The sequence below is a fragment of the Anser brachyrhynchus genome (assembly GCF_964034855.1).
Source record: "Anser brachyrhynchus genome assembly, chromosome: 1".
NCBI classification, from domain to species: Eukaryota; Metazoa; Chordata; class Aves; order Anseriformes; family Anatidae; genus Anser; species Anser brachyrhynchus.
Genome location: NC_137694.1, coordinates 5,201,796 through 5,345,974, shown reverse-complemented (window position 1 = coordinate 5,345,974; position 144,179 = coordinate 5,201,796). Strand labels below are relative to the sequence as shown.

The window sequence follows — 144,179 nt, the reverse complement described above, 5'->3', positions numbered from 1 at the left end:
TTTAACCCAGTGATTAGATCCTTGGTATCTGCATCTTGATGCAGAAGTGCACAGAGCGTGCTCAGTGTGCGGAACATCTAGAAAAAGTCAAACCTTCAGAAAAAAAAAAAAAAAGAAAAAAAAAAGTAGGAAGTATGTGCCCTTTGTAAATAAGTGCTGCATGTGAACTTTAGGTTTCGAGAACTTCCAGTGCAGCGTCAGAGCTGTGAATCACACTTCCAATCCAACATTGAACGAGTAAATTGAAGGGTGGAAGGGATCTTTCTGGAAGCGGGCTGATACTGTTGAGACCAGTTGTGGCAGGATACCTTGCTGAGGTAGTTGGTGGGAACGTCCAGGCAGTGGAGGCAGCCTGCTGGGGAACACAAAAAGCTGGTGGAACCCTCCTGCTTCTCACCCTCCTTCTCCTTTTTCTCATGAAAATTTGGCATTTCTCCTTGTCTATATGTGTGCTTACACACAATAACTAAGATAACCAGAAAAATGGGGCCACAATCCCAGGGTCATAGGTTTAGGGGCAGAGAAACGAGTGGGTCAACTAGAAAATGAAATACCAAGGTAAAAGATTGGATCTAAACTAATTTTGATTATTGGTTTCCTTAAAAAAATGTCCAAAAGTGAAGTGTGAATTCTTTGACATCTTCTATTTAAAAGTGTTCCTTAAAAGGTAACTGTTGGTTGCTTTTGGCCTTCAGCAGTTTGTTGAGGCTGTCTCCGGCTGATGATTCACCTACTTCAGTGCTACCATGTTTTGGCCTACTGGTACATGAGCTCACAACGTGCGTTCACTTAGGATAAATATAAATTTAAAACTTGGGATCAGCCCCAGACCTGACAACCATGCACTTGTTGAAAACATTTCTGGCAGAAAAACTCATATTTTGAATATTTATAAAACTGAGCACAAAAAGAACATGTGCCATGTAAATGAATTTTACAGATGATTTTGACTAACAGTATACAAAATAAAGTTTTGCAACATCTCCCCTTGTACATGGTAACATTTCTCAGAAACATGTCACACTTTCATTTCCAGAGGTCTGATGTGACTTCAGTCCCTGTTAGAACCAGTCACAGGAGTTTCACCACTTCACAATATTTGACCCACACTGGGAACAATATATGATGCTGTGCCTTTTAATCTTAAAACAGGACTGTCTTGTCTGTGATTTTATTTAAACCTCACATAATCAGATGCCATATTTAGATTTCAAACGTCTTGGTTTTCAGTGCATATCTGGGTTGCTCCTGCTTCCCTAGAAGCCTGTATGGAGGCAGGAGGAACATCTGGTTTATACACACTTACATTAATACTGATATCATTCTTACAGGTTCATGCAGAAATAATCTCAGGATTTGCTTCCAAACAGTCCAAATCCGCCTTTCCCTTTATGATAGGCACCATTGCGTGTGTTGAGGTTTTCAGGTGTCATTTAAAAATGCATAGTGCTTCTGAAATAAGAAGCAGAACAGCTAAACTTGCTTCTGAAATAAATGACCGCAGCTCCTTTGCACAACAGAGCTGGCCAGTGGATTTGACCTGGACATATACTCACCTGTTTTCTGGGGGGGAATGCTGATATGGTATTGTTTCTTTTATTTTTACTTTTATTTTTATATCATTGTGATCGAAATCTGAGTAAAATGCCTACAAAATAAGGAATGTATGCCACCAAAAAAATAAAAAAAAAAAAAAAACAACCAAAGAAAAAACCTGTAGTGGTGTAATCTTTGTACTGAATTCCCTGCAAATGTGCAATAGACATTGCTATAAGCACAGCAGGATTTTTACAGCTCACATTTCTGCTCCTTGGTGCTCTCAAAGGGGCAAACTGCATAAGAAAACATTAGATGTTCGATTAGATAATAGCATTAGCATTTAAGATAAACTTTCCTTTCTTCACAAAGATAAACCCTCATTATTTAAAATGTGTTTCATCCTCTAGTTCCTCCATAGGAGATACTTCTGCAAGCTACCTGCCAATAGCAATTAAAGCTTAGTTTGCAAAGAAAGCGAGCTTAATTGCCAAAACACTATTTATAGGAAGTCTCCCATGAGGATTACAGAGCTGCAAGAATGCAGATTAAGCAAAATGAGGGCAGCAGGGAATGTGATGCACTTTGGCGAAACAGCTCTGTCGGGCTGGGTAGGTGCGGGTGCTGTAACAGTGCTGATGACAGCCTGATGTTACTTCCCCCACCACAAGCCAGGTGTTTCAGACACTGTGCAGTATGACAAGATGTCCTGAGAAATTTTATAGCAAAGCACCTTCTATTCCCAGGTATTTCCCCCCTGCTCCCTTCACTACCCAGTACCCATCACAGCTGAGTATTGCATCCTTGGGGGTTGGTTTGCTCTGTGTGTTGGGGAAATATGGTTGTGTCTCTGTCCCACACATATGTAGAGGGGAGCCCCAGTTCTGTGCAAAAAATGGTCTGGAAATCTTCTGGTGAGGGAGTAAACCCTACCTTTCATTGTACAACTTGCAGCAATGTGTGCAATGGGTGAGTTTATCTCCTTCTTTAGCATTATCCGGAAAAGAATAGCATGCCAGGTAATGAAAGACAACTGCAGCTAGCCCATGGATAAAATTTTTCCCTCTTCATTTCTCTGTCATTTGCCTTCCTTCTTCCTGCTCTCCAGCTGTCCAACACAGCCTTACACAGACTCTGTAAAAGGGGGACATTCGAATGCCCTCTTTGCCCTCTGGGTCTCCTTTCAGCCATCCATTTTACCTGCATAATTCACCTGCCTTTTTACCTTCTCAGACATTCTCCCCTCTTTAAAGTGGGAGTTTGCTGGGAAAATGAGAAATATTTTGTTTACTGTTAAATTTTAATTATCTTCATTATCATCATCAGGTTAAGCAGAAGAGTAAATGTTGGGACATTTTGGTAAAGTGGGCACTGAAAAAATAGACATCCTTGTCCTATGTTCATTGACATCATGGTTTATGGTTTATGGTTTATGGATTATGGTTTAGTGGAGGACTTGTTAGTATTAGGTAAGAGGTTGGACTGGGTATTCTTGGAGGTCTCTTCCAACCTAGACAATTCTGTGATTTTGTGATTCTGTGATCAAACATTTTACTAAACTTTAAAATGTTTTGTAGTGTTTTAGATACATTTTTGAACAACTTTAAATAGACATCCATGGTAGTTCATTACTAAAAGTTAAATTGAATGATTTTATTTTTTCAAATATTTTCAGTTTGGGTTAGTGAAAAATTTGGTTAATCTGACACAAATTCACATAAAAAATGATGTTGTCAAACCTACATTTTCACTGAAGTGGTTCTAGCTGTAAAATTGCATTCAGCTCTCATTAAATCCCTCATTAATATTCAGATCTTTTCTGTCTGTAAATCAGTAATCTAGTTAAAAAATAAAAAATAAAAACATTATATTCCTTGTTGGATTGTCTGTGTCCATCTCATCCTACCTTTTTTATACTCTAAACTCCTTGCAACACGGATTCTGTTCATAACGCAGTCTTTAACTTGCCCAGTTCCCAAAAATCTGTCATTGCCTATTAACTCTTATGTTTCCTAAGCTGTAAAATGACATACTTTCTGTAATGATATACAGTAAAATCATGACATTTCATCTCTTTTCAGGTTTTGCATTGCCTAAGCATATGCTTGAATCTAAGCTAAATTTTCATGACTTCTCTGTGACTACAAAAATTTGACATCTCTGTTTATATTCATTTTCAAGGAAAATGGAAAAATATGCCATAATGCCTTCATTTATGGAGTCAGAGCTTTAGGAAAAAGAAAATACACAGGGGAGGAATTAGAGTGGTTGTCTACATGTCTGTCTACAGGAGGACAAGCTTGTCTAAGCTCCTGTTATAGTCCATGGAGATGGCAGTATGTTGAAAGTCCATCAAGACAAACAGCAGAATCTAACAATAACATAATACTTAAAATTTAGTTTCATGATTGCCACACTGCCTTTTTACTTGAGCAGATGTCTTTTGCAGTACTATGAAATCATGCAGTTGGTTTGTGGGAATCTACAAGAAACATTTCCTCTTGCATGTTATGTAGAGTGGGACAACAAATTTCTTCAATCTGCCTGATTGATAAGAACCTCAACCTGGAGCACCCAACTCTCTTGATGATGCAGGAATAAAGGCCTTACACATGTGAGTTTCTGGAACATGTCAGTGCTGAATCAGGCCAGATATTTAATGGCCTAGATACATAACAACTGTTCCCAGAAAATAAATAAATAAATAAATAGATAGATAGATAGATAGATAAATAAACATTAGAAGAGTGATCCATGTGTCTGCCATTTTTTTCTGGGGGCAGTGTGGGGAATGGAGTGCATGTATGCTCACAAAGTGAAGCAGGAACTGAGTATCTGTGAGTGAGAAGAGACTATTGGATCTTGCATCATTCCACATTTCAACAGCAGTAAGTATTTCACTTAGTATTTTTCACAAGCATTCATTCTTCTCTTTTATTTTTCTCTGTATCTTCCCTCTTCTAAGACCTGCTGTCTCACAGGGATCAATGTAAACAGTTCCACCGACTTTAAAATGGGGTTCAGAAACAAAGGGATGAGCACACACTGAAGCCAGGAGTCTCCTAACTTTGAAGCTCTGGATGTCCTTCTTTTGAAGAGGATATCCAGATCTGATCAAGGCTTGGCTCCTACTCCCTCAAAATAGTTCTGTATTTTCCCATCCTTCTGACTAGATCTTTGTTCTTAGCTGGCAGAGAGACAATGTGGTGATGCACAACTGAACCACACTCCCCAAACAGAAGGCCAACAAAAAACAGGGGCTGCCTCTACGGCTGACTCACGAGCACCAGGAACAAACTGTAACACAAACGTTTCAAGGGGGAGCATCTTGCTCAGAACCCTATGAACTGTGCTCTCAGTTGAGTATGTTCTGGCCAGAAAATATCATTTCTAATTAATCTAAGACAGGAGGGGAACTATTTTTTAAACAAACCTCAAAAATGATTATTTTTAATGCTGGCAAATCTATACTAGCCAGTTATTAGTGCCATGTTCAGAAGCTCAGACAGAACTAAATTATGCTTCAGATTAATGTATTGAGCAGTTCAGAGGTTAGACAAACAGCTGTTTCTCAAGCAGGCACACTACAAAGCTTAACTGTTCATTGGAAGGGCAGATACAGCCTAGCTAAAGTCCCAGTGGGCTAACTTTTATTTGTTTCTGATTGGGAGATATCCAAAGCTGACTCCATGCTACTGATGACCTCCCTTAGCAGGGGCAGAAAGTTGAACCTCTGGAGCCAGTGTGATTTTACCAGTCTCTGGGAAAAAAAAAAAAAAAAAAAAAACCTTCAGTGACTCTGAGATAGTCTGCTAAATGTTGCACTTTCACAATAAAGTTTTTAAAATTCTGTATATATATATATACATGTAAATATAAATGGACTACAGGGAAAAAAACACACACACACACCAAAAAAAAAAATCAAACATTGCTTATGATATTTTGTAAAACTGTTAGTTAACTAAGAGCAACGATTTCTTCAAAAGTGGTTGTAAGTGACTTGCAGGCTGAATCAAGTACATTCTAAATGCCATATTACTCAACGGGAAAAGTACAGAACAGACTGTTTAGCTACCTGATATCATTGTAAGTATTTCAGCAAAGCACCAAGGACCTGATTCAGAGCAGCTGCTAGCTACTTCAGAGCAGTGCTTAAATACTTGGCCTTTGTGAAAGAACTGGGTATGTGGAAAAAAAAAAAAGGAAAAAAAAAAAAAAGAAAACAAATGCAACAACCTTGCATTGGAACCTCATTTGAAAAGCAGAATTAATGGATTCAATGACAAAAGTCCTATTAGTTTCAATGAGTGATTTGATCCTAAGTTGACATCAGTCTGCTCTCCAAATGTCATGGGAACAGTTCAGATGGCCTGTTTTAGACATCTTACTTCTGTCTCATATTTAGAGACTTGTGTAGCTAGAGCACCAGAAGAAGCGTCTCTATTCTACATCCTGTCAGAAGAAAAAATAGGCTAAGCTGGGTAGTCTTGAATTGACTCTATTATATAATAGTGGAATTTTTCTCCTGTAGAAATTTTTCTGACAGTTGTCTTGTTTTTATCCTGTCCGATCCAAACATGGTGAGAGGTGACCAAAACACATTCTTGGACACTTCCATTTAGGAAAACCCAGAACATTGATGTAATGATTATCTATGGATCACTTAGAAAAAATAACGATCCAGAGAATCAGACCATATGGCAGAATATATTTTGAAACAAGGAAAGGGAAATCATATCCCTCTCAACCTCCAATTGTTGCACCCCTTAAACTATTTATACGCTTATATTGAGGTGCATGATAGAGGTTCTTGAAGAATACGTTTCCAGTTCTACAGTCTTGAGACAAGTTAACAAGGTCTGCTAAATATGTTCTTGGTGAGCCATAGAATCATAGAATGGCTCGGTTGGAAGGGACCTTAAAGATCATTGAGTTCTAAACCCTGTGACATAGGCCAGGATGCCACCCACTAGATTAAGTTGCCCAGGGCCTCATCCAGCCTGGCTGTAAACACCGCCAGGGATGGAACATCCACAGCTACTCTGGGCAACCTGTTCTAGTGCCTCACCACCCTCTGAGTGAAGAATTTCCTCCTAACACGTAATATAAATCTCCCCTCTTTTAGTTTAAAACTATTCCTTTTTGTTCTATCACTGTCAGCCTAAGTAAAAAATTGTTCTCCATCTTTTTTTATAAGCCCCCTTTAAGTATTGAAAGGTTGCAATGAGGTCTTCCTGGAGCCCTTTCTTCTTCAGCTCTCTCAGACTGTCTTTGTAGGAGAGGTGCTCCAGCCCTCAGAGTATCTTTGTTTTCTCACTGATCACAGCTTACGTCTTTTTAAATCCCCCTCTGCAGTTCACCATATTCTTAAAGGATGAGAACGAAGTAATATTTGCCTGTAGACAGCCTACTGGACTTGGGCTGACAAACTGAGAGCAAAGACTGTGTTTGTCAGGGTCAGATTGTAATTGACAGTCTGATGGTTGGCACAGGCTCAATAAAAACTCCCCGTGGATCCACACTGCCTACCTTTTAGATCCTATTCTAGTCTAAGACAGTGCAGCTATAGTGCTTGCAAGTCAACTCCCCTGTGTGAACTCAAGCCCGCCTAAAGCAAGAAATCTGGGAAGGACCCAATACGTTATATGTACATCAGTATTATATCAGTTTTACATGGAGACAGAGACAGTCACTCATCAGAGTAACAGACCATCCACGAATGTCATGATGTCTGTCTGCAGCCTTCTTTCTAACAGGAGGTCACCAAGAGGTCTAATGGGGGGGGTTCAGAAGGACCATATAAATCTCCAGAGGTGGCTTGGAAAGCTGTCTTGTAGCTTAAAAGCAAGTAACACAGAGACAATTCATACTGAGAAATCCAGGGGGAATAACTGGTTATTAGTTCACTTCTTGTGGGCAGTATGGAAGAAGTGAGTCATTACAAAGGATAAACTCAAATTGCAACCGGCTTTACTTTTATATTGATAACATCTATTGCTAAATTATAACAATAACAGTGACGTTATCTTGAGAAAAGTGCTTCAAAGTGCCACTTCCCATCTTATTTGTGCTCTGTACTAGCAGGAACACTAGTTGCCTAGCTAAAGCACAGAAGAGATGTGGGTTTGATTCCTGGTTCCTATACGTGTTTCCTGTCTTGCCTTGGGCAAGTCCCTAAATCTGCCTGTGTCTCATTTCCACCTCTGTGAAATGGGGATCATAGTACTGTGTGCCTTTCATCCACCTATATTTGGTAAAACCTAGTGTTGCAGACTGATTTTAACGTATGCACATCAGTACAGATACATGTAGAGAAGGAGAGGAGAGGGTTTATGATGAGATTCACATTTTTGTTGGGTCTAATAAGTACTGCAGCAGTAGAAATACTGATAAATGATAAGTTTTATTTAGAATGTACAATACAAGCAGAGTGGGGTTCTTCTAAACAAATACTATTTTTTTCCACCTGAGCTCATAGTCCAGAATCATAACCAATGGTGAAGATTAGGCCCTTCTTCCCCTAAAGTAGATATCATGAGAAGATGAATGTAAAGTCATCTGTTTATTCTAGTAACCACAGAGGGATCCTTTCCATCAAATGTTAGGTGAAATAACTCCCCCCCTACCAGCGCTATTGTTCTTTTTTGGCATATGACAACGTCACTGGAGACCATCACAGCACACATTTCAGGCCCAGAGGGTAATGGCTGTTTGGTGCAAGTCAGCAAAGAGAATTGTAATAGGAGAAGGTTGAAAGCTCTAGCTAAAGATAATATTTTTATTTGACAAAGCTTTGTTGCCATTAGTAACATGAAATGGGCAGAGTGAGCTCCTTACCTCCAGCACTGTTTCTGACAAAGACAATATTACTACATTGATTAGAAGAGAATGGGATAACCTGGAAATAAGTAGATTCCTACCACCTACGCCCTGCTGCATCCTTTATTCTAAAAGTCAGAAATTGAGACTAAACCCTGAAATACACACTTTTCAAACCTTTATTTTGAAAACAATAACAGTTTTTAATCCAAATTGAGGTTTTCCCCTGAACCTTTGGATCTGATCGCTTATGAAGTTCTTGGCCTAGCCTTTCTTAAAAGTTGAGCACTCTGTTAGAGTTGAATCCATCAGCGTATCAACATTTGTTAAAATCACAGTCAGTTCCCAAATGGGTGTTAAAATTACTATGAATAAACTTCATTATTTCCACTGATGGGGTCTGTCCCAGGGACATTCTTCCTTAGTTTGTGCCCTTAAGGTTGCGGATGGTTTCTCTTCTTCTTCCTGTACTATCTCAATCACAAAGTATTATCTCTTGAGTAAATAGAACTTGTCCCATCCTCATGTCTGATAATCTTCATTAGTTGATTTATCTATTGACCAAGCTCAATGGCCACAGTCCCAGAACGATTTGTCAGCAAATTTCTGGAGATGTTTCGTTGCTAGGATGTAAGTAAGACCTTTACACCAATGTTCCTCACCACAGCCTGGCAGAGATGCACAAGTGTGAAATTCAGCACAAAACCCATTTCTACACCTAGCTTTGTATGCCATGCTTGCTAGGGAACAGATCTTATGCCCACTGAATTCATCAGCACACTTTTTACTGACCTCAAAGTTTGCACACTGAGACCTAAGTGGATTATCATCTGTCAGGAAGTGATATTGTTTCAGCCTGCACACTCAAGCAGTTCAGTTTAAGAATATATATATATATTTTTTAGTCCACAAGACTCCTGTTATGAAGCATTTATCTTGGAGCTGCATGAGCTGCTGAAAGTTGTCACCACCTCCTGGAGTTTATGAAGGTTAAAATGTCAGCACTCACATGGGTTTTAATAGTGTTGGAGGGAAAAAAAAAAAAAAAAGTGATTTTCTCTAGGAATAGTTACATGCTGTTACATTGGTCATCTCACATTGACTTTTCTTCAGTCTCCAGTTTCCTGATTATTCATCACATTAAAAAAGAAAAAAAAGTAAAAATAAAAAATCATAGAGTTCTGGATCATTGTCTGGCCAATGTAAATGTTTCTTTTTATTTTACCAAAATTGAACCAACCAAATCCTTTTAATTGGAATTCAATAATTTCTAATCAAGTTACAAAATACATACACTTGATGCACTCGAAATGACAGGAATGACAAACCCCTTATTCAACCAAGGTCATCAAATATTATTGTAATAAAAGGTTAGCAGACTATTTATGAGTTCCCTGGAAACAAAGAAGTGGACCTTCTAGCTCAAGAACCATTTCTCAGTATTGCCAAGCCAAGGTGTTCCTAAGATGAGCACAAGATCTTGACTACTTTCTGCATTCCGTTATTCCAAATAATATCTCTCAAAGGTATTGGAATCCTACTGTGCCCCTTACAGTGAATAGACTTGGGACAAAGTGTTAAATGATTTGTTCAAATTAATGTAGGGATTCCCAAGAATATACTCAAAGGATAGAAGCAGATTCTATGCTAGGCAGATGTATTTTTTCTACATATTTTCCTTGGAGTTAACATTTCACACCAAAAAAGGAATTTCTGTTAATTTGATGTCAGAATTTCACCGCATTATGGCCTCTTGTGTTACCCAGTCATGTACATTGGTAATCCTTGTTTTTCAGCTGCAATGACAGAATAATTATGGATAGGCTTGATATTTTCCATAGAAAGAGAACACTTTACCTAGAATAACAGTAAAGACTTAAATTACTTCTCCCCAGGCCTCGTATGTCATAGATTAGACTGTACAATGCCACAGGATACCCAGCCCTGATGCTCTGGGACTACGGGGCCCTGCAGGTCTTCAGCAAGAACCTGACTTGCCTCTTCTTGTTCTCTTTGTCCATGAGTTTCCTCCTGGATTATAGAGAAGTAGATGGGGATGGAATCTGGCACATTTCCTTTGCTCTGTGAAATTATGTTAGGGGTGATGAAGAAATGTCTGCCCAACTAAACATGGTAAAAGTTATTTTCCCATGGGAGCAAATGGAAGGGCAGTCAAGGAATTTTATAAAAATCAGTACAAATAGTGAGTTTCTACGGATGATGCTACAATTGACTCTGTTTTTCTTTCCTTGCCTTGCCTTGCCTTGCCTTGCCTTGCCTTGCCTTGCCTTGCCTTGCCTTGCCTTGCCTTGCCTTCCCTTGCCTTCCCTTCCCTTCCCTTCCCTTCCCTTCCCTTCCCTTCCCTTCCCTTCCCTTCCCTTCCCTTCCCTTCCCTTCCCTTCCCTTCCCTTCCCTTCCCTTCCCTTCTTCCTCTCTCCCCTCTCCCCCTTCCCCCTTTCCCCTCTCCCCCTTCCCTCTTCCCCCTTCCCTCTTTCCCCTTTTCCCCTTTCCCTTTTCTCTTTTCCCTTTTATTATTTCTATTTCTATTTCTATTTCTATTTCTATTTCTATTTCTATTTCTATTTCTATTTCTATTTCTATTTCTATTTCTATTTCTATTTCTATTTCTATTTCTATTTCTATTTCTATTTCTATTTCTATTTATTTCTATTTCTATTTCTATTTCTATTTCTATTTCTATTATTTCTATTTCTATTTCTATTTCTATTTCTATTTCTATTTCTATTTCTATTTCTATTTCTATTTCTATTTCTATTATTTCTATTTCTATTTCTATTTCTATTTCTAATTTCTATTTCTATTTCTATTTCTATTTTTTATTTTTATTTTTACTTTTATTTTTATTTTTATTTTTATTTTTATTTTTATTTATTTTTATTTTTATTTTTATTTTTATTTTTATTTTATTTTTATTTTTATTTTTATTTTTATTTTTATTTTTATTTTTATTTTTATTTTTATTTTCCTTATCTTCCAGTGATGTGAGAGACTCATTTGTGGTTGTAGCCTGTACAGTATTTTGTCTGATGCTGAAAAAAAAAAAAAAAAAGCATTTCTTAACCAATACATGACTAGTAAGAAAAAGTCATGTTTCTGCAGGTTAATGAAAAACAAGGCACCCTTCATCCGCAACTCAATGACTTTAGAGAAAATAAACAAGCAAATAAAATGAATGCATTTCTGGTTTGTTGTTGGGGTGGGGGGGAAGTTCATTACTGGGATCACACTGAGGGGAAAAATACAACTTGCCTATGAAAACGATGAAATCAAGCCTGGGGCAAATGCATGACAATTCTTCATTTACCTGAGAATGAGAAATAGATCTGAGAGATAGGGCACCCAAGGAAAATCCCAGTTCATGTATTTCCATAACTTCTCTACCATAAAACAAATATATTTAATTAAAATATTGGACTGAACCTGACTGTTTTTATAGGCAGCCTCCTGTCACTGATCAAAACCACTTTCTCCTCTTTGAATGTTTCACCTTATAAAAAATTAACCAGTGCAAGGTTTTTCCCCTCTCTTTTGCCTGAAGCAAAACAGTATGTTTACCTGCCAAAGGCAACCATTTTTGAGTTTTTTCTCTTAGGAAAAGGAGTCACCAGTTTTCAAAGCAATCAACATGAGCTATTTTCTCCTTGAAATGTTTTTCTGAGCAGCACAAACCCACCTGACATCTGGAAAACTCCACCTTTTCTGTTCACTAGTTCATCACCATGAGAAATATCACACACACACACACACACACAAAAAAAAAAAAAAAAGGATAGAAAGAAATATGGATGTGAACATGTGCGTAAGTGCGAGCAAGAGCAAACTGCAGAAAAGTACAATGACTAAGGAGGACCAAAACCTTATCAACCCATTAGAGTACTAGATTTTTGATAACATTTGTCAACAGATCAAACAGTTACAAATGAGGATCACAGAATCACAGAATCACAGAATCATCTAAGTTGGAAGAGACCTCCAAGATCACCTAGTCCAACCTCTGACCTAACACTAACAAGTCCTCCACTAAACCATATCACTAAGCTCTAAATCTAAACGTCTCTTAAAGACCTCCAGGGATGGTGACTCCACCACTTCCCTGGGCAGCCTATTCCAATGCCTAACAACCCTTTCAGTAAAGAAGTTCTTCCTAATATCCAACCTAAACCTCCCCTGGCGATGCCAAGATGTGTTATTCAGTATATTTGTTGATAAAACTGGTTGATTTAGAATTGGACAGGGGAGCTTCCACAGGCTAGGGGATACCATCAAATGCCCACAAGTATCTGGAAAACAACACAGATGATTAAAATTAAATAGTACTTTGATTTTCATACTTGCTTTAAGCAATTGCATTTTTTACATTAAGCTTACAACATGCACCAGTGCAGTTGAAAGTAATTCATGCAAAACACTGATCTATAACTTTGGATATGGTAATTCACCTTGGATAAATTTTGGAACCCCACTTTGTTTTAAAGGCACATTTGTCATGACAATACCAAAAAATATTTTTTTGGATAATGTATTTTTCATAGAATCATGAAATGGTTTGGGTTGGAAGGGGCCTTAAAGATCATCTAGTCCAACACCCCTGCCAGGGGCAGGGATATCTTTCACTAGACCACGTTGCCCAAAGTCCCATCCAACCTGGTCTTGAACACTTCCAAGGATGGGGCATCCACAGCTTCTCTGGGCCACTTCTTCCAGTGCCTCATCACCCTCTGAATGAAGAATTTCCTCCTTATATCTAATCTAACTCTAGCCTCTTTTAGTTTAAAACCATTACTGTTCTGTTCTGTTCTGTTACTACATAGCCTTGTAAAAAATCTCCCTCCATCATTCTTATAAGCTCCCCATTAAGTATCGAAATGCTGCAATAAGGTCTCCCTGGAGCCTTCTCTTCTCTAAGCCTTTCTTTGTAGGAGAGGCCCTCCAGTCCTTAGACCATTTTCATGGTTCTCCTCTGGACCTGCACCAACAGGTCCATGGCTCTCTTTGGCTGGGGACCCTAGAACTGAATGCAGCACTCAAGATGGGGTCTTACAAAAGCATAATAGAGAGGGAGAATCACCTCCCTCGACCTGGTAACACCATGCTTCTTTTTATGCAGCCAGCGATATGGTTGGCTTTCTGGGATGCGAGCACACATTTCTGGCTCATGTCCAATGTTGCACCCACTGATATCCCCATATGTTTTTTCATGACTGCTCTCCATCCATTCAAACCCCAGTCTGTACTCATACCAGGAATTGCCCCAACTCAGGTACAGAACCTTGCACTTGGCCTTGTAGAACTTCATGAGTCTTACACGGTCCCATTTCTCAATCCTGTCTAGGTCCCTCTGGGTGACATACCTTCCTTCTATTGTATCAACTGTTCCATTTTATTTGGCACCCACAAGACTTTATGTTATTCATTGGACCTGCAAGCTTGTTGTACACTGAGTGGGAAGACATCAAAAACAACCAGAGAATTGTCAATATCTACATAGGATCTTCCATTTCCTTAGAAGTAGGATACCAAGATCTATCTCAATTTTAAGGCTAGTGGACTTTCTCAGTTAAGTTCTCATCTAAGTTCCCTTAATACATTTTTGAAGCCATGGAATCACAGAACCACAACATGGTTAAGGTTGGAAGAAACCTCTGGGGGCTATCTGGTCCAATTCCTCTGCTCAAGCAGGGACATCCAGATGAGGTATTCAGGGATCATATCCAGGTGGCTTTTGTAGATCATCAAAAAGGGAGAGTCCACCACCACCTCTCCTGGCAATCTGTGTCACTGCTTGGTCACCCACACAGCACAGAAGTGCTTCCTGATGTTCAAAGGGAACCTCTTGTGTTCCAGTTTGTGTCCATTGCCTCTTGTCCTGGCACTGAGCACCACTGGAAAGAGTGTGATTTTGGTTTTTTTTTGCATCTTCACTTCAAGTGTTTATAGACTTTGATAAGATCTCCCTGAGCCTCCTCTTCTCCAGGTTCAACAGTCCCAGCTTTCTTAGCCTCTTTTTATAGGAGAGCTGCTCCAGTCCCTTTACCATCTTGGTGGCCCTCCATTGAAATCTTTCTAGTATATCCACCTCTACCTTGGGGCAGCATATGGAAAGCAATGATTCAGACATTTTGTGGGGAATCTTTGAGTTTTACCCCTTTACAGCACTATTCTAGTACTCTACCACACCTGGTGATAGCTGGGACTTGCATGAGTGCATCTGTCTAAAGCTCAGTCAGGATAGTATTGTGCTCCTACTGGCAGCAAGGGCATTTTGAAAAATTGGCCACTTCAGTGACTCTTTTCTCAGAGACTGTCTCCAGAGTGTTTCCAGATTCCTGAACACTTGATATCTATATGTCAGAGAAATTCATGATTCTTGTGTTTCATCTGGCAAAAGCCATGGCTCTTTTATTCAGCCTGGGTTCCTTCAGTTTTCCCAACTTGCATTCAATATTAAAGAACACAGAAACTCTAACAAGCATAGCTTTTTGTCAGACACTGGAAAGAAGAGCAAAAATAATTGCATATAAGAAATCTCTTAAAAATAGGAAGTGTTTTTAGCACAGAAAAATAGTAACTTCTTTTATTTTCACTCAAATATTTACCACAAATACTGAAGTTACATATAAAAAGGAAAAGTTTACAGCATATTGATGTGAATATTCAACATCCAGCTCCTCTTCTCTTTGTGCCTTCAGCCATAGGCTTCATGAGGTAGATGAACAACTGGTGCAGATAAATACCTTTCTCAAAGCATTTTCCTCTATGACTGTTACTTACATCTAAGTAATTAATGAAGTTTCTGGTGGTGCTCATGGATGATTCAAGGTATTTCCCACACTGTTAGATTTGCATATCTCACTGGGGTGAAATGAGAACAATTGCATATATGTAAGTGTGTATGTCTACCAAAGCCCGTCTGATGCCTCTGAAGAGGCCCTATTACCCTGAGCTGGTTTGTTATCTGTGCAGCTGACCTTCCATATTACCCAGCATCCACATTATAGGATTTCTGTCACTGTGGAGATTTTGCTGTTGCCAGGACATGGCACATGGTGCATATAAAATGATGGACATTTCCCCCCAATGTCAGAGCAAAGTAAGGTTGAGAAAATTCTGCATCCAGCTCCTCCCTAGAGTGCACTCTTTCCTTGTGTGAAAATCACACAGAATCACAGAATGTTAGGGATTGGAAGAAACCCTGAAAGATCATCTAGTCCAATCTCCCTGCTGGAGTAGGAACACCTAGATCAGGTCACACAGGAACGCATCCAGGTGGGTTTTGAATGTCTCCAGAGAAGAAAACTCCACAACCCCCCTGGGCAACCTGTTCCAGTGTTCTGTCACCGTTACCATTAAAATGTTTTGTCTCATATTTAAGCAGAACATCCTATGTTCCAGCTTGTACACATTGCCCCTTGTCCTATCATCAGATGTCACCAAGAAGAGCCTGGCTCCATCCCCTGGCACTTACCCTTTACATATTTATAAATATTAATGAGGTCACCCCTCAGTCTCCTCTTCTGCGAGCTGAAGAGACCCAGCTTCCTCAACCTTTCCTCATAAAGGAGATGCACTCCCTTAATCATCTTTGTGGCTCTGCGCTGGACTCTCTCAAGCAGTTCCCTGTCCTTCTTGAACTGAGGAGCCCAGAACTGGATGCAATATTCCAGATGCGATCTCACCAGGGCAGAGTAGAGGGGGAGGAGAACCTCACTCGACCTACTAAACACACCCCAGGATGCCATTGGCCTTTTTGGCCACAAGGGCACAGTGCTGCCTCATGGTCATCCTGCTGTCCACCACGACCCCAAGGTCCCTTTCCCCCTCGCTGCTCTCCAGCAGGGCAGTCCCCAAAATCCCAGATATGAAGGAGGTACCTAGACACCCTATAACACAAAAGGAGACTGTGAAGTGTGTAGGAGAGTACTAGCAGTAACTAGGACTGCAAATGGAGTGATATCTGAGTAAATCAGCAGGAATTACCTTTATCAAGCTAGGAACTGATCTGGGGTGCTCAGGTCTAAGTCTTGATTAGTTTCCAATTCTTTTACTTGTTTCCATTTCCCATGTCTTAAAATCATATAGAAGAATTTGAGTTCTGCTGGACAGTTAATCACACTGCAGTGTTAATGGGGACATGAGGATCTGATATATATATATATATATATATATATATATTGGTCTTGCATAGTAGATCAGTTGTAAACTAGTGGATAGTATTGGTGACAGGAGAATGGTTGGACTAGATGATCTTGTAGGTCATTTCCAACCTTGTGTGTGTTTCTAAGATTCTAAACAAAAAATCCTTACCTAATCAAATGTTTTTTACTTAAATAACCTGAGATTTAAATGACTAGATTATCTGCAAAGAGAGCAAGTAACCCACCGAACGACTTCGCGGAGAAGACAAGCACCATGTCTGGTGAATTGTTCAAACTAAAAATTGCCAGATTTAATAGGAAAAGAGCAATTCACCCAATCAACGGGTATAGCTGCAGTTAAATATCTTTTTAGGATTGAGGGCATATCAGGATCAGAGCAGATGTAGGAAATAAGGACCAAAAGAAACCTGGGAAGAAAACTGCACAGACTGTCTGAGTAACTCACAACACAGTAGTGATTCGAGCTGACAAAATGTTATTGGAGGGATCACTCTCTTCAGCACTGTTTGCTTTGGGAAGTCAGAGAGAGATTTATTATGGCTGAAAGCCTTTACAGCTGTCAGATACAAGTGCTAGTTAAAGGAGAGAAAATAGCATCTTGAATTAACAATGGGAGCTTCGGTCTGAATATATGTTTTTATATACAGGTTTTATCTGACTCAGGGTATCATCAAAATCTTTCCTGGAAATGCATTACTTTTAGAACATCTTACATACTGGTAAGGTGTGTTTATTTTTCATTTATTGTGCCTTTATTAGAATACATATTAGTGATAAAGAAATCATAGAATCATAGAATCACAGAATATCCCGAGTTGGAAGGATCCCATAAGGATCATCAAGTTCAACTCCTGGCACCACCAGGTCTGCCTAAAAGTTTAGACCATGTGACTAAGTGCACAGTCCAATTGCTTCTTAAGTTCAGACAGGCTTGGTGCAGTCACTACTTCCCTGGGGAGCCTGTTACAGTGTGCAACCACCCTCTCGGTGAAGAACATCTTCCTGATGTCCAGCCTAAACTTCCCCTGCCTCAGCCTAACACCGTTCCCATGGGTCCTACCACTGGTGATAATGGAGAATAGGTCACCTGCCTCTCCACTCCCCCTCGTGAGGAAGTTGTAAACTGCAATGAGGTCCCCCCTCAGCCTCCTCTTCTCCAGGCTGAACAGGCCCAGTGACCTCAACGGCTCCTCATATGTTTTCCCGTCTAGGCCCTTCATCATCTTTGTCGCCCTCCTCTGGGCACTCTCCAACAGTTTCACGTCCTTTTCGTACTGTGGTGCCCAGAACTGCACACAGTACTCAAGGTGAGGCCGCACCAGCACAGAGTAGAGGAAATAATGTTAACATCAGACTAAAGGCTCCTAAAGAAATCCCCAAGCCCTGCCCTTCTTATTTAGCTTAGACATCAGTTTCTTTGCCACTGATTTTAATGAGACTGAAGGCTGTGGGTATACACACAATGTTAAAACACTGCTTGTGGATATTACCTGAAACACTGGTAAAATGTAGCTACTTCTGTGCAGTGCTAATGGCAAAATTTGGGGGTCAGGCCAGGCCAGAGGAGCAAATGTTTTGGGATAGACACACAGCATGTACAACAGCTCACTGCTTGCTTTCATATGAACTGAACAGCAAAATGCATAGCTTTTTACTTGCCTTGGAAAAATCGTAAGTCAAGTAAAACAGTGGAACCTGTACCTGTGTTTTATAGTGAAGTGGATGACAGACTGGAGGAATCTTAGTTTTTGTTTTAATGCTCTTTGGGCTCCAAAATGTCTTAAAGACCTGGTCATCAACCTTCCTCAGAAAATATGCAATTTTCTCAGGAATATGATCTCTTGCATTAGTCATTCTCCTTTACTCAGTTGAGTTAATCCAACAGTGGTGTTCATCAGACTACCTAGAAATAAGAAGCAGCTCTCTCTTCAGGGAATATATCCAGAGAACATAAATACCAGATAAATATATCTTTTTCATGTTTTTAATTAGTTTTTGTGCCACAATTTAAATGAGTGTTTGGCCTTTGGTTTTACTTGTTTCTGTGTGTACTGTGGAGCAGGGCACTGCACAATTGCACAGTGAGAACCATTCTTTCTATTGAAAATCCTTAAATCTAATTCACGTAATCACGGAATGGTTGAAGTTGGAAAGGACTTCTGGAGGTCATCTGGTCCAACTCTCCATCTCAAGTAGGGCCACCCAGAACAAGTTGCCCAGGACCATGTCCAGACAGATTTGGAATACCTCCATGGATAACGATTAAATAAATTAGCCAAACAATTAACATAGAAGTCCAAAAAATGGAGGAGAAAGAAAGAAAGAATAATTCCCCCCACAAGTGATACTACCTACAGTCACCAAACAGTTCAAATATGATTAGAAAGTAATCTGATGTCTAATCAAGAATCAAGGTATTTCTAGGTAAAATACATTATCATCATCCAAAAAAAAAAAAAAATAGGTCCAGATTATCCAGCATTAAAAGTTCCTTTTAATAAAGCCTATTTTTTTTTCCATCCTTCTTATTAGCGCTTCCAGGCAATAAGAGGGCCCTGTAGTCTGCAGCAAAGCGGGTGCTTTAAAGCTCGTGAAATGTCTGTACGTTCCTTATTATTAGAAGTGACACCATTATGCTGTCCAAATGGAGGACTGCCAGAACATGCTGCCAGTCACATTCAGAGCAGCATTGAAAACTCTAACAAAATGCTCTCCTCTTGCAAGTGCTCTCCTAGTTCAGCTCACAAAAATAATTTAGTGAGAACAAGGGTTGTCTGAATTATTAGTGAGCTGTTGAGCAGAAAAAGATAGCTTATAGTTGCAGCTGTCATTGCAGGCTTTTGAGGTCATGTGGCAAGCCACTCTACTCACACAGACTTGCTTAATGTGATGAGTTTGTTTTATGGCAAAAGTCCATTTTTAATAATATAGACATTATTACAGATTTTATATGAGAGAAGGTGTGTGGTCTAATGACTTGAAAGCTTTGGCACAGATCAACGGTGTGACCAGGCAATGTGTCTATGCCCAGAGATTGCCAGCTCTTGGGTAAGGAGGGAACAGCATCTCATTTTGCATATATAAAGTGCCTATCACAATGGGAGCTCTATCCCCTAACAAATAATAATAAAAAACCCAGCCTTCTTTTTACTCTGAGAGTTTAATCAATGGAACTGCCAGCCAGTCACATATTTGATTTCTGTTAACATGTGATAAATATGATTATCATATTTACTTGCATAACAACTACCTATGCTTCCCCAGATTTCTCCCTTAAAAAAAATCATAACGTGACCATTATTTAAAGTGTTGTTCATGACCAGTCAGAAGGTGTGGTTATACAGGAAGACCATTGCATGTGCAAGGCTGTTATGCAAGCAAATAAGGTGTTATTTTAACTTACTGCTGGCTCAAAATATATTGTCTAGAATTAATTGGAGTTGTGGTAGATGGCAGTAGATTCATAGCTAGCTGGTGACCTGTAGTTGCAAAAGTACCTAAAACAATAACAAACCCAGGCTGTTATGGGTTGGGTGCTCTTCCCACCCACTAAGGACTAATAGGTTAATACTACAAAGTCTTGATGTACTTTATTATTTATAATTTTAATGAAAAAGAGGCTAGGAATTCCTGTTGAGAATCAGGGCCCCAGTAGACAGGAAACAGCACAACTAAGATACAGTCCCTCAGTTAGGAACTCTACTTTCTATATGTCAGACAGGATGCAATGCTGAATATTAAATGGACAAGCGGGGGCTGGCCTGGGAGTGTGGGGAATGAGGCAACAATAAAATCAAGTTAATTTAGTGGGATGGAAGAGGTCTGGACTTGCTGCATGTCTCACCTGAGTACTCCCTGTGTGCCTGGGAAAAGCTCATGAGCTCTATCACAGGGGAAGAAATTTTAGGTTCAGGGTGGGTAGAGCTGCAGGTTCTCCATTCCACTGCAGAGGGACTTGCAGGGATGCTCCACATATGTTGAAGATTCACAGGCTAACAATTTCAAACTTGGGTATACAAAATAAAGTGCTTTTCTAAACTATCTACTGTCCAAAGTTTTTGAGCAGCTGTCTCAACCATAATGTTTGACTAGTTCAAGCCTGGGTGTGACCCAATTTACATTATTTTAGCCCTATATTTAAACAAAGAGAAAGAATAATTCCCTTTAACCTGTGAAATGGATATTTAAGTTGTTCAGTCCTTAAAACTTTATAGCAGTGGTAATAGTATTGGTACTCTGGAGTCAGATAGCTGCATTTGTATGGTAAATTTGTTCCACTTTATTATGTGTGTAAATATTTGATGTTTGTGTCCAGTGCACTGTCATAAAATCCTTTGAAAATCATATTTATGTAAACTCAGGAAAGCAAATAGCTCCTTCAGACTGGAAAGATTTTTAACAGGGTAAAGAATGGGGCAATTTTTATCCTATGTGTGTGTAAAGGTGGGGAATCCCAGAATGCAGGGTTTGAGAGAGATTCACCTAAAGCCAGAAGTGTTCAGCACACAGAAATATTTTGCTGTGGTGAAAAGAGCTGTCAGAGAGTTCCATTTAACTCCATGTCCCCACAAAGGTAGGCACTAGTTAATTTTTAATCTATCCCACCAAAACAGACAATTTGAACATTTGAACCCAAATGCATCCCAGAAAAAAGTGCTTCTGAGAAACATTCTGATTTAAGTTCATCTCGCCTTTAGTAGCAACCCTGGCATTGCACAATCCTCCTTCAATTTATTATTAATTCAGTTCATTTTCGTTCAGTTCTTTCTGCAATTTCTGATAAGATGGCAATGGAACTATTTTGTTTAATGAAAATAATCACATACACGCCCCCACACACATGTACAATCAATCACATTTTAACTATATTAAATAGTGGTGGCGTAAATACTGTGGGAAGTAAGTGGGTTTAGAAAGCATGACCTTAAAACAACTGTTAAACAATTTGTTGCTGACAGTGTTTCTTTATAAGGAACAAGTCTGGATTTATTGTAGTTAAATGGTCCGTTGGGAAACATTCGCTATTCCAATGTCACACACAGGAAACCCACCACATATCTTATTAAGACAAAATGTGTCCTTTCAGATTGTAGATTTTGAATGAAACATTGTTTATGTGTCTCATGAAAATAACTCTATTTATAGAAATGCAGATTTCTTTTAACGTTCGTATATTAGTACATGTATGCAGGAGTTAGTTGAAAATATTGCTTAAAATCTGCTTTTACTATAAGTCCAAAGTAGGGAGTGTGAGCTGGGCTGTGCTGGGAACAGGTCCCAGAATTGTAGCAGACAGTTCAGTCTTTAAAGATAGATGTAGACAGATGTGATCTTTCCTCCTGTTCAGAGCTGGCCTGGAGGAAGCCAGCTCTGGTCTGGAAATGATATGCAGCTGCACTAGCTTGCACTGTCTTCTGTCTGGATGGGCCTCCCAACAAGGTCCATATGCAACATCATGATGACGCATCCATGGAAACTTCTAAATTAAAGTTGGCTCGTGTGCTGTTAAGTCTTACATGAAGTTTTGACTTTACAGACCCTTAGCACAAGAGCATAGAGGTTCTGTAAAGTTTCCTGTTTGCATGAAAAGTGTGGGAAAAGGGGCTGAAGGACTGCTCAGTGTCTGAAATAACAGCTTGTGTCTTGAGTCACTAAACTCTTCTCCTTCTGGGAGTCCCCGTGGCTGTGTCCCTGATCCACCTGCAGCGGGGCAGGTTGGATCGTGTCTATGGTCTACTTGGTTCAGCCATCATCACACTTCATGACATTGATCTGGTCTCAGCTAGTTAAAAACTCTTCCAGATAAGGTTCAGGCATAATCTGGGAGATAGCACAAGGCAAGTGTTGGATGTTTGGATGTGGCCACCTTTTTTTTTTTTTTTTTTTTTTTCTGGAAAGGAGAGTTTAGGCACGTGGACATGAGTCAGGCTACTCCACTTAGCCTCAGGGCTGGAGCACAAGGCTTGCTTGTGCTGTTCAACTCTAGAGAAGTGCTGTGTGAATGTGTCCACTTCTCACGACTATAGCTGCAAAATGGGGACCACAACAATTCTTTACTATGGATGAACAATCTGGAATAAAAAAGAATGCATTAAAGACTAAAAGACAGATGTATAAGTACAGCTTTCATGAAAAAATGTATACTCTCCTGTTCTTGTGACTTGAAGGCATATAAGACATAAGCAACTCTGGTTTCAAAAAAAGATGATAAACATTTTTATTCCCTTTACCTTATGTTGTTTAGCAAAAAACATTGTGCTAAACCAAAATGAAAAATGTTAAGAATACCACCTTTATGCTTTTAGTGTATTTTAATTTGTTAATTTACTGATATACCAGCAAACTCATGAAAATAAGGTTGGAACTTAAATATTTCTAAGTTCCTCTGATCTGCTTGAGAAGTTTAACTTTTCTTTATTTATTTCCAAAGTTTTTATAGAATTTAAGGTTGAAAACAAATTGACTATAAACCCATGAAAATTCTTTTTTTTTTTCTATTCTTATTTTCAAAGTTCATGCGAAAAGAGGGAGCAAGAGAGCAAATAAGAAAGAAAAGGAAAAAAAGAAGGGAAAGAAAGAAGAGAAAAACACAAAAGGAAAGAGGGAAAGAGAAAGAAAAGAACAAGAAAGCAAGACATGCAATTTTTTGGGGACTTAAATAAGGAGAGAAGATAAATGTTTAATGAGGCATTTTTTTCAGTATCTTATGTCAAGGCTTCTTACACAAGAGGACAGTGCATCTCACAACCCTGAGTAGGATACTCCTATGTTTGATTGTATGTGAAAATTTGAGGGGAATTAGTAACTCTGTTTATGTGTTTTTGTTCCATGTTACAAAACAAATCTCTTTATTGAGTATAAAAGGTGGAAAAATAGAGAAGGAGAACAGAAAGCCAAGCCTGCATGACAATGAACAGTGGAACTGGCAGGAGCGATTACTTTACATTCTCCCTGCCTGAAATTATCTATTTCCATTCTATAGCATCTTTGTTTGTCAGTCTCCTGCTTATGTGGTTGCACATAGGCTTCCTTTGTTTCTATGTCCAAAACCATTATCGTGTTACCTTTAAAGTTCGGCATCCAGCAACACAGGGGTCACTAGTGCCACTTTGTGCACAGTTTGTATGACTTCATTAGCTAAATAGAACTGTGGGAACAGCTTCTGGGTGACCCTCAAGCCACGGAGAACTGTGTTTTGCTTCTTTCCTCTTTAATATGCTGTGCCAAAGACACCCAAAATGTTCTTCCAGTGATATTTTCAGTCATGGTTATATGGACACTTAGATTTGCTGGGAATATTGGACACACCTGCTTCTAACACAAGGCCAACTTCTGCCCTATCATGTGTGTCTCTAAGGGTGTGACCACAAGTCTTGTACCTTGCTTGTTTGCTGCAAGTGCTTAGAGTGACAAATTCACTCAAATGTACACATCTATCACATTGACTTGATTATCGTTGCCAGCAGTCCTCTTGTTCATTCAGAAATGTGACTTATGGAACTAAACCACCAGCTTCTCGTTTTTCTGAAGTGTCTGGCACCATTTTTTTACAACTCTCACATCGGGCTCTGCATGAGTCTCATGTTATTTCATGGTTTTGAAATCAAGGCCTCTGAACTATAACCAAGGTATGCTTCTCTTTCAGTAATATTATCTTTAATGTTGTTATAAACTATTCTTGAACGTTAACCTCACCCTTTACTGAAAGATGTTCTGGCAACAGGAAATAAATTTGGGATGACATGACATTTTCTCTACCCATGGGAGCAGAGGGAATCTGTCCTAATCCTACCACATCTCCTGTTCAGAGAGACAGAAGCTCTCCTGGCTACATCACTATGAGGACTTGTCCAAAGAAAGGCAAAGAAGCTGGTGAAGGGTCTAGAGAACAAGTCTTATGAGGAGCAGCTGAGAGAGCTGGAGTTATTTAATCTAGAGAAAAGGAGGCTCGGGGGAGACCTTACTCTTTACGGTTACCTCAAAAGAAGTTGTAGTGAGGACAGTGTTGATTTTTTCTCCCAAGTAAAAAGCAATAGGACAAGAGGAAATGACCACATGTTGTATCAGGGAAAGTTTATGTTGGATATTCGGAAAAAAATTCTTCACTGAAAGGGTTGTGAGGCATTGGAACAGGCTGCCCAGGGAAACAGTCACCATCCCTAGAGGTATTTAAAAGATTTGTAGATATAGTGTTTAGAGACATGGTTGAGTAGTAGACTTGGCAGTGCTAGGTTAATGGTTAGACTTGATGATTGATTTTTTTTCCAGCTTAAGTTATTCTATGATTCTATTGTTTTATTCTATGACTTTCAGGACTTTCACACAGCTTTTCAGCTGTGTTGGTGCTTTTTTGCCAAAGAATTTTACTCATAACAGTTCAGCTTCTATTTCACAGAAGAAGATGGACAAAAGAGGAGTAATTGCAGTTGTCAATTACTGACATGCTGAACAGTCAGCACAATATTTATGGGTACATTTATTTAGTGAAGATGCTGGAGTTTTATGTGAGACTTCAACATGCTAATTCAGTCTCTTGGACTCTTGGACTCATCACATTGAAAAAAACAGACACTTCGGACAGTTTCACATCCTTTCTATATACCTGCTAACCTGCTCAAATAATTCTTTGATGTAACTACTTTTTTTTTTTTTTAAATGTAAGCCTATTCACTGTATTAGGTCTAAGGTATGGTCAGCCAGGTTCTGATGGGTCTTTTGGTCTGTAGTTTTTAGCCCAACACTATGACGTGCTAGAAGAGCCTATATATAAATAGGACACCTGCCTCATGGGCATTGCACTGACTGAAATTATTAGCCAACATACTTCAACTGCTGGGCTAGATTCTTATTCTCCCACGTGTTTCTTCAACTTTATTTTATTTAAATACATTAAAGCCTATCCTTTCTGGCATCGTTAATGACCTACATAAAATCAAATGTGTAGGAGATCAAGTAGAGGAATAATGTTTATATTTAGATGTTATTGTTTAAAGCAAAGCCAGATCATTAGATCAGTAAACAGTACTTTAGCTAGAAGCTTGGTCAGATGATAAGCACATACTTTATTATTAGATAGCACTTTATTATACTTTCAAAGACAAACTAGATTAACTGGGTGAAATGATCATTTTCCACTAGTAATTAAAGTGATGCAATGTCTTAGAAGCTGAACCATGCTGAATTTTGAAGGGAAATGGCTTAGAAATTCAACTTAGAACTGAATCCAGATTTTTATGGGAAGGCCCATTTTCTTACAGTTCCCATGGAGCTTCACAACTTACTTAGGAAGGCTGCCAATCCAAAAAAACAATGTATTTTTACATTATTTGTATTTGAAAACAATATTTAGCCGGATTAAATAAAAGTTCATCTCTTTTCACCTACAATGAATCATGATAAATCCACTGAAGTCAATTGTAAGATTACAGTGAGGTGGGAAAAAAAAAAAAAGGTTAAAAAAGGCAGAAATGAGGATGGAAAGTAAACCACATTTCCAAAGATTCTTGATTAGATGTTCAGTGGGTTTATATCTCTCCCTCGTGCATACAAATGAATATGGACACAGAGCAGGTTCTCAGCCTCCACTCTGACTTACTGATGAAAGTTGCTACTGACAGGAACCTTTGGGGCTGAGCCAACCTACAAGGTCTGCCTTTTGGTTTGCATCCAATATTGATAAAAGTTTCCCTTCTGAATTCACTTTCTGTAGTTTTAGTTTTACCACAGCGGAACAACTGAAGAGATTTCTAGGTTGTCTTGAAGCTGATCCTAAACCTAAATCAAAAGCCATATTTTGTCTTTAGGCATTTCTGTATATTACCTCCTGGTCTACCTCTGTATGGTAAGAATACTCAGATCGGGAAATTTGGGATATTCTGCCACAGCAAGCACACGTACTGCATCACTTGGGCTATTCACTGGATCCAGTTGCCTTTGAAGCATTTACTGAAAAATGTGAAATCCGTACCTTGGTTTCTTGTTTATCATTTGTCAAGCTGTGAATTAAAGTCCCAAAGTTATGCATAAGTCACTGATGTGTTAATTTGGTTAAAGCTAGAGGTGAGCAGCTCATCTTTGTGACTGACAGATATAGTATTAGTGCCTGTGTCTGCTTTGCTTGGCTTCTCTCTCTTTCAGTTGTAATTGCATCTAAAATCCATATACAGAGAGAGCCAGAATCACTCATGAGAGTCTGTCTCTCCTGGAGAAATGGTGGCAATAGCTTTCTGCTTTCAATTTTCACTTAAAAAAAAAAAAAAAAAAAGTTCTTTATTCTTGTTCTGAACCGTTGCTGGTGGCAGACAGCAAGTAAATTTAGCAATATTTTCTGTTTCTTAAGTGTCAGCTATTTCTTCTTTAGTTCAATATGTTGAGATTCATTATTTCAGAATCTGGGACAATTTCCCATTGTCTCTGGTAGATAATTTTCTGAAGCATCTCATTCTAAGTCCGAATTTTGCAGTCTTACCCTCTCTGAGCATTGCATTACCCTCTCATGAGCATTCATTATAAAATTGTTTTACACAATTTTATAATGCATGGAGTTTACCTCTTTCATCTATCTTTTATCCCTAAATGGATGCAAACGGGGATTTCTTCCAGTGAAAGTCAGCTCACCATATCTCACATCACTGTTGCTGAATTCTTCAGAAAGACAGGCACTGATTTCAGCAGAGCAGAGTGTCTTGTCCAGGGCCCAAAGTGCAGTTCATGCTGCTTATCTGACATAGATGTGAATTTGTCCTCTGTATCTAAAATCATTCTGAATGTTTTTTAAATGACTTCTGACTGTTTGAACCTCATTATTGTGCTTGCTAAACATATGCAACTTGGGCTACAGCAAAGTATACACTAGAAACATATGTTTATGAAATGAAAATAAGAAAACAACTGGCTAGAGATTTATTTATTTATTTTAAATGAAGTAACATATCAACATTTCATATAGCAACTTTTTTTCTTTGTATTTTTTTTCAGCAGTTCAGATGTATCTCTATATAACAGAAGAAAGCATTCACATGTATAGGTATTCTGAATTTTACTGCTCAAAATAAAAATATATATATATATAACTTATACTCTTTTCCAACACAGATCTTAAAAGTACAGAGAGAGACATTAGATAGATATCAGGAGCTTCCCTAAGCACAGAAATGTCATCCTCATCCATTTAACCTGCTAAGGAATTAATCTCTCATCGTTCTAAGTTTGAGAGAGTTTTCAAGAAGGTAAATGCGTTTTTTTTTCATTTTTCCCTTTTTTTAATAGCAAATACTATCAAGAATGTTTGAAAACTTTTAGAATTCCCATCCAAGTTAATCCTTTTAAACCTAGCTATGCTTATTAGCTTTCTTTGAACAGATAAGGCTTAAACAGATGTGTCATTTGAAGAACTGAAGTCAATTTAATAGCAAAGAAGGATACAAAATAGTGGCTACAGAAGGTGAAATGTGGCATTTGATGAAATAGTGGTGATACATTTTTAAATCTCTTCTAAAACTATATTGTTGAAATGACAGAAATTACTAGTGAGCTGTTATGGTTTTAGGAATTATAGGCATCAACCTATTTAGTGGTGCTAAGAAGCAGCTTGAATCCCTGGCTGTCTCTCTCAAGTGATTTCTGATGGCATGGCAGCTTCTGCAGCTAGCTGCATCTACAGACAAGAAGTGCCTTGAATTTATCAGCCAGTGGGTTGAAATGTAAAGATAGGAAACCTCTTTATCCATCTTTAGGAGAAGAAAATTCTTAAGTCATCTGAATTAAAATGGCAATTTTAATTGAGTTCTCGCCTGTATCTCACTGTATATCCTCCCGGACAGTGGCAGCTGAGAAACACAACATCACCTCGTTTGGATTGTCCTATTGTGCCAGCGTATCTGTCTGCTATGGCTATGCATGGTGGCTTAATGGGGATGTGTATAGCAAATGTCTATGGAGTTGAAAGACATTTCATTAGACATATCTGCAGCATAGATGAACAGGAGAAGTTTACAGTAAGGGCACATTGTGCTACATCATCAAGGAAGAGTCAAAGGAATTTTTTTCCTCTTTGCCATACAAAGCTTATCTTGGAAGGTTATTTACAGTTAATATTCCAAACAGGAGCTTCTGAGTTTCAGAAACATCTCTGAAAATACGCTCTGGGAATTTTAAGCAGTGGCAGTTTTGGAAACAGGAGATGTAGAAATAGCTGGAGGCAGAGTTACTGGCTGAACAGCTCTTCTTCTTTGCCTACAGCTTAGCAAGCACTTGGAGTCTGACTCCTTAATTCAGCGGCTCAGTTACCCTGAAAGAAACCTCAGGGGGATCAAGGATATATCTTCATTTTGGGGTCCCTCTGCAGTGCCATGGTAAGATAAAGGAGCCTTACCCTAAACACAAAATATGTCCTTTGGGGGCAGGACCCATGCAATTGTAAATCATCATCACTGCCTTATAATCTCTATGTCTCCTATAGGCACTGTGATCAAATAAACAAGCTTTGTGTTTGTTTTCCCAGCATTTCTACATCTGAGAAAAATACTTCATAATAAGCTTTAAACGGTCTCTCTGTGGGTTAGCTCAGTGGCAATGCAAGTGCTAGAGAAGAGTTAATACCTGTGCCCAGGCTGCACATTGTCTGTGAGGATCAGTCCAACAGATGAGGTACTAAGGTTTTGCTGAAGCAGAGGAAAGGGACAGCTTACGAAAGATGAATGGGAGCTGGAGCCAAATTTAAATTAATTAACTTCAGCTAGACTGAAATTCTACTGTGAAAAGTCAATGGCTGGGGCCAGTGAGCAAACTTGGAAACATCAGGCTGGGAAGGGAGTAAAATAATTAGTGTGCATCTCACAGCAACACACATAACTAAGCCTGTAAAAGTTTGCAACTAATGATAAACCATGCTTTACCAGAGCTGCCTCTGGGCCCATTTCTGAGTGACCAGGGTAGTTAAGTTCTGAGCTGTAATACAGAGATGTCTTTGCATATTTAGCTTGGGAACAGGGGCAATACAAGTCCCCGGCTGCTAGAATAACTTTATTATAAGATCATTGCAGTTGCTTCTTAGTCTTTTATTTCCTTCTTTATTTCTGTATTAAAAAAAAAAAAATCTAAATGTATTTAGATTTTAAATGTATATATATATATATATATATATATATATATATATATATATTTAAAACCAGCCTCCTGACTCTGAAAACATGAAATTAACAACACTGGTGTGGAACAAGAGCTAACTTGGAATAAGAAGTTGGTCCATGACTGAAACATAAAAATATTTAAATAGTAGTGGTTTTTTTTTTGTTTCTTTTTTTGTCAGCCGGAAAATCTTAGGCCAGATCCCTAGCTTTTGCCAACAGGGAAGGCATCATCAAAAAGAAGCTTCACAGTAGTCAGTCATGAAACTCCAACATGTACCATTGGACAATATTGCTATTTAGAGTGATTTTTTTTAATATTATATATATATTAGCTATTAAATGTGCAGATGCAATTAATTTCTTCTAATTTCACTCACCAAAAAGTCACAGTCTTGTTGCATGTCTTGACTCCCACTTAGTAGTCAATGGACAGAGCACCATTCCTTCAAAGATCCCTAAGGTCCCTGGAGACCCTTATTTATTTATTTATTTATTTATTTATTTTTCCCAGAGTCAGCCTGAAGTACTGATATTGGAGGATTTGCACTTCATGGAAAGAGTAGAAAAGATCTTGAAAAGAATGAGCAAGAAAGAAAAATGAAAGTTTAGGAAGGTCTCTGATCCTTGATTCAACAAATATATGTAAGCTACAGTGTTGAGAATATGCGTTACTGTTATGCTGAGCAGAATTAGGCCAAAGATATGGAGGCCAAAGCATTTTAGCTGAGCCAGACTTTCCATCATTGTTCTTTGGTAGTTTGGTAGTGCTTTCTAACTGTGAAGCACGGTTTTAAAGTCTGTTAAAAAATATAAGCAGAGGAGGTGACCTCTGCTCAGTGAGGTGACTGGCAACAAAGGACTTCCAATGCCAGCTCAGGGGTGCTGTCTGTGTGCTGGCAGCGCTGATGGGGAGACATGGGTTACAGCTAGCTCAGGGTGTAACGGAGACTCAGCCACAGGAATTATCACTCCCCATGTGTGCCTGCTCTCTCTTTTAACAGACTAAACACATATGTCTCTTTAGCCACTTAGAAAAAGATGTTATGAAATGGCTGTAGTCACAAATGGGGTTTTAAATGGTTTTAACGTAATATGACAATCTGTTCACAAATCCTGATGTGTTTACAAAACATATCCTTGCTGCCTAATATGTTTATTTTAACACTTTATTCAGGCTTAAATGCCATTTTCACATGCTAGGTTTGTTTGGATTTTGCATAAGGTTGTACCACTTATTCAGGAATGTCTGACAATAATGCAGCATTGGGAAAGAGTTCAACTTTTGTTTGGGTTGAATCACATTCAGCTTCTGTTATTCGCCATTTAGAGCCTGAGTCATCAAATAACAAAACACATGGGTTAGGACTGTTTAGTTTCTGCTCTCGGCCAGAACAGGTGACCTTCTCTTTAGTATGACCACAGGCAACAGAAGTTAGTCTCATCTGGACAGAACAGGACAGAGGTTAAGTGAATCAAGTATTTTGCCATGATGCAGTTTCCTTCAGCTAAGAACAGACATCCTCAACTTTCTAGTTCAATGTGAAGGTTAGGAACATAGCTGGGTTTCTCCCCAGTTCAACAGTTTTTATTGATAGGGTCTATAATTCACTATTTTCCACTGCTTTCAGAACAGGAGAAAATCCTGTTTCATGTGTGTGAACAATTACTTGGCTTCAGTTGCTTTCATCATTTCCTGGGACAATTTCAGCACATGCCATACCTGTGCTCCACACCATTTACCTTTGCAAATCCTCCAGTCACTGTGAATACCACAGCAACTCTTCAACCACAGATATGCTCATTCTTCCATGCTCTATATGGGATTGGAATATAATAGTAAATCAGGTCCAAAGTTTCTTCCTTCTCAAGGTGTTCAAAGGCCAACATACCTAAAGGATACCAAAACTGAGGAATAGAGATCATGTGTACACTTTGGTGTATTTTTTTTTGTTTGTTTGTTTGATATAATGAACTTCTATAGAAAGGTTAAGCTACTTTATGCTCAAGAATGACTACCAACCATGAGTCTGTCTGTCACAGGCCTTTTTTAAGGATCAAAGTGATCATGTCTCTTCTGGAAGCTCTCCGATGGACAGGATTGACTTTTGGCCTCATTCAGGCTTCACATTAGTTCAGCTCCTGCGATCATAGGGTAAGCAATAGGCAAGTCAAGCACAGAATTTACAGAGAAGCTCCCATTTTCATGCTGAAATATTTGATCATTAGTGAAATAAAAGAAAGAGGGCAAAGCACTTAATTTCTGATATTACCTTCCACTATGTTTTCCCCATATTACAAAGCTCTCATCAGTCCATTGTACTGAGCAGAATAGATATTTAATAATTTACTCATTTTCACAGGAAAGTCTACCAATGTGTAATGACTGTCAACAAAGAAATACTTAGTGGTATCGGTTGGAAATAAAGCATTTCCAGGCCTTACCACTTTCTAGGTCATGGATAATTGATATTGTAGTTGATATGGTATATTCATATATCACATTTAATATGTATTTTACTGCAGATAATTTAAATCATATTTATCCATAACTCATCCTTAGTGCTGTTGAGGAATTTAATTTTCAAGTGAGGATTTTGCCTTCTGTACATCTCTTTTTTTTTTTTTTTTTTTTTTCTTTTTTTAGCCAGGTTATTATTATATACTCTGAACTTGTAGCCTATATAAAGAACCCAATAATTGCAGGACCTCACATTTTTGGCACTTAAGCTCAATAAGTTCCAAAGGAATTTCATTGCACTTTTAGTTTTCTTCACATTTCACCTAACCAAAGTCAACCTGCCCATCATTCTAGTTAGCATGCATTCAGTAAAACAAGGCAGCAGTAGACCACACCACATATGCCACAGTGTATTATTCTTTCTAATCAAAGGGTTTGCTTTCGTTTCCAAAGTGTGGGAAACCTGACACAAGATGCCCACTGAAGATAGGGAAGAATCCTCCGCTCTTCAGTGTAGTGTAATAATAACAACAACAATAACTTTGATTTTGTTTCAAGACTTCTCACTTGGGATCCTACAGAGATTCTAATATCCCGCCATGCCAGCATATTATTTTTGGATTGAATGACTGGATGAGCTTGATTTACATCTTATCGCGCTCCATAGCCCATAATGTGTTTTTAAATCATGTCTAAACAACTTACCACAAAAGCAAAATTGGAGGCAGGCGGTGGGAAGTATCTTGAATAAGTTGAGCATCAAAGAAAGAAACCTCATAGGACTAAGAGGGGTATATTTGCAGCTGGCTGAGTCATGTTTCATGTGGGGTATGGTCTCTTGCTAATAATAAGCAAACTGCTAAAATATTATTCTACGCTTTATTAACTTGTTCAGTAAGTTTGCATGTCCTGTACAGGCATGTTCACTGGTAACTTCTTTTCTTTAAGAACTTTTCCCCTGATAGCCATCCAGATAACATTAGAAAATAGTTTTTTTTTTTTCCTACAGGTCTCCTGCCTTATGTCACACAGCCAAGACTCTGAAGAAACTTCCGTTGCTGTGCTGTGATATAGCACATGTTGTTTATGCAATGATTCTACAGCAAACTCTTTTCAAAGAAAAATAATAATCACATCCAATAAATTGTTGTCATTTAAAAAATAAAATGAAAATAAAAATCAGTGGAGTTCATACAAGTTGTTCAATACTGCTATTCCTAGATGAAAAGTGAAATTTTGAAAAAAAAAATCAGAAAAATTTTTATTTTCTTTGGAAACCTTAATTTTTCTTTTCCTCATAGGATATTTTTTGCTTTGATATTTTTCTGTAACTTTTCATTTTTCATAGTTTATCTTTCCCTAAAGTGTTTGTTTGTTAGTTAGTTTGTCTTAGCTAAAGAAGGAAGAAAAAGAAGAAAATGTTTGGCTATTTTGGCAAACATTTAACAGGATGAGAGACAAGGGTTGAACAGAGTTGTGTGTACTCTTACAGCCTGTAATGCAGTCATGGCCACTCAACTGTGAAACTCCTTCATTAGATTTGGTTGCATCTGTGCTGCTGATGTTGTAATTATGTAAATTAAAATTTTTACTCATATGATTTGAAGATAGGGAGGAAAAAGGCTTATGGGAAACACTGGATCTCAAAATGCTCCCTAGGATGTGGTTTTGTAGCTGTAAGGAACATGGGCTGCTATCATATGAAGGATGTATTTCATAGAAGTAGTGCATGAAGATGCACGTCCCTTAACATTGACAGTCTATCCCACTTATACGAAACACTTATTCATCTTGAATGAGTGAGGGCTAATGTGACTAACACTGGTAATGGTGATAGACTAGGCAGTGAGTGCATTGTACTGAGATGAGAATAGACCAATCAGTTTTGCAGCTGTTCAGATGTGAATAACCCAAGCACTTAGGTCACTTGTGGCTCTTGGGTCATGAAAATAGATGTGCAGCCAGAATGGGGCATGAAACGGTGGCCTGGGACTTATCTGCTGTGATTGTTCCAGCAGAACAGGGCCAGCTAAGCCACCCTGGCTTCTGTCTGATGGTTTGCATTTGACAAAGGTATCTGTTGCCATAATATATGCTTTGTGTTGCGATCTAGAAACAATCATCTTCTGTTATACACTTCTAGTGTTGAAGGGTGACAGATTTTGAAAACTGCAAGACCTGATGAACGACAGAAGAAAAACATCAAGAGAAATAAATAAATAAATAAACAATAGATTGCGTAGTGAAAAGGAAAGATACCCTTCACACTGGCAGCCTTATTTTTAAATTAGACAGTACTCCAGTGTATAGATATCATAGCTGGGATGGAGAAGATTAAAGTTCTTGTGTTGGTTCAGAAAGAAGAATGGTCTGATCCTTGGTCTTCCCTATCCAAAGGAGTTTCTTATCCTGTGGATCCTGATAGTTTTAGAAACTTGAATGCAGTAGTACTGAAGGTTGATCCCCACTTTGAAGAAGAATATTATCCTTGCTACAGAAAACATGCACATTCCCTCTCTGGTCCCCATTTATAAACTGTGGTGTTTCCAGAAGTCAATATTTCCTATTAAAAGAGAAACATTTGAAAAGCTTTTATCTGTATCCTATTTAACCCCCAAAGGAAATATATATATACACACACATATATAGATGTGTATATATATATATACACACACACATATATATATCCCACTGAGGCAATAAGATGCTCAAAGCTCTTTTAAGCAGTTATCATTTTCTTCACTGGCTGCTGGGACTTCTCACACTAAATTATTTTCTTTTCCTGGCATGACATCATCTCCCGAGTTGGTCAACCTGTCTCTCAGTAGTGGACCTGAAGACCCATAGCTCCTAAAACAGCTGAATTTACCCTCAATAGTAATAACATTTGCACTTCTCCTCTGAGGGTCAGCACTAGAGGGCAATACAGCCACACATTTAGCCACACACCAGTGATTTTCAGTGGACGGGTGTTGCTCTAGTGACATGAAAAAGAGAGGGTGGAGATGAGTTGTCAAAACCATGAGTCAGAGAGAAAGCTGGTCCCACCTTAACCACACTGAAAATGCCAGTCCTCTGCCATGCAGCAATTTACTTTATCAGGCCACTATCAGAAATTAACACTGGGCAAAGTTGAAAGATAAATATCATTATTTCCCGTATTAGAGATAGATGATATAACATAGAGAAGCTTCACAATGATCTTGTAAAATAATTTATATACGATGTATGCTGTATGAAATCAGCAAATCCTGTTTTATTCTGATTAATTTAAAAAAAAAAATCAAGACCAGCCAGAAGATGTTAAAATCATGCTGAATAAATAGCAGGAAAAAAAATGCCTCAGACAAACGTGTAAAACTGATATTGTTAATACCAATCTCTGTTCAGGGTCCCATTCTGAACTTGGCCTTGCCCTCTACTTTACTGAAACCCTATACCTAAAAATGGAGAGATGGCTGATAGGGGACAGGCTAAGTTCAGTCTGTTGGGACCAGGATTCATTTCAACCCATCAGTGCTCATTATTCCACTAAGTGGTGACATAATCATGGAGCTGAGGTCCACAGGGACTTGGGTTGAGCTGGCTCCCATTTCCTGGTGTTCCTGCAGAAGAACGCCAACTCTGCATCAAACCAAGTGATGGGTTTGCAGAGAAGATGGTCAGCTCCAGGATGTATCAAACATGAGCTTCTTCTCCAGAAATGTTTCTCACCCCTCTGAGACTGATTTTAAAACTCATGGAAGATTAAGAAGAAATAAAGTTGAACTAAATGCCACATGGCCTATGTTATGCATAGTCCTGTTTTATTCCCTCTCCAGCTCAGAAACACTCATTTTATCTATCATTACCACTGCATTTATTTAAAATGACACTACATAGTAGGCTTGTGAATTGTCCTTAGAACTGAAAAATATGCTTGTTTAGTTATATTTTGGTACTGTTATCTTCTTGTTATAGCTGACACAAATCTCTATTTATTGATACACTAAGACAGGAAATTTTACACCATGAAAGGATTTGGTCAATACTTTTGCATAGGTTCATACTCCTGGGCTCACCATGACCCTTTTGGGAGCTTTTGATATGTTTTCCATGTTTGCACAGTGGAACTGTGCCAGGCTTGCTGCTTGTTGGACTGCATCTACATAATTAAGCTAGTATTCGTACCTGAATGTGTTTACTTTTGAACCTGGTATCAAGTACATCAGCTTGTCCTACATACACAGGGAAAATATGAAGTAACTATTCATATGAAGTAACCCTTAACTTTAATTTAAGTATCTTGGCCACTCAAATTTATTTTACAGTGCAGTGCTTCTACTGTTTCCCGCTAGCATTATGTCACCTGCTGCACTGCTTCAGCACAAATCTAATATGGTGATTCCAGGTTAATAGAAACTCAGCAAAGCCAAAAAGGCAAAGAGGTTGAGTAGCAAGGAGTAACTCAGGAATAAGCATCCTGAAACCTGACAGTTTAAAGGACTCCTTATGACTGAAGGAAAGCAGAGAAAATATTGCCAGTATGGAAAAAGACCTTGAGACATATCAAGGGAAATTATCACCTAAGGAGATAATTCATACAGTAGTGAATACTTTAAACATCTGCAGGTCAGTCTAGAACTTTTGGAGCAATAGAGTGGTAGAAGACAAATTTATGTTGTTATTTAGGTGGTTATTTTTAGGCAAGGCAGACTGAGTCCTGACATATGCTATGAAGGCAAGTTGTGGCTTTTTTTTCAAATGCACATTCTGAGAGATATATTTCACAAGGTGAAAGTCCTGAATCAAACAAGCTCAAACATGTCTTGCAGAAGTAACTGAATGAAATGTAAGGGCCTGCTTTGTAAAGAAGGCCGCACTAGCTGATCCAATAGCCCATTCAGAGCTTAAAGTCTCTGGGAGCCTATAGTCTGAGCTACAGACTTAAGCCTCTTACTGAAACAGTTTTTTATTGTCCATAGATCATATATACAGGAGAAAGTAGACCAGACGGTGAGCAGTGGGTTGCATACGCCAGGGTAGATGTAATTTGAAAATGAATCTATCTTTACACTGAATCATAACAGAAGTTATATTATTACCTCTCTGTGTGTGGGTATAATACCTTATTTAAAGTTGGAAATGCTAGGTAGCTCTCAAGTGAAGATTACAAAGCAGAAAGACTTTAGAGTGGTTAACAAGATATCACACTAAACATCATCTTATACCAGAAGATGAAAGGGTGAAATCAACAGAAATGCAAACACTTAAGAGTTGCTATTGTTGTTTTTAAATTCACCCATCGTCAATGAATGTATAAGCACAGGGAGGATACACTATCCTATGTTTGCTCATCCCCAGTCTTTCTCAGCTCACCTAGCGTTTAGATATATTAGAAGCTAATAGCACCTTAAAAAAAAAAAAAAAAAAAAAAAAAAAAAAAAAAAAAACTTCTGATTTGCATCAAATCAAAGGAGTTTGTAGCTATCTGAAGTTTTACAAGTAGGGACTTCACTGTAGTGATGAAGGTTCAATGGCTTATTTCCTGGTACTTAAAGGAGATTTGTGCTGCACTAGTAGCTTGTTAAGCTGTTACCCTGTTTTGTTAGGTACTAATTTCTTTTAATGTGAGTTTACTTTGTCTTGCTTTGTTTGCTGTTATTTCTTGAGTGGGTTTGGTTATCTCCTCCTTAAAAGGAGATTTCAGACTGATAGTATTTACTTAAACGAGCCATGGACATTATCTTAACCTTTAACGCATTTGTCACTTGACAACTCTTAGGGAGGACTTACTTTCTACCACTTCTAAATAAATGTTTCCGAGTTAATCGCTGAATGTGAAAAAATTCTTAAGAACTAAATGTGGTCATTAGGGTTAAGACCTCCATATTTAATACTTTCTAACTAAAACATCAAAAACGTATATGAAAGGAGAAAAATAAAAGTAGTAAGTAGGCATATTTGCACGGTCTTTTTATTTTTTTATTTTTTCCCCTTAGTGTCTGCTCTAAAGCTCAGTAAAGACAGGGAAAGATCCCTTTTCATTCTTTAATACTACTACTAATAATAACAACAACAACAACAACAATAACAACAAATAATAACAGATTTCTATATATTTATTGCTGTATTTTAAAACACATAAATTGGCTTCTGTGTACCTTTGATGAAGCTGAAGAGCTGCACATAAGCCATATGCATTGGTTCAATGTAGAACATGGTGAACAGCTCAGGAAGAAGAAAAAAAAAAAAAAAAAAGAATTTCCCTCACAATGAACATTTACAGCATATTGTCACCAGATCGTTTTTTTCTAATCTCAGTTTTCACTAGAAACAAAAGTGAAAGCTTGGACAAAGATGAAGGGAACCTAGTAAGGACTTCAGAGGACCCTTCTGTGGCAGATTTTGGTGTAAGAGTTTGGAGGGGGCTGCTGGCCATGGACACAGCATGAAAGGAATCTTACCCTAATCAAGGCATCCCTTGCAAAAATAATTCATAAGATCATTCTGACAAAGTTCCTGGCTTTTACAATCATCTTTTGATTGTAGTTATGCCAAATTGTTCTACTTGGAGAAAAATAGCAACTGCGTGAACATTAATCATAGAATGCCTCAGGTTGGAAGTGACCTTAAAGATCATCTAACTCTAATCCCCCTGCCATGGGCAGGGATGCCACGAACTAGATCATGTTGTCCAGAGTCTCCTCCAATCTGGCCTTGAACACCTCCAGGGATAGGGCATTCACAGCTTCTCTGGACAACCTGTGCCTGTGCCTCACCACTCTCTGAGTGAAGAATTTCCTCCTAACCTCTAATCTAAATCTCCCTTCTTTTACTTGAAAATTATCCCCCCTTGTCCTTTCATTCTCTGACTGAGCAAAAAGTTGCTCTCCATCTTTTTCATAAGCCCTCTTTAAGTACTGAAAAGCTGCAAAGAGGTCACCCCAGAGCCTTCTTTTCTCCTCTTAATCTTCAGCCCCATGTTATTTCTTCTGTTGGAAAGAGAGGTCCAAGCACAGTGGACACATTCATGTCAACAAAGCTGTCATGGATCCAAGGGCAACCTGTTGCGAGGGTTTGCCATGGCAGTAGATCAGAGTCAAGCCTGGACCTCAATTTCCATCTTATTGCTCAATTATTAAGTAATTTACTGTTATTTTTTTTTCACTCACACACATTAAATGTAAGAGTAACTACTGTTATAAATGCAAAATAACACTCTCAGATTTCTTGGCTCAGATATTCTTGGCTCTACTGCATATTTTTAAAATAAGAAGCTTGAGACTTTTGAATTTTGTGATTATTATTATTTATTACTGTAAACTGGCTTATGTAACACCTTCTGAGATCACATTATCATAATGAACCTGAGTGCAGCACCCACAGTGCCTCCTACACAAGGGAATTAAAAATTTCTAAGAATTCAACTTCTAAGTATGATCTTTGGTGAATACCATAGAAATATGAATCACTTCTCATGAGTCACATAAAATGTTACAAAGCATAAAACAAGAGCTGTTCACGTGAAACATTTTGCATCAAAAAAAGGTGGCCAGCTGACTAGGTCAGCAAAGTGGCTATAGGACCTGCAAATTTCCACTGAGATTTTTACATGTGGAAAAACCAGTGATCTCCTTTGCTCAAGGCCGAAGCTCACTCTGATGCAATGGGAAATATGAATTTTAAGTGGGAATTTTTTAACCAAAACCCAGACACATCAAAAAATAAAAAATAAAAAAAAAAAAAAAAACAAAAATCTTGTCGGGACCAATTTACCACATGTTTTTTAACAGATGTGAGAAGCAGGTTGATTCTGAAAACAAAACTGGTTAATAACAGGTTTTCTATTGGTCTTAACACGTTAAAGCCATAGATTCAGTGTTTAAAAAACAGCCGGTGTATCTGTCTTTAACCCTCTCATTACATGATTCACTGCTGCGTCTGCTCTGTAATTGTGATATACCTGAGCTAGGTTTAAAGTAGGTCTGTAGTGTGGTTGGAACTGTTGGTGCTACCTATGTGAACCAGTTTAGAGATGTTTTGGGAATCTCCACTGAAACCAAAGCCTCTTTGGGGAAGACAAGCCCAAAATATTTCTTTGTGGATTCATTCACCCTCTCTGCCTGTAAAACAGAGGATTAATCAACCCCATTTTGGAGATGATAAACTGCTTCCTGGTGAAATGGTGGGGTTTGCCCACAGTCAAAAAGAAAGTCTGGGGAAGAGCAAGGAGCTGCCCCCAAATCATCTCTACGTCTCTCAGCAAAGTGCTTTCCTGTCACAGCTTCATTATCCCAGAAAGATGGCTGTCCCACACAATTCTGGGAATATCTTAGCTATGAATTTTCTGGCCAGGACTCTTTAAAAGATTGAATTTGAAACGAAAAAGACTGACCTGATAAACAACTCTGTGGATGAAGGTTTGGCTTGCTAAAGATGAAGGCTAACTCCACTGTTTTAGAGACTACACAAATGCCATATGAAGACAAAAGAAGTAGTTTTGGGTTGTCTTGAAAGCCAAGGAAAACATACCAGTGTTTTTAGTAGGCTGTATAAATGGTACCTGATCTGATCGTACGCTCAGAAATTACATAGGAGCAAAGAGCAGGGAGCACATGAGAGATCTGAGCAGAGTAGCCTGCATCTGTCACCAAGAGAAAGTGCTTCATCCCCCTAAGGCATTCAGATTCTATTTCCAGCAAGCCACTCCCTAGAAAAAAATAATGATGTTGCTCAAACAAAGTGATAAAAATGTAGGAAAATGACAAAAAATTCAAAATAACCTTTCAAGCATCCATTTTTCTCCTCAACACATATTTACTTCTCCTTTAATATACAGAAAATAAAATATTTCCATCCCAGAGGAAAGTTCTGGGTATGCTGTGTTATGCAGTAATATTATGCTCTAACATTTCAGTCATCTAAATATTGTTTTTGGGATTACTCATGGAAACTTCTCTGTGGAAGGGGAAAGGGCAGGGGAAGCAGCATGGTGCAGGGAGGGGGAAAACATCCTTCATTAAAACTCCTTTAGCTCCAGAAAGGATCTATGTGAAGTGCATGAGAAACATTTGGAATTATTCAAAGACATCTACAGTTTGGGTGTCAGTTTTCAATTTCATTTCCTCCTAACCCACATCACTTTTTTTTTTTTTTTTTTTTTTTAATTTCTGCAGAGGAGGGTAATGATTTTTTCAGAAGCAAGTGGGGAAAAGATGGATTGTCTTTATATGAAGTACAAGCGTTGGGTAAGGCAATTAAGTGGAACAGAACATAACTAGGATTAAAACCCTGTTTTAGATCCTGCCAGGACTGAAATCATTGTCACACAGAATATGCATTTAAGCTCCAGCAAAGTCTTCATGAGGCAGTCGTGAACATGACTGTCTAATAACTGTAAAACCTTCAAAACAGCAGACGAAGGGGAAGTCTTACCACAAAAGAAAGGCATTCCCCCCCCCCCCCCCCCACCTTTTTAATGTCAGATGCACACCTGTGATAAATATAATCCCACAGCTGTCATTCAGGGCTGGGAGCTTGAGCAGAAGTGGGCTGCAGGGACAGCAGCTCTCTGTGTCCCCACAAGAGCTGTTTTCAGCTGGGGTTTCGGCTCACAGTTCCAGAGAAAGCAGGTGGCAGAGCCAGGGTGAATCACCGAGCTGGCAAAGATTGAGTCAAGGTTGGGGAAGGGGTTATTACACAACTTTCACGTTTGGGGTGGAGAGCGCTGGGTGCTCAGGAAGGAGATAGCCCACGCAAACTCACTGCTTGCTGGGCAAGGTAAGAGCCTTAACCCTTTGCTCTGTCTATTCCTCCCTCCTCCCAGAGCAATGAAGAGGGGAGGTTATGAGTAAAAAGAGAATATCTGAAATTACATGGTGTTTTTTTTGTGGTGCTGGACTGCTGTCATCATTAAAATGGATCTCTTTGCTTTGGAGAGTGAGTCTTAATAAGCTTCAAGACACATGGAGTGAGAAAATCAGAAAAAACAACCCCTTGTACACATGCACAGAGGGAGGAAGCAGCTTTGTAAAAACCACCTCACGTCTGAAGTTTCCACTCTGGCTGCTTCAAAACTGCTCCATTTTGCAATCTTGGGTTCAAGATCCCTGGATGCTGCAACCCTTGATGCCTCCACAAGACCCAGAGCACTAGCTCACCCCCCAGCCCTCCCTGCTGGGTCAGGCTGACAGATCTAAATAACAGGACTAATGACAGCTGATGGTATAATTAGAGCAGTGAATTAAGTGTGGGAGTCCTGCAATTTGAGAGGTAGCTTGTGACCTCTGGGCTGTGTTCATCATTGATGTGTGCCCTGGGACACCCCTCTGCAATCAGTGGGATGGCACGGGCAGAGAGTAAGCATGCTTTTCATCCCTTTCTGGCAAAAACACACTGGGTAGGGGAAAAAAAAAATGGCATGATGTTCAACCTTCCCTGAAGATCAGAAAAATGACAAATTTAATGCTGGGCTGAGATATTCTTTCTCACACTCACAGATAATCTGCTTCACTGTTTCTAGTTAATATCAGTAGTTAATATCAGTACTATGCAATATTTCTAAATTTCTTGTACTCAAAGTAGTCTGATGAGGCATTAATAGATCTCACTGTACCTTTGCTACCCCTCCATGACAGCCTGGCTTCTGGTTTTTGAGATCACCCTGACTGCACACATTGCCTTTGCTGCTGCTGACGTGATCAAAACATTTCTTTTTTTTTCCTTGTGTTACATGGTGAAATTTCAGACACAGAACTTTCTGGCACTTGCTTCTGAAATTAATCTGTTCTGTTTGTTCTGGCTTAAACATGGAAACATCTGTTAAATTGTCTCCGATTGCCTCCTGGCTGCATTAAAGTGATGACAAATTTTACCACTGGTTGCTCAGTATGTTTCATACTTTTTGCACACAAGTTTTGTATAGTGCTCAGGACCACCATACCTGGTGGTTTTGCTGCCTGCAAAATGATTGGGATTAGATTTGCAGATCAGCCTTGCATATCATATTTATGTGTTTCCCCCCAGCTATCTGTTGGCGCAGTCCTTAAAAATCTCTCCAGGAAGGTTCCAAATATATATACATTTATATATGTGTGTGTGTGTGTGTTTACCTTGCCTCTGGGTTGGCCTTTTGACCAGAAATTGATTTGAGAAATAGAAAGGAATTTGAACATTAATCCTATTGCTGAACCAGCATATCTGTGCTAAGCAAATAGTTCAAAATGGGAGTGCAGAAATACTCAACAGTGTTAAGTTGACAAGGATTGATCAGCTGGGAAGATGGGACATGTTCAGCAAATGATGGTCACCTCTCTCCCAGTTATCAGAAGATAACCCAGAAGACAGCTGAGTCCTATAAAGGACAGAAAGTATTTAAAGGAGTGGGAAGATTTTAAGAGAGAAAAAAAGACTTCTTGCAGGTGTCACTGGCTCAGGAAAAAAAAGCTTCTGAGTGGAGAAAAGCAACTAGAAAATGGAGGAGAAAGAGCAGACGAACAAACGGACGATGAGGTTTGGATCCGTAATCAGAAGTTTGGTTCAATACGTGGTACCCTCAGGGAAAGGACACTGACGTGCAATATGGGGCAGCATTAATCCTTCCTCAGCTGCTGAGGCAACCCAGATTGCAGCAAGCATTTAAGTGGGCTGAATGTAATTACCTGGTTGGCATTAAATAACAGTGTAATTAGCACTTTTTGGCACATCTCCCTCTGAACATATGGTATTCAATGCTTTTGTAAATAAGATATTTATATGACACTCCCAGCAATACTCTTAATGATGACTTTAAAGGTTATTTTCCACATTTTCAAGAAGTGCTGCTTAAATTTGGGGTGGACAGCGGGGATTTCTAGTGCACAGAGACGTTGACGTGAAGTGTCAAATTCTGCTGACTGGTGTAAACTGTGGCTAGAACAAATAGCTTTAGTGAGGCAACTTCCGAGGCTGTAGTGGTGGAACACTGTGCATTTATGGATGATCAAGGAAATTCCTTTTGCATGTAGAACCTGGGGAATTCCTCACTGCACGGAAAACTGAAGAAAGCTACAGCAGAATGGCTCAGGATTATCCACAGAAATGATTTTAGCATAAATATTGGACATTGAAAAGGAATCAAAGAAGGAACTACATCTTCATTCTGTAGCTGTTTGCTTAGATCTGACATCCTCAGAATTTTCACAATTTGAACAGTATAAATACACAGCTTCAGTGCATTTGTTGCAATTCTTCAGCTACTGTTTGTAGCAAAATAAATTCTGAAATCATCACCAAAGTTACAAAAGTAACAATCTCAGAATGATGTTTATTCATATTATATAAAACCCCTATTTTTAACAGAGATGTTTTGCGTAGAAAAATATTGCTATCTCTATAACGGTTACAGGTTATGAGGAAGGTTTCCTTGCGCTGTTTAATCATACCAGTTCTGCAAGGCTTCTTGGATTTTCCTTGGGAAAGTTTGGTTCTGATCATGGATCAATCTTTCTTTCTTGAGGACTAGGAAATGTGATATTTTCCTATTTATTTATTTATTTATTTTTCCCCTGGGAAAAATGAATTTGTTAAGCATTTGGTGGGACCCTGTGGCTAACCAAAAGTCACAACTTTTGGTCAATCACCATTCAATACCTGCCTACAAAATGCCAGGGATGAGGAAGGGGAGAAATGTAATAAACTCTGTGCTTTCTCTGCAAAATTAAATTATTGCAGTGAGCTTTGGATGACATTAGGAAAGTGACACAGTGAGAAATATAACTTTTTTCTCTCTATTGCCTTGAGTCAGTTGATAATTCACAGCGGTGAACAAAAGAAAGCCAGTGGATAACATATGTTAGCAAGGTCCCTGCAAAATTACCATCTGCATTAGACTTCTTCTTTATCGCTGAGATCCGCTGCCAGTTCACATTAAAATTCAGAGTGCTGACAAATGTATTTCTCTTAACAAGATTGCTATTATTTTATTCTATTTGCAAGGCAGGAACAGGCCAGCAAGTGGTAAGCAGAGCTCCTGATGCTCCTGAAGGCTGTGATCTGAGGGGGAAGGATCTTATCAGTACAGGACAGCTACATCCAGCTCATAGGTCTGAAAGTCATGCGGCCATCAGCATGAAGAATTTACCCATGTTCCTTTTTACCACTGTGAAGTGGAGGCATCATTTGACATGCTGCCCCCTTTCTTCCTCTCCTCCTTCCTGTCCTGATACCCAGCTGATACCCAGCACGTGTTCTCGTGAGGGGATGATTATCATGACTTTGCACCTGGAAGTCCAAGCAGAGGTCGGGGCCCCACCACGATGCAGATTGTTCCAGCTCAGAGATGCTGTCTGTGCTTCAGCTGAACTACATCTCCTGCTCTCAGGTCACCAAAAAGGCCTAAGGCAGAAGAAAGATTTTAATTTGCTTTTTATTATTGCATTGGAAAAGGGGTTGCAATATCCCCAAATTGTTTTAACATCCCCACATTGCCACCCATAATAGTCGGTTTCTTTCTGGGGAAGTTTTGCAGTTTCCCTGTGCCTCTACCTTGACCCTCAGCTGTTACCAATTCAGGCAATGAACCAATTCAGGCAATGAGGTAGACGAATCTTTATCAGGGACACAAATAGAGTATCAGAACAGATTACTTGTTTTACAAGACTGTTAGAACAAGTCTCAATTTTTCATCAATACTATCACCACCACACCCCTCCAACATTAAATATTCCAGTGCAGTGTTTTTTCACTGATTTTGGGTAGGAAATATTCCACCTGTTTGCAAGCACTGGAACTATCAAACCTGGCAACCTGTGTGTACCTGCTGTAAAATCTGTGCTGATAATCAGTGTCTCAATCTCCGAAGATCTGAATGCTTTCAGCAGATCATCTAACCTCTCCAATAAAAATATCTAACCTCAGATCATCTAATCAAATCCTCTAACCTCTCAAACCTTTCTAGCTATTTATGAATCATATACACACCACCAGAGTGCCTATGCTGATAACAAAAGTAATGCTCAAAAATCCAGAGAACATTGGTAAGACAGCTAGCTGGAGAGGTGCTGCAGCCCAAACTTTTCTCTTGGGATTGCCACCATGAATCAAATGAAAAAGAGAACAATTCAGGGCAGTATCTCTCACCTGTTGATATGTGGGTCAGACATTTTTGTCAAGCTTACTGGTTCAATTTTGACTGCCCATTGATGAATTCTGAGAAAAAAAAAAAAGTAAATATGAGTTTATATTTTTATTCTTACTAGCTGTATTTTCCACCAGTGGGCTTTTGGTGTTGTTGACTTTATTTTATTTTTTTCTTGGCATTGGACAAAAATTGTTCAGTTATGGTATAGGAGAAACCCGGGCTGTGCACACACCATATTTTCTGTATTGAACAATAATCAAACCTTTAACTGTGAGCTAGAATTCTCTCAAGACAAGCCTAATTTTCCAAAGGAAAAAAGATTAAATCTGAACTGCTGAGTCTTTTTCAGTTTCATCAATTGCTGGCGAGAGAAGACCTGAAACTCTTGCTTTATACTCACCCTTGGTCATACGCAGTCACGCTCCGAGTGGGTAATTAAGGGTCATTTGACTGTTTACTTAATATCATAACCATGTCTCTAATCTAGAGTTTTTAAGTGTTTGTTGCAAGACAGGAGCATAAACATTCATGGAAGCTTCATTTGTGATTTCTCAGTGCACTAGATGGCACTAAAGCATGGCTTTTATATACAAGGGGAAAAATCCCCACAAAAATTGATATGTAGGTTCAGTAAACCTGAACTATTTTGATCAGGTATATTTTATGAAAGTTCTTTGATATATTATTTGTCATTTTTCATTTTAATTTTCAGATCATCAGAAACAGAGAATTAATTACACCCACTTTGATATTAAAGGAATTTCAAATTGAAAATAAATAATGCTGGAAAGTTAAATAAATAAAAAAAAAATGTAGAAACTAATTTACTCCAGGCTAGATGCAAAATTATTCTAATGTTCAAAGATTAGGGTGCTTGATGCAAGTAAAAAAAATGTTCTGTACCAATTACATGGCTTTTTCATGAACTTTAGTTATCAAAAACATTAAAGTCACAAAAAAAAAAAAGGAATAAAGTAATAAAGTATTCAGGTTTTCCATACAGAAAAATCATTCACAATGTGCAAGCAAATAGTTAGCTACATACTGTCTCCCAGGCATAGCATGCTCAAAACAGGAGGTAGAACTATCTTATAAGAACAAGGTACTTTCCCCCCAACATAAGCAGCAAGGAAAAAAAAATTAAACTTTGTGTGCTTTTTGTGTGTGTATATATATATATATATATATATTTACTTCTTCCCCTCTCTTCAAGTGAGGAGCTATGGTTAGGCTAATTTGAAGTTTCTCTTAATGTATTCTCATGTACTGTATACAGCAGTGTTTGCTTTCTTATATGATCACAATAAACAACACCAAAGGAAATATGAAGGGTGGATCCCTTATAAAACTAAACCTTCTAGACAAAATCATAAGGAAATATGTCTTAGGTCATCTTTGGTATTTTTGCCTTGTAATGCTCAGGGTGCTTACGGAGACGTTTCAAGTCTATGATGTTAAGATGATTCTAGGATTATTCATTGAAATTTCTTTGAAAAGGGAAGCAGAAAGAAAAGAACAGAGAGTTAAAGAAAAAAAAAGGATATAAGGTTTATTATAATCACGTTGTCTCTAGCAGTGATCTTGCAGCACTCTGCTTCCCGTATAGCAAAATGGTAGCTGTTGGACTAAATGCCAGCAGCCCACATCATATAAAAGGCAGTCCACAAATGTTATGGTTTCATGCTGACGACTGTCATCGATATGACATTGATATCAAAAGCAGTCATTTACCTGCAGGGGCTGACAGGATCTGTTCCTCAGCAAAGAGCTGGAGCTTCATTTAGCTGCTAAGCCAGCTAAAGGTCTGATTCGCCAGACCTTGGCACTGCCATGAGCAGTGCTGTTTTGTTTTGTTTTGGGAGGAGAGACCTGTGTATCTCTGTGGAGATGTTGCCCTCATGTTTATATTAGCAAACCCATACATACGTGCTATTGAATTTATTATTTGCCTGTCATCTGAATTAAAGCCTGCATCTCAAGGAAAAGTATTTCATGGGAAAAAACCTCAAATCCCCACATGTAACTATTAAATATGACCCAAGAGCATGCAAGTCCTTAAATTACAGTGTTTGCAGCGGTCAGCTCATGCTATTCTGGAGGCTAATATTTTTAGCACCTCTACAGAAAATAACTTCCCTGAGAATCAGAAATTATACAGTTTCAGGAATACTTGTTGTCAGCTTTGCAAACACTCATTTTCCACGCTTCAAAAGCATCACTACAAAGAAGGAAAATAGACATAGGGAAGTACATAAATTATCAATGTTAAAGTATATATATATTTGGTTGACAACTTTGAATTGATAATATGGTAGCATCCTCAACAATGTTAATTGCTACAATTCCACCATAGAGCTGGTACCTTACTGTTTAAATATGATAAAAGGTCATGTCTTGGCTGTTTCATAGGGATACTGTTGATCTAAAATGAACATCTTTAAAAAAAAATAATTACAGACATTATTGATAACACCTCAGGTTATTAAAAATGAAAGACTGTTAAACTTCCTAATTTACCTTTCACCATGCTGTATGCAATTCATTCAGTCTAGACAATTTCACCTTTTTTCTCACTCGGTTTCATTTTTTTTTTTGATTCATGCGATAAGTTAAGGTTGCAGCTACCAAAGGGGACTTTTTTAATAAAGTTTCTTAACAAGAAAAAAAAAAAAAAAAAAGGCAACCCACTTGTCCTGATTAACTCTCCCTTTGCTTTTGTGATACATTTTTTGCTCACACACAAGGGGAAATACACCATGTAACTATTACATATGCACAGCCCTTCTTCTTGGCTCGCGTATCACTAGCTTCACTGCTTTGGCAGAAAGTTCGGATGCATACACACATTTTTATATATTTATATATAAGTGAGACAGAGTCTTTTCTTGAAGGCTGTCCTGACTGCTTCCAGCCAGTCCACTGCACACCCAAGGGGCTGAAGAAACCTGGGGAAAGGACCAGGGATTTTTTCCCAGAAATAGCCACAACTGCCCGCATGAGGGACTGGGAGGAATGGAGGGACACTGTGGTCCTGTAGAACCTCCTGAGCTGTTTTCTTCTTCTTCCAAGCTTTTTACTTAAATGTTCCCTCCTCAGTTAAAACCTGCAGGACCCCAGTGCCTAGTCAGGCAGTGGCTTTTTGCATGAGATGGGGAGCTTTTCCATCCCATCCAAACATAGGTCTGTAGGTCTGTCTGAGCCTGAGGTCCTGTCCCAAGGTCAGCAGTGTAGGTATTCATTCCACCTACCTTCAGGCACTTCACCAGGGCACCTCTCTTGGGCTGCTTTAGGAGAAACAGTCCAACTGAAAATCCAATGTAGGTCCACTTTATCTAATTTCAACTCCTACTGAAAATTAGTGGCACTGTTTTTCTTCCCATAGCTCCAAAGATCTCTGCATGCTCTTCAACAAGGGCAGATTTACCTCCCAAAACTGATTCCAGCCCCATGTTGAGAGATACCCAATGTGGAAGCACTGCACTCCTCTTCCTGAAGCTGAATCTCAGAAGCCATGGGGTCAGGGGGACACTTGGGTCGCTGGTGGGGTGAAGTCTCTCTGATCCTTTTATCTTCTTCCACTAACTAGTGAGAAAGTCTAGAAAATCACTTAGATGACTAAACTAATTCCCATGCAGAGGCTTGCCATGGATTTATATGGGCTTTGGACTAGTCCCTAATTCAGCAAGTAATTAAGGACATGATTATGATTATATGCATGATTAGTTAAGTACATGGTGTTGATTAGTGACTATGTCACTATGTCACATCACTGTAGTATTTGTCCAACATCAAGCATGCATCTGGCAGATCATTGTAGTATTTCAAAACAAGATTTATATATTTTCCATAAGAAAATGCTGGCAGCATTTTTAATCAGCTATATTAATTTTTATAATGATTCTTCCCATATTTTGTCTATTGAGATTATTCTTAATTTTTCCTTCTCCAATTTCCCTTCTTTCTACTTTTCAACAAGGAAGAAAACATCTGATGGAAAAGTAGAACAAGACATTTAACCAAAACTATTAGCAAACAATGTTTCAGAGTCTGGTTTCAGTTTTTAATGTTTTCCCTTGATGATTCACACACAAATAAATTACTTTATTCAAGCAGCCATATGTTAACACAGCCAACAGTTAGAGTCTTAAATAAATATTAAGAACAGATTTAATTTTTCATTTTACATAATAGGTAAAACAGCATCATTGTAAAGAAGCCTGCACACCTCAAGGGACTGTTCATTTCTTTATAATTTAGGTTCATGTAAAAAAAAAAAATGCAAGTAGAATACACTGCAGGATAGAGACATCTTTTCTTTGCATTCCATTATCTGTTGAAGGAATTCAATTCTGAAGCACCAAATGTTATGAACAACTAATGAACACCTTCAGAGAACTAAGTCAACTGAAACCCCATCACATCAATGTTATATTCTGATACCTTTTTTTTTTTTTTCATCAGTCAGTTATATTCTTACCATTGCTCTCACTAGCTAATGTGAAATGTTACTTAAAAAGGAAGCCTCTTTAGATCACTGATGTTGATCTAGTGTAACTGTGTAAGTTAGGAAGGCAAAAGAATAAAATACAGAGAAAAATCAATGCAGCATAGGAGGCTGTTTTCTTCTCTAAATATTTTCCACATGCTCCTGTCCAATCTCTACCAACGGGATGCAATGTAGGAATTGCTGTGTGCTATTCTAAGTCCTGTGTTTGCAGAAGATCTGGCTATATTACAAGTGTCCCCTCTGACCTTACGGCCTATGAATCAATGCAGGGAAGAGTGGTGAGCTCAAAGGAAAGAAATGGGTAGCTTGCAAATGTGAGGTTAAGGAGATTCTGCTGTGTGAGAGATTTTTATAGACATACATAATGTGTACGTGTGGGTCTGTACGTGTCAGAGTATATCTATCTATAAAATAAAAGTTGGTTACAATAGATGTTCTTATCTGACCTACTTAAAATTGTACATGAAAGCACAGTTAATTTCATCTCCTATCTGTCAGATTGATATAAATCTCCTGTTCAGTATTAATTGTTGTAAGCATGAATATTCTTCATTTTAGGGAGAGACCTGATGATTAAAGCTACTGAAGACAGAAATCCCAAACTCATTAAAATTCCCTCCCACACCCCCTCACTGAATGTGTGTGTAACTTTTCAGACAAGATTCACCACTGTTCAGGCTGTCATACAGGGTTTTGCACCTTCAGATAAAGAGTGTAAAACACCTCCTCTGAGATGCATTCACAATTTTAAATTCAGTATATGTTCATTGTGCTGTGAAATATGCAGGAACAAAGTGGTCTCAATTTTCATCTGAGCCTCACCTAAATGCTTGCAGCTTGTTTTTCTTCTGTTTCTTTCTGCTTTTATATACTGTGATATATCCTACTTGACTTCAATAGTTCATGAAGGGATGTCGGGTGTTAATGACGTTTTTCGTTCTCTTTTGATGAAACAATGTGTTCCTAACCAAAACGATGTCAGTGAGAAGTGTAGAAATCAGGAACTGAAAGCTAAGATTAATCTGCCATACTATTGCATGAAAAACAAGTACAGCACAGAAACTTGCTTTACATCTTAGTCTCTGTCTATAGGTTTAAACAGCACAGGATGAAGTCCCTTTCTACCTGGAGGGCAATGTTTTCTACCATGAAGGCCCTGATCCAGAAAACTGATGCTCCCAAACATCCACAGGAGCTTCACAGACTTCTGACCCCTACCAAACAAGGTGATCTACCTTGTAACAGTCCAGAAGAGCTCTACTTGAAACAACTGTAGTTAATCTTAATGCTTGGTCTAGTTACAGGAATTAGATTTTGTTTTCTTACCAGTAAGCTCCATGTTGTACACTGAACATGCAAATGAAGAAATTTGGCTTTCAAACAACACCACTGACAATGAGGTGAAGTTAGTGGGGCTATTTTCCTTTGTTTTACTGCAATTGTGTGTCAGGAATGTATTTTCAGATAGGGATATTTGGAGAAAGGACTACTGAATTGTGTTTTAATGACCAGAAGTGCTGAGAGATTTTAGTTATCTACCTTGTGCCCAGTATTTTCACACAGAGAAGTGTATTTGAGAGAACAACCTGAAAGGATCAGAGGGACTCCAGAACAAAAAGTATTTAACTTCACTCAGAAATGCTGAACTATTAATAACATGTTTTCATTAGATGTTTGAAATTAGTGTAATGGGAAAACAAACAAACAAACAAACAATTAAACAAAAAACAACACTAATCAGACATTACCACCCCCCAAACCAAGACAGACCCCTCCCAAAATAGTCAATAAACTCATAATTACATGTTTAGCCAAGATTCTTGAAAATCAGGTTTGACTCCCTGTTCTGTTAGAGTTGAAACTAGAACTGTTTCTGATGTGTTAAGTTAGTCCTATAATTGCTGAACTGCTCTGGTTATAAGAAATGTTCAGAAAATGACAGATTTTATTTTAATTTTATTTTATTTTATTTTATTTTATTTTATTTTATTATATTTTATTTTTGATGGAATCATGGTGATTATATTTTTTTTATAAAAAAAAAATAAGGTAGAAAATGTCTGGAAAGTTCTTTCACTGAATTGCTGAAGCTTGATTTCTCAGTGTTGTTTCAAAATTATCTTCACCCCTTCCTGTAGCACAGGTAGGAAATAGTTTCACTCTTGAACCCTAAAGAAGATGCTGTCCAGCAGAGGGGTCAATGTTGCTTCTACCATGAAGAAGAATTGGTCATGAGAAGAAGGGCTCTAGAGACAGCATGGAACAGAAATAGTTGCATTTCCATTCTTTACTTGTGGCACAATTTTTATGTATATACGTATATGTATATAAAATAAATAAAATACAGTGGGAAGAATACATTTGCGTCTTGTATTAAAAGTAAGCAGAAAAAGCACAGTTTAGACCAGGCAGTTTCAGACACCTTTGAATGGCTTTCTTATTCTCACAGCCAGGTATTTCTGAGAAATATTTAGTAAATGGACTCTCATGCTGTAGTCAACAACCCTCATGCCACCATTTCCAGTGGGAAAAGTACCTTTGCAGTGGCCAGCTCATAACTGTTGGTTAAAAAAAGTACTTGCTCAGCACAAAACATCTTCACAGAGCTAGACATGTCTGTCAGGGTCAGATTTGAAGGTGAGATTTTGAATGAAAAAACAGAACAGCAGATGAAGGACACCATAAACTGGTTTAATCTAGATGTTCATTCCCTAATCTCTCAAACATCTATGGTTTTCTTTAACTCTACATGAACCTTTGTACAGTGTGTTTAGCTGCACTGTGCACTGTTTTTTCAAAGTCCTTTGGTTTGAAAGGAAAAAAGAAAGAAAAAATCCTCAACTCAGAGTCACTCTACAAGCCATTTATTCATCAGAAATAATTGTGGTCAGACATTTAGCTGAGAATGCTGGTATTTGTCCTAATGTTCTGTAAATGTTTATACCAAACTTAAATGAATGTAAATACCCCATCTCCAAGCTCTGTGGTAAATCGTTTGTTCTGCACAGAGAGCGTTTGGCGGGGAAGTTATGCTCCAGCCCATTCCTATTGAAATAGTTGAGACCGATGGCAACTGGCCATCTAATCCCTGAGCTCAAATGTAAATACTTTACTCCACAAGCAAAGCTGAAAAAAACTGAGCTGCATTGTGGTCACTCTTGATCCAGAGAGAAAATAATATGTACCAGCCCTTCCTGATACAACTTATTTATCTCTGCATGCTGCTGAACTCTGCAACCTGACACATTAAAAGTCAAGTCTAGGCTCTTCTTCTTTTCCCTCCATCTCAGAGCTCTGGCATTTGTCTCCCCAGATTTTAGCTCATGGGTCAAAGGGATGAGTAGACAGCAGAAGTTTCAGTTTGCTTTGAGTGAAACCTTGAGAATTTGTTTTCAATGCAGGGAAAACTCCCGTTGATTTCAAAGGGAAGAAGGAGGGCAGTTGTGTGCTTTCCACTTCTGAAAATCAGAGCTCCCAGATTCACATTTAAGACTAGCAATAGACAGGTATCAGTTCCGCTAATTAAGTCTCATTTATCTTAACCATTTCACTTTTTAATCAGATAACACAATGATAAGATGCTATAAAAATATATGACAGATAGTCAAGGTCTAGACTTCTCTAATGTGGCAATTTTTTTTTTATATTATGATCTTTCTTTGTATATGTAGATGAACTGCTCTTTTATTAACTTCCCTTTGTAAGCATTTCACATGCAAAAATATCAGATATGACTTTGAAAAAAAAAAGAAAAAACCTTTCCAAAACTGGTGAGAATGAATTAGCTCATAATTGGACTGATTGATAAAAGTAAAGTTCAGTACAAAGCAATAAAATTGTACCATTATCAGGATTTGAACTTAATATGGGGATTTTTTTTTATTGCTGTTTATTTAATATAAAAAAGTAGTGTCTTTGGATGTATTATGTAAGAACTTAACAGTGTTGAAGTAGGTTAAAAAATCTGTAAGAGAACAGATACCTATATAGAGATGTATGTAGGACAGATATTTGTTCATTCTTATTACTTGAATTACACTATTTTTGTATAATTATTCTGAAGATGAGGATTTGTTTGCTGGGTGCTTTCTATAAATATGTACAGTATCTGGTAGACAGAAATATGAAACAAGAGTGGCCATCTATCCCCACAGAACATCTCTGTTACAAATATAAAAAACAATCTAAGAACATCAGCATGTTTCCTCCATTAGCAGCACAGAGCAATAATGCACCAGAGTTCAATTCAATCTAGCAGAGAAAAAAATAATAATATTTAATGTCTAGAAATTGAAGCTAGGCACCATCTTGTCTAGAAATAGGTAACATTTTTGGATTGGAGGCAAATCAAGCATACTAATGATGGGCTTGGACTTCTGTTGAACATTTTAACTCAAAATGGGGAGGTATAAGGCTTTTCTTTTCAGGTAGTCTCCACAGTTTTCATCTTCTGATTTGTGTACAAATAAAAAGAAATTGTAAAGAAATTTACAAATGGAAAGGAATCCTACAGTGAAGGCTCCTGACAAGAAACTTGCTCAAGAAACTTACTTCTCTTAGATGCATTTATGGGTTCCAAATAAATCCTTGAGATCTTAATGGATTTCAAGGACCTTTCAGGTACTCACAATCCATTCAAGAAAATTTTGTGTTTCTCAATACATTAATTTCTTCTCAAACTCTTGGAAAAAAAGAAATATGCAGTGTGACTTCAAAATTATCTCACTGGGAATATTTCAGAGAAAAGTGAATTCAAAGTGAAAAATAAGAAACGTCAACATGTTCTTATTAACGCTATCAGAGCTCCAATTAGCACATCACTGTATCACAGAAAAAGAGGCAATATTGGGGCAAGAGAGAGGCAAGTAGAACATAAGGGAGTTACCAATATGAAATGAAAATTATTTTCTTTATCTTAACCCAGAAACTCTCTGGTTCTCATGGAAAAGGCTAGTCACAAGTTAAACAAAAACAAAATAAACATGTGGGCCTAACCAAAAAAAAAACAACAACAACAAAAAAAAAACAAAAAACAAAAACAACCACCAATGGTAATATGCTTAGTGGGAGAGGAAATATGCAGAATAGCCAAAAATTTAAAGGCCCTTTTTGGTGAACAGGAACTCCCACAAACAGACAAATGGTGACAAAAACTACCGAGCTACGTGATCCCACTATCAGAGCCACATCTTTTGTTCAGGGCAAATTGCCACAGCTTCTCTGTCTGTGTCACTGAGGCTGCTTTGTGGGGCTAACAGAAGGCAAAATAGAGGGTTGTGAGTCTTTCAAATAGTTTTGTAATAGGAAAGTACCTGTGACCTACACAGCCCTTTCAAGCTTTTCGTTTGAAGTCAAGTTTTCTCCATTTACATGGGGCTATCATTGACAGCATGAATAGGTTTTTAGTATGATATTTTTAAACTTTTACATTTCTTCAAAATAGGGTAGAGTGTTGCTAAAAATATTGGCTTCAAAGAATGGGTATGGTATTACAGTTTAGGAATTGCTAGGTTATCCAGAGTCTTCATCTTGCACCTCAGTACTATGTAAATATAATGCTGTCATACAAGAGAAGAAGTAGCAGAATGAAATATCACTTCTATTTGCAAAATTAAGTTGTTAGGTAGGACAGCTTGAAACTTGTTAACTGACCTTTAAAATAAAAATCTAAATGGTTATATTAATGGCTATAATTTGTTCCATAATGTTTTAATCCTTGATTTAGATTTATTTGGTGAGTCAACAGTTAAGGTATTAGCGTCATTATTAACATATTATTAACATAGATCCATTGTGAAATTTAAAAAATACACTTTCTAGTAACAACCAGAGACTGTAACTCATAATTTCCTTTTGAGATTTGGAATATCTGGCACAGCTCAGAAACTTTCACTTACTGAAGTCATATTGTTCCATAAGAATTTCAGTTTTTGTGATAGTGGGGCTTCAGACCCTAAGACTGCAAAGCTTGTATTGCAAATATTCAAATACAAAGCAATACATTAAAATATAAGAAAATGCCTAAGTATGGGAACACACCTCAAATTTACAATCTTTTTTATTTTTTTAGTCTTATGATTGTGTGGCTCCCCTCAATATTTAGAAAATGAAGTGACTTATGAATACTGAAAGAGTGAGTAATAAAAATTTCAACAGCAAAGAAAAACCCTCTTAGATCTTGATGAACAAAGTCATGTTCTTTAACTCTGCTTTGTAGAGTATTTTTATTAACATTATTATAATTTATGATTAATTGACCTAAACCAGAAAACTGTAATACAAAAAATCAGAATTTCCCACATTTTTCCTTCCTGTTTTTTTTTCTTGACATTTATGTCTTTAATTGTGAAGCTTTTTTTTTTTTTTTTTTTGTCTGACAATCTCTGACTTACATTGGAAACATATTTGAATAGACTGTGCCTGCTTCTTTGAGATTGCATTAGGCTATTGATGGCAGTTAAACCAGAATGCATTTTTTAACTGAAATTCAGAGTATGTCAGAACATAAACTGAGCTCTCTTAGGTGTTTGAATAGATTATCAAGATGATATTTTATCAGTATTAGTGATATTATAAATGTATTTATATTGCAGGAAAAATAGATTCTAAGACATTTAACAAAAAAGATATATTGATTTCTACCAATCCCTCAGAAATTCCATTCAATAATTTTTGTCCTGTGGTCCTAAAACAATTTAAGTTGTGAAGAGATAAGATAGCTTACAGTTTTAATTGCCCTTTCTGAAAGAGAAATTACTCTGCAAGGCCCTTTAGCAAGTCATTGTCTGAATGCTTCCAAAGCAGAACCTATACTGAAATATTAAAATATTCTGAATTTGTGTTATCTTCATCTTATTAAGGAAGAGCTGAGCAGAAGTGGTGCAAGTACCCCTTCCCAAGCTTCATTCGTACACACTGCTTGAATAAGCCACCAGTCTTCCTCTGACCATAGATAAATAAAGAATAGAGCTGCAGCAAGATACTGGGAGAACATTAGCTTGATTGTTTTTCTCCCTATCTTGTTCCTCCCTTGCCGATAGTTGCTCTACCAGAAACCAGATCTTGTCTGTATGGTTTCAGAAGAGCTGGACCTTGGTGGGGCATGAGACCCAGGATACACTGGGTACGTTTCCACCATCGTATAACACAGATCCCATATTGTTTTGTGTTACATGGTTATCCAACACTGCTCCAGTGAGCTTTATACCCTCACAGATGTCACTCAGCCTCTTAGCACTAGCCAGCAGGGGAACAGATATTGTCAGGTTGTGCCATGAAAATACTGCTTTGGTGGACTTCAGCACAGCCCTTGCACTATTTCAGAAACTTTAAAAATAAACCAGATAATAACAATAAACTAGATAATAACACTAATATAATAATAGTAACAATAATGACAGCAACAATGGTGTTTTGTGACTGCAGGACAGCCTTTGAGAACCACGTCTTTACTGATGGAAAAGTGGCATGACACCATGTTATGTTATGGTGTGCATGCTGCCTATCTCATATAGACAGACAGTTGAAAGTTCTGTGAAACTTAGCACTTTGCACCTCAGGTGAACATACTTTGATACATTCACACTTCCATCCTTCATACCCTGTCCTTATTATAGCTTTGTCCTGGAAAGAGAAGGAGGAGATATGAAGACAGGGTTGTAGCAAGAGTCACCCTGGTTATGCCCTGCATGTTCAGCACAATGCAACAGGTCTGTGGATGGAGGTAATGACTGCAATCATTTTGCCATAGCAGCAAACCTCTGCGTAGGCCGTTAAAATAAAGAATCGCACCCTATCTTCTCTTGGAGGATAACACAGTGACTCATAACAGCCTTAGTATTGCTCAGCCTGAGATTGAGGAGTAGGAAGGGAAGAGACCTCACAAATACTGAGTTTACAAATAACAGTGAATTACTGATTCCAATACTTGCTGTCACAAACTCAGAGAATGTCACTTTTTCTCTGTATACATTGCTGTTCCTACCCCTAGAAATCCCTTAAAGGCCTTAAAGGCCAATGCAAACTCTTTGGATAATGACATCCTCTTAAGTTAGGTGCTTTTAAACCCTGGTGCAACCTGCTTATTCTCTGATCATCTAACTTTAATCAAATACCTGATTTTTGACTGTATGAGTAGTCTACCCCTTGTTTCCCTAAGTTATGTAAAAGGAAGATACTGTCAAAGTGAAAGGGTTTGTCATTTTCAAGAAAAAAAAATAGTTCTAAGGAATTTCAGAATAACATTATTTCTGTTTTACAAGTGAGTAAACAGAAACCTAGAAAGATTTAAATGAACTAGGCTCGGTAACAGGCTTAGATAGGAAACGAACCCAATTTTTCTGATGTAGGCCTGCTGTCTCTCACTGTCACGCTACTCTTGCTAGTAAAGATATCAGAGAACCACTCTTCCTCCCTCTTGCTTTTCATGTCCTTTGAAATGACAAAGCATACTCTTGATATAGACATCAGTGAAATAACTCTGTCTAAACATTTCTGTAAGCATCTTTTTAGAATAAGGTGACAATTTAGCCCTGTATCTTCAGGTCTTGATGCCTTATGCACACCTTAAATATTCCAGACCTTGGAGGGACCAGTTAAATAGGAATTTCCCAAATATGGATTTTAATATAAAGTTAGATAAGCAGCAACCAAGTTTCAGATTTCCTTTCATTGGCCATTTGTTAAGGGCAACGAAGCTGGTGAGGGGTCTGGAGAACAAGTCTTACGAAGAGCAGCTGAGGGAGCTGGGACTGTTCAGTCTGGAAAAGAGGAGGCTCAGGGGCAACCTTATTGCACTCTACAGGTACCTTAAAGGAGGCTGTAGCAAGGTGGGGGTTGGTCTATTCTCCCATGTGCCTGGTAACAGGATGAGGGGGAATGGGCTGAAGTTGCGCCAGGGGAGGTTTAGGTTGGATATTAAGAAGAACTTCTTTACTGAAAGGGTTGTTAGGCATTGGAATGGGCTGCCCAGGGAAGTGGCCCAGTCACCATCCCTGGAGGTCTTTAAAAGACGTTTAGATGTTGAGCTTAGTGATATGGTTTAGTGGAGGACTTGTTAGTGTTAGGTCAGAGGTTGGACTAGGTGATTTTGGAGGTCTCTTCCAACCTAGATTGTGGTTCTGTGATTCTATGATTCTGCTACATCTTTAAAGTTATTTTATAAAATGAGAGGAATGAACCAAAGACCATAGACAGGAGCTAATCTGTGTATTTTAAAAGCATTAGGTACTTAGAATTTTTTATACCAATAAGGATGATTCTGACCTGAATTTAGGCAGGGAATCCTTCACCTTACTCCTTTCCTGTTGGATAATCACCAGCACCTGCTGCTCTGCAAGGATGCATGAGGCATTTAGAGAACATGCATAAATCTTGTGAGATGCCTAGTGAGACCTGGCTGTTCTCAGGGCCAGAAAGTATGCACACACAGGACAGGCCATCTTCTCTCTTGATGAACTTAGCAAAGTAATTAGCAGGAGCTCACAGTGAGTGGGCCTCCTTGCAAGGAACATGGTAAGATATTATAAATATTTTCTCCTTCAGTGACCAAACTCCTGGGTCTTTGGGAGTGGTGGCACTTATGCAGAGTCTGCAAGCCTTGCAAGATGACCTTAGGGTGAGTTGGCCTCCTTCCTCAGTTCCCCCTTTGATATGGCAAAAACACAATGCTGACCTTCTTGTTTGCTATATTAGAGATAGATATGCTTTAAAAATCAGAGAATCATAGAATCATTAACGATGGAAAAGACCTCTAAAGTCATCTAGTCCAACAGTCCCCTTACTACCAATATTACCCACTAAACAATGTCCCTAAGTACCACATCCAACCTTTCCTTAAACACAAAAAAGCAAGACCACTAAAAATATTACAAACATGAAGACTCACATAAAGATGAAGCTGGCTAATGCAGCTATATTTCATTGAGCAGAAGGTCCCACACTTCACTGAGTTGCCGAGTACCACCTAGACTAAGGATTTAACCCTCTGGGCTATTGGAGGGCAGTGTTCTTTTGTAGCAGATACTGATGTATTTTCTAGTTCTCCCCATCCTGCTATGAATGCTGCAGAGATGTAAAGAACAAAGGAAACAAAGATGAGTTGATGGGCTTTCTCTGTCACAAAATGCTAAGGTTAATTCACCAGGAGGAACTGCCACAGCTTTCATGACATATGTAAAGCTTTAATCCAACATAATCACAATTGCCAAACTACTCTGCTCAATGGGATAAAATGTCTTCCCTGTGCCCACTGAGTGGGAAATCAGTTGATTAGGGGTATTTGCAGAACCAAAAAGCTTTTTTGCATGCTGTCTCCAGATGACCTTTTATAAATCCCACCAAATCCTAGCCTGCTTCCTACCATGTTGCTAATAGTTTGATCTATGGCCTACTAATGAGGTACATACTGCTTCACCTCCACTAAAGGTATTAGGGTATCTACTCCATTCTGCAGTACCACAGAGATTATAGTTGTTTGTGCCAGGAGGAAGAGGAATTTCCAGGGCATAAGTCATCATTTAGAGTTATTAACAAAAGGATTTATTATGTTGCTCTGTTTCAAACGGCGGTATACATGATGCCTAGAGCATGCCAGAATGCAACTACCTACCACATAATGTCCTAATGAATCACCACTCGCTGGAGGAGCTGCAGAACCTCAACATTCAATCGTGCATTTCTTCCCCACACACCAAATTGACAAATAAGGCCATAATGGCTTTGCAATTTTATCAGGTAAAACTGATCTCAGGAAGATGAGTACATTGAAACCGCGTTGAGAACTATGTGGGGTGGGGGGGAAATCCACATTTTGAAAAAAAAAAAAAAAAGAGTTTTGATGTAGCAAAACAGCTCTAATGCAAAGTGCTCACCCCTAATCCTGCAGACACCGGGGGTCTGGGTCTGTGACAAAGGGATCCTTAACTATGACTTCAGGGCTTGTAGAGTCAAGTTCTACTCTTGTGTGCATTTCCATAGAACCTGAAAAAAGAACCTCACTTTCCAGAGCCATGAAGATGTGGCTGACTAAAGGCTATTCATTCCTCCTTGTCCATGCTTGTCCTCTGTCTAATTTATAGTAATTAAAGGCCAAAGGCTCTCTTCTCTAAAATAGCAGTTAAGAAATAACTCCCTTTTTTACTGAACCGGAGTCTGGTAAGGTTTAATTAAGCGATGTTTAGAGTACATTTTGGGTTCTCCAGATGGCAGGAGAGACAAATTATTATTTATCTGCTTTTACTCATTTTATTTCCATTTTCAGGCTTAAAGTTTAAAATATTTTGTTCTGACTTTGCTTTTAGTAAAGGTGCTGGAAATTTTCTTATTGACTCCATATAGGAATAGTATCAATTAATATTTATTTGTCCATGGTTAATAGTTAAAATAAACTCTGAAAGAGATCCAGCCTTTAAGTATACTGAGAAGCAAGTTTATCTCTCTTTGAGTACTCTCTTGTACTCTTCCTCCCTCACCATTCCCTATGTTAAGAATTGGGGTTGAAATAAGTCTTGCAATCGATCCCCTTGACATCTTGCAGCATTTCTCCTGCATCCATTTATTTACCCTTCCAACTGACAAGCCTATGGAATGTCAACTTTTTGGTAAATTATTGATTCCTTTCAGTTGCTTATGGGGCAGAAGGCTGATGGCATTGCAAACACTACATTTTTAGGATCGTATTAACATCTCAAAAGAAAAAGCTCCTAAAAGGGGAGAGGTAACTCATAATGGTCTATTTTTAAAACAAAACATGGGCCAGATTCTGCTTCCACCAAACTCTGTGGTACAATTTCCAAAGCCTGTGCTAAAAGGAAGCTCAAGCCCAGGGATGATGAAGCCAGTGATTATACAGCACATTACGTTAAAGAAAAATTAAATCAAATGCAGATGCTTTTATATAATTCCAAGACAGGACTCAGTGTTTTCTTAAATTATTTTTGGTTTCTTTTCCCCTCTCCCCTCTCCAAACACTGATCCCTTGGCTACAAAGAAAAACTTCAAAGAACGTAAGCAAATACAATCCTTTTATTCGTTTTGTTTTCCCCCAACATTTCTTCAGAGAAAAGGAAAGAAGGAAGGAATGAAGGAATGAAGGAATGAAGGAAAGACAGAAGGAAAGAAGGAAAGAAGGAAAGAAGGAAAGAAGGAAAGAAAGAAGGAAGGAAGGAAGGAAAGAAGGAAGGAAGGAAGGAAGGAAGGAAGGAAGGAAGGAAGGAAGGAAGGAAGGAAAGAGAGAAAGAGAGAGAGAGAGAAAGGAAAGAAAGAAAGAAAAAGAAAGAAAGAAAGAAAGAAAGAAAGAAAGAAAGAAAGAAAGAAAGAAAGAAAGAAAGAAAGAAAGAAAATAATAATAAAAAGATTTTCTCTACTTGACTCTGTTGCAAATAAATCCTGATTTTTAATTCCTTTTCATCTGATGCATTTGTGCATTAAGATTTAAAGATGCTTTAATGGTGTACAAGGTGATAGAAAAACACTGTTGTCCATTCCAGTCAGATGTGGCTTGCACTAAGTCATGTCGATTCAGAAAAACTTGTTTTCAAACAAGAATCTACATGTTATGGGTTACTGGATCCTAATGTGACTAAATGGTATATGAGAAACCCAGGGTGAGTTTGATAAAATTTGCTTAAAAATAAGAATACATACGTGAAAAAGTTAGCAGATGAAGAAGAAAAGAGTTTTATTGCAAACAGATGTATTGTAAAGTGCAGGGTATCATATCTTCTCTGAGAGGAATTTAGCTGAAAATATTTGACTTGAGTCATTAATGTGATTCCACACTGAAGGACATTTACTTCTTGCTGCCAAGGTTCTGACTGAGCAAACTTCTTAAGCCTGTATGAAACCTGAGCACGTTTGTGGTTCCACTGAGTTAATCTGGGGCACAATCACATGAATAAGGTGAGATATGTGAGTGCCTTTCTGAATCAAGACCCTGTGACAATGACAAAACTTTGAATTGCAAGATGTACCAAACATTTCCAGTAGACGCTAATTCTTTTTAATTTCTTTATGAAGTAGCTGGGTATTACTTTGTTCTCAATTAGATTATATGGACATTGTTTATAGCAGATGTTTGATAACCAGTGAAAATAATATCAATGCTAAAATTCTGACAACTTTTAAGCTTTTTACACATTTTTACCTTACTTTACGTCTCTCAAGAGAAAGAAATGACAATCACGTAAGCAAATTCCCAGCAGATCTGGAAGAAAAACATCTCTGAAGTGTACTATTTTTAATTATTTGTGAGATGTTTAGAGTAGTGCAGAGAACATGTGAACTCATGACTAAGTAGATAATTTTACCCATACTGAGATCCAAATTTTAGCACATGTATTTTTAAGAATACAGTTATTTTCTTTTGTCTTGGGAGATGATGTGAAAGAAAACTGCTAGGGGAAAAAAAAAAAGAAAAAAAAAAAGAGAGAAAGATTGAAAGAATGAGAAACAACTTTTCTATGGAATTGTTGGGGAAATCACACACTATCAGCATGCACACATTTATTTTCAACATATAAAGTACTTTGTCCGAGAAGGGATGTTCATAAAAGCCTTTCAATTCAGTCATTTGACAGATGAGATCTGTTCTTGATGTCAGTTACTGAGTTATAGGCCTCTCCCCTATTCTGTTGCTGTGATTCTTACTCTGTTTATCTTTGTGCCCACACATAGGGCAGTATATCAGTATAAATTTATACATGTATATGCATATTCTATACATACAGCCTGTCTTTATTATGCAGATGATAGCAGTGTTAAGCTTGCTGCAGAGGGGCATTTCTTTCATTTTTCAGAGGAATGCTAGGCAAGGAGATCTATTCTTGAAGCTCACAATATTAGAATAAGAATGAAACAATTTTCATAGCAATGCAGCAGGGAAAAACAGTAAAACAGTGAGAACAATAACTGCAAGGCCTTTTTTTTTTCTTTTCTTTTCTTTTTTTTTTTTCTTTTTTTTTTTCTGAGATGCAGCTACACAAAACCTTGCTTTGAAGACATTTAAAGCAACCTCAGTGCTGAGGAATGGAGTTGCTGGGGCTCTGGGGCTGATTCACCACTGCCCTGCACTCTGCACGACCAGAGAGCAAAGCGGGTGGAAATTGTTAGCATCCTCTGTCCCAGCACAGGCTTATTCTACTCCCACCTTGCTTGGTGCAAATGAGTGCAAAAAACAACACAGCGGAAAGATATAGCCATGGTTCTATGCAAAACATCAGATTATCCGTTTTCTTGTTTCCATGGTTTTTTTCTTTCTCTCCCTCTCTCTCTCTCTGTTTTGTTTTTTTTTTTTTTTTTTTTTTTTTTAAGTCAATGGCAATGCTGCTATTATTATTGAATTAAAACTGAGACTTTCATATTATGGGTTCATTTTTTCTTGTTTTCTTCTGTACTTGTAAAAGCCAAGCACATTAAACAAGTTCTGTGACTTGTGAAACTACTGAAGTCCTGGGAAGCTCTCCAGTGGGCTAAATGGAGTTCAATCAGGCAAGAATTTCAGCAAAGGTTTCCCTTAGGTTGGACATTCACTAACATTTATGTCTTCCATGAACTCCTTGGCATCAAGTCATACTGGCACCTCAGTCCAGACTAATTAGGGCATTCTCATTATTCAGCTGCTTATTTTTAAATAAATTCTCAGGATTCAACATCTTTGAAACTTCTACACAGTTGACAAACATTGTTTAAATTAATTAATAACATCTAAAAATCATAAAGAGTGGGGTTGGACAACAGATGGACAAGCAATCAGACTGTGATGGACTCAGCTTTGTTTTTTAATAAAAACATATATATGTATATATATTTTTCACATAAGCCAATTTTTTACTCTTTATTGTTATTCCCAGAGGTGAGGATGCATCTCATTTGGCCCTAGCTGTATCATAGTTAGGCAGCTATTTGGAAGCTGTCATGCAGGAGGAATGGACATACATGCAGAGAATAGGAGAGAGACTGGTACCAACCAGTCCTGAAACAGAAACCTCATGCAGATGGAAAGTCTTCACACCCTGGGATAGCTCTGTCCCTATTACCTACTGAGAAAACTCTTAAGAATTGTTTACAGTATATGTCTAACACATAGATGCTTAAGGTTAGGTGTGATTTATTTTTTTGGTAGAGAATATTATGGGAAACTGCTGAATTATAGCAAGGATATTCTGTATCTCCTGAAACACAGATCTGAACAAAGGTCCTGACTCTTTTGGGCTTATTTTTCATGAGTTTAGTGGTGACTTCATTGCTCTCCCATTGATGTGAACTGTGGTACTTGGTGACTCCAACCTCAAATTCACTAACATCTTTGGACCCTTATTGTAAGACAACCTTCTTGCTATGTTGTATGAGAAGTCAACTACTTAAGTTCCATGAGACTTCAACTTAAACCTTAATGTCACAGTACAGCTCTTATTTATCAGATAAAGCAAGGTGCCTTGAATCAAATAATCAACCACCAGCTTTTTGGTACACTCATTTAGTCTGTAACTAGGCACAAACACAGTATGTTTCGTTACTCTTCTGAAATATCTTGCTTTTAACTGAGGATCTTTATTTTGAGTTCTTGGTACCCTTGATATGGAAAAAACAAGAAAAGATTAGAATAAGTTCTTGTGGAATAGATGAAGTAGAAACCACAACAGAGTTCCCTAGACCTAGATGTTGCTGAGATTCATCCAAGAGCTACTCACTGGAAGTTTATTAATACAGTGGAACAGTCAGGAAGCCTAAAATGACTCACCAATAGCTTTATTATTATTATTATTTTCCTTCTGAAGAAACCCAACAGATTAGCTACATAACAAATGCACCTGTAAAAAACTACTGAGGCTAGAGAGGAGCCCTTTAAGGCCTAGTGCTTTCTAAAGTCTGGTTCCTAATTCCACATGTCTAACCGCACTGAGGGAAACATATCTGGCCTTAGGTTGGACTTACCAAAGTCTAAAGAAAACTCTGCCCCAAATTTTCCTTTAGGTTTTGCAAACTATGCATCTTCAAACTTCAAATAATAATAAATCAAAGGATCATGTACCAGCACAGTCTTTGATTTTGATTGCACCTGCAAATAAAGAAAAAGAGCTGGAAAAAATGGCCTTCTTTACTTTTTGTGTTGTTTCTCCATTCAAATAAATAAATAATACAAAAATTCCAATTTGTGAATGATACTGTGGAGAAAAGAGTTGTTTGGAAAGGATTTTAAAAGCTATGTTACTGTAAATCATTGTAACATAGGGCCTACTTCTACATAAATAATATATCCACAAATGCATTTTAAAATTTGCAATCAGTGAGAGGAATATAAAATGAAATGTATGAGATACTGTAAGCAAACTGCTTCTTAGCATCTCTATCAAGGTAATACATTTTAACTTGGTGCATTAAAACAAAATAAAACAAAACAACAAAAAAAAACTTTAAATACAAAGATCAATTGCAAGTGTAGACAGACTCCGGGTTTAGAAAGAGCATTCTGTCTTGTCAAGCCCACCTTATCATCTCAGTAGAATAAACACCATAATTATTCTCACCTTTTTGTTTGTTTTCTAATTGGATCATTTATTAGTTTCAGGAAATTAAAATCAACATCAGATTTATAACACAAGGCTCCTGAAATATTGATTTGGTTATAGAAATGTCAAAGTTGGCAGGTAAGCTGTCTTGTTGCCTCAGGAGTCTTTTGCATTAGCAGAAATTATGGAAAAGGCCTTTAGAACTGAGTAAGTTTAACATTTTTTTTCTGTGTTACACACAGTTAAAAACTCTGTTCTTTTACCGATATTTTGGCTTCATCTATCAGTCTATGGTTAATAACATCGGTGGGTTTGAATCAAAGACACAAAGGATGTGACTGTAGCTGTTCTATTTTGCAGAATGGATTCTACTTCTTGGTTGGTTATAACAGCTTTTTGGATGACTATTGACAAAAATTTTCTGTTTAGTTACCAAAAATCTACTAATATCAACCGTGCATGATCCAGAAATTCCTCCTTTGTATTCCTTGTAAATTCTTGAGCTCTCAGTGTGTGCTTTATTTATCACTGAATGAAGGTTTTGCTTTCTGTTGCTCACCAATTCATGTTTCTACCTTTCATCAAAAATGCAAACCAATTTCATAAAACATAATTATCTCAAAAATGTATATTAGAGAACTTGGTTTAATTATCTGCCTTCATGATCTTAAGGATTTTACTCACAGATTCATCACCTTATTCTGTGAGTGAAATTTATCATACTAGTTAGCATAAAGTACTTCTTCCAGCCACGTATTTACTGCCACATGTACACTTCTTGAGTATTAGAGGGACTGATTTTTTATGCTGAGCAAAAAAAAGTTTTGGACAATAGAGAGTTTGACATTTTATCTAAATCTCACTGAAGTCACTGGAAAAAACATCTGAAATTAACCACCACCCTAATAACACATCATGACGTAAAGTAAAATCCTGCCACAGCTTATGACATTCCTACTCATAAGAAACTCCCATCAGCACAAAGTGGATGGTGCTTGGCGTTTGCTTTCCATTCAATAAACCTTATTTCCACCATAGCCACAAAGAAGCTGTTATGAGGGGACAATTCTGTGTACATATGTTCACTGAGCTTGCAACACTGGATATCCCTCTAGTACCAGCAAAAGAAAATGGTTCCTTCTAGGACTTGGTACCTCTGACTTCATCTTAATATATATATATGTATATATATAAAATCTTAGAAAATCTTATATATCTTTGAAATCTGTGCTGGGAGATTAGTTTGGAAGTAGCTACCTGTAAAGAGGATGAGCAGAAGATACTCCCATGAACTCTCAAATATTCCATAAGACAAGGGACTGTTACAAAGTGGGGGCCAAGAGGTAAGAGGGTTGGAAAGAAAGAGGTATTCTGCCTTTTAGATGTTGTTGTTCTGTAAAGAGTGATACTTTAGAACTGGTGATAAAACAGGGAGGTCAGAAAAATTTCTTTCTTTTCCTTTCTTGATACGTACATATGCAATTCTTAAAGACTTAAGTATTGCAAGATAACAAACGGAGGAATCAAAAGAGAAAGTAACTATTCATGTATATACTTCTCCTTAGAGCTCCTATTACAATTATGTATTTGAAAATAGTGAATAATAATGTAATACAAATCCTTAAATATAAAGATTAATTCTTCCAATTTTGTAATTTCTTCCTTCGTCATAAGTAGTCCAAATCTTGTCTGAGAAGTGAAATATTTGTATAAATTTTTTTAACAAAATTGTTCATACAACATTTCTAAAAGGAAGAGGAATACACAAAATAAATTAGCTTTACAGTTTCATCAAATTTAGAAAAAACATTAGGTGTCCCTAATCATTTATCACTTATGAAAACTTTCAGAAATGAGTTCATATTCAGTACATTTTGCATGAAAATATTTTCTGTGCATTACTGTGAAGGCAAAGTATCTCATCAGTCCTAGATATACAGGAGCATTTATATTCAGGATACTAAATGTTATTAGAAATTAGAAATTAAAATGTTATCAATGTGTTCCACAGGGAGGGGGGGGGTTGGGGGTGGAAAGAGAGGGGAATCAATTGAACAAATAGCAGGTTAGCCACTTTTCTTCGGGGGAAATAGAAACACAAAATGGATTTGTCTTACATTCACATAGACACTAAGCAAAGGCAAAGTGATTCAAGAAATTATATGTAAAAACAGGGGATATCATCCCAAGAGCCAATATTTTAATGCACTAAGATAAAATAATGCAATACTCTCTGTAAGTATATAACAGATTCTTAAATACAGCATGACAACAGGACTACCTGAGACTCTCTGGATTGTAAGAAATATATCCTAGTGCTGACAAGCTTCAGTAGGCTTTTTCAGTAGGCTTTCATGTCACATTTAGATCCATGATAATGCTCCCTAACTGTAGCAGGAATGGGGATTGACTAGCTTTTATTCAATTGCTTTTCTAAATGCACAACCAAAAACCCTGAGTACAGGTGGGACCCACTGCAGTTTAGTTATTGAAGCCAAAGATTAGCAGCTGTATCACCTTGATTTTAATCCTCATTTTTCCTTACTCACCATAACCCTAGGCAAAACATATTCGTTCTCCTTTATTCACCTGCAAAACAACAGGTTGTAACAATTCTGAGCTGCCTCTGGGGTGCTGGCTCATAATTTTATTTTATTTTTAAGTGCAATAAATACTTTAAAAACGTTTTAAAATTATAACTGAAAGGCACAACAGGACAAAGTACTGTCATCATAATGACCTGCTGAGCTTTGTCTTGAACAAGCCCTTAATTACAAAGAAAGCATGTATGTACAAGGTAATCTCTGGCTTGGTGAAAACTGGTGTTGTTCACCAGTACTTATTCTTGAAGCCAGTTTATCCCAAGCCAGGATGTGGCCCAAATCCTTTTATTTTCAGAAATGTGAGCCAGCAGTGGCTGTCCTGTTTATTTAACAGCTGTCTACAGCTAAGAGTGAAATTCAGCATTGCTGCGCTGATCCGCGAACACTTGCCTCTCCAGCATGACCTAAAGAGTTGGTATCACATAAAGGTAGGACTGCATTTTCCCAGAGCACACCAGGGTATGGACATGGACTTTTCTGAACCCACACAGTGATCAATTCATGCTCCGAAATGTTAAACAACAAAGTACAGCATAAAAACAGTGACCGAGTTGTGGCCTGTGTCTAGCAACCACGTTCTTTCCCTATGCAAATCAAACCACGCACAGTACAAGGGCCCTTCTGGTCCACTTTATTACAGGAAGGAAAAACCCACTTTTACCGGCAATGGTCGGAAAAAAATGAAATATTCAAATTTTATCCAAAAAAAAACTAAAAAAAAACAAAGACTTGGCACTGTTTTTCACAGAATTTTTTTTGCTCTTTTCAAAGTATTCCTTTAAATAGATCTTTGCTTTTCTGTATGCATTTTCCCTGTGTAATACTTCTTTAATTAGCTATCTTTTTCCATACACATCTTCTGTTCTAAGCAGAGAGACGGCATATATTAAACAAAGCAGACATGGTCTTAATTTGCTTAAGGTCTTACTCTTTCCCCTCATTACAAGCTAAGTTAAACAATATTATTAAAGCATTTTCTTAATGTTTTTGAACTTACCTTCATTTTTCTTTTTCCCTCCACTAATGGGAAATGCTGTTACTCATTCACAGTCCATCTGCCTAATAGAAACTAGCTTCTGACAATTAAAGTGCTAGCATGTAAATTCTTGTATGACATGCCCCTATCTGAAGATTAATTTGTGCAATTCATGACTGATGAGATACATTATTATCTGCAAACTTATCACCTCTCTTACCCAAGTTCCAGCTCAATCTGATCTTTGTTAAGGCTTAATGAAAACAAATGCAGTTCTAAGAACAATGGAAAAAAGGTGCAAAATGCAATACATTTTGTTTAAATCATTTTTAGAGATACTGTCTGTGGGTGTTAGTACAGTTATGAATCGTTTTATAACCAAAGTTGAAAAAAAACAAAAAACAACAAAAAAAAGGAAAACAAAAAGATAGAAAGGCCACTTGTTCTTAGAAAACTAACAGTCAGTCAAAATGTTTCCCACCTTAGCACCAAAACAGGGAAAAAATTGAACTTCAGAAGATGCAAAACAGTAAAATTATAATTAGGAAACTTAAAGGCAATCACATAATTATTGACATTTGGAGATGAATTATTTTCGTTTTAGAGAAAATTGACTCATTTTGTCAATCTCCTTTGGGGATTGCCATGAAGCCTTCCACAGAAAACTTATCTTAAACATAATTTCTTGCAAGAACACTAATATTTGTTTATTTATTTATTTATTTTAGCAAAACTGATATCCTATGGGATTTTGGGTCTTGTGTGAATGGCTTTCTATGGCTGCTGGGTTTTGGGAATACAGCTGCTCACCCAGAGTTGATACAGAGGCTGGTCCTAAGCTACTTTGTAACATAACAGTAGTGTTGACCATGGTGAACAGGTAGTGCAGTGAAGTCAAAATCACCAGTCCACCCCTGGTTGCCATGGTCCATGGTCAACATCACAGCTCAAGCAATGCCTATGACATCATTTTTCCCAGCCTTCCATTTATCACTGGATGTCTCAGTTTGCATCTGAGGAGCATTGTATGAACAATGTAGCAGCTGAGATATTTAAATCCCAGTTCCATATGTGCTATGGACCTACCTTGAAAAGTGGTAAAAGTGGTTATGTCATCTCTTCCTGCCTGTTTCCCTTCCCATCCTTCATCTGCCTTTCCAATTTAGGCTGCAATCTCTTTAGGTATGTGTTTCTTCAGTGTTAGGTGCTGATTTCTAGAGAGCTTCTCAGAATTATCACAACAAAATCAAATCACTGTGTCCAGGAGACTTCAGGTGTTGAAATCTACTCTCATGTGTGCTGATAAATGCCAGTGAAGTAACTGTGTTGCAGTGACATATCAAACTACATTTGAGCTTTTCTTACTAAATACTGTAGTAGAGTGATACTTTCTTCTGTCAAAGAACTGTTCTGTTTTGGGACAGAGCAAAACCTGCAGTTTCTGTGGTACAGATGTTTTCTCAGGACACGTGATTTCTATAGTTCTTTAACCCTACTGTCTTGACCACAGAAGTTACAGAGAATGGCTAGAATGAGCAAAAGCTTAAAGCAAAAAGGAAGAAGAATCTTCAGACTACTCTGGGGGGGCCTTGAGGCCAGATTGAGTGTTTGCTGGAAAAAATGAGAGCCTTTACATGGGTTTCAGGGAGCTTTGGAGGAAGCCCTCAAACAACTCTGCTACTTAGTTCTGCTTTAATTTTGCCTCAATGTGGAGAATTCCTCTGTAGCTTACAAACAGCACTGCCAAGGGCAATGGCTCATGTTTAAATAGCAGGGTAGTGAAAGGGCTGGGAGGGGAAGAAAAGCCTAAAACTTCTCAAAGACTCTTGCAATGTCTTTTCCTTCCTGTGCTGCACATTGATCTCTTTTGCTTAGATTAAAACCTCCAGCATCTGAAAGACGCCCACAACTGACACCTATCCCACTAGACTGAAAACCATTTGAAAATGATGTTGCACTGTGGTTTTTTTACAGTCACACAGTGATCAGAGTGAAATAGATTTAAGACAAGGTTATTTACATTTAAAAATTTTTTTGATTGCTTGTCTTACAGCAAAACATTGTTATATGCCATTAAATGATAAGGACTGAATACAGCACATAGATATCTGTTCATTTCATAACACTGAACACATTTCTTATCCTTCTGACATTACAGTAATTTAACTTTGCAAAGTTATACTCAGATCCTGCAAATTTTAAATGCTTTTTTACATGCTTATACAATTCATACTATGACATCCATTCTTAAAATAGCTGTCAAGCCCTTGTGCTTTAAAGAAGACACAATGTATTTCCTTGAAAGGCTGTGTGCTGCAGCACTAGAACAAGGAGACTGTTAAAGAATTTTAAAACAATGCTGTGGACTTTTATGGCCTTGCATGGTATAATCATCATTTATCAAAATATCATTCGGCAAAATACATTTCAAAAGAGATCCTGCACCGCTCAGGATTGAGAGTTTAGCTTGTTTGGGAAAGGGGGAATCTGAAGTTTTTCTTTTTTTTAATTTTTTTCACTTTTCCCCTTTTTCTTTTTCTCTTCTATATATATATATTATATATATGTATATATATGTATATATATATATATTTTTCCCCATATTTCATGTCTAGGGACATGAGTAATGTCCCTGGATATCAGAAAAATGAACATTGCATTCAACACTGGATCAGCCTGGGCAAGTAAGAAAATGCAATTCTGAATCCTAAAAAGCAGTGTTGTGTTCTTAATCTACTTAGTAACCCTCAGGCTGCATTTCAGCTCTCCTGGCTTTCGGCAGTCATTGAGTCACCTTGATCAGAACCCTGGTTGCTGGTGGCTCCCCCTGTAGTCAATGGAGAAAGATAAGCTCCTAGTGAGACTGACTGTGATCGTAGGAGGCCTGAATCACCCTTCAGGGTGACATCAATCGCAGGGAACAACCCATGCCCAGGAGGCACACCACTGTGAACCAGCCCTGGTACATAAAATTCAGAGAGAAAAATGAATTTTGGTAGAAAAAATCCTTCCTCCCTCCTCCTTATTTCTAATGAGGGGAGATGGTTGTTTTGAAAGGGCAACACAGAGAAATAGTTGTTGTGCGGTGAGCAGAGAAAGAGGAAATGAATTGGACGTACTTCAGAGTGCTCTTTCATGGCAGGAAGGGGAAATGGGGTTAAGATCAGACAGCAATACAGTAGGCTTGCTCACCTTTAACTTGAAATATTCACTCATCTGCTATTCTATGCAATTTTGGGTATCAGGACATATATGGGTTATGCCATTTACTTGACTGTATTAGAAGTGGCCTTCCTTGCACCAAACTATGGTGGCTATACACCAGCTATGCCTACAGCCTTTTTCTGCAGGTCTTTGTACTACGTTTTTTGAGATGGCACCAATATAACCCACAGTATAAATCACAGGAAATTCCCAAGACAGCCTGAGGTTTAAAAATAATAAAAAAATACCAAAATACACTAAGGTCAAACTTTTTTCTTTAACTGGAAAAAGCCATTGCAAGAGTGATCTAGGTCAATGCAGATCTGATTATAGACTTCAAATGCCATCTGAAACCCTGAAGGTTTTGTGATCCTAGACAGCAGGCCGTGAGTCAAATCATGGGGACAATTATGTGTTTTAGTCCATTTTTGATGTACAATGACTCAAATGATTCTTTGAACTGTTAGATTCTAGAATAAATCAGAATAGGGCTCTCTCATGTAGGAAGTCTGTGAATATTGATTTCTTGACCATTTTCAGTCTAGGTGATGAATTATCATGAAAAGTAGGAAGAAGTATTATCATATTATTGAGGTCAACCAGCCCTGAAGATTTCTCTTCACATCTCTCAAACAGCAGCAACTATTATTTTTCCTATTTTGGTGAAGGAGTACTGAGTAGTCTGAGGTGAAATAATAAATGGTACATATCAGCAGACAATCCTGGCGTTAGATCATCAGCTGGTCACAACCTCCAACGAACCCAGAGTCATACGCAAATGGATCTGTCCTGAATATATACATGAGATTGCAGCTCAGTGCAGCAACAGGCTTATGAATATCAAAAGTTTGGGTGCAGACATCAATGCAAACCTCTGTGCTTTTGTCTCCTCAGAATTTGGACACTCCATAAACATTTGGGTTAATTCTAGTAAAACTGATAAAAAATGAAGTTCTTGTGATATATATATATACATATATATTTCTAATAAACGTGGGCCAAATTCTGAAAGACATCCTGTGTGGAAGGAACTTTTCAACTGAGGAGAAAAATCACAAGCAATAACAAGGTTATTGAAGTAAAGTTATATATTTCAGTGAAGTCAATAGTTTAGATGATGGTTTAGGGAGAGATTTTATGGATTGTGCCAGTCTTGGGAATCATACCCATGATGGATTAAAAACATATATATAAAGGCATCATTTAAAAAGTGTCTTCTATTTTGAAAGACTCTAAGATACCTTTTTCATTGCTCATTAAAGATGACAATTAAAGAATCTGATTCTTTTGACCTTGGACATTTCAACTTCACTGGCTAGTTTAAAGAGACAGGAAGAACCCCAAAGAATCAGTAGTGGAAAAAAAAATTAAATTAAAATAAAATAAAATAAAGTAAAATAAAATAAAATAAAATAATAAAATAAAATAAATAGAAGAATCTGTTTTCATTGGATGTACAGATGCTGATAAATAAAGAAGACAATTTGTAAACTACATTTTTATGAGGCTTGAGAGAAACCTAGGTTAGTATGAAGTTTTCTATCCACTGTTTTCCCTGTATAATAACTGTTACACTTTCTGGCAAATAGTAATAAAAATAAAATCATAAGTTGATAAAATAGGTCTTTTTTATCTCTTTAAATTCTCTGTTCTTTTAAGTCATGACACACAGTCATTTGGTAATGTCATTTCAGAAATTCTGGCTTTCTTGTCAAAATCGCTACCCTCGTCACTGTTGACCGCAAGTACAGCAGTATGTGGTAGCCTTGTGTTAAATGCTGATAATCTACTGGGTTGCCTTTGCACTTCCAGGGTACATACACAGCTAGGCAAACAAGGGAAAATGAAAATGGTTAATAGGAAACCATTTTTGTAGAGGCCTTAACAAGCAGGGGGTTTACATATTGGTTAGAAATGTTTATGGCAGAACAGAGCTGAGCACAAGTCACTAGCCATGGTTGAGAAGTGACACACTGGGCTTTGCCAAAGAGCCGTGCCAGGGTACTGGCGTGTGCACAATGAATTGTCAAATACATTTTAGGAAATGTAAAAGAAAAATACTGGATTCTACCCCATGTACCACCAGGCCAATTAATCAACGACTGCTTGACAAGTCATGAAAAACAGATTCTGTGACATGGAAGGAAAAAAAAAATAAAAATCAGAATCTGTCATTGTGCCAAATCAATCAGAATGTGTAGGCTGGATCCTGAAACTCACTTGGCTATATGTTAAGATAAACAACAACAACAAAAGTTTGGAGTATGCCAATATGCTAATTAACTGGTCAAAACTGAAAAAAAAAAAAAAAAGCTAAATATTATGAATATAAGCTGTGGCATTCAAAAATGGGAGTAAAGATTGAAATCTGTTACTCTGTAAATGATAAACTTTGACATACTTTAAGGTATACAGGGATTTTTTTCATATTTGTCAAACATCAAAAGAATGTATTACAATAACCTGTTGTTATCAAACCTATGGCTTCAGAAAACTGCTGATGTTAAGAATTTTGATGATCATCTATGCCTCCAGTGAAAAATAGATATATTCCTCTCCTTTCAGTTTTGCACAAAACTGTAGAAGGCAGCAGCTTCATGTTGATTTACTATATATAAATAAAGTTGATTTATAATTCTTTTCACAGAATATGTATCCTAAATAAGTAAATATATAAATGTTGAAATATCAAGAAAACTAGGGATTCTAGCATTTCACCTTGAATTTGCAGAATTATCTTAATCTCAAAATCCAGTTTCCCTTTCTATTGCTTGCTATTTTTTGTCAGTTGATACAAAACCAAAAATGATATCAACAGCAAGACCTTTTACAAATTCTTGTCAGGATTCTTATATAAACTGCTGTCATCTTAATCTGTCTCAGACTATGGGAAATATTGAAATGTTTAGGACACAGCTGTTAAATTCTTCCTAAATTGGATGCCAATGTTGAGTTCAGGCATGTATGACATTAGTCCTAATTGTAGGTTTTTCTTCAAACTGTATTTCTTTTATAGAACTCATTGAGACTTTGAAAATTGTTTCAGCAATTCCAATATTCCATCTGTTTTAGTTTGGCAAGATATAGATTAAAAGAAAGTTAAGTTAATAAAAGAATCATTGGAAAAAACAAAAATAAAAATAAAAATAAAAATAAAAATAAAAATAAAAATAAAAATAGGAACTAAAATTTCATTTGCTCACATTTTAATAAAAACACCTATGGAACAGACCTGTTTTTGTAATTTTCAAAGCATTTTCCTGGACATTCTGCTTAATTATTATCTTGCTAAAGGACAGGCAAAGAATGGCCTCAATTTTTAAAACAGATAAGCACATAATCAGCTTTCTACACACAACTACAGCTATTTGAAGATTTCAAAAGAAATAGGATCACTCCTTAATGTAAATGTGCCAAGGAATATTTGCAGGTCTGTGTTTAAATTTTTGATTATTAGTCATTTTTTATTTGTCCTAATTGTTTTTTTAAGTAAAACATACAAAGAAAATATGTTGGACTCACTCTCCTGAATAATTCACACTCAAACATTTTAACTTAAAAAAAAAAAAAAAAAAGACAACATACACACATATGCATGCACACACACACACACAAAAACACTCAAAACAATAACAAATAACATTAGGTATTTACCTTTCCATTTAACCCAAGCATGGAGAGCTTCAGCCTCTTAAATATATTTTGAGAAAGTTATGAGTATCTGAAAAGAAAAGGGAGGGAATAGGTGGAACTGATTTACGAATGCCATATTGTGTAGTTGAATCCTATTTCCCTTTCTGCTATTACAGCATGTTGCTCCTTCCCTACTGAACAAATAAAGGAAAATATATACCAGAAAGATTCCAGTCTTTCTAAACTATGTATTATGCACACTGCTTATGATTGCTTTGATCTTTTCAATTTCAAAATTGTAAGTCTATTAAAGGTTTAGTGTACTAAGAGTCAGGAGCTAATCTTACATTAAAGTGATTTGACTCACAATAGTGTGAAATGTTGATACAACCATATATGCAATTTATTTAGATACCACGGAAAGACCTTGGAAATGGTGGTCTCCCTTTCCAAAGAGTAGAGAAAACACACCTCATAACTTCCTTCTGTAAAGAAGCCTGAGACATGGACAATCTCAGATAAATGAACTTCACTGAAATGTCCACATTCATCATTTTCATTGCAGGTAGCTTGGGTTGTTACCTAGGCAGCTGTCCAGAATAGAACAAAAAATAAAGCAACAAACAAAATAACCACACAAGATAACGTATGCTTGAAGTTGCTAGTGTTATATTTATGGTAAAACAAATTCTTCATTTTAACCCCACCTTGAATCTGGTTCCTGTATAGTCAAGAAGTATGTTATCACTTGAAAATCAATAACACTTCAACATTGTTTCTATGGTTTCTTGCAAACTACAAATCAATTCTCTTGTGATCCACAAGATGAAAACATGTCAGACCAGTTAAATGCCAGCGTGTACCTGATATTAGCACTAGTGCAGAAATCCCCAAACTATATAATTCACTGTAGAGGTAATTCTACTGCTCAAGTCCTGATGTCAATCAGCTATGTTAACTGGGCAATGAAATGATTCCTAGCAGAGCGCTTGTCTTGGTTCCCTCTAATGAATGGAATAGAAGTTTTACTCTTCTAGTCCTGAGTTTTATTCTTTTAGTCCTGAGACTTAGTTTTTGATCTCACAAGATGTTAAGTAGTCTAGTTCTGATATTATATTGACTGAAAGCATATATGTCAGTAATTTGCTGGGCAATTGCCAGATTAGCTTGCACCTTCCATGCCCAAACCTCTAATGTTATCTGAAGAAGAGAGAACTTTTTTTTTTTTCCTTTGCTCTTACATGTCTCAAGTTCTAAACCTATCTGCTAACATACACAGAGTTAATTACACTGGCTCTATTTCCACATCCTTCTTCCAATGGAGTATATTTAGTAGTGTGATTTAAAAGAGAGAAAGGGAAAGGGTAGAGGAAGTTGAGGGAGAGGGAGAGGGAGAGGGAGAGGGAGAGGGAGAGGGAGAGGGAGAGGGAGAGGGAGAGGGAGGTTTCAGTCTTCCTAGGCTTTATGTTCTTAGGCAACCATAAATGTCTGTATAATGGCAGAAACCAGAGCCATTGTAGCAGGTGACAGATTTTGTTTCTCCCTATGCAGCAGTATCACTGAGAGAAAGCCCAGATGAATAAACACACTTCTAAACTGTAAATTCCTTTCAGCTTGATGTCATTGAGTAACATAAGGAAAAGAACTATTCAAAAACTGTCATCTTTGGTAGTAAATACCCACCTGATCTAGCAAAGACAAGGTACTTAATTTTCCAGGACTTTAAAATTTCGTGGTGGAGATGTAAGTATTCAGTTATCTACTATACTCTGTAGTGTATATATATGATAAAGATGCTATTTTTTAAGACTGCTTCCTTTTTTTTAATGTTAAATCCATAATTTGGAGCTTTATTTTTTCTTTTTTTTTGTATTTTTTATTAATTCTTTTCCTTTTTATCCTTTTTATTTTTCTATTTTGTTTTCAATTTTAAGAGCATCAGAGGTGTTTTGCTCCCTAATAAATCTCTTTATGATGGTTTGTTATGTGACAAACAGATGCAATGTCATCATTCTGTGACAAAAAATCAAGTATTCATCACTACCCATTTTACGTGGTTAGAACACTGATAGTCTACATGCATTAAATAAGATCTCAATATGTCTGAATATTAGCTGTCATTGGGTTTCTTTGACCTTTTTTAGTGTCTGAAATAAATAAATAACAACTTAACATACCTCTGAGGGCAGAGAAATAGCAGGTAAGGAGTTGTTTTTTCAGCTCTTAAAATGACCATGACTAAAATTGTTGCTTTGAACCCAAACCTGGAATCATCAGTCCAAACAAATATTGATCATTGTGATGATGCTCCATGTCAATTACTTTGTGATTTTTACTGATGCTCACATGAAAACTGCTGAGTTCATTTCAAAAATATGTATTATTCACTTTCTTCTAAGAATCATAGTGTCTGAACACTAAATACAAAGAAAAAGCCTATGAAAAATCACTCAGAAATAGATCTGTGTAATATATATATTAGTTTCAAATTGTGAATATACTTGTATATATTTTAAACTGGCCTTTTATAAATAAATAAATAAATAAATAAAAATAGGCAAAGATACTGCAGTGAGTAGGTCTGGAGGATTACTGCTAGACAGAATGTGATGATACTAGCTTTATAGAGAAGGCCCTGAAGGAATGACTTGAAAGGAAAGAGGAAACAGTAATAGAGGAACTACTTTTCTTTGGGTTTGTTGAGGAATATCAGAATCATTAATTATTAGTAAAGTCTCCCTCCTCTGGTTGCTACATATGCAAACTGCAGGTCCTTCCGAGGTCTCAACAACAAAAGGACATGGTATTCTGTTGTACTTCTTTCTGTGACTTAATATCATTTTAAGGAAAATTGTTGGAAAATAAAGAGATGGTTCTGATAAAAACAATAATTCATTTTAATGTGTTTTGACTCTAAAGTTTTTTTAAAGGTTCATTTTCCACTTTTTTTTTTTTAAAGTGTTATTTTTATTTTTTTTGAGAATTCCATTTATTAAATGAAAGTCTTCAGCCAAACAATTTTAGATGCATTTCTCTTTACCAAAACCATATTTTTTGTTTAACACAACACAAGTCGAAAAGTTGAATTCCAAATTGAAAATAAGTAAGGAAATAAGTCTAATTTAAAATCTGATGTAAATTTGTCTTCTAAAGGAAATAACAATATAGACATATCAAGGCAAAACTCTTTTTTTATACTTGGTAATGTTACACTAGATGTGAAATGCCAATATTGTGCAGGTAGGTGCCTTTGAAGACATGTTTATGATTAGGGAAAGCCTCCAGCCTCAGGTTACTGTCCCTCATTAGCCCTCATGAACTAATGGTTCTGCTTCTTTATTGCTTTGAGGATTTTCAGAATTGTTTTGACTTTCTTTTCTTTACAAGGGATAAAGTCCAAGTTTCTCCAAGTTCCTCTATGCTTGTGCAGATCTCAGGTAGTGGTCCTACTGCTACAAGATTAGCTGATTCTGTAAATCACTTAAGTAGTCAGTGACTCTGACCTTGCCTGAAACCTCTGAATTCAACTGTAAAAACTAAGGAGAAAATACAGAGCAAGTAAACTTAGGTGAGGAGAATTTCTATGCAAATAACAATATGCAAAATATATATATATATAAAAATAAAAATAAAAAATAAAAATAAGAATAAAATAAAAACAAAAATACCTGCTATCAGTTTTTGGCTACTTATTTGAACAATCATTTAATCTGAACAGTGACTGGAAGTGTTTTTCTCTGTTTTGTTTTATAGACATTCTGCCTTACCAAGCTGCCCTAGAAAATAAGAAAAAAGTTGCTGGGATGCTATGAATTAAGCTTCAAGGTGGAAAACTCAAAATTTTCATGACTAGAAAGCACAGCAGGCTCTCATGGAGCTGGTATTTAATTAAAGAGTTTGATTTTGTTGTTCCATTTCTAATAAAAAATGGGATTTAGAAAAGAAAAAAAAAAAAAAGGTAGCCTGAGACAGAAGTGTAAAATATCTTTGGCTCTGTAAAATCAGCTTCTCCTCAAAAGACAGAAGGTTGCAAAATGTATACTTCCTCTTCTCTTGAGAAGATTGGGGGCTTCTGCATTTGGCTCCTAGTACCTTGGTCAATGTGTCCAGAGAAATTCTTCTAATTAAAAGCAAAGCAACAGTAGTGTAATGGCTCCTCTTCATAGGGGATGGGACAAACCTTCAGCGCCTTGTTTGTCTTTTGGGAGGCTTAGGTAAATGGTATGTGACCACTGAAATATATTGAAACAAAGCAATATCTTGAAGAGGAAGAAAATGTAATCTTAAGAAGTGAATAGTTTTCCAAGACTGGCTCAAGACTGAGAGCCACCTAGGCTCACATTCCTACCCCTGACAGGAGACAGATCTGGTACGTAAGAAAGAGACACAACATATCTTCTGCTGGGGCTAGTCAGCTCCCACATCAAGATCAAGTAACATCTCAGGTCCTCAGGATTACTTCTGAATTCTGATAGGATGCCTTACTACAGAAACACACACACACACACACACACAAACTCACAAACTAAGATTGTAAATAAGCTAAAAGGATGTATGTTAAAATTTTCTGCAAGCGCAATAGAGATTCCATTATTTATTTATATATATATTTTTTTCAACTAGTAGGTCTGATGCGTGATTCAAATTTAGATTTTGGAAGCAAGTATAGTTGGCACTAGAGGTGGATGCCTTCAATCCAGCCCAGCATGTATCTTCAGTTCTTTACAAAAACATTGGTCCCTGTGATGAGGTAGGGTCAGGCATCACTACCAATTAGCTGTATAAAATACCAGATGAAACTCTTTCTCTTCCAAATTTAAGCTTCAGACCAGACCTACCTATACTTTCAAACATAAAACTTTCTTACATGATTGTTAAAAGCAACAGTTCCTATTTCTTATGAAATTAAAAATAAAAAGGAAAACAACATCCCAGCTACAGCTGTTGTTAACAATTTTCAGATGTCGGGCTTGCAACTCTGCTAGGGAGTGGATCTGATTTAGACTAATGGCAACAGGTTTTCTTATAAAACAACATCAACAAAACTTTTCTCAGAGCCCAGTGTGTTTGCACATGGCCCTGATCCTATAATATATCCTTTCTTTTTTCTTTTTTTTTTTTTTTCAAAGATTTAGTTACAATTCAGCTTCATCAAAGAACAGATATAACTCCAGAGAAGGTATCTTAGTTTACATAGGAAATTCAGTAAGTATTATATAATGGGAGTGTCATACAACTCCCTAAGGATTGAAAGCATAGGATGAGTGAAATGATCAGGAAAAAAACATAGATGGATACCTTTGAGGTCAAATCTTTCTAGGTGGATTTGTTTGCCAGGCTGAATTGTGGTCTCATGACAGATGAGGTACTGTTGTTTTACTGCTTTGTACATGTAGGGAGAAACCAATCTTGTGAGCAGACCCCCGTTAGACCAGAGCCTTGAGGTGGACCTGCACCCACCTCTCCTTTAAATAAATACTTTCAACTTCTAAAGACAGGTTTCATTATTACACAAACTAGAAATAGATGAGAAAATCCAGTTCTGCTGGGCAAGTAATATAAAATAACGCAGTTCAAGAACAAACATTTCCCCTTCTCACTGCATTCTTGCACGTCAAAATTTTCCTCCCTGTTGCCTTTTTGCTGTCTCTTTAATAAACCAAGAGGTATCATCACAATGACAGCTAGTATTTAGATAAACTATGAAAAAAAATAATCAAATAATTTTACATTTCCACACAATGATGAAGCCCTGTATACCTGGATGTACACAGTATATTTTTAATACAGTAATAGTTGTATGAAAGAGTTTCACACAGGATGTCAGTGAAGACTTTGTTCTCCAGCTTCCTTCACCTCATTGACTTGTGATGTTAAGAATCTGAGTTCAAGTTCTAGTCAGGACTGAGTCAGGACAAGGATCTGAACCACAGATTTTCAGAGAGCCTCTGAAGTCCACGACGATTTTTATCTGGTTGTGATAAAACTGTTCCATTTTCTCTATCATCTTTTAAAACAATGGAGGAAGGGGAAAAAAGTGCCCAATTGACCTCAAAAGTCAAGGTTTTAGTAAAGACATGGATAAACTAGGGCTGCTTATGCACTATAAGAACTGTGACAGCAGATGATATACTTTGATGGTTATGGCATCTTCATAGTATGTGGAAGTTTTTCATTTAAATCCTTTCTTGAACCCCAATAACAACAAACAAACAAACAAAAAAACAAATCAAAAATGATGTTCTGAACATTATGTTGCAGATACAAGCACTTTACTCACAAATTACAAATGAGATACCATCTATTTATTACTGTTATTTTCAATGTTGCTGATGAATATTTTGTGGGGAAAAATAATAATAATAATTATGGGAAAGGGAAAAACAAACCATACTGCAAAGGAACAATCTTTTTCTATCTGGTCAGAAGAACTTTCTGCAGTTGATTTGGATTTTCATGCACCCTCAAATCAACTTACATGTTTTTTTGTTTTTTTTTTTAGAGAGAGAGAAAGAGAGAGAAAGATATTTATGTATATATATTTCTTCAAATCCTATATGCACCTTTTCTCAGGTAAACATTATTATCAAAGTATTTAGCATCTTTTTATATTTGAATGTGGAATGCTGTTTTATGTCAGAGATATGGTGTAATTTTTCATAGCAAACCTCTGAGTTCCCATTGTTTATAAAACACATAGACAACACATTTTCTCATAGAGAGAAAATGAAAGAATTCTACAGTCTATCCAGAAGAAGAATTATATTAATTTGGTAGTAATTAAAAATATTCTTCCTAATTCTTCCCTAGGACACATACTGATGTGTTTCATCCAGCCAGTGTTGAATTCCTTAGACATTAATACAGATCCACTGCACACAATGGAGTTACTCCATTGATTATGAATTGGAACATGACCAAACCCTTATGCCTTTATACGTGACATGTCAATGAAGTTTAGCAGTGTGTAGATTGTAGAATAACATAAGAAAAAAAATTATTTAATTGAAATGTGTACAAAATTGCTTTATGTACAAGGCAAAACAGAGTTTTTCAGACTTTAGCAAGCAGAGTTCTTTATACCCACTGCTTTGGTGAACGAAGACATTTCTGAAGGTCTGAGTCACTTCCATGGTGTGTAACATCTGGGGGTGGCTCACAGGCTACCACTTCATATGTATTGCTCGGTTCAGATCACAAATGCTGAACCTGTCCCAGATAGTTTCAAAATCATTCATAATCCCAAGCCTTCAAAGCCTGAACATTGAATGAAAGTTGAACTCATTCAAGCACACCTATGAAAGGGAAAGTTTCGTGATAATTTTGCACTTATTATTTTTCCAAGGAAAGGATGAAGCTTTTTTCTCTCCACCCCACCCAAGACTAACACACTAAAAGAATAAATTCATTCTCTCTTCACATGTTTGCTTAAACCAAGCTTCTTCTTTGTACAGCCTCTCCCTTCCACTTGAGCACTAGTTTGTTCTGAAATGCACAATACAATCACCACGTTTTAACATTATTCATTCTTATTTAAAGCAATTTCTAGCATCTACCATGAATCATATTAACAGCCATATAATCCAATCCCTGCTAATGAGTCATTGGGGCTTGTGTTCATCCCTCTGAACTTTAACATCCTGAAAGCAGCCTAAGTTGCCCATCCATGATCCCTATTGGCAAGAGACAGGCACCTCCACAGCACAATTCCTCACAGCCTGAGAAAAATGTCCGAAGTAGACAGGATGACACATCTTTGGAAACGTCTCTGCTTGTGAGACAGCATTCAAATCTCTTTTCCTCAGTTAAGCCATTTTAACTCGGGAATTATTACACTACTTTGCTTCTCAAGACTGTCGCTCAGATTGTTCACAAACTGCTTTGAAGGTGAGAAATGTTGAGTTATGACTCAGGATGTGTGACTGTGGCCTCCCTCTAATGACAATGAATACCAGTTTTGGTTGATGTGCTAAATACTAATTAAAGACATAAATGATAAGTTCAATGTGTTTGTTAGGCCATGAAATATGAAGCTCTAGTATCGGGCATATTTTAGATAGGTAAAAGTTTCTTCACCTCTGTGTAAAAGTGCACATACTTTTACATGAAAATAATGCACAGTTTTAGCAGCAAGTGAACATATTAGATAGCTGCAATGACCAATATGTATTAGCTTTAGAATTCAAAAATCAAATCAAAAGATAAGTTATTCATAACTTTATCAAAAACAGATGTACATTCTTGGTCTGTATACTTTAAAACAACACTTGCCTATCAAGAACTTAAATTGTGTGTCCATTAAATTGCCCTCCATTTCAACTGTTAAAGACAAATTTTAGCTCAATTTTAAAATTGTGTCAAGGAAAGGAAAAAAAAATCCTCAATTTCATTTTTATCTCCTAATATTTTATTTTTTTCGTGTTGCAAGAGAAGGAAGCTAAGGAAAAAAAAAAAAAAAAAAAAAGCCAAAATCAGTAACAATCACAAAATACTTCGGTTTTGATCAAAAATAATGAAAACCTGAAAAGCAAGGAAATTTTAATTTATTATTTTTGAGAGTTTCTTCAGCCTTTGGAAAAAATAAATTATGTCAGCATCCACCCCTCCACTATGCACAATTTTCCTTCTCTATTCTCTTTTATACTTAAAGACAAGTTAAGGTAACATTATTTGCCCAGATTTATTTCTGTATAAATGATTCATAATAATGCATTTACACAGCAAATTTAGATCATGTGGGAATGAAAATGCATGTTCTTACATAAAGGAGTAAGAAAATCAATAGTGTTTGGCATCAGCACTTGCAGGCAGGAGTACAGTAAAAAACAGGTGGGCGGCTTTGTGGTAAAAGTAGAGGGAAAAATAAATTCTAAGAAATAGGGGGGATAGTACCTATATGGAAAAAGATATGTTATTTTTAGACCTGTGGAGCATAATGTGCTAATGTGAATGTTAAGATTTGAACATTGTGTTGGTATAAAAGGTCAAGTTCTCAAATGCTATATTTTTGGACTGATTTCTGATGTGCATAAAACGTGAAAATAATATCAAAAAACTGATAGTAATTCAGGTGCTATAGATGCAACAATTTCATTTGCTATATCAGATTGAATTGTATTTTATTTATGACTATAACACCATTCATTTCATTTTAATGGTAAGCACTGGATTAAGTTAAGTGATAAAAAAAACAGCAGGTAGTACAAGTAATGTATTCTTTACTGTCCATTCTTGGTCAGGATGGTTTTGAGGTATCCTTAAAACTGATATATTCTTCCAGGTCATTAGATTTTTTTGTTTTTTTTTTTTTTTTTTTCTTCTCCCTTCTAGCCGTCTGGAGTATATCAACTGTTAATAACTGAGACTAAAAGTGTTGCCTAGACAATCACCCATCACAATGGAAACCCAGATGCTGCATTCAAAACATTTAGAAATATTCATGTGGAGAAAAGAGAAAAAAAAAAATCTCAGTAAACTTCAGTTACAAGCTCTCTCCTCTTTCAGAACAGGTGACTGATCCCAGTACGAGAGAGATGTGAACATATTAGAAAGAGTCCAGTGGAGGGCCACCAAGATGATCAAGGGCCTGGAGCACCTCTCCTAAGAGGATTGGCGGAGAGAGTTGGGATTACTCAGCCTGGAGAAGAGGAGGCTCAGGGGGATCTTATCGATGTCTATAAACACCTGAAGGGAGGATGAAAAGACGGAGCCAGGCTCTTTTCAGTGATGCTCAAGAGACAGCTGCAAAAGCTGTGAGCGCAAGCAAAATAAATCAAGGAATTCATTTGCTACTTCCCATCAGTGATCAGGTATTCAGCCACTTCCATCACGCTTAATGGTTCCTAGGGAAGACAAATGTTATCACTCCAAAAGTCCATCAAGTCATCCTCTCTTGCCCCCTTCCTCCAGTTTTTATTGATGAGCATGACACCATAAGGTACGGGATATCCCTTTGATCAGCCTGGGCCAGCTGTCATGTCTGTGTCTCCTCCCAGCTCCTGGTGCACCCCCAGCTTCCTCACTGGCAGGGCAGCACAAGAAGCACAAGAGTCCCTGGCTCTGTGTAAGCACTGCTCTGTAACAACTAAAAACATCAGTGTATTACCACTATTTTCATCAAAAATCCAAACCACAGCATTGTGCGAGCCTCTACAAAAAAAAATTAACTTTTTCCCAGAAAAAGTCTTAACATCAGTGCCAGGATAAGAGGCCATGAGCCCAAACCGAAACACAAGAGATTCTGTCCAAACACCAGGAAGCACTTTACTGTGCGGGTGACAGAACACTGGCATAGGTTTCCCAGAGAGGTTGTGGAGTCTCCTCCTTGGATATCTTCCAAAGACATATGGACATGGTCCTGGGCAACCTGTTCTAGGTGGCTCTGCTTGAGCAGGTGACTTGGACCAGATGACCTCCAGAGGTTCTTTCCCACCTCAACCATTCTGCAATTTCATGATTTTCTAAACTGTCTCTGTGGCAGGCGGGTAGTTGGTTCATTTTAACCACGATGTACTATACAACAAAAACTGAAGGACAATTGCTAAATCATATTTACAGTGTTTCCATGGACACAATGACAACCATTCTGGGAAGATGCTACAGGGGATCTAAGGACTGTCAATATTACAAAAAAATATCCCATGCAAGCAGGTATTGTTTGGGCCAATAATTCAACTCCAGACATATCCCTGTTGTAAAAGCATCTATAATCAATGCTTCAGTTGCAGGTAGGGATCTGAATCCTCACAGGATAATAATGACGCTAAGATGTTCCCTGTTGTCTATTTTTACTGACCCCAAGCTCTGCACAAACTCCACGCATACCTGCATATATCTACTTGTAAGACCCAGGCTGCACTGGTCGGCTTACTGAGATGGAGGTAACTAGTTCACTGCATAATGCAGGAAAGTAAAAGTCTTTGAAAGTAGCTCATTGAGACTTTGGTAATATCTTTGGTATGAACTAGATGACAGTGTTTCTTTCACCTCTCAGAGCTCTTACCACAATATTGATGTGTTTCTGTTTCACATTTAATGAACAATTTTTTCCTACAAAATGGCATTGAAACAGACGTGGTAGATCTAGTTGACCAAGAAAAGACGAGTTCTTCCATTCTAAGTCATATTTAGTGTTAAGGTTAAGTGAGATAGTCCTAGAGGTATTTAACTTGTGTTTGAGGTGTCTTTTCCTCTCCATTAAATTGATGGAGAGCCCACATGATCAACTTACACAAGAGGTCTAATTTTTGGATGTCAAAGGGAAATGAAATCTTTCCCAACTAGGATGAAAATGAACCAACAAAATGATTTGGCAATGAAAAAAAGCAATTACCAATTTAAGTGTGTCAAGTCAGTTGTTTCTCACAGAGACAAGGAACACCAGTGCCATTTACAAGTACACGTCAAACTTTGTCTAGATTAATATGAACAAGACTAATGCATTTTCAAGAAAGTTTAGTTTAAATAGGAAAGGAAACCTCAAAAAGGCTGTGAGTCTAGGAATAGGTACAGTGGTCTACTAATACATTTGGGAGTTGAATGCAAAAGACAGACAATCTAAACAAAAATATTTTCATGATTAAGGATGATATAAATTTTCCATTGCTATACTGAGGCTGGAAATAAGGATATGATCATATGTTTTAGCAAGAGGATGACCTATATATAGCAGGATTCACCATCCGATTCCATATGCCTATGATATAGGCTGTGCAATCTCCTTAGCTATTCATGTCTCATTATACATGACACATCCTTCTTGATTCACATTAGTCACAGAATGCTGGTTTTTGCTGACTGTGTCTTTCTCTTAAAAGCCATTAAAAGGGGTGAGGGAAGTGAGAAGAATACCCTTAACTGTGAAAGTAGGAAAAGAAGAAAGAAGCTTAGCGCAATGTATGCATGTGTGTGCTCATTTGTAGATGTCCCTAACACTAAACACAGTGTAAAACGTTTAGTCAGAAATGGATTAAGACATCAGGCTGGAACTGAAATTCAATTTTTTATCTGTCTCACAGTTCTTAATGGATTTGAGATTTCTTAGCTTATAAAACATCTCATAAAATGCATTGAACACTAAGAAAATACAGTCGACCACCTTGTCCTATAACAACATTTCCTAAGACCAGAGTCCTAGGAAATATGCTAGAGGTCATTTTCCTGTTGTTTGAACACAGAACAGGTAGATGCTGGGCAAGGTCTCAGAAAGAGATCATTTGTAGTCTCAGTGGCTCCAGCCTGGGACAAGGTATTGAATTTCTAGGCCACAAAGACTGGGCACTTAGTCTTTGACCTAGTGACTAATCCAGTTACTCCTTGGAAGAACATCCCACCCAGAGGCATATCTTGAAAGGCAGAATCCACGCTAATCAATGCAATAGCATGACCTACATCCTACCACAAAAATCCATGTATGTGAAATATCCCTGTGAGGCCTGGGGCACTCCAGAGGTTAAAATAAGAAACATATTTACTTAATAGTTAGCTAAAGCCCTAAGAAAAGCTCTTGTAATTATAAAAGCTCCCAAACTCCTTTCCACCCCCCATTCTTCCTCCTTCCTCTGAAACTACAAAGAGAACACACATCAAAATACTTGTTCAGGGCACAGAATGGCATCCAGTTCTTCTGAGGTTAGGTGATGGGATGTCATTTTTTGTCTCAAAGGTCAGAAAATATGATGACAAATGAATCAAGAGACCAAGAGAAAAACCAAACAAGAGAACTAGTTTCAGCAGTAGAGAGCAGCAGAGCAAAGACTCTTGCAGATGTAGCTAAGGTAACGTAATGATACCCTCACAGAGCAGGATAGGGATCGAAAGCCTGTTCATTTTACCCTGGTGACTGGGCGGACATGTTTGCCAGAGTAAGGTGAGCAAAGGTCAGACAAAGATATATTTCTTACAGACAAATGCCAAATGTGTGCACCCATGGAGAGATTTTCATGTTTTCCAGGTATGTGTGATATAAAATATGGCTTCCCCGCCTCCAGATCTGGGCACAAGAAGACAGGAAGGGTAGTGTTGTCACAACAAAGTTGCAAGTGGGAATTTAACATGTGGAGAAATTACATCAAAAAGGTTTTCAGCAAACTGGGGAACTGAACACAGGTAGTCCTACAGAGAGAATAATATTACTTATTCTTTGTGTAGTCTTTGGTTTATTATAATTTCAAAATATAAACTAATCCTGAAATACATGATCTGCATGGTTGCAACCTACTGCTATGTATTTTCCATCAGATATACCCACATATATAAATAGGTATACCCACACAGGTATACCCACATGTATAAATAAATCATAATGATTTTATGCATCTACCCACTGGACCACAGCACGATCTTGGTGCCTGAAGGGGGACTGAACCCCTCTGTATTTCAACCGTTTATTTTTGCCTTAATATCACAAGCAGATCACTTTCTATCCTGCATCTGCAGAATTTTACATCCATGATTAAAAAGATATGGAACCAGGTAACACACATATTTCTTTCCTTTTCCCACCTGTAAAAAAGTTAACAAAGCTGATGTTGAAGAAGGAAGAGTTACAAACATTGATGACAATAACTCTAAAAAATTATAATCACAGAGGATATCAGCATGGGATTAAGTCTGGATAAATGAAAACTCATAAATAATCTGTAAAGAATAATGTGTATTCTAATAAAAGTTTACTATGGACTTGAATTAGAAAAGGAGCCAAGTCATTTTAAATCTGATCTTCATTATGAATCTGATATTTCAAGAAGAAATTTATTTCTTTCTTTCAGAAAGAGAGAAAGAGAGAAAGAGAGAAAGAGAGAGAGAGAGAGAGAGAGAGAGAAAGGAAAGAAAGAAAGAAAGAAGAAAGAAAGAAAGAAAGAAAGAAAGAAAGAAAGAAAGAAAGAAAGAAAGAAAGAAAGAAAGAAAGAAAGAAAGAAAGAAAGAAAGAAAGAAAGAAAGAAAGAAAGAAAGAAAGAAAGAAAGAAAGAAAGAAAGAAAGAAAGAAAGAAAGAAAGGAAAGAAAGAAGAAAGAAAGAAAGAAAGAAGAAAGAAAGAAAGAAAGAAAGAAAGAAAGAAAGAAAGAAAGAAAGAAAGAAAGAAAGAAAGAAAGAAAGAAAGAAAGAAAGAAAGAAAGAAAGAAAGAAAGAAAAAGAAAGAAAAAGAGAAGGAAAGGAAGGAAGGAAGGAAAGAAAGAGGGAAAGAAAACATTATTAAGAAAAATAACTGAGGTATTTTCATTTCTTCATTGGGTAAATCAATCAAACAAACATGAAATCATCTAAAGAAAAATGTTATGCTATTCACTTCAGTCATCCTAGTCTTGGACCATCTGCATGTAAGATTTTTCCCTTCTTATTCACAAAATAATGCACACCTCTCTTTGTTTTGTTATGAATAGCATATTTTCCTGGGGACATTAAAATTAAATAACACCAATCAATATTTCTGATTGTACTATTAAACAACTCTTTGTTTATTTTTTCTTTTCCTCCTCAGAAGAGAAGTAGAGGCAAATCAGAGGAAAGAGAAAAAAATATATATATAAAAAGAGAAAAGTATTGAGTAGGCAGGTGATTACCCAGCAAAGCCTTCCTATACGACACGAGAATTTCTTGCTTGTTAAGCATATGGTTAAGCATTTTTCTGGACCAAGGTCTAAAAGAAGTCAGAGAGTGGTGAAAAACTCATTGAAGTCATCAGGAAGTCTTCCACTGATTTCAGTGGCTATTGAGAAGCTCTGAATCTACAGAACTAGAATAAAGAGATACAGGTTCTCAGAAATATTTGCAGACTTGAAGACTACCCTATAGTTTATTTACAGTAACTTTAAGCATACTTCATCTACACTGATTTCTTTTACATGTCACAGTGTGAAAGAGTTCTGAAGCTCTTGTTCCTCTTTCTGAGAATAAGCACATTATCCTATGATGCTAATGCATCTTTTGTCATTTAGCATTATTTCAGGTGACTTCTGTCCTATTCAATCATATGAGATTGCCTAGAAGATAAATGCATTTGGGGATAGTAAAGAACTGTACAACAGTATTTTAATGTGTCCTAGTTTTTTTGTTTGTTTGTTTGTTTTGTTTTAATTTTTAATTCCTCCCTTTAAAGTTTACTTGACAACTGCATTTATTTCATGCTGCGGTTGTTACAGGTTAACAATATTGTTTTATCGGGAAACATTTATCTTCAGGAAGAAAGTTATCCTAATACAGGAGATATCTTATCCAAGGACAAATAGAAAGGGGAACATTTCCAGAGGGTAATGTTAATGTCCCTAATGCTATAAAAATAAATGAAATCTGATTAACACCTCTAGAAAGAAGTAAGTCATAGCTTGTGTAGAAAATATAGTTGCCTTGATTGGTAGCATTACTATTTTTTAGCTGTTTAAGACAGTGCATTAAAAGATGTGATGGCATTAAAACTATGAAAAATACCTTAGTGTTTTGGCATTATAAATGGAGTTTGAAGTCTTGGAACCTGGACAGATTTTAAAATCAGCTTTTCTGTAGTGAGAATGAGGTAACAAGCTGCACATCCTCACCTCCACAGCTTTCTGGGAATAGCATGAAAAATGGCATTTGCACTGGGGGAAGAGTTCAGCAGTGTGACAAGGGGGACTTTGGGCACCTCTAGTTCCTGCATGCTACTTCATCAGAGAGCTCCTGCAAATGCCAGTGGACTTCAGAGCAATCTGATATGCTTTGAACTGTGCTTTAAAAAAAAAAAAAAAAGTACAACTATACAACTTCTGAGAGAAGTGCAAAGCAAAGAGCACCTTTGCATGTAGCCTTCAGCCTCCTCATCCCTTTATGGGGTGGAACACCCAAATGTGAGCTTTCAGACCTGCTAGCATCAGGATGATCAGAGACAAACATCTCAGATATTGCACCTCGAGTGCAATATGATTGCATCTCAGATATCGCACCTCGAGTACTGTGTTCAGTTTTGGGCCCCTCACTACAGGAAGGACATGGACGTGCTCGAGCGAGTCCAGAGAAGGGCGACCAAGCTGGTGAGGGGTCTGGAGTACAAGTCTTACGAGGAGCGGCTGAGGGAGCTGGGCTTGTTCAGCCTGGAGAAGAGGAGGCTCAGGGGCGACCTTATCGCTCTCTACAGTTACCTTAAAGGAGGCTGTAAAGAGGTGGGGGTTGGTCTGTTCTCCTACATGCCTGGTGACAGGACGAGGGGGAATGGGCGAAAGTTGCGACAGGGGAGTTTTAGGTTGGATGTTAGGAAGTACTTCTTTACCGAAAGGGTTATTAAGCATTGGAATGGGCTGCCCAGGGAGGTGGTGGAGTCACCATCCCTGGAGGTCTTTAAAAGACGTTTAGATGTAGAGCTTAGCGATATGGTTTAGTGGAGTACTTAGTGTTAGGTCGGAGGTTGGACTCGATGATCTTGAGGTCTCTTCCAACCTAGAAATCTGTGATACTGTGATACTGTGATATGGAGCCAGTCAGGGACAGCCATTTTGTCAGTAGAGGTGCTTCCTTGGCAGCAGAGCCCAAAAGCTGTTATCATCCTGCTGATCAAAGAATGATGGGACAAAGACAGCTGAAAGTCACAGAAGACACAGTGTGCTCTTACTCAAGTAACCATTTTTCAAGCACTTGAGATAAAGAGGGTTGCAAGAGGAGCCTGATGAGGTAGTGTGTGGGGAGCAGAAATATTTTCTGTTTAAGTACAAAATGACCTTCTCTGTGAGACTTAAGGCTGTGACAAGCAAGAGCAAAAGGCTTTTGTTCAGCTTCTGCACCATTTATTCTTTCTTGCATTCTGATAAAAGCACACATCATTACACGTGGCTTGCACGTGAATTCTGGAAAAGTTACATTGTAGGCGATACGCTCAAGGACCGTCAAAGAATCCTCTGAAGGCACCTAACGAATCTGAGGGGGAAATAATGGAGACAAGGCATTGCTGCTTGGAGTCCAGCTCTTCCAGGGAGAACCTGATAGGGAGCCTAACTCCCATGAGTGTACCTGGAAGCTTCAGAAAGGGAGCTCCATTGAAGTTATCACCACAGATGATGACCTGCAGGTAAGTGTTTCACATGTTTATCTACATGTTTATCAGAAAGGAAAATATGCAACCAAACTAACCAAATGCAAATAATAGTTATTGCCAAGCAGGAAAACAAACACCAGGTCTTCTGCAAGGCCCTGATGTATTCTGTTTCCTTCTCTGAGGGTTTAGCTCATTATATTTTCTTTTCTGTTCTCCTTTTTTTTTATTATTATTATTTTTTCCCTTGCTCTTCTCTTTTACAACAAATTCAGAGGTATGTGAAAACTAAGTCACTATTTAGGATTCTGAGCATCAGCAACTCTTAACTGCCCAAAGAAATTTGTGTCCAAGGAATTTCACTTGACACAAAACTGAAATCCTGATATTAGATCCAAATGTTGTTTTCAGATTTAGACAAAAGGTGATCTTAGCTTGAAATAAACTGGAGGCTAATCAACTTAGCAAATGCAAATTTGTACTTATATTGCATCCTGCTGTTAATTGATAATCATTAGTATGAAACCTAGGTGGAAGCAAATAAGAATAGATATGACATTCCAGTCATATCAATTGATGTAACATTCCTGTTATATCAATTCCTGGATACAGCATTTCGAGACAAGCTAAGAGGGACCCCAAAGTTCCTTTTTAAGGATATTTTCATCATAATTCATTATGCAAATGTTAAATAGAACACAAAGACCTTTTTTTTTTCCCCCATCAAACAAATAAATTAATAAACCAGATTTATCTCTGGTTTCCATGAACTTCCCTGTGGTTCCTGAGGTGGAATTGGAAATAGAGTCAACCAAGTCTGAAGATTTTACATTAATTGTTACCTTAATGTCAAAACACTAATGCAAAGAGAAGGTGGGCATAGCTGCAGGGACCTAGTAAACATGTTAGACGCCTACTTTGGACCTAAGTTATAGACATTAAGTAAAGGAAGCTTTCTTAAATACTTAAACTTCCTACATAAAAATAAGAAGGGGACTTTGAAAACCTTCAGTCTTCCTGTCTTCAGAGGCAGATCCCTTAAGGAGTTTAGGTAGGTAACTTAGATGAGATCTTCTAGAGAATTTCAGAGGTTTTTAACTCTCCACATTGCATCCAGAAACATTGGACTAGGTGCCAAAAGTGTTGATAGATATAGTCCCCTTCTGCAGAACAGAAATTGAAAACTGCCTATTAAAATCAGAATTACAGCTGCAGGAGAATCCCATTTTCTGCAAGTGTTGAAGTTATCTGAAATTCATGTCATCAATAGAACTGGAAAAGATGGATTTTCACTGAGAAGTGTCACTTAATGGAAACCAAATCTTTCCATAGAAATATATGCCTGACCTTAGAAAAGGATTTAAGCTATAATATTTTCTTTCTCCACTATCCTGGCAAACAGGAAACTTCCACAGTGAAAGAAAATTATGGTTCAAGTTCCTGTTCTGTGTATCCAGACCAGAACACAAACAAGCAGCCATCCCATCCAGTAGGTCACTGATTTGTTTGAGACAACTGTCATGAACTTCCAATAAAAACTCTTCATGTCTGGATTTTTTGTTGTTGTTGTTGTTCAGCTCAAAGGAGAATCTAATTGTGATTATTTATTATTCTGCTGACATGAGCCACCTGAATAAATCTGAAAACAAAGAAACCAAAAAGTTAAGATCCTTTTTCTATTTCATCTGTTGTTTTTCTCCTGTATCTCTGTATTTAACTATACTTATAAAGTAATTCAATGCTCCCGTCATGAACATACAATTGAGTACAAAATAAAGTCATATCAAAGATTTCATACCATAAAGTGGAATGCTATCAATTCCTAAATAGAAAGGGGGATAATTGTAGCAATATAAGTTACCTTTATTCTGTATTCTTATGGGACTCCTTTCCTTTAGGGAGTGACAGCCTAATTGATGTAGTTACCTCAGCGTAACTGTTAATTGAGAAACAGTTTGCTCCTCTGCAAAAAGAGGAAAACCTTCCTACTCTCTAAAGTGAAATACATTGCTGCATCTTTATTTGTTGCATTCATATGCACTTAAGCACATCTTGTGGCTGCAGAACTAAGCTGAACTAGACTTATAAGACTGTGGGATCAAGGTCTAAGTTCCTGGCTCTGGCTGGATTTTCATAGTGCTGTGAGGCAGTCACAGACAGCTTTAATTTTAACAGGAGAGGTCTGCCATTGCAACGCTGCAGCTGGGCTACTTACTTCTAAACATAAATCACAAAAAGAAGATTCCTGCTGCTAGAGAAAGGTAAGTGTCTGCCCAGTAAATCCATGCCTGTATTCAGTTGTGGAGAGGAAAAGGAGACCTATGAATGGAGGAAAAAATAAACTTTCAAAAAACAAACCGTATGCTGAGATGTTGGAACAGTTTGAGGAGTGAAGTTTGGTTCTTGTTTTGCATCTGTTCTTGTTGTCACAATCAACAACAAAACTGTTTCCAGAAGCAGGAGACATCCAGTGCCATGTCATTTGCGACCACTGAATACATTTACATCATTAAGAAATACAATCTTCATATTTCCATTATTTAAAATTTCCAAGTTATCACAACCTGTAAGCTTTTGCTATTGAGCTTGTCTATACTTCAATATTAACATTTGCATCTCTTTTTCTGGTACATTATTCATTAGCTTATTTATCTATCTTTTCAATTTCTATGCCCATCTGCTTAATTATCTTCTTAGAGAGATTATCAATGCTTTCCATTTTCTTTGATGTCAATTTGAAAAGGGACAATGAGTTTACAGACAATTATCATTTCAGCCATTTTGATGACATGCCATGCCCTTTGACCAGCTTGGCAATCATCTGACCCTCCCTCCTGACCTTTGTATAATTACCTATCCAATTTCCTTATCACTATTCTCCCTTTGTGTTTCACTCTTTACTTTCAGTTCCTAAAAGCAACATAGCTGTGGTCACTGTCAAAGTCATGGCGACCTTGCTAGAACTCTTTCTGTAGCCCTAACAAGATAACCAATTAATGACTTATTCCTGTATCTCAATGTCAAGTAATTTCTAAAACTCTTGTGATATCTTCATTTTCTTTTCTTTTTTTTTTTTTACTGTTAATTAACTTGAAAACTTTTTCCTCTTTTTTTTTTTTAATTCACCCATTATTTAAATATAATAAAGCACATCTAATTAGTTTAATTCCTATATTCCCTCCAAATATTTACAGAGTCCAGATTCCTTCAAGACTCATGTTCCTGTTCTACTATGTATTATTTATATGTAGCATGGTTTAGTGGTAGACTTGTCATTACTAAGTTAAAGGTTGAACTAGATGATCTTAGAAGTCTTTTCCAACCTGAATGTTTCTATGATTCTAAGATTTAAATAAACACAAAATCTAAGGAGACTCTGTGGAAGCATTTTTAAAATGGCCAGCTTGTTCTATGAAGTTCTCCTACAAATCATTCCCAAGCAGGTCTGCAAATATCCTATTCTTTTTCTAGATGGAATGTAGGGAAAGTTTCAGGTTCAACTTTAAGTTGTTTTCCAGATCAGGCTGGAGGATATTTTTCCTGCTTTCCCTGATGATTTATGTTTCTCAAAAATTCTAGGAGAAAAACATTGACCACTCTTAGAGACTACCAGAGAAAACCATAGCTGGCAAAAAAAAAAAAAAAAAAAAAAAAAGCTTATAGATTTTCTCACTTCTTTCTCTACTTCTGAGGCTTGTATAGACCACAAGCATGTGTTATGCTTTCTAAATGTTCCATCATATAGCTCAGGAGCTGGGAGTCAGCTTTTTATTTCCCTCAAATGTATCAGAGAATGAAGTTTTACACCTACAGAGTATAAATAAATACCGATTGTAAAACCTGATTGTACCTGTTTCTTTAAAAGTCTTTTTCTCTTTTGGAAAGACCAACCTGTTAGAATGCTGAGATAAGCAAATGTGATAATTTGTTAAGCACAAAGGTGCAGGAAATAAATCACAGAATAACAATTTTGGGAGCATCAAAACCATATAAGTGAAATGGAATGGGTTAAGGAGAGCTCCATGCTGGGACAATACAAGCCATTGTGTAGCATCAGTTCAGGGTTCAGGTGTCTGCAGCCATATTTTTGCTGTTTTCAGTTTGAGTTAAAAAGCTTTACATGCACATACAACTGACTCACTTAAAGGCAGATAGCTCCTGTCCTATATCTCCTCTCTGGTCTGATTCCAGGGATAACTTCTGAGGAGACAATTCAGGTGTATGCAGCCACAGGATACGTATGCCTTGGGAGAAGTTAAATCAAGGCTGAGAGTACAGGATCTGGCATGTTGTCTGGGGATATCAGGCAAGCTGGTTTCAGAGAAAAGGCAGCTATGGGAAGGAATATCTTCCAGAGGATGTTAAGTGAGACGTATTCTACAGTCCTTTCATCTGAGTCCCAGACAAACCATTACATTGAAGAATTGAACTGAAACCTTTTGATAGATGTATAAATTTTGAGGTCAAAAAACACTGTTCTCATTATCTACTCTGATCTATGACAAGCTGTGCTGTGGGCTCTTACCACTCCCACCTTAGACTATTGCCATCCAGGAATGCCTTGAAAGAGGCAAGATCTCATCAACAAAATTTCTCTGCAATGAGTGCTCTTAAGTTTGCCTTGAATCCCTCCAAAACTGCACATAAACAAAGTCAACCAATGTTAAATGTATGATCAATAGGCAAAGCCTGTAACTGAACAGCATTCATCTCGTCTTCAAAACTGACATATTCGTGGAGGGAATCAGTGCCAAAAACAAATACAAGCAAAGCAACAGCCTGGAAATACTTTAAACATATTATTTGAATTCTCAGAAGTATCATTTTTAACTTAAAGTAAACATTGGCATGCAAACCTAAGAGTCTGCGTAATCCAGTCTTGAAGTGTAACTTTATTTGTTATGGGGATTTGCTCAAGGAAAAGGGAGGAGGGAGAGGTGGAAAAATAAAATAAAAATACCCCTCCTTCCAAAAAGCCCACCCTCCTTTTCTACTACAAAGAGGAACTGGTTGTTTCTGCAACACCACAGACATTTTACAGGGTCATGGATGTGGCTGTCTCAAGCTGCTTTAGCAATCTGGGAGGAAAGATGGATTGAATTGTTATGCACTTGGATGTTCACTTGGCATACTGAAACGGGTAGTCTTTGTCATTGTTTTAATAGGAGTCAGGACAGGATGTGCCAGCCAGATCTCCACCCTCATAAACACGGGCACCAGAAGCTGTGGGATTGGACTTATATGAGGCCATACACCTCTTTCTTTGGGAGTCTCTTGTGTCATGCTGCAGTTCACCAGCTTTCTCTGAAATACTGCCAACTTCTGGCAATCCCCAAATAGAGTCTTCAATTAACAGGGAAACAAAAGCCTCTGAAAACTATAGCCAGGATGTGCTAGTAAACAGGAGCTGTTTTGAGCACCTTTTCCAGCTGTGAGATAAGGGAAAACATACTGTTAATATTTTAACAAGAATGTGGTGACAAAACAGCCCTCCCTTTCTGGGGATCAATTTTATGCACCAGGGAAGAATCAGAAATCTATATGATTTGTCCCTTCTAAGTATTAGAGGCAGTAACCTTATTTAACTAATAAAGTAGATGGGTCTTCTTGGCTTTTTATGTTTCAAACTTCCATCTCAACACACTTATCCCGACTTCTGTGGTTCCATGTTCCTTGACTTTTCTCTTTGCCTGTAGTATCTTCATTACAAGACTAAAACCATCCAATTTCATATCATGCCCATTGGTATACTACGACACGACATTTATACTTATCACCTGAAAAATAGATGTTGACCTTGTCAAAATCTAGTTATTTTAGAAAAATATGAGTTTCATCTCTCTTAACTTCGTATATGTAAATCTGAGGTGTCTAGTCAAAGCTTATCTAGATTTTCTCTCTGGACAGAGACAGAGAAACAAGCTACAGAGAGACTCATCCTGTCCTGAGGTAGTTTTGTAAAATGAGTAATAGAAAACACCCTCTAGAAGTATTCAGCTCTCCTCAGGAAGAAGAGTTCTTGCACAACATCTTAAATTAGTAGCTTGACAGCTTGACTTTTAGTTGACTAATGATGAAGTGATGAACCTGACCTATACAGTCCTTCGGAATCAGTCAGTGGTCTAAAACTTAGTTGGATGTTTTAACACCTTCAGACATGTAGTCTGAAACTGTGTTCATTTAGCATAATGTACAGGTGACTGAAGAGGACAGTGATATTTGGCTGAAAGAAGCAGTGGTTGCCATTCTTATCATCACAGAATCACAGAATGATTAAGGTTGGAATGGACCTCTGGAGGTGATCTGGTCCAAGTCCGCTGCTCCAGCAGGGACTTATAGAACATGTTGCCCAGGACCTTGTCCAGGTGGCTTTTGGAAATCTCCAAAGAGTGAGACCCCACAGCCTCTCTGGGAAACCTGTACTAGTGCTCCATCACAAACAAAGTAAAGATACGTCTTGTGGTACTTAGACAGAACCTCTTGTGTTCCAGTTTGTGTCCATTGCCTCATCCTTTCTCTGAGCACCACTGAGAAGAACATGGCTCTGTCCTCTTTGCACCCTCACTTCAGGTATTTATACATATCAATAAGATCCCCACTGAGACTCCTTCAGGCTGAACAACGCCAGCTCTCTCAGCCTCTCATTGTAAAAGAGGTGCTCCAGTCCCTTGATCATCTTGGTGGCCCTCCACTGGACTCTCTCCAGTATGTTCAGGTCTCTTTTGTACTGAGGGACCCAAAACTGGACACATTACTCTAGGTGTGGCCTCATCAATGCTGAGTAGAAGTGAATCATAGAATCATGGAATCACAGAATCATTAAGGTTGGAAAAGACCTTCAAGATCATCTGGTCCAACTGTCCCTCTACCACCGATATTACCCACTAAATCATGTCCCTAAATACCACATCCAACCTTTCCTTAAACACCCCCAGGGACAGTGACTCCACCACCTCTCTGGGCAACCCGTTGCAATGCCTAACCACTATTTCTGAGCAGAAATTTCTCCTAATTTCCAACCTGAACCTCCCCTGGAGCAACTTGAGGACATTTGCTCTTGTATTACCACAAGTTATCTGTGAGAAGAGGCCGACCCCCAGCTCCCCACACCTCCCTTTCAGGTAGCTGTAGAGAGCAATAAGGTCTCCCCTGAGCCTCCTCTTCTCCAGACTAAACAACCCCAGTTCCCTCAGCTGCTCCTCATAGGACTTGTCTTACAGGTCCTTCACCAGCTTCGTAGCCCTTCTTTGGACATGCTACAGGGCCTTGATGTCCTTCTTGTTCTGAGGGGCCCAAAGCTGAACACAGTACTCGAGGTGCGGCCTCACCAGAGAAGAGTACAGGGGGATGATCCCCTCCTTGGTCCTGCTGGCTACACTATTCCTGATACAAGCCAGGATGCCGTTGGCCTTCTTGGACACCTGGGCACACTGCTGGCTCACATGTTCAATGCTCACATGTTCAAGTGAGCATTCACCAACACCCCCAGATCCTTTTCCTCTGCACAACTTTCGAGCCACTGTGCCCCAAGCCTGTATCATTGCATGGGGTTGTTGTGGCCGGAGTGCAGGACCCAGCATTTAGCCATGTTGAACCTCATCTTGTTGGCCTCTGCTCAATGATTCAACATACCCAGGTCCCTCTGCAGGGCCTTTGTACCCTCCGGCAGATCAACACATTCCCCCAACTTGGTGTTGTCTGCAAACTTACTGAGGGTGCACTCAATTCCCTCATCCAAATCATCAATAAAGATATTAAAAGAGAATGGGCAAAGAAAGGATCGCCTCGTTTGATCTGCTAGTGATACTTTGCTTAATACAGCCAAGAACTCTCTTAGTCTTCTTAGTGGCAAGGGCACATTGCTGACTCGCGTTCAACTTGTTGTCTTCCAGGACTCCTAGGTCCTTTTCTGCAGAGCTGCTTTCCAGCTCTGTGGCCTCCAACATGTCCTGGTGCCTGGTGTTTTTCCTCCCCAGGTGTAGGACTCTGTACTCCTTGCTGAACTTCTTGAGATTCTTGTCAGCCCACCTCTCCATACTGTTGACGTTGCTCTGAATGGAACCATGGCCTCCTGGTGAATCAGCTACTCCCCACAGTTTTGTGTTGCCTGCAAATTTACTGAGCATGGACTCTACCTCATTGTCCATATTAATGAAAATGCTAAACAATGCTGGACCCCCTATTAACCCCTGGGATATTCTGCTAATTATTAGCCTCCAAATAGACTTTGTGCCACCGATCCATTGGGGCTGGCCATTCAGCCAACTTTCAATCCACCTCACTGTCTGCTCATGTAGTCCATACTTTAACAGCTTCTGTATAAGGATCTTATGGGGGACAGTGTCAAAGGCCTTATCGAATTCCAAGAAGACAATAGCCACAGCTCTTTCCTCACCCATCATGCTGTTCATTTCATTATAGGAGCTTATCATGTTGGTTATCATGACTCCCCCTTGGAGAGCCCATGCTGACTATTCCTGATGATTTTCTACTTCTTCATGTGCCTGGAAATGGTTTCCCAGGTTAGCTGTTCCATCCCCTTTCCAAGGATAGAGGTGAGGCTGACCATCTTGTAGTTCCCTAGATCCTCCTTCTTACCCGTCTTGAAGATAGCTGTGACGTTTGCTTTACTCTGCTTTTCAGTCACTTCGACTAGTTGCCATGATCAACCAAAGAATATAGATTCGCAATCACATCTGCCAGCTCCCTCAGTACTCTTGGCTGCATCACATCAAGGCCTAAAGACTTACAACGTCCAGTTTGCTGACTTGATTCTCTTCCACCAAAGGTACATCTTCCTTGCTCCAGCCTTTCAGCCTGATTTCTGGGATCTGGGATTCCTGAAGGCCAGTCTTGCTGGGAAAGACTGAGGCAAAGAAGACATTCTGTACCTCTGCCTTTTCACCGTCCTATGTAACCAGGTCTCCCGTTTTGTTCAGCATAATCCTTTTGCTACTGAAGTAATTGTAGCAGCCTTTCTTGTTGCCCTTGCCATCCATCTCTGGCCAGATTTGATTCCATTTGGGCTCTAGCTTTTCCAAATCTATCTCTGGATGCTCTGACAGTATTCCTGTACTTCTCCCAGGTTACCTGTCCTTGCTTCTACCCTCTGTAGGCATCCTTTTTGTGTTTGAATTTGGCCAAAAGCTCCTTGTTCATCCACACAGGCCTTCTGGCATTTTTGCCTGACTTTGTCTTTGTTGGGATGCATGGCTCTTGAACTTGGAGAAGGTGATACTTGAATATTAACCAGATTTCTTGGGCTTTTCTTCCCTCCAATGCCTTATTCCATTAGACTATAGCAAGTCAATCCTTGAAAAGGCCAAACTGCTCTCCTGAATTCCAGATTTGTAAGTTTGCTATATGCTGCCCTAAGGATCTTGAACTCCACCATTTCATGGTCACTGTAGTCAAGGCTGCTTTTGACCTTCATATTTTCAACAAGCATTCTGGTTGGTGAGAATGAGGTCCAACATAGCACATCTGCTTGTTGGCTCCTCTGTCACTTGGAGAAGGAAGTTATCATCAATGAATTCTTGTAATCTCCTGTACTGCCTATGCACTGTTGTGTTGTTCCTCTAACAGATATCAAGGTGGTTGAAATCCCCCATAAGGACTAGGGCTTGTGAATGTGAGACTGCTCCTATCTGTTTGCAGAGGGCTTCATCTACTCAATCTTCCTGATCAGGTGGCCTGTAGCAGACCCCCAGTATAATGTCACCTGTCCATGTCCTCTCTTTAATCCTAACCCATAAACTCTAGATTAGCTCCTCGTCTATCCCCAGGCAGAGTTCCATGCAATATGGCTGTTCATTAACAAAGAGGACAACACCTCCTCCTCGTGTACCCAACCTGTCCTTCCTAAAGAGCCTGTATCCTTCCTAAAGAGCCGGTATCATGAACTAATGCAGCACTAATTCAAAGGATCTGCTAAATTTCAGGACATACCATCTATGAAATGGTACCTTCAGGGTGTGCTTATATTGTGCCCCTAACCATCTGGGATAATTTTTAGAGGTGGTACAGAAACACCCACTAAACAGAATGATGAGGGCATTTAATGGAGAAGGTTACATTGGAACAGTTAGCACCATTGTCATTTATCAGTCAAAAGCAACCAGAACTAACAGCACATATGAGATTTCATGGACAGCTTGTGATAGATTTCTGCTTTCATTTACTGCTTCATATAGAAAATGGAGGGAAATTTGTCTCCACTTTATATTAAACAATTAACTATTCATTGGAATAAGGAGACAATGCGGCTAAGTAGTTAATGTTTTTGTATGGATCATGATCATATTTTAAATTTATTTCTTTATGACTGTGTGATTATTTAGAGAAAGTGAAGGCACTTCAATAGGAAGTTCTGAGAGACACCTACCTCCATACTATTACTGTCACCTGAACACAGATGATTTCCCATGTTTGGGACTCTTATCTGGACTGTGAAAGTATGAGGCTGAAATCTGGCCTAACAGGAGAAGGACTCAAAGGAGGGTATTCTTCCAATCTTGGTGAGTTCTTCCAGAAGGCATTGTGTACATCAAAATGAAGACTTATATTTTTCCCCCCAAAAACTGAAAACCTTGTCAGTTTGTCCCAATGTAAAGTAGAAGCAAAAATAATAATAAAATAAAATAAAACAAAATAATAAAATAAAATAAAATAAAATAAAATAAAATAAAATAAAATAAAATAAAATAAAATAAAATAAAATAAAATAAAATAAAATAAAATAAAATAAAATAAAATAAAATAAAATAATAAAAATCAAAGGCAGAATTGAAAATTATAGTAAGTGTTTTCATATCTTGGAAGTTCCTAGTTTCACCTGAAAGAGCCACAAAAGATGGTTTTAACCAGCACTGCTTTTGAATTACAACACTTACTAATAGTGTGAACGCAGCCTCAGAAGCTGCTGAATTATCGGACCCATACGTGTCTCTAATGGATAAAAAGAAAATTACAGTCATTTTTATTTAAAGAAAAAGAATAAATTAAATCTCAACCTTTCTCTTCTTCCCCACTCTCTTAAAAAAAATGCAAAAAAAACAAAAACAAAGTAACTGAAAGCCAACTTACCTCAGGAAAATAATTTGGCTTCAGCCTTTATCAACAGCTGCACCTCACTTCAGCACCTGTGTGTATCATTTCAAGTGATGAATGATCAGGGAGGCTGTTTTGTATTAATGAAACACGTCGTAGCAAAGTGTATACTTATATTTACAGGATGAGTTTGAGTTGAACCTGTCTTATGAGACTCAGAGCTCAGTGGTAAAGGTGGGATGTATTGGCTGTGTCTATATTATTAAACTTGAGTGCCTCCAAATTCTGAGGCCTGAGTAGATATTTTGGCCATGTCCCAATTTGATGTAAAGGTAAGACTATCTCCACCCCATCCCAAAGTTCTTGTTTTCATGAAGGTAACACAATTTCATAAGACAGAATCAGTGCCACTCTGTGATTATTATGATCTTTTAGCTAAAATTCCATGGCATTTATTTTTACACCCAAACTGTCAGAGCCCACGAGAAGAAATTAGCTTCATTTGTGTAGGGAAAGCAGAAATATAACCAGTATAGCTGGACTTAATGGTTAATGTGTGAGACAAAAGATTAGTCTAAATACCTCATGGGGCCTTAAAGAAAAGAACTGAACAAAATCATTTTTCTAAAATGTCAAATGTGGTGTATATGAGAAGCATGGACAGAAAAAAAAAAATGCAAATAGTTACTGTTCTAATGATATGGCTTAGTGGAGGACTTGTTAGTGTTAGGTCAGAGGTTGGACTAGATGATTGTGGAGGTCAGTATTGGTATCGTCACTGTTTAACATCTTTGTAAGTGACATGGACAGTTGGATTGAGTGCACTCTCAGCAAGTTTGCTGATGACACCAAGACGTGTGGTGAGGTCTCTTCCAACCTAGATGATTCTGTGATTCTGTGATTCTGTGAACAGAATTCTGAAGAAATCATAACTATTCACAGTGTTTGATCCATATTTAGAAACAATTTCAAGCAGAATACAGGTGGGGAGAGGAAAAAGAGAACTAAAAAGGAAAAGTAGTCAAGGTAAATACTATTGTATTTCAAAATACCATTTCACAAATAAGTTAACTTGAATTAGGTAAAAAATCTTAAAATGCAGGTAAATCATTAACAAGCAAAACAGAATAGTTTCACTCACACAGAAAAATAAACAAACAAACAACATTGTTTTAGACTAATACAGGCTGAAAATGTTTTTGGGGGGGAGATTTGTGGTTTCCTCGTTAAATTGAAAGCTGTTATTTTTTGTACTGCTTTAAGATATTTGTTTCCTTCAAATCTATCAGGTGACATTAGAATCATAGAATCACAGAATAATTTGGACTGGAAGGGACCTTAAAGATTATCTATTTCCTACCACCCTGCCATGGTCAGGGAAGCCTCCCACTAGACTAGGTTGCTCAAAGCCCCAACCAGGCTGGCCTTGAAAAATTCCAGAGATGGGGCATCCACAGCTTCTCTGGTCAGCCTGTGCCAGTGCCTCACCACCCTCAGAGTAAAGAATTTCTTCCTGATGTCTAATCTAAATCTTCTCTCTTTTAGTTTAAAGCCATTCCCCCTAGTCCTATCACTTCTTTCCCTGACAAAGTGTCCTTCCCCCACTCTCCTGTAGGTCCCCTTTGGTTACCAGGAGGCCACTATAAGTTCTCCCTAGAGCCTTCTCTTCTCCAGGCTGAACAACCCCAACTCCCTCAGCCTGGCTCCATTGCAGAGGTGCTCCAGCCCTTTGATCACCCTCATGGCCTTCCTCTGGACTCATACTTCCAGGTCCTTCTTGTGCTGGAGCCCCAGAGCTGAGCACAAGGCTCCAGGTGGGGTCTCATGAGAGCAGAGCAGATGGAGAGAATCACTTCCCTTGCCCTGCTGGCCAGGCTGCTATTGATGCAGCCCAGGACACAGTTGGCTTTCTGGGCTGCAAGCACACATTGCTGGCTCATGTCGAACTTCTCATCCGGTCTTCTCCTCGGGGCTGCTCTCAATCCATTCTCCACTCAGCCTGGATTTGTGTTTGGGATTGCCCCAACCCAGGTGCAGGGCCTTGCACTTGGCCTTGTTGAACCTCACGAGGCTCGCACAGGCCCACCTCTCAGGCCTGCACAGGTCCCTCTGGATGACATCCCTTCCTTCCAGTGTGTCAACCACACCACACATCTTGGTGTCATCGGCAAACTTGCTGAGAGTGCACTCAATCCAACTGTCCATGTCACTTACAAAGATGTTAAACAGTGACGATACCAATACTGATCCTCGAGGAATACCATTTATTACTGATCTCCACTTGGACACTGGGCTGTTTACCGCACCTCTTTGTGTGTGACCATCCAGCCAATTAGTGAGTGTTCATTTAGAGCCACATGAGAGGAAATCTTGTATTTATTTACTTATTTGCTAACATAGCATTTTAGAGAGAACAATATATGTTAATTACTTAAAATATTTTTTAAAAGATAAAAAAAAATGCTTTCTTTATTTCTTTCAGTGGTACTTATTTTTGGATGTATTTGCCATATCATAAGCATAATTTTATAATTATAGATTCTTGACTGGTGGATTACAACAACCCAGCTAATGGACTAGAGTCATTTTATACCTTGGAATAGTCTGCCTCACTATTCTTACACAACAGCCAGTCATAACACAGAGAACAGATTGGAACATCCTGGGGTAATGTTTATTTCATCTAATGTACATTGATTCCATGATACAGCAATATATTTGCTATGCATCAGTTTTGTTAACCAAGCTGTTTGCCTAGACTTCAATGTTTAGATAAGTCAACATTTACAGTGGAAGGATGTGATCTCTGATTAACAGTTATTAGCTTTGATTCTTCTTCTTGTTACTGAGTTTTTAGTTTCTAAAAGTTTATGTTTGTTCACTTGGCGATTTTTTAGGTTTCCTGATGCTGATGATCTAATAGGAACAGTACTACCCACAATATTTTCTTTTTAATAGCTACTGTAATTTTCTTAATTCTAGGCTACTATTAAAGATATTCAGATTTTAGATACCAAATGTTAGTTAAGAAATTCTGAAAATCTGACGTCCAAAGGGCAATGTAGACTTTCAGTTGCACTAAGCTGGCTCAAACACATCTGACCTCCATTTACTCTCCAGTTTACTCAGTCAAGCCATTCAAATGTACAACTTGGCTTTTCTGTCTTTGAGTTTTGCAATGTGCTCTTTAGGAAGTGAAAGCTGAAAACTTCTATCAAAACAGTTTTAACCTCAATGAAAACAGCTTTAGGTCTCTTCTGTCTTGTTACAAATCACCTTCAAACATAAAGAGTGCTTGATGACAAGAAGGACCTCAGATTCCTGAAGAGATAATGCTCATGGTCTATCGGGGAAGATTTAGAGATGTATGTCTCCCAGGATGGAGTGTAATCATACCTGCAGTAGTTTTAAGTAAGCTAGCTGATATATAAGAATCAATATAGCCACAAAGAAGAGTAAAATAATGTGACCTAGTAGAGCTAAATTCACAGTTAATATCTTATTTGTACAAGAACATCTTTTCCTACCATTAGAAATTTTTCTCCATCTTTCTCTTAAGCATGCATACATCCATACACATATACACAAACAGGTATTTCAACTTAAAAAGGTGAAGAATTATGACATTTTTGAAATATTGAAGAAATAGCTTTTTCTGAATTGGAAGGAAAAACCCTCTGGAAAAAAAAATAGGCTGATCAAACTGGAATTTTTACACTTTATATTATATCATATACTTACTGTAAACACAATGATAAGAAATTCAAAATTAAATTCCATTTTAAAACTGAAAAGAAAGAATGACTTATTCAGGAATGGCAGAAAAAATATTGACACTTCAATTCGACAGAAAAAAAATGTTTAAAAAATGAAGTTCTAGTGAACTTCATTCTAGACTATGAATCAATTTTTCATTTCAAAGCGCTGCGTAAGATGGAGTTACAGTTATTAAGTACATTTCTATCCACTGAACTATAGCTTATCTCTTCCCAAACAATATAGGTTAATCACAATTTTATTTTTATTGTATTTTAAACTCGTATTTGAAAATTAAAATATAATTTATTCACACCAATTATAGCAACTATGTTATTATTTTTACACATGGTCTTTCATGTTGTCCATTTCCCAAGGTAATTCCATGTGTTACCCAAATAGTTTCTTAAGAGAATGAGATGCATATGACTAATTACTACAGGTGTGATATTCCCAAACAAAATGGTTGCTTAAAGTGAATCTGATGCATGTCATTGGTGTCAAGGGGATTATCTATTTGCCTAGATCTAATTATGCTAAAGGGAATCTCAAATGCAATTAGCTGCTTCTCCCTCTTTCATATAGCAAGAGAAAATTAGCTGCTTAATTAAATATGAAAGCTTCTTGATTTTACCAATGGAAATTAAAAGTGTGTGTTGATACTTTAAATAATGGTGGTATTTGAAGTTTAGCTGAAGTTTACTTACTTGTATCCTGCATTTATTTTATATAAAAATCTATATACAGTATTTAAATTGGAGATCATCTTACTTAACCATTAACTGCAAACTCTAAGATGACTTTGATTCCTATATTTTAAAAGAGAGGAATTACATAGAAAGTGACTATGTATTGTGTTAGGGTGTACATTTTACCAATGAGGAGGATACAAGAGTGGGTCTTTCATTACTATGAATTCAGGCTCCGCATTCCTACTCTTTCTCCTCTTGGTCCAAGTTTGCACAGTATGGAACTCATGCAGATGCAACACAAAAGTCATGCTTTGAATCTCACACTAAACTTCACAGCATTGGAATTTGACCAACCTTCCCCCCCAGAAAAACTTTTAACACGTCCAAGATTTATCAGATTCATGCAGATTTAGTATATTTTTCTCTGACGTAAAAGATATCTCTCACTGCTGCCAGGAACAAATTCTTTTAAACAAGCAATACCAGTATGTAATACAATTACTAGATCTTTTAACAAAACCAATTCTATGTAAAAGCAATAGAAGAACCAGATGCAAAAAGCCATCTTGATACATATTTTTGTTATCTATTATGTGCATAGTACTAGGTTATGTTTTTTCTCTTCTGTTTCTTCTCCTTCATCCTCACTCCAATCCCTTTCATATAAATTTTCAATTTGTTTCACTTGATGTCTCCTTAGGAATCTTTCTCTGAGTCAACTTATTTATTCTTTTCATAACAAGCTAATTATATTCAACTTCAAGTATATATTCAGCCCTTCAATGTTTCATCAAATTTGGAATAAAAGGAAAGAAGTCTGTATACCATTATGAAAATACCTTTATTTTACTCTTTATTTAGAAGACATATACTGTGTTGCATAAAATATTAATCTATTAGTATTTTACTTCATAATCTAATTTTCTCTCAAGAAGGTTTTCCTGTCAAAGTCCAGGCAAGCTGCAAATAGGTACAAGTCAAGGTGGATAAAGCAGGCAACGTTCTTTAGGACACTGTAGTCAGTTAAAGAAAACTTTTTAAAAATCCTCTATACCCTGGAGGTAGAATTTGTCAAGATGCTCACGTAATTGAAATTTTCTATGGCTGTTAAGAACCAAGAGAATAGAAGTTCTTCCCTCCAAATGAAATCTCACTGCCAGATTTGTATGACATTTCATGATCCAAGCTTAATTTGTTATACATTGTTCCCAGAAGGTGAGATGAGATTACATGGAGCCATACATTAGTTAGAAGATTTATTTTACACTTACCCACTCAAAGATCCTTTCTAGTTATTCAAACAGAATAGAGCAATCTTGATTAGTTAATCTCTCTACATCAGCGTTTTTTCCACAGAGCACTTCGCAGAAATGTTTTAAAATTTCACAATTAAAAAAGCAATTAAAAAGGATTATCAAAATCAAAGTTGTTCTTTAATTACTGCTTATATCTAGATCTTTATTCCATGATATACTAGATAAAATACTCTTAAAAATGCTTTGTTAATAGCTTTTTATTATAGAGAACATAAGAAATTTCAGTCTTTTGAGGTGCATCCCATTTTGGATCAACTTCATTTTCAGGTTGTCAACTAAAACTTTATTTCCATCAATCTTTCCTTATTATAGCTGAGTAAGCCTTTCCTTTATCTGCCGCCCACCATAAGAATAGGCCACCTTGCAATGACTTGAGGAGCATGATCAATGCACAGCTGTAATTTCTCTTATGAAAAATTACTCTCTAACTCCATTCCAGTAAGAAAAATCTCTTCTGCCATCAGTTTAGTTATGTCTGAATATGTGAATACCTGCAATCAATTTTTGGTTGTTTGGACTTCTAAAAGTATTGCAGGGCCATCACTGTTCTTTTTTCTTCACACCAGTATTGGCACAATGCTGTGTTAGAAGTCTTTATTGTTTTACAGATCTTGCTGGAAAATAGTTGTTATTGAGCAGAAGTAGTATCAGAATAGCAGAAACATCTTCAAGGATGATTTTAGCATGACTAGCCTGATTAGCTGTACTGTGTGGGTGAATTGTAGGGAAGAGAAGAAAAAAAAAAAGGCTGGTTCATAGGTCTGTTCTGTGTTTGAACACATTCATGCTTAAGATTATATCAAAGGTAAAAAAATCTTCAGCTTCTCACTGTCACTCTTCTTCTGTTAGGAATAGTGGTGTAGGATTAATAAGGGAAGTACCTTTTAATCTGTGTTGTCTAATCCATAGAGGACACTGTGGTAAGAAATGTCCAATATCTACAATACAGGTTCTGTCTTCAAGTTTGCCAGTGGAATTGCATTATCACATAAATATGTATATATATATATAAAATAATATACATATATTATATATATATATATGTTCATTTTGTAGATAAAGCACAAAGTCTAGCTATGGATGTTGTCAACATCTTATCCTTTGAGGTATCCTAGGCAAACCTTCAAAAAGCCTTAATAAAGACTCATGTCAGCTGTAAGAATAAAGGTCCAGGTATTTTTTTCTAAAATTCCTTTTTGGCCTGACATTGCAAGACCTTGCAGAATTTAATGTTTTCATTGAAGTAGACTCTTTATGTATACAAATGTATTATATCCTCTGTTTCACAGTTTATATTTTGCTCATGAGCAGTGACAGGGAAATACAGCTTCTAAAATGAAAGGCAACACTGAATTTAAAGTTTACAAATATTTTTGTTGAACTTGAACTTGAACATAGAGGAAAAATAATTTTTTGCCTGGACTACACTAAACTCAGATAATTGGTCACCAAGTATCTCAGCTGGTCCAAGGAAGAATCTCTGCAGCTTAATTTTTGATTGATATTTGTCTAGGCCTTTTTTTTTTTTTTTTTAAACTACCACAGATGGCAGTTCCCACTGTGATTCTCCAGTACTCTACTTATCCTTACAAGTAGGAAGTTCCTCCTCCACAGTATTTAGACTAAATCTTTGCAAATAAATTTAAACTGATCCATCTTTACTGCTGATCAAAATAGATGTGAAGAATTAACCTTTAACAATTCCCTTCCTTACAACAGTTGTTCTTTTCCTTCTCCTTCCTTCCTTCCTTCCTTCCTGCCTTCCTGCCGTTCCTTCTTTCCTTTCTCTCTCTCTCAATATCAGTATCATATTGTTTTCATCTTTTAGTGTAAGCTCTAAAAAGACTAGTTCTTTCAATATTTTCTCAAAAATTATATTTATCCTCTTCCTCCTTTTTAAAAATAGGTGATACTCTTTTTCTTGTCAATACTCCATAATTACTGGGGGGGGGGGGGGGGGGGGGGGCGGGGGGGGAAATCCTCTGTTCTGGAGTTTGCTGCAACCAATTCCATAAGTAGCCTAAATACTTGAACTTCACCAGGTCCAGGCAATTTGAAAAGATCAAAGTGGTGTCTAATCTGTTTATCCTCACTTCTTCTCAACAGTTGTACCCTCTTTGTTAGCAGTATTAATTAATTAGCTGCTTTATTGTTATTGGTCATTTTATTTAAAACTGAAGCTAAAATACATTTAAAATATCCTGCTATTCTCAGGGTATAAAATATCTGTCCGTTGTTTTCATTCTCTACTGAATAACAGATCGACTATTTCTTTATTTTATTCTGGTTCTTGTTTGTTAATGTTTCTATAGAAAGATGCTTTTTGTTTATTCTTTGTATCCTTAATAACAGTACTTCAGTCTGTTACTTGCCATTTCCAATTTCACCCCTACATAGTCTATTCTTTCATTCCTTTATACTGGAGTAGTTGGTCCTTTAATACAGGTTCCTTGAGGAACTTTCCTCCTGGCCCTTCATTTTCCATGAGATCTTATCTTCCAGTTCTTTTACTTTATTAGACCTATTTTTTGTTTTATTTAAATTTTTTCCTCCTCTCACTTCTTATGCACCATGATCTCTGCTGTTCCATGTGTGTTCTCATGCACCCTGCCATAGGGTATTGTGTTCTCTACCAGTTCTTTCTTCACTAGTAGTAAGTCCTTCTAGTCGCTTTCTCAAAATTATTTGTAAAAAAATTGTCACCAACCCATCCCATGAGATACCTGGTCAAAGTACTTCCTATTCTATTTCTTACTCTAGAAAGCTGATTCTAGATATGAAGAAAAAAATACATAAAGGACAAGAAGAGAAACAGACACAAAGGTGTCAAGCCATTTTTTTGTTTTCTGACAGTAAGTGACAAAAAAAAAGATCTATTTTCATGCTGATGAGCAAACATTATTTGAAGGGTCTTACCTTTAAATCTTACTGCCTCTAAAACTTTCTATTGTCATTAATTGTGTTATCACTTAAATAACGTACCACTTAAAACCAGACAATATCTTCTTTTGTTTCTCACTGAATGACCATATTTTTTAAACAAATATGAAAAAAATACCTTTGAGGCACAGTAACAGAAATAATGAACTTCATGTTGTATTGAGGAAGCTTGCATGATGTACAATTACATTTACACTCTATCATGTAAAAAGTAAAGACATTAGTGAATTCTAGCTAACTTAGAGCCTTTGAGCCCAATCAACATTATGATCTCAATATCTAAATTGATTCTGAACACCTTCATTAGAATTCAGTTCCAAATATGGATACCTATATTTATGCCTGGAACTTACTTATCATAACTAAAGCACCTAAAAGACAACTGGGCTCAATTCAGTTTCCATATGTTGGTGTACAGTGCTATTTGAGGTGATGGTTTATCCCAGCAGGTGCATTGTTATTGCTCTAGAAAGATGTCAGTCCGCAATAGGTCTTATATCTTCCAGCCCCATACTAATGTCTATGACCGAATATTCTATGGCATCTCAAATGATGCTAGATAATTTTTTACATAGAACTGAATCAAATCTTCTGATGTCTGAGATTGTACAAAATATTTCTATTGCAATATATTAATTAATACATAATTTTACAAATATTTGTACTTACAAATCTTTATGGTGGCTAAATGTTTTGAGTTTTTTTTCTCTATGTCATTCTTGACTGAAATTATTTAATGGCTTCAATTGGAGGAGACTTACTTAAGAGACTATTGGAGAAGACTTACAGGTACATGCATACCTCATTGGAATTTATTTCCTGGACAAATAAGTCCTAAAAGTCAATAAAAATAATTTATCCTAGTTTCTAATGTAATGGTACACAAAATCTTATATATAGTAAATTTATAAGGATCACAATTACACTGTATAACCAAAATTGTTTGAACATGTAGACTTGGCTCCAGCTTCATTAGAACTTACACAACTATGTCACCGGAATCACACCATACCTCTCAGCTTGACAGCAATAAGGGACACAACAGCCCATCTAGATTTCCTCATAAATTTGTACCAGGTGCATTGAGGACAAATTTCAAAAGTACATTTTGAAATGTATTCTCTTGAAAAAATTACGGAGCATTCAACCAACAAAATGTGAGAGACTTCTCAATTGTCCACAATGAAAGTCTATGAGAAATAGCAAATAATTCAAACCAGTACAATGATAAATAGAAGGATTTTATTCCGGCCTTGGGAGGTAAAACTTCATACAAACTGCACTGTGATAGGATAGTAGGAAGAAAACTGAAGCTCTCAAATGTAGAAAAAAGTAGTTGTGGCTTCTCATTTGGGAGTAGTTATGTCTGACATTTAGAATGAGTTAAATATATGATTAGTTATTAAAAAAAAAAAATGTAACATGACCTCTACAAAATCACAGAATTTATTCCTTAAATGTCAAATAAACTTTTGGACCTTGTGAATTTTAATACAAGCCCTCTAAAATAAGTTTTGTCTGTCATTAGGGATATTTTTGTGCCAAATGATTTCAGTCATAAAACATTCTTCAAATATCATATGCTGTTGAAATTCAATGGGATCTCATACACAGACAATAGTGGAGGTTTATTTTTATTATTTTAGGACAGGTTGTTATTTCTCTATTTATTTTTCCACTCTAAAAGCTTGCTTTTCAACAGAGATTGCAGATTTTTTTCTATTCCAAACAATTTCTGCAGGAGTTTGGTGCCCCCACAGCACTTGATGGAACTGATATTTCAAGAAAGGATGTTAACATTTTCTCACAGTGGATCTTCCAGCTCTCTGGCAGGATGGTTGGCCTCCATGAACAAACTTTAGCTTCACTCCTATTAGGAATAAAAACAAGACAATCACTTTCAAAAAAAACAGGTCTATGGATTTAAACGTAATAAAACATGTAATAGCATATAGTAGAACTACATGGCTGAGTTAATATAGCCTGATTCTTGCCTTCATGGCTCCATAATCATGCTTTTGCATAAAACCACCAATTTGGATTTCAAGTTTTGTTATACTTTTTTTTTTTTCTCCTCTGAATATATCCTCAAGATATTTTATCCTAATATTATTTAAGGTATTTAACATTCATATTTTCACTTTAGCATGCTAGTTCTCATGTAACACTACTATAAGCATAGCATATATACTGCATGAACCTAAATATGTATACAGTTACACACTTAATATTAACGCCTATTCTGGTCATCTAGGGCTTGACTCAAAGTAAGTGTCAAGTGTCATCTGAAGTACTGTAAGATATTCACTTGGCCTCCAACTGTTTTTCCACAGGGGCATCTCATCCCACCTCCTATCCCTATATGAATATCTGGGGAGCTTCCAAATGGCACCAGAAATACGCTTTAGGCAAACTGAACGCAGACTTTGTTTCCAAGATATTCTAGTAACTGCTGATATAAAGGTTACACCAAGAATACAAAGTTGTGGGTCATTTTGTCTAATTCAAATATCTTAATCTACGTGTTAGAGCCCCTAAACTTTAGATACCTATACAATGGAGCATGAAAATGAGCTGGGTGTCTGAGGTCAATAAAGAGTTAGATAAATGTCAGGGAAAAGAGGGAAAAGAACAGAAATGAGGTCAACATATAACGATAAGAGTAATTATATAATAAAACTTTTATAAAATTCTTCAGACTGGGAAAGACAAAGAGAGCAATTATTCTCAAGTCCCTTCCACCCCCTTTTGGAGACATTAGAGAAAGCCCTGTATCATTACATTATACTGCATCCTAATATATACAAGATCAAAAGCTCAACTTTTGGCCTGAAGCCCTTGGAGTTTGTGGGACCCTGAGCCCAACTTGTTTGGACTAGTGCAAATTGATATATCCAAATCAATAAATCCCTTGTTGGCCTCTTTAACTCAGTCTGAATTTGTTCAGATCCGAGCCACGTTAAACCCCTACCAAGACAGTGCAAGCATTAAGCAAGTAACAAATCTTGGGGCCAGGTGAGATTTTGTGAAGCAACGGCCAAGCTAGGACCTTTTCAGCTAGGTTTATTAAAGTCATTCTTCTCTCCAGAAAAACTATTTTGTCATCAGTGTTTTCAGACTTGCTCTCATGCAGAAATTTTATGCTGCAGCAAGACATGAAATCCTAATGTTCTCAAAATCTTTCATTTTTAATATCTGGATTCTTTCCTAATTATTTTCAGATTAATTTCCAGCTAATACATAAGGATAAAATTTGGCTCATGACCTATAACCCTAAGCATGTTGTAATTCTTTTGCCAATCTCCTGATTTCATGGGGGGCTTAACAAGCACCATATGTGAAGCACTGAGTTCCTCTGCGTTAATACAGCCTAACGATCCAGTGCTACTATCTATCTATCTATACTATCTATCAGTGCTCTGTGCTACTATCCTGCTTTACAACACCATCAGAATCTCAACAGTGGCAATACCAAGGTCTGCTGAAACGTGTTTTCCATGTTTATGTCTATTTTCCATGTCTCAAGGCTGCAAAGGACCTTAATGCACCATATACCCATCCATCAACCAGGCCAGAACGTTCTCAAGCTGAGGTGCATTGAGCAGCGTGGTGGGAGGAGCAGGAGAAGGCTTTACACTCACGACTCAGAGTGTCCTGCTGACAATTCCCAAATACAAGGCTCTGAACTCACAGGTCTTTTATGCTCATACTCCCTTAATTTATTCCTCTGCATTTCTTATCTCTGTTCCTTGCTTTATGTTCCCACCACTGGGACACTGTATGAACATGTAGTGAAGTTGATTACATTTAAAAGTGATCAGGTTTGGTGTGGAAAACTGAGGTTCTGGTGTTTTGCTTATTCTGGTTGCATCCCACTTCACAGTGCTGACAGTTATGCCAGTGTGGGGCTTGGCCCATAGGCTTCCAGTTGATGCCCCTCCTCAGGTGATGCACTAGGTGGATGCCACTTTTGCTAACCATTGCTATTGCTGTGTTCATGCTGCAAACTCAGACACAACTAATGGATTGTGTAAGAGTTCCAAATTACCTCAATCTGGATTAAATATCTCTCATTACAGGGGACTATGGGTGGTTCTGGGGGAAAGTTGGAGGCAAGAGCTTCTCATCTCTCCACTATTGGTTCTGACCTGAGAAAAAGATCATTGACAGTAGTAACGATGAGGTCAGCATATTATATTATATCAAATGGTAAAACACATTTGGCATGTTAGCAGTCATGTCACAAACAAACCTAGGATCCAGAGCTGAACTGTCTACTGACCCAGATGCCTCTGTCAACACAGATGTTTTACCCCAAGCTCAGAGATATTCATGGGAGTATCTCTATTAACTTCAGTGGGTTTTGTGAATCATGCCTGATGGACATGCCATGTTTCCTGCTGCTGTAAGGAAGTTTGGTCTTATTTGAAAGAAATGGCTTGAAAATCACAGGCAGTTCCGCCATGGGTTGTGAGAAGTTTTCCCAATAAATTCTCCTCTCTCCTGAACCTGTTGCCTTTCAGGAAGGACTCAGTTTTTGGCACTTGCCTCAGAAAAGGACTTTTTGCCCTCCCTCTACTAGCTGGTTTGCCAGGTGTCCTTCAAAAATTGCCTGTCCCAACACCAACCCACAGAACTTTGCCGCTTTGACTACATACTTAATGTTTTCTTAAGCCCATATATGCAACAGCTCTTACAACACTCTATGGATCTAGAGTATTGTCTGAAAATGAGCTTCAAATCTAAAGGTTTGCAAGCCTGTGAGGGAGACAAAACATATTTGATAGATCTCTGCAAATGTGGGCAATTACAGATAGAAAAATCCTCCTTAGCACCACTGAAATTCTGTGATCAGCTGCATTCACAGTTTCAACCTATAGAACATAGGACTGAAAAGGCTTCACTAATGATTTCTACACTGGACCAAATGATATCCCTGACAATAATGCAATCCTGGGAACCCTCACTCATTTCCAGTTGTCACCCTTGGAGCCATAGGCTTGCACAGATCAGCCACCACACTCCTCCAGACCTGCATTTATGATTCAACAATAAAAGCCCAAATGCAGAAGGCTTTTTCTTCCTCTCCTCCCTCACAAATGCTACCGATCGTCCTATTACCATGGCAACCAACTCCTGCTGGTATGATCAAGAAAAAACCTGATTTGGGATTTTAATTAATTGCTTGGAAATGGAAATGTAACAGTGACTGGCAGTTCAACTAAGCACGTTTGCAAAGTGAATAAAAATAGAGTTTCTGAAATACTTGAAATTGTTTCACTGGATATAACCCACATTTTTTACTAGACACCTTAATTTATTCTGCTTCATAAAATAAATCTGCCAAATGTACTAAGCCATTTTGTCAACACAAATCATTTTGGCAAATACTTTAATCCTTCTTCTTAACAAAATGTATTGTATTAAATATATATATATATATTAAATCTAACCCATCAGTATAAACCCATAGGTTTCATCTGAACATATGCCTTTTTCACCATTAGGTCACGTGTATGAAAGGCTTTCATCTTGTCTTCACAAAAAGGATGTGCTTCTTTCAATGCACGTGATCTCTCATTAACATTTATGGCAGTTACACCCCCATATTCTGCAGAGAATGGAATAAAAATGTGGTTTTTGTTTTTTTTTTTTAAACCTCCAGTCTCTCAGTCTTCAAAGAAAATCAAGTGGTCATTGTTTGCATATACCACCGCCCTCTTCTGGGTGGTATCTGCACTGCTGAGGTGGGTGTTGGCGGTCCTTTACTGCTGAATCTAGAAGCAGCACCATTTCTTTCCTGATTTTTAGAAACAAGAGGATCAGGAAGATATCCTTGCCATCTCTATTCAGTTCTGACTGCATAACATTTTTCAGCATCATGTTATTTTATTTTTTTTTAAGGTTTTGGGGTTTCAGGGTATTCATTATTTACATGTGCATACATAACAGATTTTTTGTTTGTTTGTTTAAGTAATAAGGAAAGATTGTGAAGGATGTAGAAGTTCTGCATAACACCTGAAACTGGAAGCAAACTTCATCAGCCATACTGAGCTCTTCAGGTAGCTCCTCACCTTCAATATTGGCCAAGCAGGAAAGAAATATAGCATTAATGTTGTTGTAAACATATAATAGACACCTCCCAGTGACAACATGATAATGTTGCACATGGAGACAGAAATTTCAATAACATTGTCCAAGGACCTTGTTATTAAAGTGTCAGGTCAACTTGGTGGAATCAGGAGCCTTGCACCATTGACAACTACCTTACCTTTCTTCTGAGGGATTTTAGCTTTCTACCTCCTTTTAGTCTTTCCACCATACAGGCTAATGGTGTCTGACAATGAAAGGTAAGTGCAAGCAATTTTACATTAACTTATTTTTACATATTTACTAATTTTCTTCTGACAACCTTTTGTCAGACTTCCAGATTTACAATATTTTGTAGCTCCCATTGCCGTATCAACAATTCACATCACAGGATCATATCATTGACCAGAAGATGCTAAACTTCCTTATTCACTGACTTAATTACATTTGAGAGGTGACTGATCTTGACAGTTTTCACACATTTGCAATGTTGCTCATTAGTCAACATTATCCACTCAGCCTCTGAGCTGTACTCTTCCTTATAATAGAGAAGCTCGGTGAGCAAAAAGCAGTGTTGGATGACATGAATTGAGGTTAATGGACTATCTTTAAAGATTACATGACAGGGCCGGAAAGTGTACTGTAAAGGTCATCTCTTTTCATTCGCAAGCAGTATTTATTCACCATAGCCCACTACTTTTCCTTTCTTTTGTGACATCTTTAAAATGGGAGTAATAATTTCCATTACTGGAATATATTTTAGGAGCTAAATATCATTAAGGCAGTAGAATTGTGACACAAAATGAAAACACAAGAAATCTGGTGGTTATTTATCTCTTCAACACTCTATCATCTATTGGTATTTCTAAGGCAACTATCTCTGTGTTATCTAAGCACTGTAATATAATACAATCACGCACAAGTTGTATCTAAGTGCAGTGGGTTTTACTTATTAATAACACAGCACTTATCTTCAAAGTGCTTCAAAAACTAATTAATTCTCACAGCACCTTCTCCCTGTCAGGCAGGTGAGACAACTATTATTCCCATTATACATATCATTATGATTATTACTTGAGGAAACAAGGTTAAGTTACTTATCCTATCTCCCGAAAGAGATAAGGAGCATTAGAAAGAGCACCTGAGCTCAGATATTAGGAAACAGGGTTTTCTGACCTGTTTTGAGACCACTTCAGAATGCCTCATGCCTCGGAAACATCACTGGTAACATCATAATTGCATGCTTCATTAAACACTAACATGACAAAACAAGATGTGATTTTTTTTATATTTATTTATTAATTTGTTTGTTTGTTTTGGTCTGGGATCAACTATGCTTTATTTATTTTTTTATTTATTAAAGGACCCTAACCAACCAGCCTACTCCATGCCTTTCAACGAGTCACTCAGATTCACCAGGTTTGTGAAATAATTTACTTCCTTGGCTGCTTCAATTTCATGTGCTTCATTGTGTTGGCATTATTTCTCAGCCAAACAATTACTGCAGTAAAGCGCTCTGAATTTCTGCTTTTTCAAGGCAAGGAAGGCACATGGGAAGGATATTCAACCACCATGGAAAAGAAGAAAGAAAGAAAGAAAAAACTATCTTAGAGCCTTCTTATTGAACCATTCTGATTCCTGATAGTCTAAAAAAATTCTGCCTGATCAGACTATTTATAGCTCTATCTCTTAAGGTTATCCAATTGCATAGATATCTAATGCCATGTGAACATGCATTTAACAACTAATTCTATTTCTTCACTTCAGTGGCCAGCTTGTATTTAGAACTATGCTCAAAGATACTGCATAACCATTGGTAATATCTAATGACATTCATCATATAAGGTAGGTAGAGAAAGCAAAGATAAAAGCATAACAGTTGCCCAAGTGAAGGTCTTACACTAGTTAGCCTCATACTACAAAGCAACCTTATCAAGCAGTAGGATGACCTATAAGTTACTTAAGCTCCCACTTGTTGTGTAATGATACAATGGGCAGAAATTCACTAGCTGCCTCCTTGTAGGATAGTACCTTCTCTGGAGTACCTGCCAACAAAAACATTATGTAGCAGGATGAAAATGTATTTTAATTATTTGCTGAAGGTCAACTTGACAGTGTACCCATTAAGTATATACATACACACATACACACATAACTTTATTCCTATAGAATTAAAAACATTAGGCATTGACTATTGACACACCTGTATTCTATAAGGATGAGGAGCAAACTTCAAAAGGTTGGTTCGAGTTTCAGGAAAACACTCCAAGCCTTTGAGGTAAAATTCATCTGCCCTAACTTGGATGTCTAAAAACTAAACAGCTAAGTCTGAGCTCGTCACCCCAAGCTCCCTTTGTGGAGAGAAATGGGCACCTCCAGAGCATGATTCATCTTATCCCATCATAGTTGTCTCACATAGATTGGATGATTCACTCCCTGAAGGTGCCCATTTCTCTCTGTTGACTAAGAAGTAGACCTAGATCACACTTAGACAATTAATTTTTTTGATATAAAATATTGTCAGATGAATCCTCGTATCCTCAAGTTATGTCCAAACAATTTCACAGTCAATTGGTGCTCACAGGGAAAAAATTAGAACAAGTAGAAAAAGGAGAAAAAGTAGAAGTTGAAGGGTTTTTATTGTGGGTTTAGTTTGGTTTGGTTTTGATATTTTTCTGTCTAGGTTGGACAGAATTTCAGAAAGAAAATAGCACAAGAAAGGGAAGGAAGAAACGACTTCTTTCTTGCAAGATTCAGAAAGAGTTTGTGACATTCTTTAGTTTAATAAAAGAGGGACTTGCTGGCAGGACACTGTCCATTCGATATATCTATACTGAGCCATGATATACAGACCTCTATTTTAGCAGGTGAGTAAAGTCTTTGACTTTAAGAAGATCATACGGTCAGTGAAAGTTGAGAACATACATAAATGTTTTCAGGATCAGGCACATAAATTAATTAGAATCATGCATTTAAATACCTCTGTGGGTATTGGCCTTTGTTCATAATCTTCCTTAGTTGAAGCTTCAGTCTGTAACCCTCAGAGAACATGATACCAGACTTATATTTTCTGTCTGGAAGGGTGATGTTGAGAATGGAAGTAAGAGGAAAGCAAGAAAGGTTTACAGTTTTGGCTGGACTGTATGATCATGATTTTATTGGCAAGATTTGTAGATTTTTCCTGAGATATTCCTATTTATGTAAAATTGCTGGAGACTATTTATTTCAGAAAAAAATAGTGGTAAGCGTTTGCCAGGAAAGGTCTGATTTTTGAAAGGGGATGAAGGTACATTTAACATTTCTATGTATTTATTTGAATAAATATACAGTAACTTGGAAAAAAAAAATCCCCAACTATTTCTACCCAAGCTGCTTAGTCACTTCTGAATGTGCTTTAACTGCAATGAACCTTAACTACACAGAATCAACTTTGCAAAAATTTTTCATGTAAAGACTCTTTCTGTTCTGTTTGCACAATGCTTAGAGAAAAGAAAAAAAAAAAAGTAGTAAAAACAAGTATATATTCCTTCCCTCTCCCCCCCTCCAAAAAAAAAAGTGCCGAGATGGAAAGAAGATCCAAAATCATTCATCCACCTTCATTGCATGGCAAACCCTTTTCTTCGCATTTTTTTTCTTGCCATTTCAGAAGAATTAAGCATTGCAAAGGGGCCCCACACACACCTTCTGACACACACACCCCACACTTTCTTATATCTCATTTTTCAGATGAGAACTACTGGGTCGATGGAAAACAATAGCTCAAAAGCAAGTGATTCTTGTTAATGTAGCCTGGGTGGGCCATCTCTCAGGTGAGAAAAGGCACGCTGCAAAGCAAATACCTGAGGTGACTTCTGCTTGTTTGAGTCTATCACCCTTAGGGCTGTGTTCTTTTGGCTAGGGATATCTGCTGATCTTCCCTCTTAACAGTAATTATGCCAGACAGCTTTTTGGCTTTCAGTACTGCTCCATAGGTAACATAAATCATACAAATTATTACCACAATACTAAACTGTAATTACCCACAGACCCTGACATGCCAAAAGGTGTATTAATTTGATAATATAATAAATACTTTACTGCATAAAACTATAATTATTACTTCAAAATTGACACTTATACCAGCTTCATTTTTTTTTCCAGCAGGCAACTCAATAGTATATTAACCAATACCAGAAATTCTATTTAAATTCAATGAGATTTATTAAAATATAATTTAGAAGATTGTGGAAGGCTTTTCTTAAAGCTAAAAGTCACTAGAATTAGTTTGGTTTTTGGATATTATAATACCCAAAGCAATAAATTATTCAGTAGTTCAAGAAGAAAAAATCGTATCTGACAAGAAGCCCAGGAAATGGCAACAATATCAAAAACACATCTGAAATACAATTGATGGGGAAAATAATTTACAAATCAATGAAAAAGCTTATTTATGTTGCTTTAAATACTATTGGAAAAAATACTGACCCTATAGGAGAAAATTCTACCTTTTGTGTGTGTGTGTGTGTGAAAGGGACGACACAATATATCTGTGGGAAAGACCAAAGTCCCAATTCTGTAATTAGATGGGTGTGGACGAAATGGCACAGCTCCCATTTTTGTTTTTTTTTTCAGTGAATGCTTAATGCAAAATACATAAACAATCCTGGGAAGAGAGGTCATAATACAGACATGCTCCTTCTCAGCTGGGCATCTGAACAGCTACAAGATCAAGTCAAGCTCCCATTTTCCATTTTCTTTGCAATTTTATTCTTTGTCAGTGTCATTTCAGTCTTGTGGGAAATGAGTCTTAAATATACAAAACCTTCTTAAACTCAGGGAGGAATGAGCTTGGTTTTCCCTCCTGATTGACTTTAACTGCCCATTACTTTGCAGAAATCAGTCATGTACACCACCATTGTGGTATACTGAACTCAGTGTTTTTATGATAGGCACTGCTTTAGTTTGTTTTTGTTACCATTATTTAAAAAAGTAAAGCTAATGATGGCAATCTTCATAAGTATTTGTTTCCAGTTTTCTTCTAGTGATCTCATTGCTAGTGATTTTCATGTTCTTCTCTCAATTTTCCCATTTGTACTTCAGCTTGCAAAAGGGAAAAAAAAAAAAAAAAAAAAAAAAAGAGAGAGAGAGAAAGAGAGAGAGAGAATATCAAAGGAAAAGAGAATATCAAATTTATTTCAAGTTTTCATTCCTGGGTGGTATTGCTATAATTTAACTTTATGTGTTTACACTTAGGTATTTGCCATAGGCATCCTGTGTATTCAAAGGACAGCAATAAGTATCTTTGAAAGAGGTAGCAGCTAAATCAGAAGATCTTCATTCTGCAGGTGCTTCCACTAGTCAGAAAACAGACTGCAGTGACTAGTTCAGCATCAGAGAAGATGTATCTCATCCAGAGTTTCTGGTTTTTTCCCATTAACGAAACAGACAATTAAAAGCGAGGAGAGAATTGCTCAGAAGAAAAAAACAAAAATAAAAAAAATGAATGGGGGCAAAAGAAAAAGGAAAAATATTTTAAAACTGAAGATTCCTAAGTTTCTGTTCCAAAATAAATAAATAAATAAATAATAAATAAAAAATGTAAATGAATCTGTTGAAGGAGCTGAAAATATGCCCATTAAAGAGATTGTAATTTGTTTTAAAATACTTGGGAAAAAAAAAAAAAAGGTTTATGGAGGGAGAGAGAGTCTGGTATCTAAAACATTTGGTAGGGAAGCAGAAGACTACATTTCAATACCCTTGGCTGACACAGACTTATATTGAGAAGGGAATTATTCTCTGTATACTTAACTGCAAGATAAACATGTTGGCAAATGCAAGAAATGTTGGAAAGATACGTATTTTGAAGATTCCACATTGTGAGAAAAGAGACCATGCAAAGTAGTGAAAATGTTATATGTAAATGTTATATGTAAATATTTATTCAGCTTCTGTGTAAACAGTCTTAATGAGGTGGGTTCTTGGGTTTCCCTTAGGGTCAGCGAGGATGACTGTTGTGCAGCTTTCTCGTTAGCTTTAGTAATTGCTCTTCCAATGCTCTTCCACTGATTAATTTGAATGAGGCAAATAGGTCAACGAAACTGCTTGGCAAGCACTTTTAGTCTGACCTATTACATGTATTATATAAGGCTGTATTAACGTGGTTCTCTTCATTCACATATTAGGAAGACATTAAGGGCTGTAAGACATTAAGGGAAGACGTAAGGCTTCTAGTGACATTCATCCTGGTGGGACAAACAATGAAATGTTTCTCCTCTATGTGAAGAAGAGGAAGAAGAGCTTTCCACAGAAACATTATTTTCAGGGAAACATGAGCTGAAAAATCACTATGTCTCTGCTGAGATCTGGGCAGAATTATTGTGCAAAATTGAAAAATGTTGAGAAGGAAAAAAAGAAAAAAAAAAGAAAAAAATCAAAATGAGAATTTAATACAGGAGATATGAAACAGGCTGTTCAAATCCCTTGCTTACCTTGGAAAAAACTTAAGACCTGAACTTGAGATATGAGGAACCTCCTTTGTTAGCTTTCTAGGCAACAGCTGGTGAACACTGTCTAACAGGAACCCAGAGGTGAATTTTTTTTCTAATAATTTTCCAAATTTTAGGCTTTTTAAGATAGAAAGTGTCTTTTGAGATACATTTTTGTGTGTCTTTGTAACTGATTTTTTTATTCCTTCTGCTCACAGATATTTTTTATCTCAGTAAATTTCCTTTTTGAATGCACATGCTGACAGTAAACGTAAGTTACCAAAAGTCTTAACCTATCCACCCAGTCTTCATTTTTTTTTTTTTCCTAAGTGAACTATTACAGATAACATTTTGAAGTGTCATGTTGTTTCATGGAAATAACAGCTGATATACACAGTTGGAATTTCTTTTTCTTTTTGCAGTACTTTGGGGAAAGTAGGGAAGAAAATAAAAAGGTCATTGTGATTGCCTAAATCTTTCCTTTTAATAACGTGGTAGACAGTCAGCGATGATGATGTGATTCATTACTTGCCTATAATGTTAATTATACATTATTAGCTGTTTCACAGTATGATAGCTGGCAATTGGTGATATGATTCATAAAGAGGTATTGTTAAGCAAATCTGTAAATCTGTTTGATTTAGGTTAAAAGAAAGGGCGATAGGTCATAAGAAGTAAAGAGAGAGAGAGAGAGAATAAAGAAAAGACACTGACATAATTTGCGGTTCTATTTTTATATGAACAACAAGGTTTACAGTAAAAAGCTGTTGGATACAGTTTCGGTGAGCAAGGATTTTGCAGAGAGATTAGATCAGTTACAAATTGCTAAATCTGATGACTTAGATAAAAATTTAACCAGAGGCTTTGAAAGAGGTAGAACATGTTTCTGTGGAGAAGTGATTGCCCTGTACTTCCGAGATAGAGCTAATCACAGACGGCCGCACTGACTATACCCCCAATAAAAACTGAACAGGGAAGAAATCATTCATTTAAGGGAGGATATCAGTTTCTCATGGAACAGACTGAAAACTCCATCTCACTCTGCAAATGCACCCTATCATTTGGGAAACCTCCAGAAACCAGTCCCTCAAATGTACTATAATGTGCTCTATTCTAGTGTAACTCTGTTAGATCTGTGTTAGCAGCTGAAGAAATTGAATAAAACAATTATTTCCTCCTCCACAGTCTTTGTGAGACTCCAGAACCTTTTCGCATAACACACACACAAACACACACACACACACACACAAAAAAAAAAAAGACGACAGATTTTGCCCAGAGATAAATACTCATAAGGTTAAACATTCATTCCAGACTGGTTCATATCTGCACTTTACCTGAGCTGGGAAAGGGAATTGAACCTACATCTTCCTTGTTCCAGCAAGCCACAACTCGTTCAGAGTGGACCTCATTCTTTCACTCATATAAGTCAAAAGTGAATTATAGATCTGAACTTCTATTTCACAACAGGGGTACTGCCCATACAGGCCCATCTCACAACTGGATTTCAGTTTTCAGAAGTACTAACTGACTAGAACTTCTTGTTTAGAAAATAAATAAATAAATAAATAAATAAATAAATAAATAATAAAACATAGTAAAACAATTCAAACATAGATTTTACTTATTAATTTTAATAGCACTTTTAGTAGGGAATGCTTCTAAGGAAAAGAGTGAATACTGAAGTTGTATTGCCTCGTTCTCAAAGAGGTTTATATCCCTTCTTCTCTCACATGATGTCCCAATGAAATAACATAAATGCCATTTAGTATATACATTTCTCATCTATTTCCTCTTCTGTGCAGCAACAAACATCCCAATGTATGTGGAGAAAGAAACAAAAATGTTGTTTTACCAGAACTTCAGTTGTATTAAAATACGTGACCTAGAAATACTTCATGGAAACCTTTAAGATCATATTCTGCTATGTATTATTTCTTAAGGCAATGGTTTTATGGGACAAAGATAGGCCTGGGAGCTAGGAATTCCTGAATACCATCTTCAGCACTGGCTTGGTTGTCTATTGCCTACATATCACAGTGATAGGGTGATTTATTTTTAAAACATAGATTAGATTAGCTCAGACAAGATTAAATTACATAGAACAAGTCACCTAAACTCTCACTGTCTATTTCCTCATCTGTAAAATAGTGATATCTATATTTACCTATTACACATGGTGACTGCAAGGATTACTTAATCTCCCTAAAGAATTATCATGATTATCATTAATCTGGAACACACAAAACAAGTCCCGATAAAGAAACAAGCTTGTGAGTCACCTGAGGTGGAGCGAGGGTACCAAAGCAATTCTCCTGATCTGAAAGTTAAGCATTCCTGATAAAGGTTTTTAAGATGGCTTAATCTCATGTTAGGCATCTAAAATTTTAACCTTTAGTATAAGATTATTGTCTAAATTTCTTCCGTAGTCGAAATGTATGTAAATGGTCATCATGCATTAAATGAGTCAACCAACTAATTATTCTGGGATGAATCACTTCAGGGATTCTCTCCATTATCCGTTGAAGGAGCCTAGACAGCTAGACAAGAAGTATTTTAGATAATTAAAGTTATGTGAAATCAAACTAAAGATTCTGAACTCTCTTAAAAGACTATAACCAATTGTCATGTTTTGCCTTCACTGGAGCACAGTAAAAAAATGACCAATGCCGGTCTGCTCCCAAGTGCTTGTCACCACCTTCATGCACCCTAAAAATTTACTAATTTACTAAAAATTTACTATCTGAATTGTCAACAAGACCACAACAAATGCAATTTGAATTTGTAATTAAGATACAAAAATATATCTAGTATCACCAAGAATCTCAAAATAGTTGAATATATTTTACAAGAAGCCCCTGTATTTCAGTGTTAGGGAGGAACCGCGGGGAAGGGCTTAGCGTAAGTTTTTTCCTAGCTGATGTGATCTTTTGGGAAAAATCATGACTCGTTCCTGGAAGAAGTTGTTTAATTTTGGAATCTTTAGCACACCAGGTCATTAGGACTCACTTCTTGATTGCTTGGGTACTGTTTGGTGTCATACACATAAGCTGCAGTGTGGTCATGGTGCTGCTATATCGCACAGTTCCAGGCTTGCTTAAAAGCAAGAGGTTTCTCCTCCAGAGCACACTAACAAAACCTGGTCAGGCAACAGCTGTTCTGATGGCACGTTTTGTCTGTGCATTGATGGTGAGAAGTGAGAAATTTCTTAGTGTTGCAAGAGAGGGGACTGGAAAAAAAAAAAAAAAAGAAGAAAAAAAAAAGAAAGCAGGTGGGAACAGGCTAAGACTTACCACCTTTAGCAAGGCTCGGCTGCAGAAAGGCTTTTAGGTTAGATCTAAAGCTTTTCTGAGTCAATAAGAAAACTGCCATTGATGTAAAGCATAATATGTGGGTGAAGATTATTGGAAAGGAAAGTTCCTTATGAAAGAAAAAAATGCAAAAAGTTTGAAAATATGTGTTTGTGCTCTGAGAAGCAATTTAAAAACTGTTTCTTCTTAAAAACAATGACAAAAAAAAAAGAAAGAAAAGGGTTGAGAAGACATATTTAATTTAAGAATTTAGAATATGATTGGCATTAAACTTGTTATAATCTTAGATTAGGGGAGAAAAAATATTTCTAATCCTAAATTGTCCCTTTGTTTTTCACAGGAAGAGGAGAGCTATTGATAAAACAGAAACCACTTTCAAAAGCCATCTGGAACTTGAAATGAATCCAGGCTACCTGTGAGTAAGATCTGCAAAGAAGGGTCTGCCTTCACTTGTGTCTTGTACCAAACTAAGCACGCTGTCAGCACTCCATAAATAATGTTAATAGTAATACTTCTTTTCACACACCTCTTCACTTCTTGGTGCTGGCTGGAACTGGAAAGAGCAGAGAATTTCCAAATGGAAACAGACAGCATTAAAAATTACATTTTAAAAACAAAAACAAAACAAAACCAAACACACCAAGGCTGAGCTGAAGTTTTCAGTCCTTCAGTCCAACTTTGAAAACTCATTAGGTGTAGATAGTTCAGATAAGGTATGAATCCAGATGTTTCTGTGTTTATCTTCAGCAATACTGTGTCCAAAATTTTACTAAAGAAATGGCTAGGCTCCTAAATCTGAATTTAAACTTGTAAGTAAATGCCTTGATAGGTAAGAGCATGAACACATGCAGCTTTTCTTGACCTTAATGAGATGTTCAAGGTACTTAACACTTTTGAAAATCAGGCCACAATTCAGCAAAGCATTTCAACATGTGTTTAACATTAAACACATATTTAATCAGATTAAAGCATATACTTAAACACATTCCTGAACCAGGATCAATTTAAACATGTACTTGTGATCTTTGCTAAATAAGGTTCTCACTTAAGTTTCTAAATAAGGATTTGGGAACCTAAATTTAGGTTTTGATTTTATAAAATCATCAGTATGTTTTGAATAGAATAAAAATTTAAATGAAAGGGAAAACAACAAATACTCTTATTTATTTCATTAATCAAATTTATCTGTACTTGACAACAACCAGGTAACTAAAAATTCCAGTCACTTAAGGAGAAGTGAAAATGTACATAGTAGAAAAATGTATATTTCTTTTATTTGCCCTCTGATTTTGATTCCTTAGAAGAGTTTTATATCAGATATTTTGACCCAATATTATCCAATACTAGAAAAGTAAATGATATTTCAGTATGTTTTGTTTTATTTTTATCCAATGTTTTAATTAATAATACTGGCACAAGGAACAGAAGGATTTCTTTTCTTTCTTCTAACTTTTTGTTGTGTTTTTTATTATTTTTTCCTTTCCTGTCTTATATTTTCTGTTCTTGTAACAGAACAAGCTCCATTCTGTCCCTTTCTGTTAACACCCTCGCATACATTTGAGTTTCCATCAACCGCCCATCAATCTGCTAGTTGTGTAATTACATGTGTTTAGACAAAAAGTGTCGAATGCCACCATTTTGATTAGCGTAATAGTGACTCATTGGGACAGCAGCAATTCAGAGTGTTTCTATGCACACATTTGCATGGATTTAAGTCAGCCAAAGCAGCATACAGGCACATAAATAAGATTGAACAAGAAGGGTGAGTCTGCAGTTTGTTTAGCAGCTAAACACACAGCATCAAGCTGGATCGTAACCCCCTCCTCCATCTCCTGTGTCGTTCCTGTGAGGTAGAGGACCAAAACCTAAGCTGTGGGATAGCCCTTGCCCAAATGTCTGCCCTCTTTCTTCAGTTCACATTGGGCATATGTCAAATCCTGATGGCTTCACAGTGCTTCCTGTGTGAACATTTTCACCCTGTGTTATGTTATGCAGTAATTGGAGGTAGATAATCTCTCATTGAAACAGAAGGTTTTTGGAGAGAAGGTGCTGGGGGGTAAGTGCAACAGCAGGTACTGCTTAATCATTTCAGGCTGTAAATTCATTTTCTAGCTTATAACATGATAACTTGTGTGTGCATTCATACCCTTGGTTAAACCAGGGCAAATCCCTATGTGGACACACTAATTTCAGTTTTAGAGTGGCTTATCTCAATTTATCATAAACTTGTTCTGAATCTGCTTATGCCGAACTGAAATGAGCTTAATTTAAAATTGAAATAAAAGGATTAGGATAAATGAAATTGGTGTAAAATCACACCTTTATTTAAGCTACTACAACTCAGTATGGAGATAAAACCCTAGGCCATGTGTTTATTTAGAAGTGTGTCAGAGAAAATAGAAAAAGACAATGAAAAGAGTAACAGAATAAACATTTCCAACCATGTTAAGATATTATTTAAAAAAAAAAAAAGAAAAAAAAAAAAGAGATTTGAAAATAATGCAAAATAATGTAATTTGAAAAGAACTTTTAAAAATTACCTAATATCCCTGATTCAGACCCTCTCCTATTCAGCCACATTAGACAGCAGAACCCTGCAGGCATTTAATAATACTTTTATATGGTAGTATTTTACATATTCACTGTGCTTTAGAAGCATTAACTAATCGTCATAATAACCATCTGAGGTTGAGAAGTAAGGACCAATATCCTTTTTTAAAACAAAGAAGATGAAATACTGCACCAGCCCCAGCTCCTGAATACCATGGGCTTTGGCTTGGAAGTGAGCAGGCCTCTAACACCAAATATGATGGGATAAAGTTGGTCACCAAAGCTGGAGTCTCCCTCCCTACTATATGACAGGCTGCTGTTGAAAATTCAGCTTTAGGAGACTAATGTTTTGCAGACTACAAGCCAGGGAGGCCCTTAAGCATATGTTTTACATGAAATGCAAATAGCATGGAAAAGCTGATGGTTGGTACACTGTAAAATATATACATATATAGATGTGTTTTATATATATATATATGCAGTTTATCTATAACATATATATGTATATATTATATGTATATACATATATGTTATATATAAATTACATAGATATACATATATATATGTAGTTTATATATATATATATATGTAGTTTAGTGCTTTGGTGACTCTGGTCAAGAGGGATAGATTTTTAAAAAGCCTTAAGTGTCTAACTCTCACTGAGGAGACGGCAAGTCAAAAAGCCAAGCTCCCAGGCTTGGATTTCAAGAGACTGCCTAGAAACTCAGAAGCTCTTGGTTCACTTTTTGGTTGGAAAATTTGGACCCTTTTGACTGATGTGGTGGGAGGAAGTATTCGCAGAGGAACCCTCACCTAGGAAAGCCAGGCCTTCTCAGGCAGTGGAGATATTCTTGAGCATCTTAAGGGATTCTGCCCTGTACCATCCTCTGGTATAAACTAGGCACTTATCCTGCCCCACACAGTCTCTGCAATACGTAGGATTTTATAAAATGATTAATTTTCTTAAACTAATAAGTGGGATTTCTTCAAAACATAATGTTTCCCAGATCTCTCTGGGAGGGCTCATTCTGCTTGTTTGTGTTTCATTTAAGTGAATGAGGCATTCTTACCAACAAACTGCATCTGTCTCAAGCTAGTAGACGATGCTTCATAACAATTTCACGAGGTTCCCTTAGTTCAAAGTACACCAGCTGAATCTCTGAGATATTATGATGGCCTTTGGTCACCTACATGTTATGTATTTAGCCAAAACTACTTGGTTATGGTTATGGTTCCTTTCTTGTCCTTTGAGACATATAGCACCTCCAAGGCAATTTAGCTCAAATAAAGTCACCATCTATATAGCCAGGAAGGTGCCTCTCTCTCTCTCTCTCTCTCTCATTCTCTCCCTTTCTTCCTCCCTCCCTTCCTCTTGCCAATAGAGGCATTTTGGATAGCTAGTCTAGACTAGACACCTAAGCTTAAGATAGTTAAATTTATATCAGGCAAATGTGGTATAAGTGAGGAATATACCATTCTGTCTTATAGGATGCTAAAAAAATCACTTCTGATAAACTGGGATGGTGACTTCTGATGTTGTACCTGGTGAGGGCAAATGGTTATGTAGTTAAGTTGTTATCAATGTCAGCTGGAGTGGGACTCGCATGAAGTCTTGCTCTCTCAGGCATATATCTGAATTATATCACACAGCCCCACAGATTAATCCTGGTATTGTATTCCAGTTATTGTTCTGTGAACCTCCTCAAAATAATTTATTTTAAAACACATTTCAGTTACCAAGTCCTTTTTTTTTTCTTTTTTTTTTTTTTTTTTTTAATATTAGTTGCGTACAACTGGAACATCTTGTCTAGCAAAGTTAAGGTGTCTGAGAAGAGCTCTGATCACGTTCTAGCATGTCAAGCTGAGATCTTGGCTGGCACTAACAAGCATTGCAACATTTATTAATTCATTACTTGGGAAATTGTCTCACCCCGTTTCTTCAGGCAGCACCTCACTCATTACTACACGTTTGGAGAATACGTTAAAGATGCCTCATGTTATTTCAGAGTCTTAGTCACTGCTATTTGGGTGTGGACACTCGTTAGCCTGGGCTTCAGAAATTGAAAATAAATGAGAGCTGAAGGTGCAGAAACTATTCTCATCAAAACCGGGGGGGAATGAAAAAAGTTTGTATCCTTAAATCAGAGGGTATAAAGGAAACTATATTTGAGACTGAAAATATGCGATATCCTGAGACACCATGAATAGTTATTGTAATATAAAGCGGTATAATGCACAAGGTATCTGAAGTACATCATATCAAATAATCTGATATGCCTTAGTATGTTGACAATTTTTTCATTGTAGACCTTAGGCACAGTGGAGATCAATGCCAATAGAAAATATATAGGTAGTTAATAAGGCAGACTAGGCCTCAAAAGTGATGTAGAGAATTCTGATGAGTTCATCATGAGAATATTCATCTGGTGTGTCCTCCTCTTTTTCCGGTGTTCAGAAGATCTGGGAAGATCTCATCTAAACAACTACATCTTCCTGAAGGGCTGAAAATATTTTTGGTATTTCACAGTCGTAGTCACAAATGGCCATATCCTACTTTAGGACAGATATGGTGGTTTCTACAATTCCTCTCTCCTCCATAAGACTTTCTATGGGTATCCCCAAGGGACCAGCCATTCATGCTTAACCGCAGTTTACCACAGAATATGTTAACCTAAACCAGCAGCGTTTTCAGGTTCTTTTAATATGCCAGGCCACAAGCTCTCTAAGAAGCTGAGGTCTCCCTGGTACTTTACTGACAACAGTGAAAAAAGTGACATGAGGACAGACATAAGCAGGACTTAAATCAATAGTTCAAAGTCCTACCCACCTCTTAGTCCAAGTCCTTCTTGTCCCCACCCCAGGAAACACCAGTTTTAGACTCATGAGAATTGAGATCTTTTACTGTGGCTACAGTTATGAGACTCAGTGTAAAAAGAGTGAAGACATTTAATAGCCTATTGTAGAGAATATCAGGCTCTTGTTCCCAGTTCTGCTTTGCCTCTTTTGTTTTATGAATCTATATTTTCTATGTGATTTCACAATGTCAAGAAAATTTTGGAAGTCTGTTAGCGAACTGAGTACATGTAGAAATAATATTCTAACAGTAAAGAAACTTAACAGGTAAAAATATAAAAATAATGAAATTTGTTTCCTATAGATGTAGTATGTAAACTATATTATACTATATATATATAAACTATATTCCTAGAGATGTAGTAAGTAAATTGCAAAGCTAGACTTAGTCTAGACTAGTTCATACTAAAAATAATTTTAAAAAATCCAGATACTATTAATTTATCATGAAGATAAAAACACTGCTGAAAGAATGCTGTAATGGAGAATAGCTAATTCTATTCAATTCCTTTCCAAGATGCTTCAGGATAGGTCAGAATAAATATTAAATACCCAATAGATTTATTGCTTCCTTGGAAAATCAATGTGCTGTGAATCAACATGAACATGAACTTTGGACATTCTGTGTGTTTTCTTTCCTGGGAAATTTTGTGTAAATCTGACTATATCTGCTGTAGATTTTGACCACAACTCATGAAAGACTGTATGTATCATCATGCCAACTAATTTCAATTAATGCATTGATTTAACTAGGTTTGGGGCTGGTGAGATCTGAGAACATTCTTAAGCAAGGTAGAGAATTGAGAGCTAAGCCTTGAATGCAACTTAGCTTGGTCTAAACTGACTTCAAGTCACTGTCAACATTGTGCAAGTGACTCAAACTTCACCAACATGTTAAACACAGCAAACATTTGTAATGGAGACTGCCCCACCTGCCCAGCCTTTGCTAACATTGCAGATAATTATATGCAATCAATATTACTACCCTCCTCTTCTGGTATCTGCCTTTTCATCTGCTCCTTCTGTCTGTTGCCACCACTGACTGAAATTTTGCTTAGATGCTACTGGAATGTAGTCTAGGCTTATGATGAACTCCCTAATATATCATACACAGTTGGCTTACGTTATTAACCTTTTTGGACTCAGAGTTAGGAGATTTAGGCAATATTTCCCATTATGTATTACCTGCCTGCCTGAACTGAACAATCACAGAATCACAGAATGATTGAAGTTGAAAGCAACGTCTGGGGTCCAGCTGGTGCAGTCCCCTTTTGCTCAAGCAAGGACACCTAGAGGAGGTTGCCCAGGATGATGTCCAGGTGGCTTCTAAATAACTCTAAGGAGAGACTCCACAACTTCTCTGGGAAATCTATGCTGGTGTTCATTCACCCACACAGTAGTAAACCACTAATTTTAAGTCTTTATTTATTTATGTATTTATTTTCTCCAGAAAAATCTGCAGTCTTCTGTCAAAGGTTCATTCAGCACACTGTTTTATTAGGTGTGAATCAGCTCCAGATTCAGACACCTAAATTCAGAGGTATAATTACGTGAACACAGACTCAAGTCAGTTGCCCACACAGACGTTTAATGTCATTTGAGACACCATGGCACACCTAAGATGTTTATGGGCCAAACATATTTGACCAGGTCTTAGAGTAGACCCCTGCCCTTCCTGAGAGAAAGATGCAAGCCGGAAGGGATACCCTACGGTACAGTGAATGCCAGTAGAAACTCATGGGTAGGTGGCTAGATCACATGCTTACATTTGCTAAGTTAAATCACTCTTACTGGGGTTGTGTGTGTGTGTGGGGGGGAGTTTAGATATTTGACATACACACCTGAATAGAGACACTTGTCTTAGATATTTGAGCCTGGAGTCAAGATATTCTTTACCTGGGCTTGTTTCTATTGCTTAAATAAAAAATGTCTTGAGATATGCAAGGGCATCCCACCAGATTCCACCTCAGCTGATATTTCAGGTGATTGCCTCCCATAGATCTCTTTATGTATCTGTTGTTCATCTGCCATCCACCTTGAATACCCCAGGTCACCTCAAATAGCATTAGGTACCTGTGTTTAGGCAACTGAGTGTCCCTTCTGTCTGCAAGGCTTGTTGCAGCTTTTCTGTCCCTCTGTCTTCCCCATCTTTTCCATGTAGTGTGTTAGACTATTTGGTCCTTGCTTCTACATCACAAGGCTGGGCAGCTTTAAAGACACTATATTAGACTCATGTAGACTACAAACTTTTTGATCATATTGTAGATGACTGCTGTATATATAAACTGGCTCCATTGGGAAAGGGCTGGATCTTTGATTCTTGTTATCAGAGATAATGCTTTGCAACCCTGAAAGCCTGATGAGGTTCCTGCAATAATCTCACTGTTGTATCTTGTTATACAGAAATGAATCATGTTTAGGAACAGATTTATTTGCAGGTGGAGGGAACAGGGAGGAAGAGAGAACTGAAAGAGTTTTAGCTCTTTTAATTGTCATCTCCTACTTGCCCACCACAATATTGATCCCACTCATGTTTGTAATCTAGTGCAGCACCAAAGCTGTCAGTCTTTTCAGACAGATGAAAGGAGCTAAGAAAAAGCTCCTTATACAACAAATGCAACAGATCTGTCAGGGGAGGTTCAAATTCCCTTCAACTGAAGCCATAGCCATCTCTCCCCACCAGACACTTACCTCTTCCCCCATATTTTATTTTCTGATTGTGAACCATACCAAACTAGTTCGGGGTTAACAAACTGATTTTTAAACTATTATTGACTTCAGCTGAAACAAAACAAGAGTAACTTCAGTTAAAGCTAAATACAAACTAGAACAGAATTTGAAAATCCTCTGCTAAACTCTTTGGGACAGCGTTTACTACTTGCCAGTTAAATGCACAGTCATACAAATATTGGGCTTCCAGGTTACCACTACATTTCAAGTAGTGGTAAAATAATAAATAAAATGTTGCTGATGTTGCTGACAGCAATAATAATAACAATAATAATAGAAAATAAGATTACATTAATTTTGAGAAGGCCCACTGCCTGGAAATACAGAGCATGACATTCAAGTATCATTTTTCTTTTTTAATGTAATTCAGCGTTATTATGATTACTACTGACTTTTTGGTTATCCATCAGCACATGGTGGGTGGAAATATCTTGGGGTGTGACTGATGGAGCTAGTTTTTTTTTTTGTTTGTTTGTTTTTTTTCCACTGAATTTCTTGATGTGCATGCTTTTCCACGCAGATGGCACCTTTGGCAACAGCCTGCCTGGCAGGATTTCAGGGCACCATTAATCTATCAAAGCAATGCTAATGAATTTGGACTTTTAACAGTTTACTCACCATCTGTTTCTAACTGCCATCCTTCTCTGTGTTGTCCCTAGTACGTCCCTCATGGAGGACTGGAACTCTGAACAGCACTGATTAATGTTCTCTGCTTGCAAGCACCCAGAGCCTGGTGTGGCTATTGACTTCTTGTAAGATTTTTGTTGAAAAACAGTGTTAAAAAGTCAAAAGCATGGCCACTGAAAAACTTGGCAAAAGACAAAGGTCATATTTTAGACCCTCAAAACTGCCTATTTTTTCCTAACTCTGTAGACACTTAGTTTTCAATCAGTTTCTACTTTCCCTCTATACTAGTTTACTCAACCAAAGTTATTAGACTCAGATCCATTCTTAATTTGCTGTTTGCATCAAATGTTCCTGTGTTTAGAGCAAACCTGAAAAAATATATATAAAAATAAAAAGTGAGGGGATTGTTTGCTTAAAACACTTATCTGTTGTTTCCCACTGGTATCCATTGGTCTGAATACAGATATTGCCTGTCCACAAACCTCACGTCACGTTATATTCCCAGATGAGCAGAATTATCATAGCTACCATTCTTCCAGTAAAACCTCTTACGTTTCTCTGGCAGTCTTGTATTGCCAAGGTGCTCCACACCTATCTCTGTGGATGTGATTTGCAAAGTAGGTGGTTTCCCTGCCTATCTGGCCTGCAGAACCTAAGCCAGAAACATTTGCAGAGCACAAAGAAACACATCCAAGAAAAATGAGATTTATAACCCTCTTGCTGACTCCTTTTTATTCAAAAGTCTCATGGCTTCACCTGGAATGGGGCAGTCCCAGGTGCAAGTTTCTCTTATTCCTGAGGGGATTTGAAACCACGTCTCTATTTCTCTACCTCCCAGGAGAATACCCTAACCACCAAAAGATAATCTTGGAGATTGTGGGTCTCATAATCTTTCCCAGTAAATCTGTTCCACTCTAATTAAATATTCATTGTGCTTATGAAGATATAACAACTCTAGACATAGGTAGAATAGGTAAACTTGGTTATAACCCCATATCTAACAGATATGCTCAACATGATGCACTGGGTTTGTGAAACGAATTTAGGAGATGTATACCTCTACCTAGGGGGACTCTAGACTCCTTTTAGTTTCATATGGCAGTCAGCTGAGAAAGTTAGACACTGCATGAATGAGCATTTTAATTCTCTAGTTGTTCTGCAGCTCTAGTCCCTAATATGCTGCTACCTGAATTATTTTCTTTTAATTAAAAAAAAAAAAAAAAGAAAGAATAACTGCCCAGTGACGTAACTGTAGGTACGTGGTGATTTATTAATAACAATTGCTGCATATGGGCTAAGCAACTTAGGACAGTGAGTAAAACCATTAATTATAACCTCTGCAATATTTATAAGACTGGCCATGACAGTGACAAATTCAGCATTGCAATTTAGGGAGTTATCACATAAACAGAGAGAAAAAACAGTAGAGTTCTGAGCTAACTTCTTGTCACCTTCTAAACAGAGCAAAACAAGGGCTTGGCAATGGGTAGTGAAAGTGTTAGAGGCACAGAAAACATGCTTATAATGAAACAGATTAGGAAATAAAGATGATAAACAAACATTGGGGATGCGATAGAGATCATGAAAATGGTTGTTCCCAGTTACCCTATTTCATATTACAAGAATAATGAAATACCTTATGGATCTGAATAGCAAAACATTCAGAGATGATAAAAGGGAAGACACTTTTTCACAATGGATAATTGACCTGTGGAACTGATTGCCACATGATAGCCCCAAGTCCAAGAGCTTAGCAGGTTTTAAAAAGGATTAAACATGTATAGGGATAATTAGTTCATCTATTACTAAACAAGATAAGTTTTATTAGTCACTAGTTGCATTAAATGAGATAAAGGCCTTGCAGGAAACTTTAATTCTTATCCAGTGAGAAACTTTAAACTTTCAATGACATTTTCAAAAAGAAATATTTTTTTATTTCTCTTCCATGTAAAAAAAAAAATATATATATATATTCCTCCAAAAAGTAAGTATTCCTCTGCCTTCCCCCCCCCCCCCCCCCCAACTAGCAAACAATATAATTTCATCTTGTCTAAAAGATAGATTAGCACTGACATATCCTGGTTTATAATTAGTATCTGCACTGAAGCAGCTCCTGTGAGATGCAATGGACATTAAGAATTTTCTTCAGAAAAGCATATGGGAGAGTTTAGACACCTTCTCAAAGTGCTCATGAATGAGATTAATTTAATTTTCTAGAAGACATTCTACATAAAATAAAATAAATAAAATAAAATAAAATAAAATAAATAATAAATAAAATAAATCCATCCCATGTGCTTTTAGGGTGGATGGATGTCTTGTATTCTAGAATGACAATGCTCATCCAAGGACTCCGCCTATGTACAGTCACCTACCTTACTTTCTTACTCATTTTTAAAACATTCCTTTTTCAGGTTTCATCTAATTTACCAGAAGCATTTGTAAGAAAACATTTCTCCTTCGCTTTCTAGACAATGAGTGGAGAGAGTTGTTACACCCAGATGGCAAGCTGGATAATCATGGAATTGCAGAAAAAAATAGTTTAAAAGAGACTTTTGGAGGTTATCTAGTCAGGCTAACAGTGAAGTTAGATCAGGCTTTTTAGGTATTTTAAACACCTGACTCACTATCTGGAGGTACGAGCATCTCTCATATAGAAAATTCTGTGGAGACAATAGAAGGAACACATAAGAAGCCTAAGTGAATTGTACAGTGTAAATAAGATGAATCTCTTGTTGTTCTTTTTCCTTTGTCTATCACCCTGTTGGCCCACTTTTCCGTCTGTTTATCCGGCACTCTCAATTGCTCATAGTTATTGCCATATTACTGAAATGTGCAAAACAGGTTTGGAAACCACTCGTACCAAAGATGTTCCTCACAAACTGTATGATTGTATTGAGAAACTATATTTTCTTTGGTGTTTTTCCTACAAAGGAATATTTTTTCACAATTTTTCACTTAGGCAATTCCTTGCTCACAACTCTGTGCTGAAGTGGGGTTAGACTGCTGGCTTGCTTAAAGCTAACACAGATGTCCCAACACTATACTTCAATCTAAAGTGCAGATATAACATATATATTTCTTGATGGCAACACTGTCAGCCATTAATGTCAAAAAAAAAAAAAAAAAAGCAAACCCAAGCACCAGAATCAAGTTCCAAGAATGTGTGAGATTGACATCAAATTATTTCCTTCATTTGTTTTTTGATTATTATACCCTTAGGGGTTTTCAGGTACAGGCACATCATCTAGCTTCATTTCACTTGTCCTGTACTTATATATATATATACATTGGTAGTCAAGTATGCAACAGATTACTGCAGCACTGCATGTTTTTGAATGTATTTATCTTCACATCACTCCTATGAGGAAATCAAGTACACTCATTCCCATATCACAGACTGGAAACTGAAGTACAGAAAGGGAAAACAACTTGTTAAAAGATCACTTAGGAAGTCCATGGAAGAGCAAGGACTTGAAAACCCAAGACCACCATTCACTTTAGGGAATCATTCTTTCAATTGCACTGGAGTCTGAGATTGTTTCATAATCACATTCTTCTAGGATCTGAGATTTTAATGCAAATCACAAACAACAAACAAATATTCCCTTGTAAATATAAGAATTTACAGCAAGTTTTAGACTGACACAATATTTCTTTTCAAATTGCTTTTTTAAAATCCCTTTAAAGAGATGAGTGCTACATGTTTGTCCCCCAAACATCAGCAATGAAAGGTGAATCTCCCCTAAAAGAGCCACTGTGTGTCTGGTGACACTCTTTCTCTACCACCTAGAGAAGCAGCTCATTTTCCCAAAGGTGTAGTTCTTCCTTTATCCTTAATGCTATATTCCAAAGAAGCACATCACCCACCTCATTCCTCCCACTCTCCTATTCTAATTCCCCTCCACCCCATCCCATCTCATATCTCCACCCCATCCCATATCTCCCTCCCTCTCTCTCACTCTCTCTCTTTTTAACTCACACTCCTGTGGGATATTCCCCCAAGCTCTGGAAAGATCAGTCATACATTACATGATACGTGAGCAAACTGGCCAGATTACAGAGCAGCAGCAGCTCTAGGTTAAATCACAATGTGTTCCCGAAACACCTGTTATAGTGCTCCAAAACATTCCACTCGCAGGGACTTGCTGTAACACATAGAGACCTTTTAAGACACATCTTCACCTGGGAACTTCCTGGTGATGATTCTATAGCTTGTTTAAATACTAACCAGCTCACTGCAATGCTAAACTTTATCTCTGAATGTTTCAACAATGATGTACAATACCAAAAGGGAGGAAAAGAAAAAGACAAAAAAGCCTGAATTGTGTTGTTTAGTTTTAATTTATTTTTTACTATAGATGGGTTGTGGATAGATGGTTTAATCTGGGAATATCTTCAGGCAGTTGGTATTACCAATTTAGCATGGCTCTGTCTGCATTTTATCTCAGCTGAGATTCTAAATTAAACATGCATTTAAAAATAATGGCATTTGAACAGGGTGTCTCATTCAATTTTAGCTGGCTGCTGTGTTTTGTTATGTTTGCATGTTACTCTGTAAATGTTTGTGTTCCTTATCCTGATTACAGATGCAATTTTACAGTGTGTTTATTGATTTTAAAACTTTAGAATACCATTGACATCAGCCACAAGGAACCTCATTTGTCTGGCAAGAGATTGCAGAAAGAATTTTAGACCTGATTAATTTGGTTTTGCGTTACTTTTCCACTTGAACTTGTAATAGGAAGTCTACATATTCATTGTATTGTTTGTATTTGTAAAAAGCCAATGCATCACATTGGTCTATTTAAACACATGTAAGATTTTTTTTTTTATTTCTTAGTCATTTTAGTTATCTTGTATAAACAGTTTGAAATAAATAAGTGTACACATGAAAATAGATAAGAATTCACAAGGTTCTGTTAAGAAAACACACAACTAAATACACACTGTGTTCCTCATTGCAAATAACAAATCCAAATAATATTGCATTTTTGATCATCAATCATAACTACAGAAGTTAAATCAGTTCAAATCTTGACTAAGTAAAGAGTTCATGATCTGACCTAAGAATTACCATAATATTTAGTACTAATAGCATTTAAACAACAAAAAAAAACTTCTTCAAGGACACCTCTCAGCCTGAAGTCT

General features: G+C 37.3%; 1 long non-coding RNA gene across 1 annotated transcript; it reads right to left on the bottom strand.

Annotated features, from left to right (window-relative positions):
• Positions 1 to 43,612: 43,612 nt before the first annotated feature.
• On the bottom strand, positions 43,613 to 71,331 carry LOC308191788. The gene is made up of 3 exons (XR_013948277.1): positions 70,840 to 71,331; positions 46,224 to 46,292; positions 43,613 to 45,479 (listed from the first exon to the last, which is right to left on the bottom strand). It is a non-coding gene; the product is annotated as an uncharacterized lncRNA (long non-coding RNA).
• Positions 71,332 to 144,179: the final 72,848 nt, after the last annotated feature.